Here is a 144,179-nt window from a genome sequence, read left to right on the forward strand (position 1 = left end):
CATATTATTCCAGAAAAATGGCCGGGCCCTACTCTACTGTAACCTATTAAATATTTGTTAAAATCTGCAATACAATTTAGGTATATTTTGACCAATAATATCACATACAAGGAACAAATACCACCGCACCATGACCAGACCACAAATTACAACCACAGTGATCGAATAATATCACATACAAGGAACAAATACCACCGCACCATGTCAAGACCACATATTACCACCACTTGGTGACCAAATAGCACATACAAGGGACAAATACCGCAACACCATTTCCAGACCACATATTACCACCACATAGTGACTGAATACTACAATACTGATCAGTAATAAAAAAAAAAAAAACACAATACTATCACCATAAGTTCCAGTATTCACAGGAGATCTGTACTTAGTATGCAGTATCTGTGTAGAGGTAATACAGCGATCACAGGTGACATTGTACACAGGACCTCTGTATATAGTATACAGTGTATAGTGTCAGTGTATAGGTAACACACTGACTCACCAGTGACGTCTCTAGGTGAAGTCCTTCATCTTTCATCCAGCACAGACCGCCATCATTCCTTCCAGCCAGGACTCGTTTCTGCAGGAAATAACAGTTATCTCGAGCTCCACTTGCAGAACACATTACTTAATTTTTCACAACTTCTACATTACACTCTTTGTGAACAAGCATACGCGAAACGCGCGTCAGGGGGGTCGATCTGGCACCTCGGCACTTTACTTTCCTCCACCATGGGTAAGATAATCTTCTATTTGATATACTAAGACTGCTCTATCCCCCCTTTTTGTGTGCTGGTCACTTTGACATACACCAGGGCACACATGGATATGTAGGCACTCAGTGATCTTTACGTACACTGTGGTTATACTAACTGGGTGCTATATAATTATCATAGAGCAGTATACATATTATATCTTGGTGAGAGTGTACATGTATTCATTGATTGTGCTGAGGTTTTACTTGTTTCCCTACTAGGTGTTTTTTGTCCTTTTTATTCATATTGTTGTATGTATTTTGTATTTTTCAATAAAGGTTATTTACTTTTTATTATATCCCTATGCGTATGGAACTCCAATCCTTTCTTGTGTTAAATTGCCCACAGTGTGTCCAGCAATCTGCCCCAGTATCCCGCATTGCCCCAGTGTGTCCAGCAATCTGCCCCAGGGTCTCCAGCATTGCCCCAGTGTGTCCAGCATTGCCCCAGTGTGTCCAGCAATCTGCCCCAGTGTCCAGCATTGCCCCAGTGTGTCCAGCAATCTGCCACAGTGTCCAGCATTGCCCCAGTGTGTCCAGATATCTGCCCCAGGGTCTCCAGCTTTGCCCCAGTGTCTCCAGCATTGCCCCCAGTGTGTCCAGCAATCTTCCCCAGTGTCCAGCATTGTCCCAGCGTGTCCAGCAATCTGCCCCAGTGTCCAGCATTGCCCCAGTGTCCAGAAATCTGCCCCAGGGTCTCCAGCATTGCCCCAGTGTGTCCAGCAATCTTCCCCAGTGTCCAGCATTGCCCCAGCGTGTCCAGCAATCTGCCCCAGTGTCCAGCATTGCCCCAGTGTCCAGAAATCTGCCCCAGGGTCTCCAGCATTGCCCCAGTGTGTCCAGCATTGCCCCCAGTGTGCCCAGCAATCTGCCCCAGGGTCTCCAGCATTGCCCCAGTGTCCAGCAATCTGCCCCAGTGTGTCCAGCAATCTGTCCCAGTGTCCAGCATTGCCCCAGTGTCCAGAAATCTGCCCCAGGGTCTCCAGCATTGCCCCAGTATGTCTAGAAATCTGCCCCTGTGTGTCCAGAAATCTGCCCCAGGGTCTTCGGCATTGCCCCAGTGTGTCCAAAAATCTGCCCCAGGGTCTCCAGCATTGCCCCAGTGTGTCCAGCAATCTTCCCCAGTGTCCAGCATTGCCCCAGCGTGTCCAGCAATCTGCCCCAGTGTCCAGCATTGCCCCAGTGTCCAGAAATCTGCCCCAGGGTCTCCAGCATTGCCCCAGTGTGTCCAGCATTGCCCCCAGTGTGTCCAGCAATCTGCCCCAGTGTGCCCAGCAATCTGCCCCAGGGTCTCCAGCATTGCCCCAGTGTCCAGCAATCTGCCCCAGTGTGTCCAGCAATCTGTCCCAGTGTCCAGAAATCTGCCCCAGGGTCTCCAGCATTGCCCCAGTATGTCTAGAAATCTGCCCCTGTGTGTCCAGAAATCTGCCCCAGGGTCTTCGGCATTGCCCCAGTGTGTCCAGAAATCTGCCCCAGTGTGTCCAGACATCTGCCCCATGGTCTCCAGTATTGCCCCAGTGTATCCAGCAATCTGCCCCATGGTCTCCAGTATTGCCCCAGTGTGTCCAGCAATCTGCCCCATGGTCTCCAGTATTGTCCCAGTGTGTCCAGGAATCTGCCCCATGGTCTCCAGTATTGCCCCAGTGTATCCAGCAATCTGCCCCATGGTCTCCAGTATTGCCCCAGTGTGTCCAGCAATCTGCCCCATGGTCTCCAGTATTGCCTCAGTGTGTCCAGCAATCTGCCCCATGGTCTCCAGTATTGCCCCAGTGTGTCCAGCAATCTGCCCCATGGTCTCCAGTATTGCCCCAGTGTGTCCAGCATTGCCTCCAGACAGACAGAGTCAGACATAAAGAAATAAAAAAGTAAAATCCTCTCCTCTCCCGTTCCTAGCGCAGGTCCGGTGCACTCAGCGTCTCTCCAGCTCTGCAACGCTCAGGGCAGAGAGGCTGAACGGCGCGCACAGTGATGACGTCATCGCGCCCTCTGCCCTGAGACGGTCGCAGAGTCAGAGGGCACTGAAGACGCTGCAGCTGCCGCAGGAACCGCTGGCATTGGTGGGGTGGGGGGGATTTAAAGGGCCCGCGTCTCTTTTTTTTTTTTTTTTTCTTCCTCCTCCTGCAGTGCCAGCCGCGGCCCGGTGACCCACCCCCCGCATTGTGCCGCCCAGGGCGGCCCGTCCCCCCCTTCCTACGCCACTGGGGCCCCCTCTCTCTGCCCACCAGGTCGGGGGCACACAAATGCCGGCGGCGGCGGGCAATCTGTGTGGTAGCTACCGCCCATATTGACCCTCTGATAATCCGCCCCTGCACGCCAACCTGGGAGATCTGAGGGTAGAATAGAATATCACAGTGTATTGTGAATCGCAGATCTTCCATTGAACCTGTGTATTTTTGGATTCCATTTTAAATGAATTTGGTTTCCATTGGTGCTGAAGAGGTTAACAACCCTTTCTTTGCTGGTCAGAAACATGTAGCTCCATTTCATCTGATTCTGATCTGGTTCTTAAAGGGACTCTGTCACCTGAATTTGGAGGGAACAATCTTCAGCCATAGGGGCGGGGTTTTCGGGTGTTTGATTCACCCTTTCCTTACCCGCCGGCTGCATGCTGGCTGCAATATTGGATTGAAGTTTATTCTCTGTCCTCCGTAGTACACGCCTGCACAAGGCAATCTTGCCTCAGCAAATTTCTGCTGGTCAGAGCATGACTCTGTGTTGTGCTATGTACCAAATTCAGTAAGTTAGACCCGGGTATTACGGATCCTTTGAAAATAAATTCAGCTTTATTATTCCAGGCTGTAACATTTTTATTCTGCAGTAAGGCTACGTCCACATTTGCGTTGCGCCGGGCGCAGGTTCGGCAACGCATAGCGACGCATGCATCATGTGCCCCTATATTTAACATGGGGGCGCATGGACATGCGTTGTCTTGCGTTTTGTGACGCATGCGTCATTTTTGGCGCAAGCGTCAGGGCGCAGAGGACGCAGCAAGTTGCATTTTTTTTTGCGTCCAAAATCAAGCCAAAAATGGACGCATGCGTCACAAAACAATGCGTTTTTGCATGCGTTTCACATGTGTCGTGCGTTGCGGCGATGACGCTGCGTCCAAAGACGCGAATGTGAACGTAGCCTAACCTGCTTAGTAAAAATTCAGCATTCTTTTTATATCTTATATAAACATATGGCTGACAATTTCAGCGACCTCTATATTTTTATCAGAGTTGGTATTTGACAATTGTTGCTGATCAGGATCAGGAGTGCTAACGAGATTTAAAGCCGTTACTTCTTTTGGGCTGTGCCGTGTATGTACCAAGTAGCGCTGTAGCACGGAGCTATACATTTTAAGTTTCACATCATCGGGAATGTCACGACGTTGTAAAATGGTGCTAATTTCACCATCAAGGCGACGAATAACACTATCGCGTATGTTATCTGTAGTACTGGGTCTTAGTTTGTCTAGCTCCTGTTTGGGCACTAGAAACATTTTCTCTGTATGCTCCATTATTTTCCTGTGAGCAGGCTTGTTATTATCGGAATTGCAAAACTAAAAGAGGGCCGATAAACCCTCCGGCCTGCTTTAGTAGGCGCTTCTTTTTCTTTAGGCTAGGTTCACATTGCGCTAGGTGAGTCCGTCTAACGGACACGTTTTTAAGTACTGAAAACGCAATATAACGCACATACTAACACGCCCATAGACTTGCATTGTCTGACGCATCGTGACGCATGCCAAAATTGGCATGCATTTGTCACATAATATTTTTTTCTGACGGACCTTGGAACGCGGCTTGCAGCGTTTTCGGGTCCGGCCAAGCTAACGCAATACTAACGGAAGCATTCATTCTGCCGTAGAAGGCTATGGCAAATGCAGCCAGATGCAAATCATGAAAAATTTCCAAATAGAAGCACACGTTTTAATAGCGTTTGAGGGTGGTCCATGTGGTCATGTGACAGGAAATATTATTTTGGCCATTAAAAGAAGGAATATCCCACCCACACATTTCTCCTGAGGCCTGCTGCACGTGACAGAGAAAGTGTCTTGCAAGAGATCACAGGAAATGTAAGTACATGTCTATATATTATATATCTCTGTATACATCATGGGAGTCTGTATTGTCCGTCAGATGTGTGTGTACTAAAAAAGTATTGCTTTGTTGCACGCAGATGTCGGATACTGATGTAAGCAGCAGCAGCAGCGTGTCTGCGGTGTTTTCATCGCAATCGGTAGGCTTGCACTTTTAAAAAACCACAATAATGTTGTGTGAAACTCCATTGTATTGAGCTAAGCACGTGTATAAAAATCATGTTTTTATTGCAAATAGGAGTCTTCGGAGCCCGAGGCTGCTAGCCCCCCCCCCCCCAAGAAAAACAGGCAAAACCCACAAAGGTACATGGCACACATTTAGTTTTTCAGGCATAAATTTATTGATCCAATAAAAGTAATTTTTTTTTTCATTTTAAATATACAATAGGTTGTGGCACACGGAGGACACAAGAGAAAGAAGGTTCCTCGCCGTCTGTCGTCGCCACAACTGCCAGTGGTAAATATAAAACTAGAAATTTTCTATCCAATATTTATCAACAATCTATCTATTCACTTTCTATCTACTATATCTATAAACTATCCACTATCTATCGCTCTATCTACAGTATGTATCTATCTATCGCTATATCTATGTATCTATCTCTCTATATCTATATCTATGTATCTATCTATGTATCTAGAGTCTGGCCATCAAGTGAAATTGAACCTTTCAACATAACGTTTTGCGTTTACATAGTCCAAGTCAGCGACCAAAAAAAAAAGGATTGTGGTTGACGAAGAGCCATTGACCATTCACAACGAGACACTGATCAACCTTGTGGAAGCCAACCCCTCCATATGGGACCATGACATCGTGAAGAACCGCAAGTTGTGGGATCAAATTATCTGTCACTTCGATCCCCGATACATGGAGAAGTCGACAACCTCAAAGAAAAAAATTGGTAAATATTGGTGACGTTACATTGCAAAATGTTAAGAATGCAAACAGTCAAACACCTTTTTTTTTTTTTTTTTTTTAAATGCTAAAAATTTTAAAAAAATATCTACAAAATTTTTTAATTTTTCTCTCCTATCTATATATAATTGTCTAAGGGTTTTTCCGTCTGTCTGTCCTGGAAATCTCGCGTCTCTGATTGGTCGAGGCCGCCAGGCGATGGGCACAGTATCGTCGTAGAAATCCCACGTCGCTGAATCAGAAACGTGGGATTTCTACGTCCTTTATGACATCATCGTCGCTGTGCCCGTTGCTGATTGGTCGAGGCCTGGCGGCCTCGACCAATCAGCGACGGGCACAGTGACGATGATGTCATAAAGGACGTAGACATCCCGCGTCTCTGATTCAGCTACGGGCACAGTATCGACATAGATGTCATAATGGTTGCCATGGCGATGATGTCATAAAGTTTGCCTCGACCAATCAGCGACGGGCACAGTCTGCCGCGAATTCTGGATTCAGCAGGAAAAAAGAAAGAAACCAGAACGTATCGTTCCTAATCACGTCTGACCACTTTTAACTAACAACCCAGCATAGCCAGCCACTAGACTCTAAAACTTAACATTTAATATGTATACCTCTAAAATTATGTGTACTTTAAAAACAATTTGGTGCTCATGTTTAAACGTGCACTAGACAAGAAAAATGGCATGATCTCACCCAATTGCTGACTCTCTTCTTGTTATAGATTCTTGTGCTTATTGAGAGCACGGCATGGGACGGAGACCAATAGACCTTTTCCAATGGGGGGGAGGAAAAAAAAAAAAAAAAAGATATAGGTAGGTGGGGGGGAAGGGTTTCAAGCTATCTTCCCTGTCGTGCCCCGTGTATAAGACTCCCGCCCTAACAAGGGCAGTCCCCAAGTTTGAGCCTACTTAGTGAAGCCCTTTAGTTAGTATAACCACCCTGGATGATATGTCCTCTTTCTCTTCCCAACGCGTTTCCCTCCCCGTTACGGGGGTTCATCAGGGGAATAAAATGTCCAGGTTAAATGTCCAGGTTAATGGAGGTATTCTGCAGTGGCAGACATAACCTCATTCAGCGGCGTCCTCCATGTGAGGATAAGGCAGTCCCTCTCTTGTCCAATCTGGTTATCATTAAATAAGGGAGGGGGAGGCACCTAGATTCCAATCTGTCATCACTTCCTTTCAACTTGTGTCAATCATACACTTGGTTCAAATGTTTCAAACCTATCAAAAAGATCTAATATTGCATTCAGAATAGTTTTTCCAGTACTTTAAGCGATCTATAAATACTCTTTAATTGGTTTCAAGGCCCTTTTTACCATTGAGCGTCCCTCAATAACACCTCTGTGCAATGGTGCATTTGCGCTCATACACTTAGTTCAAATGTTTCAACACCTATCAAAAAGATCTGATATTGTGTTCAGAATAGTGTTAGGAATACTCTTTAATTGGTTTCAAGGCCCTTTTTACCATTGAGCGTCCCTCAATAACACCTCTGTGCAATGGTGCATTTGCGCTCATACACTTAGTTCAGATGTTTCAACACCTATCAAAAAAATCTGATATTGTGTTCAGAATAATGTTAGGAATACTCTTTAATTGGTTTCAAGGCCCTTTTTACCATTGAGCGTCCCTCAATAACACCTCTGTGCAATGGTGCATTTGCGCTAATACACTTAGTTCAAATGTTTCAACACCTATCAAAAAGATCTGATATTGTGTTCAGAATAGTTTATCCGGTATTTTAAATGGTTTCAAGGCCCTTTTTACCATTGAGCGTCCCTCAATAACAACTCTGTGCAATAGTGCATCTGCGCATGTTCCCTTAAGCCGGCGGCTCCTTAATCCTATCCTGGATATCCCAGGCTATTGCATTATCTTTGCGCTCTTAGGGCGACTTGGTACATGTTCCCATTGTACTTTATCTGTCACCAATGTCCCCCGTTCCTTTTTATGTGCCTAGATATACACATCCGTGTATTAGAGCCACCGCGCATACATACTCTTAGCCTATTCGGCTCCTCTATCACCTGACTTCAGGTCCTGGTCGGTGTTATCTGAATGCGCTTACCGGCGCATGCGCCCCTGAATTAATCAGCTAGTTTATGAGCGCAGTTCCTAGTTCGTCTTCTGCGCCGGCCATCTCTTGCGCCTGCGTTTTATCCTTTACCCTGTGACATTAAGACTCCTCAACAGGGAAAAAGGTACATAATTTGGGATCTATATGCGCTCTACATAGTACTTACTACGCTTTTAATTATTTAAGTAGACTGAGTCCCTACACTAGAGACACAGTAGAAGTCTTGGTATTCTGATTTCCCTACTCTGACATGCAATATCATTTTATAGTCATTTCTATATCATATTCATGTACCTCCCTTATCCCAAGTATACATATATACATGATCCTTTCACCTTGTAGCGTGGCTGTTCACACATTATCTATCAATGCCCCACATTAATGTTCACTAGTGTCATGGTGAAAGATACCCTTATGAGCTGCCAAATTGCAGCCAGGGTTTTCTTTTAATGGTTAATCATTTAACCTCTTACAAAGGTCATTTACCATGACTCAGTAAACACCCCCTCCCCCCCACACACCGCGAATTCTGGAATCATCATTGTCCATATACTACAGGGACATGCATATTCTAGAATACCCGATGTGTTAGAATCGGGCCACAATCTAGTCAATATATATAATTGTCTAAGGGTTTTTCTGTCTGTCTGTCTGTCTGTCCTGGAAATCCCGCGTCTCTGATTGGTCGAGGCTGCCAGGCCTTGACCAATCAGAGATGGGCACAGCATGGCGACGATGATGTCATAAAGGTTGCCTCGACCAATCAGCGACGGGCACAGTATCGACATAGACATAGATGTCATAATGGTTGCCATGGCGACGATGATGGCATAAAGGTTGCCTCGACCAATCAGCGACGGGCACAGTCTGCCGCGAATTCTGGAATCATCATTGTCCATATACTACGGGGACATGCATATTCTAGAATACCCGATGCGTTAGAATCGGGCCACAATCTAGGCTATCTAATATCTACCTATCCACTTGTTGTCTATTATCTTTCTCTCAACTCTCAACTATCTATACACTATTTCTAAACTATTTCTCTATCATCTATCTAATAACTACTATCTAACAACTATCTATCTACTATCTATATACCAACTATCTTAACTATCTATCTACAATTTTTCTACTATCAATATATCTACGAACTATCTATCTACTATTTATATAACTTTTTTTTTTCCTTTTTTTTTAATTTAAAGCCAATGCTGTCCATACCCGTTGGAAATCCATACGAGATCGCTTTGTCCGTGACTACCGCAACAGTCAAAATGCACCAAGCGGATCAGGTGGCAAACGGGTGACCCCGTATGTGCATTACGAGCAATTGCTCTTTATGCAAAAAAACATTGTCTCAGTGCTCGTAAGTACAAATAGCCACGATCTGTGGAGAGAAGCACTGTTGCTGCTGGTGTAAGTGCCGGTTGCAATCACAGCGTGGACGCAAGCGAGCATCACAAAAAGATGAAGCTGATGCCATTATCGTCGATGGACTCCAACGGGTAGAGGACATGTGTCGCAATGAACTCAAAGACCTGAGGCGGGAAATTACCGACCTGCAATCTCGCGAGTCTGTATATTCTGCTAATGAGTGGAAGCTACTTTTTTTGTCCTATGTGCCTGTAGCTCAAAATATCCTGGCACATAGAAACCTTATGTTTAGGCAAAGACTGAACGACCTTCTTGAGGAATTTGTGGGCCCCCAGGAACCCGCTCCATCGGGAACAAGAAGAATGGACATGCCGGCCTACAACCCTCAATATAGAGGCCGGGGTGAAACGAGCATGGAACATCATAGACAATGTAGCAGTCCATCATACAATTGGGCAGACAATACGCCCGCGCAATACCAAAGTCTATAGTACTGTTCACTGTCCCCAGCCAGGTGCAATTACTGCGTTTCAAGTTTTGTTGGTTATTTTTTTTTTTTAACACCCAATTTCTTTTTTTTTTTACATCCCTATGGGATATCATATGTTAAACATGTCTAGCAACAGTTTGTTGGAAAAAATTCCTAAACATTTAGTAAACTGTTTAAAATGTAAGATTCTTGTATGACTTTAACTTTTAACACAACATAATAACATGAAGGTAACTTTTTACATGACATAAAACTAACAAAAAAAGCCCCACACATTACAGCAAAACATCTTCAGACTTAAAATTATTTTCACACGTGTCTGTCTTGCCATGGAACATGGCCTTCATGCGTGAAATAATGTGCAAATTGATCACGAATCCTCATTATTAGAGCTGTAGACTGAACAGCAGTCGATTCAATGCTAATGAGGTTCGACTCACATTCATCGGGGTCAACCACCTGGGGTTCATGTCTGGCAACAAAATTGTGCAGACAGATGCATGCCTTCACTACAAGGTCCACATTTTTTTAGGTTGCAGTTGCATGCAGATTAGTAAAATCCGCCATTTTAATGTCAAAATCCCAAAGGCACACTCCACATAACGTCTTGCCCGGCTCAAGCGATAATTAAAAATACGCCTGGTGGAGTTTAGACCACGGCTTGAGTACGGCTTGAGGAGATTTTGTCCGAGTTGGAACGCCTCATCACCAACTAAAACAAAGGGCAAACTTGGGTCTTCGGTCCCCGGTAGAGGTCGTGATGAGGGTATGTTAAAATTGCTGTACAAACATCGCCCCATGTTGGAGTCTCTGAAGATTCTGGAATCATTAGTCCGGCCATAAGCACCAATATCCACAGCAACAAAACGGTACCTTGCATCCGCAATAGCCATCAAAACAATAGAAAAGTATTTTTTATAGTTGTAGTATAGTGACCCACTATGCGCTGGTTTCTGAATCCGAATGTGCTTGCCGTCCACGGCACCAATACAATAGGGGAAATTAGCCACATCCTCGAACTGTTGGGAAATCGCTAGCCACATTTCTGATGTCGGTGTTGGTAGCACAAGTGGTTGCAAGTTGTTCCAAATGGCATCACAAGTTTCCCGAACCAGTTGGCAAATTGTTGACTTCCCAAGTCTAAATTGATAATGCAGTGACGCAAAAGATTCTCCGGTAGCCAGATATCTGTCGGCATTAAAAAAAAAAAAAAAATTTGTTTAGGATTTTAAAGGTCAACTAAAAGGCTAGTTACAATAGAATATACAATTGCTAAATGAACATTATGCCCCACGATACCGAGATCTAGTCTTTGTCAATAGAATGATAAAAAAAAGTATAATTACCTCACAGTCACTACTAAACGTTGCTCCGCACAGATGCTTTCACGGAAAGTGCTGCGATGATGATGTATCTCATCCTTCACATGTGAGAGCAGAACATCAAAGGTCTCAATGGACATCCGTAGATAGCGTTGGAATTTGAAGGGATGATCCCGAAGCTGAACATACAGGGTGTGAAAGGCACCATATGTATTCCGCAAGAAATTCACTTTGTGGATCCAATATCTCCTTTGCGAACTACGCTTTCTCTGCCGAAGTCACAACCGCATCAAGCGAAATCTAACGAGCTCAGACACAAACATCTTGCTAGCAGAAGTTCACTCAATGCTTTCAAAATGGAGAATGTGTATGCACCCACACCCAACGCTGACAAAAGGAAAAAAAAATAACAACTTTATTGACAGTGACAAACGCAAACAAACGGATACTTCGCTAACGGACATCCACATGAGAATAACGCGGTCACATGCGTTAACGCAAGCGTTAACGTGACGCCAATTTTAAGACAAATTGGCTCCTTTTCTGTACATGGGTTTAACGGATCCGTTTAACGCCATGTACTTGACGCAATGTGAACCTAGCCTTAGACTGGATCCACAAGGCCGGAATCACCCTGAACCCAAACAAGTGTCACGTGGGCAAAGCAGAGGTTCAGTATTTAGGGCATTGGGTGGGAAGTGGGAAACAGAGACCAGAACCAGCCAAGATTGAGGCCATAGCCAAATGGCCCACCCCACGCACTAAAACCCAGGTCATGGCGTTTCTAGGGACAGCGGGGTATTACAGGAAATTCGTTCCCAATTACAGCAGCGTAGCCAAGCCCCTCACTGATCTGACCCATAAGAACCAACCCCGCCAGGTAACCTGGACCCCAGAGTGTGAGGAAGCCTTCCGCCAGCTAAAGGACGCCCTCACCAATACCCCTGTATTGGCCACGCCCGATCCAACTAAACGTTTCCTTGTCCACACAGACGCTTCTATGTTTGGATTGGGGGCAGTACTAAGCCAAGTCGGGCCGGACGGCCAAGAACACCCGGTAGCTTACCTGAGTCGGAAACTACTGCCCCGTGAAGTGAGCTATGCGGCCATCGAGAAGGAGTGCCTGGCAATAGTATGGGCACTCAAAAAGTTACAACCATATTTGTGGATCGCCCCCAGACACAGGGCCACAAGTCACTCGGTACCGGTCCTTTCTGCTCGGTTATGCGGTTGTCACGGTGGCTGGACCCGGTCGTGACCCTGCTAAGGGGCGTCCAATAAAGGTGATGGTACAGTCGATCAGGAGTTCGTGACGCCACCTATGGTGTTCGGTCATGGTGACCGACGCTGCTATGGGGTCCGCTGGGGTGATGGAATGGCAGCTGGATGGTATACCTTCCCACAGGTGAAGTATGTCCCCAGGGCTTCCCAGTAAGGTAGGTGGTAATGGTGTGAGGTGCAGGCAATAACGAGGACACAAGGTTGCAGTCTCCACCTCTTTACTGAAGGCTTCAATATCCTCAGTCCAGAGCACGTTCAACCGGGCTATCAGAGACCGGCCTTGCTTGGTGAGGGCATGGGGCCTGGCTGCTTGCGTACGTTGAGGGCGAACCATCCCCTCTCTCCGAAGTGCCGGGTGTAGGTCACTTCGTCCCCCTTGTACAGATCCCGATCCGGGTGGCCTTCCTGAGATGGGACTCCACATCTCTCCGGTTGACGAAGACCTCGGAGTATAGATCCGGCTCCTTGATGAAGCCCCGTCCTCCACGGAGCCTGAACTCTACAACGGTGCCCTGCCTGCGCGGGGCCTGGTGGGTGGTGCGGTCCTTACGGGCCCGGTCTTTCACTGCGAGATCCCGCCGGTAGTGGGCTTCTCGCTGGGCCTGGTGCTGTCTCTCCTTCTCCTCCCACTGCCGATCCAGCTGGGCCTGGTACTGCTCCCAGCTAAGAGCCTCCACCATCTCTCCCTCCTGCGTCTTCACCCCGGGGAACCCCATGATGTTCGACCCCGGGTTCACCCAGCGGCACACCGTACGCTCCGCGTAGACCTCGCCCGGCATGGTAAGCGGCGAGATCGGGGCCTTTAGGAATTGCTCCATACCCGTGGGTTGGTCCCATTGTGGAAGGCGCTGAAGTCTATGGGTCCCAGGGAGAGGGGGCGCCGCGACTGGGCCTATTAGCAGGTCTTCCATGACCAGAGTGGAATCGGCGGACTCACCGGTTGATGCAGCTTCCTCCGGTGCGGCCGACTCCAACGGTGGTGACACATCCAGAGTCGGGAGTTCCTCAGTTGGTACCTCTTTGCACGGGGCCTCAGTCTCCAGCCACCACTGAAGTAGCTGCTCCACAAGGTCTTCCATGTCACCCTGCAAAAGACCGGTCCCAGGCGTAAGGCTCTGGCTGTTATGCTCATCCGGGTAGCTGGGGGAGCCCTCTGCTTCGACCCCGCAGTCTGGGTCCGAGCGGTCAGCCATGGCGTCCACCACGTGGGTCGCCTCCTGGTCTCTTTCCCGCTCTCTTCTCCGTGGGAGGTTTCGTTTCTTGTTTCTCCGACCCCCATTGAGAATCAGGAGGCGGATCTCGGCTGCTGACGAACACGTCCTCAAGGTGCAGAAACATTTAGACTGGGCGGCCATTTTCGTTCGCGCTCTCCAGTTCTTCTACACCCACTTCCACGCCCTTCTTCTTCTCCTGCGCTCCTCGTGGCGCGGCAATGGCGGCAGTTTTGGCGGTAATCTTGCGTCAATAGCAATGCACAGTCCTTGTAATAAATCACAATTCCAACACATCTCAATCACAGTTCCAAGGCACACATGACCCAATTCTTCAGGCTTAAGTACGATCCTGTTCGTGACGCCAAGTTGGATCGCCCCCAGACACAGGGCCACAAGTCACTCGGTACCGGTCCTTTCTGCTCGGTTATGCGGTTGTCACGGTGGCTGGACCCGGTCGTGACCCTGCTAAGGGGCGTCCAATAAAGGTGATGGTACAGTCGGTCAGGAGTTTGTGACGCCACCTGTGGTGTTCAGTCAGGGTGACCGACGCTGCTGTGGGGTCCGCTGGGGTGATGGAATGGCAGCTGGATGGTATACCTTCCCACAGGTGAAGTATGTCCCCAGGGCTTCTGTTGTGAATTCTGCTCTTGGGCTCCCTCCGGTGGTTATGAGTGGTAGTGCTGTGGTAGTTGGATCACAGCATTTATCAGGTGTTTCTATTTTTTGCAATTTGGGCTGGGCTATTTAGTCCTGCTTTATCCTTTAGTCAGTGCCAGTTGTCCATTGTTTTTGGAGGATTCACATCCATACCTGGTCTTTTCTGTTCTGCTGTTCATTTCTACAAAGATAAGTTCTGGCTTTGTTTTTGCTGTCCACCTGCTGTGGACCTTATAGTTCTGTGCATTTTCATGTTTTGTTTAGTCCAGCTTTGTCTGTGAAGGATTTTTTTGCAGCCAAGCTGTGTCTCTGGAGATGCAGATATACCCTCCATGTCTTTAGTCAGATGTGGTGTTTTGTATTTTCTGTGGTGGATATTTTCTAGTGTTTTCATACTGACCGCATAGTACTCTGTCCTATTCTTTCTTTTTAGCTAGTATGGCCTCCTATGCTAAATCCTGATTTCATATCTGCGTATGTTATTTCCCTCTCCTCTCACAGTCAATATTTGTGGGGGGCTGTCTATCCTTTGGGGATTTTCTCTGAGGCAAGATAGGTTTCCTGTTTCTGTCTTTAGGGGTAGTTAGTTCTTAGGCTGTGTCGAGGGGTCTAGGGAGTGTTAGGTACCCCCCACGGCTACTTCTAGTTGCGCTGCTAAGTTCAGGGTTTGCGGTCAGTGCAGGTACCACCTTCTCCAGAGTACGTCTCATGCTGCTCCTAGGCCACCAGATCATAACAGTACAACTGGCCCACAATGAGTTAATTGCATCTCAAAAGAAGGGAGGAAAGGTTTTGAGCCATTTTTTTTCCTTAGCCTGTTTTGTCTTTTCCTCCCTCTTAATCTCTGGGTGGCTACGGAACCTAGTAATAACATGGATGTTCAGGAGTTAGTTTCTCGGGTGGATCAGCTTGCTGCTAGGGTACAGGGTATTTCAGATTATATTATTCAGACTCCTGCCTTAGAACCTAAGATTCCCACTCCTGATTTATTTTTTGGTGACAGATCCAAATTTTTGAGTTTCAAAAATAACTGTAAACTGTTTCTTGCATTGAGACCCCGGTCCTCTGGTGATCCCATTCAGCAGGTTAAAATCATCATATCCCTGCTGCATGGTGACCCACAGGATTGGGCATTTTCCCTTGAATCTGGCAATCCTGCTTTGCTTAATATTGATTCTTTCTTTTAAGCATTGGGGTTATTGTATGATGAGCCTAATTCTGTGGATCAAGCTGAGAAGATCATGTTGGCCCTGTGTCAGGGTCAAGAAGCGGCAGAATCGTATTGCCAGAAATTTAGAAAATGGTCTGTACTGACTAAATGGAATGAGGATGCCTTGGCGGCAATTTTCAGAAAGGGTCTTTCTGAATCCATTAAAGATGTTATGGTGGGGTTCCCCACGCCTGCTGGTCTGAGTGATTCTATGTCTCTGGCCATTCAGATTGATCGGCGCTTGCCGAGCGCAGAGTTGTGCACACTGTGGTGCTGTCCTCCGAGCGGAGCCCTGAGCCTATGCAGTGTGATAGGATTTTGTCTACAGCTGAACGACAAGGATTTAGGCGTCAGAATAGGTTGTGTTTTTACTGCGGCGATTCTGCTCATGTTATTTCTGATTGCCCTAAGCGTACAAAGAGAATTGCTAGTTCTGTTACCATCAGTACTGCACAACCTAAATTTCTGTTATCTGTGACCTTGATCTGCTCATTATCGTCATTTTCTGTCATGGCATTTGTGGATTCAGGCGCCGCTCTGAACTTAATGGACTTAGAATTTGCCAGACGTTGTGGTTTCCCCTTGCAGCCTTTGCAGAACCCTATTCCTTTAAGGGGCATTGATGCTACACCGTTGGCTAAAAATAAACCTCAGTTTTGGACACAGCTGACCATGCGCATGGCGCCAGCCCATCAGGAAGATTGTAGTTTTCTGGTGTTGCATAATTTGCATGATGATATTGTGCTGGGTTTTCCATGGTTACAGCTACATAATCCGGTGTTAGATTGGAAATCTATGTCTGTGACTAGTTGGGGTTGTCAGGGGGTTCATGGTCACGTTCCTTTGATGTCAGTTTCCTCTTCCCCCTCTTCTGAAATTCCTGAGTTTTTGTCAGATTTCCAGGATGTATTCGATGAGCCCAAATCCAGTTCCCTTCCACCACATAGGGACTATGATTGTGCTATTGACTTGATTCCAGGTTGTAAGTTCCCTAAGGGTCGACTTTTCAACCTGTCTGTGCCAGAACATGCCGCCATGCGGAGCTATATTAAGGAGTCTTTGGAGAAGGGGCATATTCGGCCATCTTCACCATTGGGAGCAGGTTTTTTTTTTGTTGCCAAGAAGGATGGCTCCTTGAGACCGTGTATTGATTATCGCCTCTTGAATAAGATCATGGTCAAATTTCAATACCCTTTGCCTTTGCTTACTGATTTGTTTGCTAGGATTAAGGGGGCTAGCTGGTTTACTAAGATTGACCTTCGAGGGGCATATAATCTTATTCGTATTAAACAGGGTGACAAATAGAAAACTGCATTTAAAACGCCCGAAGGCCATTTTGAATACCTTGTGATGCCATTCGGACTCTCTAATGCCCCATCTGTGTTCCAGTCCTTCATGCATAATATCTTTCGGAGTTATCTTGATAAATTCATGGTTGTATATTTGGATGATATTTTGATTTTTTCCGATGATTGGGAGTCTCATGTGAAACAGGTCAGGATGGTATTTCAGATCCTCCGTAATAATGCTTTGTTTGTGAAGGGGTCGAAGTGCCTCTTTGGAGTGCAGAAGGTTTCTTTTTTGGGCTTCATTTTTTCTCCCTCATCTGTAGAAATGGATCCGGTTAAGGTTCAGGCCATTCATGATTGGATTCAGCCCACATCTGTGAAGAGCCTTCAGAAATTCTTGGGCTTTGCAAATTTTTATCGTCGTTTCATTGCCAACTTCTCCAGTGTGGTTAAACCTCTGACCGATTTGACGAATAAAGGCGCTGATGTGACGAATTGGTCCTCTGTGGCTGTTTCTGCCTTTCAGGAGCTTAAACGCCGATTTACTTCTGCCCCTGTGTTGCGTCAGCTGGATGTTTCTCTGCCATTTCAGGTTGAGGTTGACGCGTCTGAGATTGGGGCAGGGGCCGTTTTGTCTCAGAGGAATTCTGATGGTTCCTTGATGAAACCGTGTGCCTTCTTTTCTCGGAAGTTTTCGCCTGCGGAACGCAATTATGATGTCGACAATCGGGAGTTGTTGGCTATGAAGTGGGCATTTGAGGAGTGGCATCATTGGCTTGAGGGGGCCAAGCACCGTATTGTGGTCCTGACCGATCATAAGAATCTGATTAACCTTGAGTCTGCCAAACGATTGAATCCTAGACAGGCTCGATGGTCCCTGTTTTTCTCCCATTTTGATTTTGTGGTCTCGTACCTTCCTGGTACTAAGAATGTTAAGGCGGATGCCCTCTCTAGGAGTTTTTTTCCTGATTCCCCTGGGGTTCTTGAGCCGGTCGGCATTCTGAAGGAAGGGGTGGTTCTTTCTGCCATCTCCCCTGATTTACGACGGGTTCTTCAGAAATTTCAGGCTAATAAACCTGACCGCTGTCCAGTGGGGAAACTGTTTGTTCCTGATAGATGGACTAGTAAAGTGATTTCTGAGGTTCATTGTTCTGTGTTGGCTGGCCATCCTGGGATTTTTGGTACCAGAGATTTGGTTGGTAGGTCCTTTTGGTGGCCTTCTTTGTCGCGGGATGTGCGTTCTTTTGTGCAGTCCTGTGGGATTTGCGCGCAGGCTAAGCCTTGCTGTTCCTGCGCTAGTGGGTTGCTTCTGCCTTTGCCGGTCCCTGAGAGACCTTGGACGCATATTTCTATGGATTTTATTTCAGATCTTCCGGTTTCCCAGAGGATGTCGGTTATCTGGGTGGTTTGTGACCGGTTTTCTAAGATGGTTCATTTGGTACCTTTGCCTAAATTGCCTTCCTCTTCTGATTTGGTTCCGTTGTTTTTTCAGCATGTGGTTCGTTTGCATGGCATTCCGGAGAATATTGTGTCCGATAGAGGTTCCCAGTTTGTTTCTAGGTTTTGGCGGGCCTTTTGCGCTAGGCTGGGCATTGATTTGTCTTTTTCTTCCGCATTTCATCCTCAGACAAATGGCCAGACCGAGCGAACTAATCAGACTTTGGAAACTTATTTGAGATGCTTTGTGTCTGCTGATCAGGATGATTGGGTGGCTTTCTTGCCATTGGCCGAGTTTGCCCTTAATAATCGAGCTAGTTCTGCTACCTTGGTTTCGCCTTTTTTTTGTAATTTTTGTTTTCATCCTCGTTTTTCTTCAGGGCAGGTTGAGTCTTCTGATTGTCCCGGTGTTAATTCTGTGGTTGACAGGCTGCAGCAGATTTGGGCTCATGTGGTGGACAATTTGGTGTTGTCTCAGGAGGAGGCTCAGCGTTTTGCTAACCATCGTCGGTGTGTTGGTTCCCAGCTTCGGGTTGGGGATTTGGTCTGGTTGTCTTCCCGTCATGTTCCTATGAAGGTTTCTTCCCCTAAGTTCAAGCCTCGGTTTATTGGTCCTTATAGGATTTCTGAGATTATCAATCCAGTGTCTTTTCGTTTGGACCTTCCAGCCTCTTTTTCCATCCATAATGTTTTCCATAGATCTTTGTTGCGGAAGTATGTGGTGCCCGTTGTTCCCTATGTTGATCCTCCGGCCCCGGTGGTGATTGATGGGGAGTTGGAGTATGTGGTTGAGAAGATTTTGGATTCTCGTTTTTCGAGGCGGAAGCTTCAGTATCTGGTCAAATGGAAGGGTTATGGCCAGGAGGATAATTATTGGGTTGTTGCCTCCGATGTTCATGCTGACGATTTGGTTCGTGCCTTTCATTTGGCTCGTCCTGATCGGCCTGGGGGCTCTGGTGAGGGTTCAGTGACCCCTCCTCAAAGGGGGGGGGGTACTGTTGTGAATTCTGCTCTTGGGCTCCCTCCGGTGGTTATGAGTGGTAGTGCTGCGGTAGTTGGATCGCAGCATTTATCAGGTGTTTCTATTTTTTGCAATTTGGGCTGGGCTATTTAGTCCTGCTTTATCCTTTAGTCAGTGCCAGTTGTCCATTGTTTTTGGAGGATTCACATCCATACCTGGTCTCTTTTGTTCTGCTGTTCATTTCTACAAAGATAAGTTCTGGCTTTGTTTTTGCTGTCCACCTGCTGTGGACCTTATAGTTCTGTGCATTTTCATGCTTTGTTTAGTCCAGCTTTGTCTGTGAAGGATTTTTTGCAGCCAAGCTGTGTCTCTGGAGATGCAGATATACCCTCCATGTCTTTAGTCAGATGTGGTGTTTTGTATTTTCTGTGGTGGATATTTTCTAGTGTTTTAATACTGACCGCATAGTACTCTGTCCTATTCTTTCTTTTTAGCTAGTATGGCCTCCTATGCTAAATCCTGATTTCATATCTGCGTATGTTATTTCCCTCTCCTCTCACAGTCAATATTTCTGGGGGGCTGTCTATCCTTTGGGGATTTTCTCTGAGGCAAGATAGGTTTCCTGTTTCTGTCTTAAGGGGTAGTTAGTTCTTAGGCTGTGTCGAGGGGTCTAGGGAGTGTTAGGTACCCCCCACGGCTACTTCTAGTTGCGCTGCTAAGTTCAGGGTTTGCAGTCAGTGCAGGTACCACCTTCTCCAGAGTACGTCTCATGCTGCTCCTAGGCCACCAGATCATAACAGGCTTCCCAGTAAGGTAGGTGGTAATGGTGTGAGGTGCAGGCAATAACGAGGACACAAGGTTGCAGTCTCTTTACCTCTTCACTGAAGGCTTCAATATCCTCAGTCCAGAGCACGTTCAACCGGGCTATCAGAGACCGGCCGGTCCGATGGGCACATCCAGAGTTTCCTTCGCAGATGGAAATCGTTGCCTACCAATAGCGCCTGTGTGTTGTAGTCCTACCCTGCTGAGCATTCGGAATAGTCCTCACAACTGCTGCTCTCGTTCGTTCGTTCTCTACAGCTTTCTTTCTCTCTCTTGTTCTTTGGTTCCAGATGTTACTAGTTTCTAACGTCCCCCAGATATGTTATGGCTAGGACGCCACCCGTTTGACGGGAAGGTTTGGAGGTCTTCCGGGACCCTAGAGACGCCCCTCTCCCAATGTTGCCCCCTATGTCTTCGTAGGTGTAGAAGGTAGACAGCCAACCTATGATTAACTGTCCAGCGGAATTTGGAGTAAGGCCTGAAGTCAGTTACTACTACGGTGATCCGGCCACCGACTACGCGCCTCAGTAAGATGTTGCCTTCCTCTCTCGGCACGACTCTTACTTGCTCTCCTTTGTGCTGATCTCGTTTACACTGTTCCACAATATCCTTCCCTTCGTGTCTCTCTCCTGGATACCGCCGCAGGGTGTGCAGGCGCGGTTCCGTTACGTTCTGTTCTGTTCGCTAGGCACCTGCCAGGTTCCCACGCCTGACAGGGACCCCCCTGTGCCTTCTCCCTGCAACACCCCCTGCCACGGGATGTTGCCTGGTTCCAACCCAGTCAGCTTCTCACTAACTTCCTCCCCAGCCCCTAGTTTTACCAGTGTGAGGAGTGGCCCAATAAATAAAGCCTTTTTCTCCCCCTAGTGGCCGGAGTGTGAAGTGTAATGTGTTCTGGTGATACCTGGTCAGGAGAACTCCTTAGTGCCATCAGACGTACCGCTGCTCCCCTTAGCGGCAGAGTGCCATACTGCAACGACCAGGTCTCTGGGGTGCTGCATTTGTATGGACGACAGTTTTCCCTCCTAACGGACCATATTCCCCTAATCGGGTCTCCGGAGACAACGCCAGATTACTGCGGTGGAGTTTAGCCCTACAACCTCTGGACTTCACCATCCACTACAGACCCGGCAAACAAAACGGTAACGCTGATGGACTAAGCGACAAACGGAACTCGTACCAACCCCATAAACTTCGGTCATCCCCAAACCGATCCGTTAAGGATCAGACTGTGTATGCCGATCGCGTCGCTGAAAAGGGGAGCCGTGTTACAGAACCCCCCAGCACCAAGAATGTTATGCAGTATATGTATGTATAATAGTTTCCATGTGAAATGCATCAGTCCACAGGCTGCACCATTGGACAAGATATTCTCTTTCTCACCTCCCCCCACCTTTGTAATTCCCACAGTAAATATTGGCAGGCTCCGGCCCCCTGGGGCTATTGTAATGTATGTCTGGCCTGCTGATTTCCTATTGGCCTGCCCTGAGTATCTGTGTTATATATTTTGTGTGCTGTAAATAAAGGGTGTTCTTAGACTGGAAATACGTGGAGAAGCAGTCAGCTTTTATATGCTCTCATGTAATCAAGAAATTCCTGCCAGCATCCTTCATTCAGAATCCAGCAAAAGCAGAGTGGACCTCCTGAAACACAGGGTGGTACTGAAAGAGGTACCCCAGCTTGGTAGACCCTGTTACAAGTGGGTACCAAAGGCCACACCCCAACTTAAAGGTAAAGGAGACCAGACCCCAGCTCCGAGGTCACACCCCAACCCCAACTAGAGGGTACTAGAGGGTCCAGAAGCCACACACCATCTCAGAGGTTCCTATGAGGCCACACCCCAACTCACAGGGGACTGAAGGCCACACCCCAACTCAGAGGGTATCGGAGGCCACACCCCAACTCAGAGGGGAACGGAGGCCACGCTGGGCCCAACTCAGAGGGCACAACCCAACTCAGAGGGTACCAGAGGCATCACCCCGACTCAGAGGTTAGCGGAGGCCAAATTTCATCTCAGAGGGTACCAGAGGCTCTCACACCCCAACTCAGAAGGATGCTGGAGGCCACACCCCAACTCAGAGTGTAGTGGAGGCCACATCACAACTAAGAGGGTACTGGCGGCCAAACCCTAACTCAGAGGCCACACCCCAAAGTCAAAGGGGACCGGAGTCCACACCCCTACTCAGAGAGTATCAGAGGATACACCCAAACTGAGGCCACACCCCAACTCAGAGGCCACACCCCAACTCAGAGAGTATTGGAGGTTACACCCAAACTAAGAGGCCACACCCCAACTCAGAAGGTATCGGAGGCCACACCCCAACTCAGAGAGTACCAGAGTCCACACATCAACTTAGAGGGTATCGGAGGCCAAACCCTAACTCAGAAGCTACTGAAGGCCACACCTCAACTCAGAGGGTACCGATGGCCACACCCTGGGCAAACTCAAAGGGTACTGGAGGCCACACCCAACTCAGAGGTTACCGGAGGCCACACCCCAACTCAGAGGGTACCAGAGGCCACACTCCAACTCAGTGGGTACCAAATGCCACACCCGAACTTAGAAGATACCGGAGACCAGACCCCAGCTCAGAGGTCACACCCCAACTCAGAGGGTACTAGAGGGTCCAGAAGCCACCCCCATCTCAGAGGTTCCTATGAGGCCACACTCCAACTCACAGGGGACCGAAGGCCACACCCCAACTCAGAGGGTACTGGAGGCTACACCCAAACTCTGAGACCTCACCCCAACTCAGAGGCCACACCCCAACTCAGAGAGTACCGGAGGCCACACCTCAACTCAGAGGGTATCGGAGGCCAGACCCTAACTCAGATTTTCCCGGAGGCCACACCCCAACTTATAGGGTAGCAGAGTCCACACCCCAACTTAGAGGGTACCGGAGGCCAAACCCCAACTCAGAAGATACTGAAGGCCACAACCAAACTGTGAGGGTACACCCAATTTCTGAGGCCACACCCCAACTCAAAGGGTACTGGAGGCCACACCCCAACTCAGAGGTAGGAGACCACAGCCCAACTCAGAGGATAACGGAGGCCACACCCCAACTCAGAGGGTACCGGCCAACTCAGAGGGTACCGGAGTCCACACACCAACTTAGAGGGTACCGGAGGCCAAATCCCAACTCAGAAGCTACTGAAGGCCACAACCCAACTGTGAGGGTACACCCCAACTCAGAAGGCACCAGAGGCCACACCCCAACTCAGAGGGTATCGCAGGTCACACCCCAACTCAGAGGGGTCCAGAGGCAACAACCCAACTCAGACAGGAACGGAGATGACACTGGGCCCAGCTCAGAGGGCACACCCCATCTCAGAGGGTACCAGAGGCCACATTTCATCTCAGAGGGTACCAGAGGCTGTCGCACCCCAACTCAGAAGGATGCCAGAGGCCACACCCCAACTCAGAGTGTAGTGGACGCCAAATCACAACTAAGAGGGTACTGGCGGCCAAACCCTAACTCAGAGGCCACACCCCAAGTCAAAGGGGACCGGAGTCCACACCCCTACTCAGAGAGTATCAGAGGCTACACCCAAACTGAGGCCACACCCCAACTCAGAGGCCACACCCCAACTCAGAGGCCACACCCCAACTCAGAGATTATCGGAGGTTACACCCAAACTAAGAGGCCACACCCCAACTCAGAGGGTATCGGAAGCCACACCCCAACACAGATTTTACCGAAGGCCACACGCCAACTTAGAGGGTATCGGAGGCCAAACCCTAACTCAGAAGCTACTGAAGGCCACACCTCAACTCAGAGGGTACCGATGGCCACACCCTGGGCAAACTCAGAGGGTACTGGAGGCCACACCCAACTCAGAGGTTACCGGAGGCCACACCCCAACTCAGAGGGTACCAGAGGCCACACTCCAACTCAGTGGGTACCAAATGCCACACCCGAACTTAGAAGATACCGGAGACCAGACCCCAGCTCAGAGGTCACACCCCAACTCAGAGGGTACTAGAGGGTCCAGAAGCCACACCCCATGTCAGAGGTTCCTATGAGGCCACACTCCAACTCACAGGGAACCGAAGGCCACACCCTAACTCAGAGGGTACTGGAGGCTACACCCAAACTCTGAGACCTCACCCCAAATCAGAGGCCACACCTCAACTAAGAGAGTACTGGAGGCCACACCCCAACTCAAAGGGTATTGGAGGCCTCAGCCCAGCTCAGAGGTTATCGGAGGCCACACCTCAACTCAGAGGGGAACGGAGGCCACACCCCAACTTAGACGGTACCGGAGACCAGACCCCAGCTCAGAAGGTAGAAGGTCCGGAAGCCATACCCCATCTCATAGGTTCCTTTGAGGCCACACCCCAACTTTCAGGGGACCGAAGGCCACACCCCAACTCAGAGGGTTTACCGGAGGCCACACCCCATCACAGAGGGGAACGGAGGCCACACCCAAACTCATATATGTAGCCAAGGCCACACCTCAAGTCAGAAGCCACACCCCAACTCAAAGGGTGTCGGAGGCCACACCTCAACTAAGATTGTACCGGAGCCCGCAGCTCAACTCTGGGGGTACCGGAGGCCACACCCCAACTCCTAGAAGGTACAAGAGGCCACACCTCAACTCAGAGGGTACTGAAGGCCTCAGCCCAACTCAGAGAGTATAGGAGGCCACACCTCCAACTCAGAGGGTTTACCGGAGGCCACATCTCAACTCAGAGGGGAACGGAGGCCACACCCCTACTTAGAAGGTACCGGAGACCAGACCCCAGCTCAGAGGGTACTGGAGGTCACACCCCAACTCAGAGAGTACTAGAGGGTCTGGAAGCCACACCCCATCTCAGAGGTTCCTTTGAGGCCACACCCCAACTCAGGGGACCAAGGGCCACACCCCAACTCAGAGGGGAACGGAGGCCTTAACTCCAACTTAGAAGGTACTGGACACCAGACCCTAGCTCAGAGGGTACCGGAGGTCACATCCCAACTCAGAGGGTACTAGAAGGTCCAGAAGTCACACTCCATCTCAGGGGTTCCTTTAAGGCCACACCCCAACTCACAGGGGATCAAAGGCCACACCCCCAACTCAGAGGGTTTACCGGAGGCCACACCCAAACTCAGAGGGGAGCGGAGGCCACACCCCAACATATATATGTAGCCTAGGCCACACCCCAACTCAGAGGCCACACTCCAACTCAAAGGTTTTCGTAGGCCACACCCCAACTCAGATTAAACCGGAGTCCACACCTCAACTCAGAAGGTAACGGAGGCCACACCCCAACTCCTAGAAGGTACAAGAGGCCACACCTCAACTCAGAGGGTACCGATGGCCACACCCTGGGCAAACTCAGAGGGTACTGGAGGCCACACCCAACTCAGAGGTTACCGGAGGCCACACCCCAACTCAGAGGGTACCAGAGGCCACACTCCAACTGAATGGGTACCAAAGGCCACACTCCCAACTTAGAAGGTACTGGAGACCAGACCCCAGGTCAGAGGTCACACCCCAACTCAGAGTATACTCGTGGGTCCAGAAGCCACACCCCATCTCAAAGGTTCCTATGAGGCCACGCTCCAACTCACAGGGGACCGAAGGCCACACCCCAACTCAGAGGGTTCTGGAGGCTACACTCAAACTCTGAGACCTCACCCCAAATCAGAGGCCACACCTCAACTCAGAGAGTACCGGAGGCCACACCCCAACTCAAAGGGTATTGGAGGCCACACCCCAACTCAGATTTTCGTGGAGGCCACACCCCAACTCAGAAGCTACTGAAGGCCACAACCCAACTGTGAGGGTACACCCAAACTCAGAGGGTATCGGAGGCCACACCCCAACTTAAAGGGTACCAGAGGCCACACTCCAACTCAGAGGTAGGAGACCACAGCCCAACTCAGAGGGTAACGGAGGCCACAACCCAACTCAGAGGGTACCGGCCAACTCAGAGGGTACAGGAGTCCACACCCCAACTTAGAGGCTACCAGATTCCAAACCCTAACTCAGAAGCTACTGAAGGCCACATCCCAACTGTGAGGGTACTCCCAAATTCAGAAGGTATCGGACGCCACACCCCAACTTAAAGGGTACCGGAGGCCACACTCCAAATCAAAGGATACTGGAGGCCTCATTTCAACTCAGAGGTAGGAGGCCACACCCCAACTCAGAGGGGAACGGAGGCCACACCCCAGCTCATAGATGTAGCCGAGGCCACAACCCAACTCAGAGGCCACACCCAACTCAGAAGGATACCGGAGGCCACACCTCAGCTTAGAGGGTACCGGAGGCCACACCCCAACTTAGAGGGTACCGGAGGTCAAACTAGAGGCCAACCCCAACTCAGAAGGTAATGAAGGCCACACCCCATCTCTGAAGGTACACCCAAACCCAGAGGGTACCAGAGGCCACACCCGAAAATGGTACCAGAGGCCACACTCCAACTCAGAGGGTACTGGAGGCCTCAACCCAACTCAGAGGGTATCGGAGGCCACACCTCCAACTCAGAGGGTTTACCGGAGGCCACACCTCAACTCAGAGGGGAATGGAGGTCACACCCCAACTTAGAAAGTACCGGAGACCACACCCCAGCTCAGAGGCTACCAGAGATCACACCACAACTCAGAGGGTACTAGAGGGTATGGAAGCCACACTCCATCACAGAGGTTCCTTTGAGGCCACACCCCAACTCAGGGGATCAAAGGCCACACCCCAACTCAGAGGGGAACGGAGGCCACACCGCAACTTAGAAGGTAACTGAGACTAGATCCCAGTTCAGAGGGTACCAGAGGTAACACCCCAATTCAGAGGGTACTAGAGGGTCCGAAAGCCACACCCCATCTCAGGGGTTCCTTTGAGGCCACACCCCAACTCACAGGGGAATAAAGGCCACACCCCAACTCAGAAGGTATCGGAGGCCACACTCGAATTCAGAGGGGTTCGGAGGCCACACCCCATCTCAGAGGGGAATCGAGGTCACGCTGGGCCCAACTCAGAGGGCACACCCCTACTCAGAGAGTACTAGAGGTTCAGAAGGATACCAGAGGCCACACCTCAACTCAGAGGGTAGTGGAGGCCACACCACAACTTACAGGGTACCGGAGGCCAAACCCTAACTCAGAGGCCACACCCCAACTCAAAGGGGACCAGAGGCCACACCTCAACTCAGAGGGGCCAGGAGGCCACATCCCAACTCAGAGGGGACTAGAGGCTGCACTTTCCAAGTCAGAGGGGACCGGAGGACTCTAACTCAGAGGGGACCGGAGGCCACAACCCAGTTAACTCAGAGGGTACTAACCACAGCTCGGAGAGTACTGTATGCCACAACCCAACTCAGAGTGACTGGAGGCAATTCATCAACTCAGAGGGAACCAGGGGACCAGAGGCCACACCCCAAATCAGAGGGGACCTGAGGCTGCACTCTCTAAGTCAGAGGGGACCAGAGGTCCCCAACTCAGAGGGGACTGGAGGCCACACCGCAACTCAGAGGGTACCGGAGGCGACTCTTTAAATCGGAGAGTGTTGTGAATTCTGTGGCCAAGCTCCCTCCTGTGGTCGAGAGTGGTACTTCGGCTGGTTCTGTCTATGAGCTTCCTTTGGTGGATGAGAGTGGTACTGCGGCTTCTGAGTTTCCTTCCTCAGGTGATGAGGTTAAGTCGTTAGGTGCTGCTCTATTTAACTCCACCTGGTGCTTTGATCCTGGCCTCCAGTCAATGTTCTAGTATTGGTCTTGCTTCCTCCTGGATCGTTCCTGTGGCCTGCATAAGCTAAGTTCTGCTTGTGTTCCTTTTGTTTGCTATATTTTCTGTCCAGCTTGCTATATTGGTTTTTCTTGCTTGCTGGAAGCTCTGAGACGCAGAGGGAGCACCTCCGTACCGTTAGTCGGTGCGGAGGGTCTTTTTGCCCCTCTGCGTGGTTGTTTGTAGGTTTTTGTGTTGACCGCAAAGCTATCTTTCCTATCCTCGGTCTATTCAGTAAGTCGGGCCTCACTTTGCTAAATCTATTTCATCTCTGTGTTTGTATTTTCATCTTTACTCACAGTCATTATATGTGGGGGGCTGCCTTTTCCTTTGGGGAATTTCTCTGAGGCAAGGTAGGCTTATTTTTCTATCTTCAGGGCTAGTTAGTTTCTCAGGCTGTGCCGAGTTGCATAGGGAGCGTTAGGCGCAATCCACGGCTACCTCTAGTGTGGTGTGATAGGATTAGGGATTGCGGTCAGCAGAGTTCCCACGTCTCAGAGCTCGTCCTATGTTTTTGGTAATTGTCAGGTCCATTGTGGTTCTGAATTATCTGTTCATAACAGTACTGAGGCCCAAAGTACTAATGCTTCTCAATAGAGGGAAAAGAGAAGTTCTGAGACCATTTTTTTTTCTTTGCACTGTGTTCTGTCTTTCTTTTCCCCTTTACATCAGGGTGGTTCAGAACACAGGTGTGGACATGGACATTCAGGGTCTGTCCTCTTTGTTGGATAATCTCACTATAAGTGTACAGAACATTCAAGATTTAGTGGTTCAGAATCCTATGTTAGAACCTAAAATTCCTATTCCTGAGTTGTTTTCTGGAGATAGAGCTAAGTTTTTGAATTTTAAAAATAATTGTAAATTATTTCTGGCTTTGAAACCCCGCTCCTCTGGTGACCCAGTTCAACAAGTTAGGATCATTATTTCTTTATTACGTGGCGACCCTCAAGACTGGGCATTTTCCCTTGCGCCAGGAGATCCTGCATTATGTAACATTGATGCGTTTTTTCTGGCGCTCGGATTGCTGTACGACGAACCTAATTCAGTGGATCAGGCAGAGAAAAATTTGCTGGCTCTGTGTCAGGGTCAGGATGAGATAGAGATTTATTGTCAGAAGTTTAGAAAGTGGTCCGTGCTCACTCAATGGAATGAATGTGCGCTGGCAGCTATTTTCATAAAGGGTCTCTCTGAAGCCCTTAAGGATGTCATGGTGGGATTTCCTATGCCTGCTGGTCTAAATGAGTCTATGTCTTTGGCCATTCAGATCGGTCGACGCTTGCGTGAGAGTAAATCTGTGCACCATTTGGCGGTATTATCTGAGCATGAACCTGAGCCTATGCAGTGCGATAGGACTTTGACCAGAGCTGAAAGGCAAGAACACAGACGTCAGAATGGGCTGTGTTTCTACTGTGGTGATTCCACTCATGCTATCTCCGATTGTCCTAAGCGCACTAAGCGGTTCGCTAGGTCCGCCACCATTGGTACGGTACAGTCGAAATTTCTTTTGTCCGTTACTTTGATCTGCTCTTTGTCTTCCTATTCTGTCATGGCATTTGTGGATTCAGACGCTGCCCTGAATTTGATGGACTTGGAGTTTGCTAGGCGCTGTAGGTTTGTCTTGGAGCCCTTGCAGTTTCCTATTCCATTGAGAGGAATTGATGCTACGCCTTTGGCCAAGAATAAGCCTCAGTATTGGACCCAACTGACCATGTGCATGGCTCCTGCGCATCGGGAGGATATTCGCTTTCTGGTGTTGCATATTCTGCATGATGTGGTCGTGTTGGGGTTGCCATGGCTACAAGTCCATAACCCAGTATTAGATTGGAAATCAATGTCTGTGTCCAGCTGGGGCTGTCAGGGGGTACATGGTGATGTTTCATTTCTGTCTATCTCATCATCCACCCCTTCTGAGGTCCCAGAGTTCTTGTCTGATTACCGGGATGTATTCGATGAGCCCAAGTCCAATGCCCTACCTCCGCATAGGGATTGTGATTGTGCTATCGATTTGATTCCTGGTAGTAAGTTTCCTAAGGGTCGACTGTTTAATTTATCTGTACCTGAGCACGCCGCTATGCGGAGTTACGTGAAGGAGTCTTTGGAGAAGGGTCATATTCGCCCGTCATCGTCGCCATTGGGAGCGAGGTTCTTTTTTGTGGCCAAGAAGGATGGTTCGCTGAGACCTTGTATTGATTACCGCCTTCTAAATAAAATTACGGTCAAATTTCAGTACCCCTTGCCGCTGCTGTCTGATTTGTTTGCTCGGATTAAGGGGGCTAGTTGGTTCACCAAGATAGATCTTCGTGGTGCGTATAATCTTGTGCGTATTAAACGGGGCGACGAATGGAAAACAGCATTTAATACGCCCGAAGGCCATTTTGAGTATCTGGTTATGCCATTCGGGCTTTCTAATGCTCCATCAGTGTTTCAGTCCTTTATGCATGACATCTTCCGAGAGTACCTGGATAAATTCCTGATTGTATACTTGGATGATATTTTGGTCTTCTCGGATGATTGGGAATCTCATGTGAAGCAGGTCAGAATGGTGTTCCAGGTCCTGCGTGCTAATTCTTTGTTTGTGAAGGGGTCAAAGTGTCTCTTTGGTGTTCAGAAGGTTTCATTTTTGGGGTTCATTTTTTTCTCCTTCTACTATCGAGATGGACCCTGTTAAAGTTCAGGCCATTTATGATTGGACTCAGCCAACATCTCTGAAGAGTCTGCAGAAGTTCCTGGGCTTTGCTAATTTTTATCGTCGCTTCATCGCTAATTTTTCTAGTATTGCTAAACCGTTGACTGATTTAACCAAGAAGGGTGCTGATGTGGTCAATTGGTCTTCTGCTGCTGTGGAAGCTTTTCAAGAGTTGAAGCGTCGTTTTTCTTCTGCCCCTGTGTTGTGCCAACCAGATGTTTCGCTTCCGTTCCAGGTCGAGGTTGATGCTTCCGAAATTGGAGCAGGGGCTGTTTTGTCGCAGAGAAGTTCTGATTGCTCGGTGATGAAACCATGCGCCTTCTTTTCCAGGAAATTTTCGCCTGCTGAGCGAAATTATGATGTTGGCAATCGAGAGTTGCTAGCCATGAAGTGGGCATTCGAGGAGTGGCGTCATTGGCTTGAAGGAGCTAAGCATCGCGTGGTGGTCTTGACTGATCACAAGAACTTGACTTATCTCGAGTCTGCCAAACGGTTGAATCCTAGACAGGCTCGTTGGTCGCTGTTTTTCTCCCGTTTTGACTTTGTGGTTTCATACCTTCCGGGCTCTAAAAATGTGAAGGCGGATGCCCTGTCTAGGAGTTTTGTGCCCGATTCTCCGGGTTTGCCTGAGCCGGCGGGTATTCTCAAAGAGGGGGTAATTTTGTCTGCCATCTCCCCTGATTTGCGGCGGGTGCTGCAAAAATTTCAGGCTAATAGACCTGACCGTTGCCCAGCAGAGAAACTGTCCCTGATAGGTGGACGAATAAAGTTATCTCTGAGGTTCATTGTTCGGTGTTGGCTGGTCATCCTGGAATCTTTGGTACCAGAGATTTGGTGGCTAGATCCTTTTGGTGGCCGTCTCTGTCGCGGGATGTGCGTTCTTTTGTGCAGGCCTGTGGGATTTGTGCTCGGGCTAAGCCCTGCTGTTCTCGTGCCAGTGGGTTGCTTTTGCCCTTGCCGGTCCCGAAGAGGCCTTGGACACATATCTCTATGGATTTTATTTCGGATCTCCCCGTCTCTCAAAGAATGTCGGTCATTTGGGTGGTTTGTGATCGCTTCTCTAAGATGGTCCATTTGGTGCCCTTGTCTAAATTGCCTTCCTCCTCTGATTTGGTGCCATTGTTTTTCCAGCATGTGGTTCGTTTACATGGCATTCCAGAGAACATCGTTTCTGACAGAGGTTCCCAGTTTGTTTCGAGGTTTTGGCGAGCCTTTTGTGCTAGGATGGGCATTGATTTGTCTTTTTCCTCGGCTTTCCATCCTCAGACAAATGGCCAGACTGAACGACCAATCAGACCTTGGAAACATATCTGAGATGTTTTGTTTCTGCTGATCAGGATGATTGGGTGTCCTTTTTGCCTTTGGCTGAGTTCGCCCTTAATAATCGGGCCAGCTCGGCTACTTTGGTTTCGCCGTTTTTCTGCAATTCTGGGTTCCACCCTCGTTTCTCTTCAGGGCAGGTTGAGTCTTCGGACTGTCTTGGTGTGGATACTGTGGTGGATAGGTTGCAGCAGATTTGAACTCATGTAGTGGACAATTTGACTTTGTCCCAGGAGAAGGCTCAACGTTTCGCTAACCGCAGGCGCTGTGTGGGTCCCCGACTTCGTGTTGGGGATTTAGTTTGGTTGTCATCTCGTTATATTCCTATGAAGGTTTCCTCTCCTAAATTTAAGCCTCGTTTCATTGGTCCATATAGGATTTCTGAGGTTCTTAATCCTGTGTCTTTTCGTTTGACTCTTCCAGCCTCTTTTTCCATCCATAACGTGTTCTGTTATGTAGGCAATCCAGTGACACAGTGTGCCAGCAATCAGAGCACATACAGTGATCTGACAATAACCCAAAAACAATAGAACGAGCTCTGAGACGTGGAATCTCTGTAGACCGCAATACCTGAACCTATCCTAAACACAACTAAAGGCAGCTGTGGATTGCGCCTGACACTACCTATGCAACTCGGCACAGCCTGAGGAGCTGACTAGCCTGAAGATAGAAAAACAAGCCTGACTTGCCTCAGAGAAATACCCCAAAGGAAAAGGCAGCCCCCCACATATAATGACTGTTAGCAAGATGAAAAGACAAACGTAGGGATGAAATAGATTCAGCAAAGTGAGGCCCGATATTCTAGATAGAGCGAGGATAGCAAAGAGAACTTTGCAGTCTACAAAAAACCCTAAAGCAAAAAAACACGCAAAGGGGGCAAAAAGACCCACCGTGCCGAACTAACAGCACGGCGGTACACCCTTTGCGTCTCAGAGCTTCCAGCAAAACGAAAAGACAAGCTGGACAGAAAAAGAAGCAACAAAAGCAAAAAGCACTTATCTAAGCAGAGCAGCAGGCCACAGGAAAGATCCAGAAGCTCAGATCCAACACTGGAACATTGACAAGGAGCAAGGAAGACAGAATCAGGTGGAGTTAAATAACAAAGCAGCCAACGAGCTCACCAGAACACCTGAGAGAGGAAGCTCAGAAGCTGCAGTACCACTTGTGACCACAGGAGTGAATTCAGCCACAGAATTCACAACAGTACCCCCCCCTTGAGGAGGAGTCACCGAACCCTCACCAGAGCCCCCAGGCCGACCAGGATGAGCCACATGAAAGGCACGAACAAGATCTGGAGCATGGACATCAGAGGCAAAAACCCAGGAATTATCTTCCTGAGCATAACCCCTCCATTTAACCAGATACTGGAGTTTCCGTCTAGAAACACGAGAATCCAAAATTTTCTCCACAATATACTCCAATTCCCCCTCCACCAGAACCGGGGCAGGAGGCTCAACAGATGGAACCATAGGTGCCACGTATCTCCGCAACAACGACCTATGGAATACATTATGTATGGAAAAGGAGTCTGGGAGGGTCAGACGAAAAGACACAGGATTGAGAATCTCAGAAATCCTATATGGACCAATAAAACGAGGTTTAAATTTAGGAGAGGAAACCTTCATAGGAATATGACGAGAAGATAACCAAACCAGATCCCCAACACGAAGTCGGGGACCCACACGGCGTCTGCGATTAGCGAAAAGTTGAGCCTTCTCCTGGGACAAGGTCAAATTGTCCACTACCTGAGTCCAGATCTGCTGCAACCTGTCCACCACAGAATCCACACCAGGACAGTCCGAAGACTCAACCTGTCCTGAAGAGAAACGAGGATGGAACCCAGAATTGCAGAAAAATGGAGAGACCAAGGTAGCCGAGCTGGCCCGATTATTAAGGGCGAACTCAGCCAACGGCAAAAAGGACACCCAATCATCCTGGTCTGCAGAAACAAAACATCTCAGATATGTTTCCAAGGTCTGATTGGTTCGTTCGGTCTGGCCATTAGTCTGAGGATGGAAAGCCGAGGAAAAAGATAGGTCAATGCCCATCCTACCACAAAAGGCTCGCCAAAACCTTGAAACAAACTGGGAACCTCTGTCAGAAACAATATTCTCAGGAATGCCATGCAAACGAACCACATGCTGGAAGAACAAAGGCACCAAATCAGAGGAGGAAGGCAATTTAACCAAGGGCACCAGATGGACCATTTTAGAAAAGCTATCACAGACCACCCAAATGACTGACATCTTTTGAGAAACGGGAAGGTCAGAAATGAAATCCATCGAAATATGTGTCCAAGGCCTCTTTGGGACCGGCAAGGGCAAAAGCAACCCACTGGCACGTGAACAGCAGGGCTTAGCCCTAGCACAAATCCCACAGGACTGCACAAAAGTACGTACATCCCGTGACATAGATGGCCACCAGAAGGATCTAGCCACTAACTCTCTGGTACCAAAGATTCCAGGATGACCAGCCAACACCGAACAATGAAGTTCAGAGATAACTTTACTAGTCCACCTATCAGGGACGAACAGTTTCTCCGCCGGACAACGATCAGGTTTATTCGCCTGAAATTTTTGCAACACTCGCCGCAAATCAGGGGAGATGGCAGACACAATGACTCCTTCCTTGAGGATACTCGCCGGCTCAGATGAACCCGGAGAGTCGGGCACAAAACTCCTAGACAGAGCATCCGCCTTCACATTTTTAGAGCCCGGAAGGTACGAAATCACAAAATCGAAGCGGGCAAAAAATAACGACCAACGGGTCTGTCTAGGATTCAAGCGCTTGGCAGACTCGAGATAAGTAAGGTTCTTATGATCAGTCAATACCACCACGCGATGCTTAGCTCCTTCAAGCCAATGACGCCATTCCTCGAATGCCCACTTCATGGCCAGCAACTCTCGGTTGCCCACATCATAATTATGCTCAGCAGCCGAAAACTTCCTGGAAAAGAAAGCACATGGTTTCAACACTGAGCAACCAGAACCTCTCTGTAACAAAACCGCCCCTGCTCCAATCTCAGAAGCATCAACCTCGACCTGGAACGGAAGAGAAACATCTGGTTGACACAACACAGGGGCAGAACAAAAACGATGCTTCAACTCCTGAAAAGCTTCCACAGCAGCAGAAGACCAATTAACCAAATCAGCACCCTTCTTGGTCAAATCGGTCAATGGTTTGGCAATGCTAGAAAAATTACAGATGAAGCGACGATAAAAATTAGCAAAGCCCAGGAATTTTTGCAGACTTTTCAGAGATGTCGGCTGAGTCCAATCCTGGATGGCCTGTACCTTAACCGGATCCATCTCGATAGTAGAAGGGGAAAAGATGAACCCCAAAAATGAAACTTTCTGCACACCGAAGAGACACTTTGATCCCTTCACAAACAAAGAATTAGCACGCAGGACCTGGAAAACCATTCTGACCTGCTTCACATGAGAGTCCCAATCATTAGAGAAGATCAAAATGTCATCCAAGTAAACAATCAGGAATTTATCCAGATACTCACGGAAGATGTCATGCATAAAAGACTGAAACACAGATGGAGCATTGGCAAGTCCGAACGGCATCACTAGATACTCAAAATGACCCTCGGGCGTATTAGATGCAGTTTTCCATTCATCTCCTTGCCTGATTCTCACCAGATTATACGCACCACGAAGATCTATCTTAGTGAACCAACTAGCCCCCTTAATCCGAGCAAACAAGTCAGATAACAATGGCAAGAGATACTGAAATTTCACAGTGATCTTATTAAGAAGGCGGTAATCAATACACGGTCTCAGCGAACCATCCTTCTTGGCTACAAAAAAAAACCCTGCTCCCAGTGGTGATGACGATGGGCGAATATGTCCCTTCTCCAGGGATTCCTTCACATAACTGCGCATAGCGGCGTGTTCAGGCACGGATAAATTAAATAATCGACCTTTAGGGAATTTACTACCAGGAATCAAATTGATAGCACAATCACAATCCCTATGCGGAGGTAGGGCATCGGACTTGGGCTCTTCAAATACATCCTGATAATCAGACAAAAACTCTGGGACCTCAGAAGGAGTGGATGACGAAATAGACAAAAATGGAACATCACCATGTACCCCCTGACAACCCCAGCTGGATACCGACATAGAGTTCCAATCCAATACTGGATTATGGATTTGCAGCCATGGCAACCCCAACACGACCACATCATGCAGATTATGTAGCACCAGAAAGCGAATAACTTCCTGATGTGCAGGAGCTATGCACATGGTCAGCTGGGTCCAGTACTGAGGTTTATTCTTGGCCAAAGGTGTAGCATCAATTCCTCTCAACGGAATAGGACACCGCAAAGGCTCCAAGAAAAACCCACAACGTTTAGCATAATCCAAATCCATCAGATTCAGGGCAGCGCCCGAATCCACAAACGCCATGACAGAATACGATGACAAAGAGCATATCAAGGTAATGGACAGAAGGAATTTGGATTGTACAGTACCAATAACGGCAGACCTATCGAACCGCTTAGTGCGCTTAGGACAATCAGAAATAGCATGAGTGGAATCACCACAGTAGAAACACAGACCATTCAGACGTCTGTGTTCTTGCCGTTCAACTCTGGTCATAGTCCTATCGCACTGCATAGGCTCAGGTTTAATCTTAGACAATACCGCCAAATGGTGCACAGATTTATGCTCGCGCAAGCGTCGACCGATCTGAATGGCCAAAGACATAGACTCATTCAAACCAGCAGGCATAGGAAAACCCACCATGACATCCTTAAGAGCCTCAGAGAGACCCTTTCTGAACAAAGCTGCCAGCGCAGATTCATTCCACAGAGTGAGTACTGACCACTTCCTAAATTTCTGACAATATACTTCTATATCATCCTGACCCTGGCACAAAGCCAGCAAATTTTTCTCAGCCTGATCCACTGAATTAGGCTCATCGTAAAGTAATCCGAGCGCCAGGAAAAACGCATTGACATTACTCAATGCAGGGTCTCCTGGCGCAAGAGAAAATGCCCAGTCCTGAGGGTCGCCGCGCAAAAAAGAAATAATAATCAAAACCTGTTGAATAGGATTACCAGAAGAATGAGGTTTCAAGGCCAGAAATAGCTTACAATTATTTTTGAAATTAAGAAACTTAGTTCTATCACCAAAAAACAAATCAGGAATAGGAATTCTTGGTTCTAACATAGATTTCTGATCAATAGTATCTTGAATCCTTTGTACATGTGTAACGAGATTATCCATTGAAGAGCACAGACCCTGAATATCCATGTCCACACCTGTGTCCTGAAACACCCAAATGTCTAGGGGAAAAAAAAGACTGAACACAGAGCTGAGAAAAAAAATGATGTCAGAACTTCTTTTTTCCCTCTATTGAGAATCATTAGGTTGGCTCCTTGTACTGTTATGTAGGCAATCCAGTGACACAGTGTGCCAGCAATCAGAGCACATACAGTGATCTGACAATAACCCAAAAACAATAGAACGAGCTCTGAGACGTGGAATCTCTGTAGACCGCAATACCTGAACCTATCGTAAACACAACTAAAGGCAGCCGTGGATTGCGCCTGACACTACCTATGCAACTCGGCACAGCCTGAGGAGCTGACTAGCCTGAAGATAGAAAAACAAGCCTGACTTGCCTCAGAGAAATACCCCAAAGGAAAAGGCAGCCCCCCACATATAATGACTGTTAGCAAGATGAAAAGACAAACGTAGGGATGAAATAGATTCAGCAAAGTGAGGCCCGATATTCTAGATAGAGCGAGGATAGCAAAGAGAACTTTGCAGTCTACAAAAAACCCTAAAGCAAAAAACCACGCAAAGGAGGCAAAAAGACCCACCGTGCCGAACTAACGGCACGGCGGTACACCCTTTGCGTCTCAGAGCTTCCAGCAAAACGAAAAGACAAGCTGGACAGAAAAAGAAGCAACAAAAGCAAAAAGCACTTATCTAAGCAGAGCAGCAGGCCACAGGAAAGATCCAGAAGCTCAGATCCAACACTGGAACATTGACAAGGAGCAAGGAAGACAGAATCAGGTGGAGTTAAATAACAAAGCAGCCAACGAGCTCACCAGAACACCTGAGAGAGGAAGCTCAGAAGCTGCAGTACCACTTGTGACCACAGGAGTGAATTCAGCCACAGAATTCACAACAGCGTTCCATAGGTCATTGTTGCGGAGATATGTGGCACCTGTGGTTCCATCTATTGATCCTCTTGCTCCGGTTTTGGTGGAAGGGGAATTGGAGTATATAGTGGAGAAGATTTTGGATTCTCGTGTTTCGAGACGGAAACTCTAGTATTTGGTTAAGTGGAAAGGTTATGGTCAGGAAGATAATTCCTGGGTCTTTGCCTCTGATGTCCATGCTGCTGCTCTGGTTCGTGCCTTTCATGTGGCTCATCCTGGTCGGCCTGGGGGCTCTGGTGAGGGTTCGGTGACCCCTCCTCAAGGGGGGGTACTGTTGTGAATTCTGTGGCCAAGCTCCCTCCTGTGGTCGAGAGTGGTACTTCAGCTGGTTCTGTCTATGAGCTTCCTTTGGTGGATGAGAGTGGTACTGTTGCTTCTGAGTTTCCTTCCTCAGGTGATGAGGTTAAGTCGTTAGGTGCTGCTCTATTTAACTCCACCTGGTGCTTTGATCCTGGCCTCCAGTCAATGTTCTAGTATTGGTCTTGCTTCCTCCTGGATCGCTCCTGTGGCCTGCATAAGCTAAGTTCTGCTTGTGTTACTTTTGTTTGCTATATTTTCTGTCCAGCTTGCTATATTGGTTTTTCTTGCTTGCTGGAAGCTCTGAGACGCAGAGGGAGCACCTCCGTACCGTTAGTCGGTGCGGAGGGTCTTTTTGCCCCTCTGCGTGGTTGTTTGTAGGTTTTTGTGTTGACCGCAAAGCTATCTTTCCTATCCTCGGTCTATTCAGTAAGTCGGGCCTCACTTTGCTAAATCTATTTCATCTCTGTGTTTGTATTTTCATCTTTACTCACAGTCATTATATGTGGGGGGCTGCCTTTTCCTTTGGGGAATTTCTCTGTGGCAAGGTAGGCTTATTTTTCTATCTTCAGGGCTAGTTAGTTTCTCAGGCTGTGCCGAGTTGCATAGGGAGCGTTAGGCGCAATCCACGGCTACCTCTAGTGTGGTGTGATAGGATTAGGGATTGCGGTCAGCAGAGTTCCCACGACTCAGAGCTCGTCCTATGTTTTTGGTAATTGTCAGGTCACTTTGTGTGCTCTGAACTTCAAGGTCCATTGTGGTTCTGAATTACCTGTTCATAACAGGAGAGTACCTGAGGCCACAACCCAACTCAAAGGGAACCTTGGAGGCAATTCACCAACTCAGAGGGGACCAGATGTCACCCCCCAACTTGGAGGGGACCCGTGGCAACACCCCAACTCGGAGGGTACCTTAGGCCACACCCCTACTTGGATGGAAACGGAGGCCACACCCCAGCTTGGAGGGTATCGGAGGCCACACCCCAGCTCAGAAGTTACCGAACTCAAAAGGCACTGGATGCTACACCCCAGCTCAAAGAGTACCATATGGGACGCACTCCATCTCGGAGAGTATCGGAGGCAACACCCCAAACCCAGCTCAGAGGGTACCAGAGTCCACACCCCACCCAGGCCCAGCTCACCCGGGTCCCCTCTGAGCTGGGGTGTGGCCTTTGATTCCCTCGGAGCTGGGTTTGGGCCTCCAGTCCCCTCCGAGCTAGGGTGCAGCTTCCGACCCTCTGACCTGAGGTGCGGCCTCCTGTCCTCTCCAAGCCTGGGATGTGTCCTCTAGTCATCTCCGATCTGGAATTCGGCCTTTGGTACCCTCCCAGCTGGGGTGTGGCCTCCGGTCCCCTCCTAACTGTGGTGCAACCTCCGATACCCTCCGAGCTGGAGTTAGGCCCCGATCCCCTCCAAGCTAGTGTGTGGCCTCCGATCATTCCCCTACAATCTGGGGTGCAGCCTCAGGTCCCCTCCGAGCTAGAGTGCAGCCTCCGTTCCCCTCCGAGCTGGGGTGCAGCCTCCTGTTGTTGTGAATTCTGTTGTCAAGCTCCCTCCTGTGGTCATGAATGGTACTTCGGCTGGTTCTGTCCATGGGCTTCCTCTGGTGGTTGTGAGTGGGGCTGCGGCTTCTGAGTTTCCTTCCACAGGTGACGAGGTTAATTCGTTAGCTGGCTGCTCTGTTTAACTCCACTTAGATCATTGCTCCATGCCACCTGTCAATGTTCCTGTATTGGTCTAGTTCACTCCTGGATCGTTCTTGTGACCTGTCTTCCCAGCTATTTTTCTGTCCAGCTTGCTATTTTGATTTTTGTCTTGCTTGCTGGAAGCTCTGGGACGCAGAGGGAGCGCCTCCGCACCGTGAGTCGGTGCGGAGAGTCTTTTTGCGCCCTCTGCGTGGTCTTTTTGTAGTTTTTTGTGCTGACCGCAAAGCTACCTTTCCTATCCTCTGTCTGTTCAGTAAGTCGGGCCTCACTTTGCTAAATCTATTTCATCTCTGTGTTTGTAATTTTCATCTTTACTCACAGTCATTATATGTGGGGGGCTGCCTTTTCCTTTGGGGAATTTCTCTGAGGCAAGGTAGACTTTATTTTTCTATCTTTAGGGCTAGCTAGTTCCTTAGGCTGTGTCGAGTTGCATAGGGAGCGTTAGGAGCAATCCACGGCTATTTCTAGTGTGTGTGATAGGATTAGGGATTGCGGTCAGCAGAGTTCCCACGTCTCAGAGCTCGTCCTATATTATTAGTAACTATCAGGTCATTCCGTGTGCTCTTAACCACCAGGTCCATTATTGTCCTGACCACCAGGTCATAACACCTGTCCCCTCCAAGCTGGGGTGCGGCCTCTGGTCAACTGTGCTTCTGTGTGGCCTCCAATCCACTCGAGCTGGGGTGCGGCTTCCATTCCCCTCTGAGCTGGGGTTTGGCCTCTGGTCCCCTCCAAGCTCGGATGTGGCCTCTGGTCCCCTGAGTTGGGGTGCAGCCTCCAGACCCCTCCGACCTAAGGTTCCCTCCAAGCTGGGGTGCCCTCCGAGCAGGGGTGTGGCCTCCAAGACCCTCCGAGCTGTGGCCTCCGGTCCCTTTGAGCTGGGATGTGGCCTCCGGTCCCCTCCGAGCTGGGGTGTGGCCTTCGGTACCCTCCGAGATGGGATGTGGCCTCTGGTCCCCTTCGATATGGGGCTAGCTGGGATGTTGCATCCGGTCACATCCGAGCTGGAATTCGGCCTTTGGTCCCCTCCCAGCTGTGGTGTGGAATCTGTTCCCCTCCTAACTATGGTGCAAACTCTGGTACCCTTCGAGCTGGGGTGAGGCCTCCGATCCCCTCCGAGTTGGTGTGTGACCTACGATCTGGGGTGCAGCCTCCGGTCCCCTTCAATCTGGGGTGCAGCCTCTGTTCCCCTCTGAGCTGGGGTGCAGCTTTCGGTCCCCTTTAGACTGGGGTGTGGCCTCTGATCCATTTCGAGCTGTGTTGTGACATCTGGTTCCCTCCGAGCTGGGGTGTGGCCTCCAATCGGTCCCCTTCGAACTGGAGTGTGGCCTCCGGTTCGCTCTGACCTGGTTTGCAGCATCCATTCCCTTCCAAGCTGGGGTGCAGCCTCAGGTCCCCTCAAAGCTGGAGTGTGGCCTCCGGTCCCCTCCAAGCAGGGGTGTGGCCTCCAGTCCCCTCTGAGCTGGGGTGGACTGCTTTCCGAGCTGGGGTGTGGCCTCCGATACCCTCTGATCTGGGGTGTGGCCTCTGCTCCTGAGCTGGGGTGTGGCCTCCGTTCCCTTCCTAGCTGGGGTGCGGCCTCCGATCAACTGTGAGCTGTAGTGCAGCTTCCTGTCCCCTCCAATCTGGGGTGTGGCCTCTGGTCTCCTCAGAGCTGGAGTGTGGCCTCCTGTCCCCTCCAAGTTGGGGTGTGGGCTCCAGTCCCCTCCTAGCTGGGGTGCCCTCCGAGCTGGGGTGGAGTGCTTTCCGAGCTGGGGTGTGGCCTCTGTTGCCCTCCGAGCTGGGGTGTGGTTTCCGGACCACTCAAGTGTGTCCTTCGGTATCCTCCTAGTTGGGGTCCCCTACAAGCTGGGGTGTGGTCTTCAGACCCCTCCGAGCCAGGGTGTGGCTTCTGGTCCCCCCTGAGCTGAGTTGTGGCCTCCATTCCCCTTCGGACTGGGGTGGGGCATCCGGTCCCTTTTGAGCTATGATGTAACCTCAGATCCCCTCTGAGCTGGGCTGTGGCCTCTGGTCCCCTCCGAGCTGGGGTCCCCTCCGAGTTGGGGTGTGGACTCTGGTTCCCACCGAGCAGGGGTGTGTGTGACCTCTGGTCCCATCCGAGGTGGGGTGTGGCCTCCTGTCCCCTCCGAGCTGGGGTGTGGACATAGGTCCCAGAGCTGGGGTGTGGACTCCATTCCCCTCCAAGCTGGGGTGTGGCCTCCGGTCCCCTTCGAGCTGGGGTGCGGCCTCCTGTCCCCTCTGAGCCTCGCCCATCAAGCTGGGGTGTGGCATCTGGTCCCTTCTGAGCTGGGGTGCGGCCTCCAGTCCCCTCCGACCTGAGGTTCCCTCCGAGCTGGGGTGGGGTGCCCTCCGAGCTGGGGTGTGGCCTCCAAGACCCTCCAAGCTGTGGCCTCCTGTCCCTTTGAGCTGGGATGTGGCCTCCGGTCCCCTCCGAGCTGGGATGTGGTCTCTGGTCCCCTCCGACATGGGGCAAGCTGGGATGTGGCCTCCGGTCACCTGTGAGCTGGATTTCGGCCTTTGGTCCCCTCCCAGCTGGGGTGTGGCCTCTGGTACCATCTGAGCTGGCGTGAGGCCTCTGATCCCCTCCGAGCTGGTGTGTGGCCTCCAATCGTTCCCCTACGATCTGGGGTGCAGCCCCCGGTCCCCTCCGAGCTGTGGTGCAGCCTCTGTTCGCCTCCGAGCTGGGATGCAGCCACCAGTTCCCTCTGAGCTGGATAGTCATCTCTGCTCCCTTCCGAGCTGGGGTGCGGCCTCTGGTCAACTCTGAGCTTCCATGTGGCCTCCGATCCTTTCGAACTGGGATGTGGCCTCCGTTCCCTTCCGAGCTGCGGTGCGGCCTCCGGTCAGCTGTGAGTTGGGGTGCGGCTTCCGGTCCCCTCCGGGCTGGGGTAACATCCAAGCTGTTGTGGAGTGCTTTCTGAGCTGGGGTGTGGCCTCCGATCCCCTCAAGCTGGGGTGTGTCCTCCGGCCCCTCCTAGCTGGGGTACTCTCCAAGCTGGGGTGTTGCTTCTAGTCCCCTCTGAGCTGGGGTGTGGGGGTGTGACCTCTTGTCCCCCCGATCTGGGGTGTGGCCTCAGATCTCCTGACTGGGGTGTGGCCTCCGTTCCTTTTGAGCTGTGGTGTGACGTCAGGTAACCTCCGAGCTTGGGTGCAGCATCCATTCCCTTCCAAGCTGGGGTGCGGCCTCCAGACAACTCTGAGCAGGCGTGTGGCTTCTGGTCGCCTCCGAGCTGGAATTTGTCCTCTGATCCTCTCTAAGCTGAGGTGTGGCCTCAGGTCCCATCAGAGCTGGAGTGTGGCCTCCGGTCCCCTCCAAGCTGGGGAGTGGCCTCCAGTCCCTTCCGAACTGGGGTCGACTGCTTTCCGAGCTGGGGTGTGGCCTCCGATACTCTCCGATCTGGGTGTGGCCTCCCGTCCCCTCGAGCTGGGGTGTGGCCTCCATTCCCTTCTGAGCTGGGGTGCAGCCTTTGGTCAATTGTGAGCTGGGGTGCAGCTTCCGGTCCCCTCCAAGCTGGGGTGTGAGCTCCAGTCCCCTCCTACCTGGGGGGCCCTCCGAGCTTGGGTGGAGTGCTTTCCGAGCTGAGTTGTCACCTCTGGTACCCTCCGAGCTGGGGTATGGCCTCCGGTCCACTCGAGCTGGGGTATGTCCTTCGGTCCCCTCCTAGTTGGGGTCCCCTCCGAGCTGGGGTGTGGCCTCCATTCCCTTCTGAGCTGGGGTGCAGCCTTCGGTCAATTGTGAGCTGGGGTGCAGCTTCTGGTCCCCTCCAAGCTGGGGTGTGAGCTCCAGTCCCCTCCTAGCTGGGGTGCCCTCCGAGCTTGGGTGGAGTGCTTTCCGAGCTGAGTTGTCACCTCTGGTACCCTCCGAGCTGGGGTATGGCCTCCAATCCACTCGAGCTGGGGTATGTCCTTCGGTCCACTCGAGCTGGGGTATGTCCTTCGGTCCCCTCCTAGTTAGGGTCCCCTCCGAGCTGGGGTGTGGCCTCCAGTCCCCTCAGGGCTGGGGTGTGGCCTCTGGTCCCCTCTGAGCTGGGGTGTGGCCGGCCTCCAGTCCCCTTCGGACTGGGGTGTGGCCTCCGGTCCCTATCGAGCAATGATGTGACCTCAGGTCCCCTCCGAGCTCTGGTGTGGCCTCCAGTCACCTACAATATTTGGACTGGCCTCCGATTGGTCCCCTCTGAAAAGGGGTGCGGCCTTCAGTCCTCTCCGAGCTGAGTTGCTGCCTCCGCTCCCTTCTAAGCTGGGGTGCGGCCTCCAGTCAACTGAGTTGGGGAGCGGGTTCCAGTCCCCTCCGAGCTGGGGATTGGCCTCCGGTCCCCTATGAGCTAGGGTGCAGCCTCCTGTCCCCTCAGATTTGGAGTGTGGCCTCGGGTCTCCTCAAAGCTGGGGTGTGGCCTCCAGTCCCCTCCGAGCTGGAGTGCTCTCCGTGCTAGGGTGGGGTGCTTTCCGAACTGGGGTGGAGTGCTTTCCGAGCTGGGGTGTGGCCTCCGTTACACTCCAAGCTGGGGTATGGCCTCCGGTCCCTTCGAGCTGGGGTGTGTACTCCGGCCCCCTCTGAGCTGGGGTGTGGCCTCCGGTCTCCTCCAAGCTGGGGTGTGGCCTCCAGTCCCCTTCAGACTGGGGTGTGGCCACAGGTCCCTTTCAAGCTTGGGTGTGACTTCAGGTCCCCTCCGAACTGGGGTGTGGTCTCTGATCACCTCTGAGCTGAGGTGTGGCCTCTTATCGGTCCCCTTCATACTGGAGTGTGGACCCCGATCCCCTCCAAGCTGGGTGTGGCCTCCAGTCCCCTGTGAGCTGGGGTGCCCTCTGAGCTGGGGTGGAGTACTTTGTGAGCTGAGGTGGGGCCTCCAGTACTCTCCTAGCTGGGGTGTTGCCTTCGGTCCCCTTGAGGTGGGATGTGGCCTCCGATTGGTTCCCTCTGAACTGGGGTGCAGCCTCTGGTCGACTCCAAGCTGGGGTTCGGCATCCAGTCAACTCTGAGCTGCGGTGTGGCTTCAGGTCCCCTCCGAGCTGGGGTTTGGCCTCCAGCCAACTTTGAGCTGGGGGCGGCTTCAGGTCTCCTCTGAGCTGGGATTTGGCCTCCTGTCCCCTCTGAGCTGGGTTGCAGCCTCCGGTCCCCTGAGAGCTGGAGTGTGGCCTCCGGTTCCCTCCAAGCTGGGGTATGAACTCCTGTCCCCTCCGAGCTGGGGTGGAGTGCTTTCCGAGCTGAGGTGTAGCCTCCGGTTCCCTACGAGCTGGGGTGTGGCCTCCAGTCCCCTTGAGCTGAGGTATGTCCTCTGGTCCCCTCCTAGCTGTGGTGTGGCCTCCTTTTCCCCTGAGCTGGGGTGTGGCCTCTGGTTCCCTCCGAGCTGGGGTGTGGCCTCCAGTCCCCTCTGAGCTTGGGTGTGGCCTCCGATTGGTCCCCTCTGAACAGGGGTGCGGCCTTCAGTCCTCGACGAGTTGAGGTGCTGCCTCCGCTCCCTTCCGAACTAGGTTGCGGCCTCCTGTCAACTGAGTTGGGGTGCGGCTTCCGGTCCCCTCCGAGCTGGGGTTTGGCCTCCGGTCCCCTATGAGCTGGGGTGCAGCATCCGGTCCCCTCAAAGCTGGAGTGTGGCCTCGGGTCCCCTCAAAGCTGGTGTGTGGCCTCCAGTCCCCTCCGAGCGGGAGTGCTCTCCGAGCTGGGGTGGAGTGCTTTCCGAGCTGGGGTGTGGCCTCCGGTACCCTCCAAGCTGGGGTATGGCGTCCGGTCCCTTCGAGCTGGGGTGTGTACTCTGGTCCCCTCCGAGCTGGGGTGTGGCCTCCAGTGCCCTTCAGACTGGGGTGTGGCCACAGATCTCATTCAAGCTTGGGTGTGACTTCAGGTCCCCTCCGAACTGGGTTGTGGCCTCTGATCACCTCTGAGCTAAGGTGTGGCCTCTGATCGGTCCCCTTCATACTGGGGCGTGGACTCCGATCCCTCCTGAGCTGGGTTCGGCCTACAGTCCCCTGTGAGCTGGGGTGGAGTGTTTTCCGAGCTGGGGTGCAGCCTCCAGTACTCTCCTAGCTGGGGTGTGGCCTCCGGTCCCCTTGAGGTGGGATGTGGCCTCCGATTGATCCCCTCTGAACTGGGGTGCAGCCTCTGGTCGACTCCGAGCTGGGGTGCGGCATTCGGTCAACTCTGAACTGCGGTGTGGCTTCAGGTCCCCTCCGAGCTGGGATTTGGCCTCCGGTCAACTTTGAGCTGGGGGCGGCTTCAGGTCCCCTCCGAGCTGGGGTTTGGCCTCCTGTCCCATCTGAGCTGGGGTGCAGCCTCCAGTTCCCTCAGAGCTGTAGTGTGGCCTCCAGTTCCCTCCAAGCTGGGGTGTGAGCTCCTGTCCCCTCCGAGCTGGGGTGCCCTCGTGCTGGGTTGGAGTGCTTTCCGAGCTGAGGTGTAGCCTCCAGTTCCCTACGAGCTGGGGTGCGGCTTTTGGTCCCCTCCGAGCTGGGGTTTGGCTTCTGCTCCCCTATGAGCTGGGGTGCAGCCTCCAGTCCCCTCAGAGCTGGAGTGTGGCCTCGGGTCCCCTCAAAGCTGGGGTGTGGCCTCCAGTCCCCTCTGAGCTGGAGTGCTCTCCGAGCTGGGGTGGAGTGCTTTCCAAGCTGGGGTGTGGCCTCCGGTACCCTCCAAACTGGGGTATGGCCTTCTGTCCCTTCGAGCTGGGGAGTGTCCTCCGGTCCCCTCCGAGCTGGAGTGTGGCCTCCAGTCTCCCCTGAGCTGGGGTGTGGCCTCCAGTCCCCTTCAGACTGGGGTGTGGCCACAGGTCCCTTTCAAGCTTGGGTGTGACTTCAGGTCCCCTCTGAACTGGGGTGTGGCCTCTGATCACTTTTGAGCTGAGGTGTGGCCTCTGATCGGTCCCCTTCAAACTGGGGTGTGGACTCTGATCCCCTCCGAGCTGGGTGCGGCCTCCAGTCCCCTGTGAGCTGGGGTGCCCTCCGAACTGGGTTGGAGTGCTTTCCGAGCTGGGGTGCGGCCTCCAGTGCTCTCCTAGCTGGGGTGTGGCCTCTGATCCCCTTGAGGTGGGATGTGGCCTCCGATTGGTCCCCTCCAAACTGGGATGCAGCCTCTGGTCGACTCCGAGGTGGGGTGCGGCATCCGGTCAACTCTGAGCTGCGGTGTGGCTTCAGGTCCCCTCCGAGCTGGGGTTTGGCCTCCGGTCATCTTTGAGCTTGGGTGCAGCCTCCAGTCCCCTCAGAGAAGGAGTGTGGCCTCCGGTTCCCTGCAAGCTGGGGCGTGAGCTCATGTCCCCTCTGAGATGGGGTGCCCTCCGAGCTGGGGTGGAGTGCTTTCCGAGCTGAGGTGTAGCCTCCGGTTCCCTACGAGTTGGGGTGTGGCCTCCGGTCCACTCCTAGCTGGGTTCCCCTTAGAGCTGGGGTGTGGCCTCCATTCCCCCCAAGCTGGGGTGTGGCCTCTGGTCCCCTCTGAGCTGGGATGTGGCCTCCAATCCCCTTCAGACTGGGCTGTGGCCTCCGGTGCCTTTCAAGCTGGGGTGTGACCTCAGGTCCCCTCCAAGCTGAGGTGTGGTCTCTGGTCATCTCTGAGCTGAGGTGTGGCCTCCGATCGGTCTCCTTCAAACTGGGGTGTGTCCTCCGATCCCCTCCAAGCTGGGGTGCGGCCTCCATTCCCTTTCAAGCTGGTGTGCGGCCTCCGGTCAACTCTGAGCTGGGGTGCGGATTCCGGTCCCCTCCGAGCTTGGGTATGGCCTCCGGTCCTGTTGAGCTGGGTTGTGGCCTCCGATTGGTCACCTGGGGTGTGGCCTCCGGTCAACTCTCAGCTGTGGTGTGGCTTCAGGTCCCCTCCGAGCTAGGGTTTGGCCTCTGGTCAACTCTGATTTGGGGTGTGGCTTCAGGTCCTCTTCGATCTGCGGTTTGGCCTCTGGTCCCCTCTGAGCTGGGTTGCAGCCTCCGATCCCCTCAGAGCTGGAGTGTGGCCTCCGGTCCCCTACAAGATGGGGTGTGGGCTCCAGTCCCCTGAGCTGGGGTGCCCTCTGAGCTGGGGTGGAGTGCTTTCCGAGCTGGGGTGTGGCCTCAAGTACCCTCTGAGCTGGGGTGTGGCCTCCAGTCCCCTCGAGCTGGGGTGTGTCCTACGACCCCCTCCGAGCTGGGGTGTGGCCTCCATTCCCCCTGAGCTAGGGTGTGGCCTCTGGTCCCCTCCGAGCTGTGATGTGACCTCAGGTCCGCTCCTGAGCGGGGTGTGGCCTCCGATCGGTCCCCTCTGAAATAGGGTGCGGCCTCTGGTCCCCTCCGAACTTGGGTCCCTCCATTCCCTTCTGAGCTGGATTGTGGCCTCCAGTCCCCTTCAGACTGGGGTGTGGCCACAGGTCCCTTTCAAGCTTGGGTGTGACTTGAGGTCCTCTCTGAACCGGGGTGTAGCCTCTGATCACTTTTGAGCTGAGGTGTGGCCTCTGATCGGTCCCCTTCATACTGGGGTGTGGACTCCGATCCCCTCCGAGCTGGGTGCGGCCTCCAGTCCCCTGTGAGCTGGGGTGCCCTCCGAACTGGGTTGGAGTGCTTTCCGAGCTGGGGTGCGGCCTCCAGGCTCTCCTAGCTGAGGTGGGATGTGGCCTCCGATTGGTCCCCTCCAAACTGGGGTGCAGCCTCTGGTCGACTCCGAGGTGGGTGCGGCATCCGGTCAACTCTGAGCTGCGGTGTGGCTTCAGGTCCCCTCTGAGCTGGGGTTTGGCCTCCGGTCAACATTGAGCTGGGGTGCAGCCTCCAGTCCCCTCAGAGAAGGAGTGTGGCCTCCGGTTCCCTGCAAGCTGGGGTGTGAGCTCCTGTCCCCTCCGAGATGGGGTGCCCTCCGAACTGGGGTAGATGTTGTGTATTCTGTGATCAAGCTCCCTCCTGTGGTCACGAGTGGTACTGCGGCTTCTGAGTTTCCTTCCTCAGGTGATGAGGTTAAGTCGTTAGGTGCTGCTCTATTTAACTCCACTTAGTGCTTTGATCCTGGCCTCCAGTCAATGTTCTAGTATTGGTCTTGCTTCTTCCTGGATCGTTCCTGTGGCCTGTCTTCTCAGCATAAGCTAAGTTCTGCTTGTGTTACTTTTGTTGCTATATTTTCTGTCCAGCTTGCTTTTTGAGTTTTGCTTGCTTGCTGGAAGCTCTGAGACGCAGAGGGAGCACCTCCGTACCGTTAGTCGGTGCGGAGGGTCTTTTTGCCCCTCTGCGTGGTTGTTTGTAGGTTTTTGTGTTGACCGCAAAGCTATCTTTCCTATCCTCGGTCTATTCAGTAAGTCGGGCCTCACTTTGCTAAATCTATTTCATCTCTGTGTTTGTATTTTCATCTTAACTCACAGTCATTATATGTGGGGGGCTGCCTTTTCCTTTGGGGAATTTCTCTGAGGCAAGGTAGGCTTATTTTTCTATCTTCAGGACTAGCTAGTTTCTCAGGCTGTGCCGAGTTGCATAGGGAGCGTTAGGCGCAATCCACGGCTACCTCTAGTGTGGTTTGATAGGTTTAGGGATTGCGGTCAGCAGAGTTTCCACGTCTCAGAGCTCGTCTTATGTTTTGTGGTTTTTGTCAGGTCACTTGTGTGCTCTGAACTTCAAGGTCCATTGTGGTTCTGAATTACCTATTCATAACAGTACTGAAGTTCTGAGACCATTTTTTTTTCTTTGCGCTGTGTTTTGCCTTTTTTTTCCCCTAGACATTTGGGTGGTTCAGAACACAGGTGTGGTGATGGACATTAAAGGTCTGTCTTCATGTGTGGATCTTCTCACTGCAAGAGTACAAAATATTCAAGACTTTGTGGCTCAGAATTCTATGTTAGAACCAAGAATTCCTGTTCCTGATTTGTTTTCTGGAGATAGAGCTAAATTTCTGAGTTTCAAAAATAATTGCAAACTGTTTCTGGCGTTGAAACCTCGCTCCTCTGGTGACCCAGTTCAACAAGTTAAGATTATTATTTCTTTATTACGTGGCGACCCTCAAGACTGGGCATTTTCCCTTGCGCCAGGAGATCCTGCATTATGTAATATTGATGCGTTTTTTCTGGCGCTCGGATTACTGTACGATGAACCTAAAATTCAGTGGATCAGGCAGAGAAAAATTTGCTGGCTCTGTGTCAGGGTCAGGATGAGATAGAGATCTATTGTCAGAAGTTTAGAAAGTGGTCTGTGCTCACTCAATGGAATGAATGTGCTTTGGCAGCAATCTTCAGAAAGGGTCTCTCTGAAGCCCTTAAGGATGTCATGGTGGGATTTCCCATGCCTGCTGGTCTGAATGAGTCTATGTCTTTGGCCATTCAGATCGGTCGACGCTTGCGTGAGCGTAAATCCGTGCATCATTTGGCGGTATTATCTGAGCATAAACCTGAGCCTATGCAGTGCGATAGGACTTTGACCAGAGCTGAAAGGCAAGAACACAGACGTCAGAATGGGCTGTGTTTCTACTGTGGTGATTCCACTCATGTTATCTCCGATTGTCCTAAGCGCACTAAGCGGTTCGCTAAGTCTGCCACCATTGGTACGGTACAGTCGAAATTTCTTTTGTCCGTTACTTTGATCTGCTCTTTGTCTTCCTATTCTGTCATGGCATTTGTGGATTCAGGCGCTGCCCTGAATTTGATGGACTTGGAGTTTGCTAGGCGCTGTGGGTTTGTCTTGGAGCCCTTGCAGTGTCTTATTCCATTGAGAGGAATTGATGCTACGCCTTTGGCCAAGAATAAGCCTCAGTATTGGACCCAGCTGACCATGTGCATGGCTCCTGCGCACCAGGAGGATATTCGCTTTCTGGTGTTGCAAAATCTGCATGATGTGGTCGTGTTGGGGTTGCCATGGCTACAAGTCCATAACCCAGTATTAGATTGGAAATCAATGTCTGTGTCCAGCTGGGGCTGTCAGGGGGTACATGGTGATGTTCCATTTCTGTCTATCTCATCATCCACCCCTTCTGAGGTCCCAGAGTTCTTGTCTGATTACCGGGATGTATTCGATGAGCCCAAGTCCAATGCCCTACCTCCGCATAGGGATTGTGATTGTGATATCGAGTTGATTCCTGGTAGTAAGTTTCCTAAGGGTCGACTGTTTAATTTATCTGTACCTGAGCACGCCGCTATGCGGAGTTACGTAAAAGAATCCTTGGAGAAGGGTCATATTCGGCCGTCGTCATCGCCATTGGGAGCAGGGTTTTTTTTTGTGGCCAAGAAGGATGGTTCGCTGAGACCTTGTATTGATTACCGCCTTCTAAATAAAATCACGGTCAAATTTCAGTACCCCTTGCCGCTGCTATCTGATTTGTTTGCTCGGATTAAGGGGGCTAGTTGGTTCACCAAGATAGATCTTCGTGGTGCATATAATCTTGTGCGTATTAAACGGGGCGATGAATGGAAAACTGCATTTAATACGCCCAAGGGCCATTTTGAGTACCTAGTTATGCCATTCGGACTTGCCAATGCTCCATCAGTATTTCAGTCCTTTATGCATGACATCTTCCGAGAGTACCTGGATAAATTCCTGATTGTATACTTGGATGATATTTTGGTCTTCTCGGATGATTGGGAGTCTCATGTGAAGCAGGTCAGAATGGTGTTCCAGGTCCTGCGTGCTAATTCTTTGTTTGTGAAGGGATCAAAGTGTCTCTTTGGTGTTCAGAAGGTTTCATTTTTGGGGTTCATTTTTTCCCCTTCTACCATCGAGATGGACCCTATTAAGGTCCAGGCCATTTATGATTGAAGTCAGCCGACATCTCTGAAGAGTCTGCAAAAGTTCCTTGGTTTTGCTAATTTTTATCGTCGCTTCATCTGTAATTTTTCTAGTATTGCTAAACCATTGACCGATTTGACCAAGAAGGGTGCTGATGTGGTCAATTGGTCTTCTGCTGCTGTGGAAGTTTTTCAAGAGTTAAAGCGTCATTTTTCTTCTGCCCCTGTGTTGTGTCAACCAGATGTTTCGCTTCCGTTCCAGGTTGAGGTTGATGCTTCTGAAATTGGAGCGGGGGCTGTTTTGTCGCAAAGAGGTGCTGATTGCTCGGTGATGAAGCCATGCGCCTTCTTTTCCAGGAAGTTTTCGCCTGCTGAGCGAAATTATGATGTTGGCAATCAAGAGTTGCTGGCCATGAAGTGGGCATTCGAGGAGTGGCGTCATTGGCTTGAAGGAGCTAAGCATCGCGTGGTGGTCTTGACTGATCACAAGAACTTGACTTATCTCGAGTCTGCCAAACGGTTGAATCCTAGACAGGCTCGTTGGTCGCTGTTTTTCTCCCGTTTTGACTTTGTGGTTTCGTACCTTCCGGGCTCTAAAAATGTGAAGGCGGATGCCCTGTCTAGGAGTTTTGTGCCCGACTCTCCGGGTTTGCATGAGCCGGCGGGTATTCTCAAAGAGGGAGTTATTGTGTCTGCCATCTCCCCTGATTTGCGGCGGGTGCTGCAAAAATTTCAGTCTAATAAACCTGATCGTTGCCCAGCAGAGAAACTGTTTGTCCCTGATAGGTGGACGAATAAAGTTATCTCTGAGGTTCATTGTTCGGTGTTGGCTGGTCATCCTGGAATCTTTGGTACCAGAGATTTGGTGGCTAGATCCTTTTGGTGGCCGTCTCTGTCGCGGGATGTGCGTTCTTTTGTGCAGTCCTGTGGGATTTGTGCTCGGGCTAAGCCCTGCTGTTCTCGTGCCAGTGGGTTGCTTTTGCCCTTGCCGGTCCCGAAGAGGCCTTGGACACATATCTCTATGGATTTTATTTCGGATCTCCCCGTCTCTCAAAAAATGTCGGTCATTTGGGTAGTTTGTGATCGCTTCTCTAAGATGATCCATTTGGTACCCTTGTCTAAATTACCTTCCTCCTCTGATTTGGTGCCATTGTTCTTCCAGCATGTGGTTCGTTTACATGGCATTCCAGAGAACATCGTTTCTGACAGAGGTTCCCAGTTTGTTTCGAGGTTTTGGCGAGCCTTTTGTGCTAGGATGGGCATTGATTTGTCTTTTTCCTCGGCTTTCCATCCTCAGACAAATGGCCAGACTGAACGAACCAATCAGACCTTGGAAACATATCTGAGATGTTTTGTTTCTGCTGATCAGGATGATTGGGTGTCCTTTTTGCCGTTGGCTGAGTTCGCTGTTAATAAATCGGGCCAGCTCGGCTACCTTGGTTTCACCGTTTTTCTGCAATTCTGGGTTCCCTCCTCGTTTCTCTTCAGGGCAGGTTGAGTCTTCGGACTGTCCTGGTGTGGATACTGTGGTGGACAGGTTGCAGCGGATTTGGACTCATGTAGTGGACAATTTGACCTTGTCCCAGGAGAAGGCTCAACGTTTCGCTAATCGCAGACGCTGTGTGGGTCCCCGACTTCGTGTTGGGGATTTGGTTTGGTTGTCATCTCGTTATATTCCTATGAAGGTTTCCTCTCCTAAGTTTAAGCCTCGTTTCATTGGCCCGTATAGGATTTCTGAGGTTCTTAATCCTGTGTCTTTTCGTTTGACCCTTCCAGATTCTTTTTCCATCCATAACGTACTCCATAGGTCATTGTTGCGGAGATACGTGGCGCCTGTGGTTCCATCTGTTGATCCTCCTGCCCCGGTTTTGGTGGAGGGGGAGTTGGAGTATATAGTGGAGAAGATTTTGGATTCTCGTGTTTCGAGATGGAAACTCCAGTATCTGGTTAAGTGGAAGGGTTATGGTCAGGAAGATAATTCCTGGGTCTTTGCCTCTGATGTCCATGCTGCCGATCTTGTTTGTGCCTTTCATATGGCTCATCCTGGTCGGCCTGGGGGCTCTGGTGAGGGTTCGGTGACCCCTCCTCAAGGGGGGGGTACTGTTGTGTATAAAGTGATCAAGCTCCCTCCTGTGGTCACGAGTGGTACTGCGGCTTCTGAGTTTCCTTCCTCAGGTGATGAGGTTAAGTCGTTAGGTGCTGCTCTATTTAACCCCACCTAGTGCTTTGATCCTGGCCTCCAGTCAATGTTCTAGTATTGGTCTTGCTTCTTCCTGGATCGTTCCTGTGGCCTGTCTTCTCAGCATAAGCTAAGTTCTGCTTGTATTACTTTTGCTGCTATATTTTCTGTCCAGCTTGCTTTTTGGGTTTTGCTTGCTTGCTGGAAGCTCTGAGACGCAGAGGGAGCACCTCCGTACCGTTAGTTGGTGCGGAGGGTCTTTTTACCCCTCTGCGTGGTTGTTTGTAGGTTTTTGTGTTGACCGCAAAGCTATCTTTCCTATCCTCGGTCTATTCAGTAAGTCGGGCCTCACTTTGCTAAATCTATTTCATCTCTGTGTTTGTATTTTCATCTTAACTCACAGTCATTATATGTGGGGGGCTGCCTTTTCCTTTGGGGAATTTCTCTGAGGCAAGGTAGGCTTATTTTTCTATCTTCAGGACTAGCTAGTTTCTCAGGCTGTGCCGAGTTGCATAGGGAGCGTTAGGCGCAATCCACGGCTACCTCTAGTGTGGTTTGATAGGTTTAGGGATTGCGGTCAGCAGAGTTTCCACGTCTCAGAGCTCGTCTTATGTTTTGTGGTTTTTATCAGGTCACTTGTGTGCTCTGAACTTCAAGGTCCATTGTGGTTCTGAATTACCTATTCATAACAGGTAGAGTGCTTTCCGAGCAGAGGTGTAGCCTCCGGTTCCCTACGAGCTGGGGTGTGGCCTCCGGTCCACTCCTAGCTGGGTTCCCCTCCGAGCTGGGGTGTGGCCTCCATTCCCCCGAAGCTGGGGTGTGACCTCTGGTCCCCTCTGAGCTGGGATGTGGCCTCCAATCCCCTTCAGACTGGGCTGTGGCCTCCGGTCCCTTTCAAGCTGGGGTGTGACCTCAGGTCCCCTCCAAGCTGAGGTGTGCTCTCTAGTCACCTCTGAGCTGAGGTGTGGCCTCCGATCGGTCTCCTCAAACTGGGGTGTGTCCTCCGATCCCCTCCAAGCTGGGGTGCGGCCTCCATTCCCTTTCAAGCTGGTGTGCGGCCTCCGGTCAACTCTGAGCTGGGGTGCAGATTCCGGTCCCCTCCGAGCTGGGGTTTGGCCTCCGGTCCCCTCTGAGTTTGGGTGCGGCCTCTGGTCCTCTCCGAGCTGGGGTATGGCCTCCGGTCCTGTTGAGCTGGGTTGTGGCCTCCGATTGGTCACCTCACAACTGGGGTGTGGCCTCCGATCAACTCAGCTGTGGTGCGGCTTCAGGTCCCCTCCGAGCTAGGGTTTGGCCTCCGGTCAACTCTGATCTGGGGTGTGGCTTCAGGTCCCCTTCGATCTGTGGTTTGACCTCTGGTCCCCTCTGAGCTGGGGTGCAGCCTCCGGTCCCCTCAGAGCTGGAGTGTGGCCTCCGGTCCCTAACAAGATGGGGTGTGGGCTCCAGTCCCCTGAGCTGGGGTGCCCTCTGAGCTGGGGTGGAGTGCTTTCCGAGCTGGGGTGTGGCCTCAAGTACCCTCTGAGCTGGGGTGTGACCTCCAGTTCCCTCGAGCTGGGGTGTGTCCTACGACCCCCTCCGAGCTGGGGTGTGGCCTCCATTCCCCCTGAGCTATGGTGTGGCCTCTGGTCCCCTCCGAGCTGGGATGTGGCCTCCGGTCCCTTTCGAGCTGTGATGTGATCTCAGGTCCTCTCCTGAGCGGGGTATGGCCTCCGATCAGTGCCCTCCGAAATAGGGTGCGGCCTCTGGTCCCCTCCGAGCTTGGGTCCCTCCATTCTCTTCTGAGCTGGGGTGCGGCATCTGGTCAACTGTGAGCTGGGGTGAGGCTTCCAGTCCTCTCCGAGCTGGGGTTTGGTCTCCGGACCCTCTGAGGTGGGGTGCGGTCTCCAGTCCCCTCAGAGCTGGAGTGTGGCCTCCGATCCCCTCCGAGCTGGGATGTGGCCTCCATTCCCCCCGAGCTGGTGTGTGGCCTCTGATCCCCTCTGAGCTGGGGTGTGGCCTCCGGTCACCTCCGAGCTGGGGTGTGGCCTCCGATCGGCCCCCTCTGAACTGAGGTGTGGCCTCCATTTGCTTCCGCGCTGGGGTGCGACCTCCGGTCAACTCTGAGCTGGGGTGCAGCTTCTGGTCCCCTCCGAGCTGGCGTTTGGCCTCCGGTCCCCTCAGAGCTGGAGTTGGTGTATGGTCCCCTCTGAGCTAGGGTGTGGCCTCCAGTCCCCTCGAGATGGGTGTGGCCTCTGTTCCCCTCCGGGCTGGGGTCCCCTCCAAGCTGAGGCGTGGCCTACAGTCCCCTCCGAGCTGTGGTGCGGCCTCCGATCCCCTCCGAGCTGGGATGCCCTCTGATTTGGGGTGTAGCCTCCGGTCTCCTCTGAGCTGGGAGTGTGGCCTTCAGTTCTCTCACAGCTGGAGTGTGGCCTCCGGTCCCCTTCTACCTGGGGTGTGGCCTCAAGTCACCTCCGAGCTGGGGTGCCTTCTGAGCTGGGGTGGAGTGCTTTCCGAGCTGGGGTGTGGTCTCTAGTACTCTTCTAGCTGGGGTATGGCCTCCGATCCTTTTGAGCTGGGGTGTGGCCTCCGATTGGTCACCTCCAAACTGGGGTGTGGCCTCCGGTAAACTCTGAGCTAGGGTGCGGTTTCAGGTCTTCGAGCTGGGGTTTGGCCTCCGGTCAACTCTGAGCTGGGGTGCGGCTTCAGGTCCCCTCCGATCTGGGGTTTGGCCTCTGGTCCCCTCTGAGCTGGGGTGCCCTCCGAGCAGGGGTGGAGTGCTTTCCGAGCTGGGGTGTGGCCTCCGATACCCTCTGAGCTGGGGTGTGGCCTCCAGTCCCTTTGAGCTGGGGTGTGTCCTACGACCCCCTCCGAGCTGGGGTGTGGCCTCCATTCTCCCCGAGCTGGGGTGTGGGCTCTGGTCCCCTTCGAGCTGGGGTGTGGCCTCCAGTCCCTTTCGAGCTGTGATGTGACCTCAGGCCTCCGCTCGATCGGTCCCCTCCAAAATGGGGTGCAGCCTCCGGTCCCCTCCAAGCTGCGGTCACTCCATTCCCTTCTTAGCTGGGGTGCAGCATTCGGTCAGCTGTGAGCTGGGGCGAGGCTTCCGGTACCCTCCGAGCTGGGGTTTGGCCTCCGAACCCTCTGAGCTGGGGTGAGGCCTCAACTACCCTCAGAGCTGGAGTGTGGCCTCCGGTCCCTTCCAAGCTGGGGTGTGGCCTCCGGTCTTTTCCGAGATGGGGTGGAGTGCTTTCTGAGCTGTGATGTGGCCTCCGGTACACTCCAAGATGGGGTGTGGCCTCCGGTCCCCTCGAGCTGGGGTGTGTCCTCCGGTCTCCTCCTAGCTTGGGTCTCTTCTGAGCTGGAGTTTGGCCTCCGGTCCCCTACAAGGTGGTGTGTGGCCTATGGTCCCCTCCGAGCTGGGGTGTGGCCTCCAGTCCCCTCGAGACTGGGTGTGGCCTCCGTTCCCCTCTGAGCTGGGGTCCCCTCCGAGCTGGGGTTTGGAGTCCAGTCCCCTCCGAGCTGGGGTGTGTCCTCCTCTCCCCTTCAGACTAGCTGTGGTCTCCGGTCCCTTTCGACCTGGGGTGTGACCTCAGATCCCCTCCGAGCTGGGGTGTGGCCTATGGTCAGCTCTGAGCCGAGGTGTGGCCTCCGATAGGTCCCCTTCAAACTGGGGTGTAGCCTGTGATCCCCTCCAAGCTGGGGTGCGGCATCCATTCCCTTCCAAGCTGAGGTACGGCTTCCAGTCCCCTCCGACCTGGGGTTTGGCCTCCAGTCCCCTCCGAGCTGGGGTGTGGCCTCCAGTCCCCTCCGAGCTGGGGTGCCTTCCGAGCTGGAGTTGAGTGCTTTCCAAACTGGGGTGTGGCCTGCAGTATTCTCCTAGAGCTGGGGTGTGACCTCCGATTGGTCCCCTCTGAACTGGGGTATGGCCTCCGGTCCTCTCCGAGCTGGGGTGTGGCCTCCAGTCCCCTCTGAGCTGGGGTGCCCGCCGAGCTGGGGTGGAGTGCTTTCCGAGTAGGGGTGTGGCCTCCAGTATTCTTCTAGAGCTGGGGTGTGGCCTCTGATTGGTCCCCTCTGAACTGGGGTATGCCCTCTGGTCCCCTCCGAGCTGGGGGGCGGCCTTAGGTCAACTCCAAGCTGGGGTGCGGCTTCAGGTCCCCTCCGAGCTGGGGTTTGGCCTCCGGTCAACTCTGAGCTGGGGTGCGGCTTCAGGTCCCTTCCGAGCTCGGGTTTGGCCTCCAATCCCCTTTGAGCTGCGGTGTGGCCTCCGATTGGTCCCCTCTGAACAGGGGTGCGGCCTTCAGTCCTTGCCGAGTTGAGGTGCTGCCTCCGCTCCCTTCCGAACTAGGTTGTGGCCTCCTGTCAACTGAGTTGGGGTGCGGCTTCCGGTCCCCTCCGAGCTGGGGTTTGGCCTCCGGTCCCCTATGAGCTGGGGTGCAGCTTCCGCTCCCCTCAAAGCTGGAGTGTGGCCTCGGGTCCCCTCAAAGCTGGTGTGTGGCCTCCAGTCCCCTCCGAGCGGGAGTGCTCTCCGAGCTGGGGTGGAGTGCTTTCCGAGCAGGGGTGTGGCCTCCAGTACCCTCCAAGCTGGGGTATGGCCTCCGGTCCCTTCGAGCTGGGGTGTGTACTCCGGTCCCCTCCGAGCTGGGGTGTGGCCTCCAGTGCCCTTCAGACTGGGGTGTGGTCACAGGTCCCATTCAAGCTTGGGTGTGACTTCAGGTCCCCTCCGAACTGGGTTGTGGCCTCTGATCACCTCTGAGCTGAGGTGTGGCCTCTGATCGGTCCCCTTCATACTAGGGCGTGGACTCCGATCCCCTCCGAGCTGGGTGTGGCCTCCAGTCCCCTGTGAGCTGGGCTGGAGTGCTTTCCGAGCTGGGGTGCAGCCTCCAGTACTCTCCTAGCTGGGGTGTGGCCTCCGGTCCCCTTGAGGTGGGATGTGGCCTCCAATTGATCCCCTCTAAACTGGGGTGCAGCCTCTGGTCGACTCCGAGCTGGGGTGCGGCATTCGGTCAACTCTGAACTGCGGTGTGGCTTCAGGTCCCCTCCGAGCTGGGATTTGGCCTCCGGTTAACTTTGAGCTGGGGGCGGCTTCAGGTCCCCTCCGAGCTGGGGTTTGGCCTCCTGTCCTGTCTGAGCTGGGGTGCAGCCTCCAGTTCCCTCAGAGCTGGAGTGTGGCCTCCAGTTCCCTCCAAGCTGGGGTGTGAGCTCCTGTCCCCTCCGAGCTGGGGTGCCCTCTGAGCTGGGTTGGAATGCTTTCTGAGCTGAGGTGTAGCCTCCAGTTCCCTACGAGTTGGGGTACGGCTTTTGGTCCCCTCCGAGCTGGGGTTTGGCTTCCAGTCCCCTATGAGCTGGGGTGCAGCCTCCAGTCCCCTCAGAGCTGGAGTGTGGCCTCGGGTCCCCTCAAAGCTGGGGTGTGGCCTCCAGTCCCCTCTGAGCTGGAGTGCTCTCCGAGCTGGGGTGGGGTGCTTTCCAAGCTGGGGTGTGGCCTCCGGTACCCTCCAAACCGGGGTATGGCCTTCAGTCCCTTTGAGCTGGGGAGTGTCCTCCGGTCCCCTCCGAGCTGGAGTGTGGCCTCCGGTCTCCCCCGAGCTGGGGTGTGGCCTCCAGTCCCCTTCAGACTGGGGTGTGGCCACAGGTCCCTTTCAAGCTTGGGTGTGACTTCAGGTCCCCTCTGAACTGGGGTGTGGCCTCTGATCACTTTTGAGCTGAGGTGTGGCCTCTGATCAGTCCCCTTCATACTGGGGTGTGGACTCCGATCCCCTCCAAGCTGGGTGCGGCCTCCAGTCCCCTGTGAGCTGGGGTGCCCTCCGAACTGGGTTGGATTGCTTTCCGAGCTGGGGTGCGGCCTCCAGTGCTCTCCTAGCTGGGGTGTGGCCTCTGATCCCCTTGAGGTGGGATGTGGCCTCTGATTGGTCCCCTCCAAACTGGGGTGCAGCCTCTGGTCGACTCCGAGGTGAGGTGCGGCATCCGGTCAACTCTGAGCTGCGGTGTGGCTTCAGGTCCCCTCCGTGCTGGGGTTTGGCCTCCGGTCAACTTTGAGCTGGGGTGCAGCCTCCAGTCCCCTCAGAGAAGGAGTGTGGCCTCCGGTTCCCTGCAAGCTGGGGTGTGAGCTCCTGTCCCCTCCGAGATGGGGTGCCCTCCGAGCTGGGGTGGAGTGCTTTCCGAGCTGAGGTGTAGCCTCCGGTTCCCTACGAGCTGGGGTGTGGTCTCCGGTCCACTCCTAGCTGGGTTCCCCTCCGAGCTGGGGTGTGGCCTCCATTCCCCCCAAGCTGGGGTGTGGCCTCCGCTCCCCTCTGAGCTGGGATGTGGCCTCCAATCCCCTTCAGACTGGGCTGTGGCCTCTGGTCCCTTTCAAGCTGGGGTGTGACCTCAGCTCCCCTCCAAGCTGAGGTGTGGTCTCTGGTCACCTCTGAGCTGAGGTGTGGCCTCCGATCGGTCTCCTTCAAACTGGGGTGTGTCCTCCGATCCCCTCCAAGCTGGGGTGCGGCCTCCATTCCCTTTCAAGCTGGTGTGCAGCCTCCGGTCCACTCTGAGCTGGGGTGCGGATTCCGGTCCCCTCCGAGCTGGGGTTTGGCCTCCGGTCCCCTCTGAGTTTGGGTGCGGCCTCTGGTCCTCTCTGAGCTGGGGTATGGCCTCCGGTCCTGTTGAGCTGGGTTGTGGCCTCCAATTGGTCACCTCACAACTGGGGTGTGTCCTCCGGTCAACTCTCAGCTGTGGTGCGGCTTCAGGTCCCCTCCGAGCTAGGGTTTGGCCTCCGGTCAACTCTGATCTGGGGTGTGGCTTCAGGTCCCCTTCGATCTGCGGTTTGGCCTCTGGTCCCCTCTGAGCTGGGGTGCAGCCTCCGGTCCCCTCAGAGCTGGAGTGTGGCCTCCGGTCCCCTACAAGATGGGGTGTGGGCTCCAGTCCCCTGAGCTGGGGTGCCCTCTGAGCTGGGGTGGAGTGCTTTCCGAGCTGGGGTGTGGCCTCAAGTACCCTCTGAGCTGGGGTGTGGCCTCCAGTCCCCTCGAGCTGGGGTGTGTCCTACGACCCCCTCCGAGCTGGGGTGTGGCCTCCATTCCCCCTGAGCTAGGGTGTGGCCTCTGGACCCCTCCGAGCTGGGATGTGGCCTCCGGTCCCTTTCAAGCTGTGATGTGACCTCAGGTCCTCTCCTGAGCGGGGTGTGGCCTCCGATCGGTCCCCTCTGAAATAGGGTGCGGCCTCTGGTCCCCTCCGAGCTTGGGTCCCTCCATTCCCTTCTGAGCTGGGGTGCAGCATCCGGTCAACTGTGAGCTGGGGTGAGGCTTCCAGTCCCCTCCGAGCTGGGGTTTGGTCTCCGGACCCTCTGAGGTGGGGTGCGATCTCCAGTCCCCTCAGAGCTGGAGTGTGGCCTCCAATCCCCTCCGAGCTGGGATGTGGCCTCCATTCCCCCCGAGCTGGTGTGTGGCCTCTGATCCCCTCTGAGCTGGGGTGTGGCCTCCGGTCACCTCCGAGATGGGGTGCGGCCTCCGGTCAACTCTGAGCTGGGGTGCAGCTTCTGGTCCCCTCAGAGCTGGAGTTGGTGTATGGTCCCCTCTGAGCTGGGGTGTGGCCTCCAGTCCCCTCGAGATGGGTGTGGCCCCTGTTCCCCTCCGGGCTGGGGTCCCCTCCAAGCTGATGCGTGGCCTAAAGTCCCCTCCGAGCTGGGGTGCGGCCTCCGATCCCCTCCGAGCTGGGATGCCCTCTGAGTTGGGGTGTAGCCTCCGGTCTCCTCTGAGCTGGGAGTGTGGCCTTCAGTTCTCTCATAGCTGGAGTGTGGCCTTAGGTCCCCTTCTGTCAGGATTCCCTGACCGCTGCCACCAATTTGTCACGATTCACACCGTGACCATCACCCCTACGTCATGGATCGGGGTGACTTTGGGCCAACAGACGGCTATCACATGTGCAGGGGGGCTTATCTTAGTTATCCCTCCACTGCTAACAATGTGATGAAAAAACACCCACAAGGCTATTGACCTCTTAGTTTACAGCAGGGGCTTATTCTAGGTATCCCACTGCTCTTCAATATACCACAAACTGCAGGGATTCATGTATATCCCGCTTACAGTTCCACTTAAAACTTGCAGCTCTCTGGCGCCCCCCTTACTCTCAGGTCAGATGAGGTACTGCACCTGGGGTAATTAGTCGCCAGAAAGGCTGCCTGCTATGTACTGGCTATTGGGCACGCTGCAGCGACACGATAAACTACTCCCACTCAGGCAGGAACAATAATTATTAACACCGCAGTCGCTACAACATCACCTAAAAGCCTGCACAAGGTATCGCTGCCACCAGCTTCGATTAAACGGGTCCGAAGCTAACCCAACACAACAGTAGCGTAATTCCCTTAAGGAGACTTAGGGTACGTTTTTAGAGCATGGAGAAAGAACTGGCATGAAATAATATACCCCACAAAAGTTAGGCAGTGCTTTATCAAAATATTTTACAAAGATGTTACAAATGAGACAATTGCAAATATGTACAAGGTAATTATAACATAAAGGGGATTAAAGGAGAAAAGATAACACTCACATGTACTCAGTTCATTGCATTGCAGGCAACCATACTTCCCAGTTCATTGGACGTGCTCAGGGCTCTCCAGGAAAAGACAAGAAGTGACTGCTGGGGAGCCTGCCACAAACTTAAAACCTGCAGCTAGTGACATCACAGAAAGGCTGGCTTATCCAGACCCTCCTCTCTCTACATTCTGAGTACTTCAACCTTAAATTTATCTACTTTCTATAACTTCGCTACAAAACATGTCATAGTCATAACAAACCCAGCATTCATCTCAGATTAACGTGGGCATTCTAATGAGATCAAATATGTCCTATCTGGGATACATATTTACAGAGAAATCCCTACTTCTTTACCAGATGGAGTTAGAAGCCCGTGTTTCGATGGATGGGCAGATCCACCGAGAGAGATTAAGAATATATATTTTCGTGTTCTTAACTTAAACGGTTTGCCTAATATCTTACAAAAACAAAACAAAGAACTTCCATATATTCTAGAGACTTAGAATCCAGTTCTTGCTGGTCACTTTCCACTGCAGGAATGCCGGTCGTAAATACTTTTAGGCAATAAAACGCTCTTCCCCCATGAACATTGGCAAGGCAGCTCTTGGCTGAGTGAAAGGGAAGGGGGCTTTTTAGCCCGCAGCCTGCTAACAAGAGAAACTACTTATATGATATTTCATACCATATCGTGACACCTTCCCCTTTTGGTGTGCGCTAGGGAGGTTGAACCCGACGGTATGCCTACATGCGCACCTCAGGGTGTTCACCCTGGCGGGACAGTCCATCTGCATTCCCATGCTCTTTGCCCGTTTTGTGTTCAATGGTGAAGTCAAACTGCTGAAGGGCAAGGTTCCAGCGTAGCAACCTGCCGTTGGTTCCACCCATGGCGTTTAGCCAGCGCAGAGGGTCGTGGTCGGTCACCACAGTGAAGGGGCGACCGTACAAGTAGGGCTGCAAGTGCTGCAGGGCCCAGACTATGGCCAGGCACTCCTTCTCGATGGTGGAGTAGGCCACTTCCCTCGGCAAAAGTTTCCGGCTCAGGTATAACACGGGGTGCTCTTGGTCCTCCGAGTCAACCTGGCTAAGCACAGCACCAAGGCCAAACTCGCTGGCGTCGGTCTGCACCAAGAACGGTCGACTGCTGTCGACTGCTTTCAACACAGGGGCGTGGCACAGTGCGGTTTTCAACGCCTGGAAGGCCCCCTCACAGCCATCTGTCCAGTTGACAATATGGGGTAACTTCTTCCTGGTGAGGTCCGTCAAAGGTTTTACCAGGCTACTATAGTGCTGTACGAAGCGCCTATAGTACCCTGCAGTGCCCAAGAAGGACATCACCTGTTTCTTGGTCACGGGAGTGGCCCAGTTCACGATCGCGCCCACTTTCTCCGGCTTTGGCTTCAGGGTGTTCCCGCCTACCCGATGCCCCAGAGAGTGAACCTCCCTCATGCCCATCTGGCACTTTCCCGGCTTGATAGTCAGTCCTGCTTGGTGAATTCACCTGAGCACCTCCTCGAGATGCTGCAGGTGTTCCTCCTAGGAGGAACTGAAGATGGCTTCTCCAGTCCCTGAAGCAGGAGGTTGACCATCCGCTGGAAAGTGGCAGGGGCATTCTTCATGCCGAAGGGCATGACCGTGGACTCGTACTGTGATAGAAATATTTATATCATGTAGATCTCACTTGCATGTATACTCCTCTATAATCATATATACTCTTATAAACGCAAATATATCTATATACACTGTAATCAATTGCTTAAAATGGCTGACATAAACTGATATAAGCCAGACCGACTGTTCGGTGATTTCCACCCAAAAAAGCGGAAGAACTCCAGATGTCTTAAGTGCTGATGAGATGTCTCAACTTTGTCCTAGATGCAGAGATACATTTTAGTTGCTTAATCAGCAATCATATGTGCATTAATCACAATATTCCATATATATTCAGATAACCAATAACAGAGGAGCTAGACAATATGTTAATTAACTAACCACCCCTAACCACTCCTTTCTATATGCAATTATAAAACTATGTATCAGGAAATAAAGGATCAGTATTGATGGAATGCTTTCCTGTCACAATCGTGTACAGACTCATTCTTGATGAGCGCTCAAAATACTCAGTCTTATTGGGAACGGCCGCAGCACACACGGGATAGATTTATCCAAACCAAATTTCCATATCAAATGGCACCCCGCGAGGCATGGACGAAACACACGGCGACCCCGCTGACCGGAGAGACGGAGGTGTTGGCCACGACCTTGGTTCACGGGACGGAGATTGCGCAGCTCCATAAGTAAGGTAAGAAAATGTTATCATCTTACCTGAAAGTCCCCTGTGCCCAGTCCGGGTCTATACCTCTTGCTGGTCAGGTGTGGTCACCACCGCATTCCCAGGTAGTGTAAAAAGTCCAAAAGCCCATATCCAAACCCTGGGATCAAGGTGTCTGCTGTGTGCTGTGTATGTGTTCTGTGTTTGTGTAGATCCGGGAGAAACAAGGAACAGTGACTGTTTGTGGTTGCTGGGTAACAGACCGCAGGAGGTCAAATCGCTCGATAAGTTATTGCAGGATTCCCGTGCATAGGAGGGACAGGTAGTCCCGGGGCAGGTGGTCCCAGGCTCCAGGCACGGGTAGTGATAACTTAGAGGGCTACTGCAGATTCCCGTAGTGCCGGCTATCCAGTTAGGATGACGGACCGGGGTGGTAGATATCCCGCTTGTGTTTCTCACTCTGGCGGCCCGGGCACAGGTGTGCCCAGTACGATTGGCAGTAGTCTGTTCCCAGCACAACCTGCACGTGTCACAGAATTAAAAGGGGCATCTCCCGGACGTCTATCTGTTTGGTTCGATTCATGTATCGCTGCTTTAAGAGCATATAATTGTATAGAGAAGTTTTTTTTTCTCTTCCTCTTTTTTCCTTTTTAGCCCGGTTCACTATGTAATTTCGCCGGAATTTTCTGGAGAGTTTCAAATATGTACATTTTTGGAAAGGCTATGGTATAAGCAATAAGAAAAACAATGTTTCCATTTGCCCCGAGTCCTAAGTGGCCGCCATCTTGGATTTTACAAAATGGCTGATTTACATCGATTTTTGTTAATATCTCAGCTTGTAAGTAACGTAAAACTTAAATTTTGACAGCTAAACATACATTTTGAGTACTAAGAAATGCAGTGGTATCCAAATAAATACTCTATATACGACTACAAATTGTATCGGTTTATATTTGAACAAATTTTCGAACTCGAAAAGCAGAGAGTTAATGTTTTTAACTTTTGAACAACCAGAGTGTCTTTACATATCGCCACCATCACTGTCATCATCAGTTTCATATTTGGTCTGAGTGTCCTCGTCATTCATACACTCGCTGTCACACTGACAAAGATCGGTACAGGATAAGTTATTTTTTCGGCACGAACACCTTGAAGAAGAACAGTCATGTTTGCATTGACAACTAATCATCTCGATTATTGCTTTTGGAGCTGGAAGAACATCTGTCATGGTTGGTTTCAACTGTCCATCCAACCCTTTGTGATAGCCATTCTTCTCGGGATCCAGCTGAGAATCCTGCAAAGCAATGTTAGCTTGTCCCCACACTCTGGCTTGGATATGGACTCTGAGGACATGTTGTTTTAGAGCTCCGAGTGTAGGAGGTAACCTGTCACTTTCTGCCATATGCTTGCAAAATAGATGCCATCGCAGTTCGGGAATATTCTTAATAAAAATGCCTTTTGGAGAGTAAGCAAAACATACGAAGGTAGCAAGAGTTGACAACATAGTTTTGCTCACTTCTTTTTCAGTCGAAAGCTTTTGATTTGAATTCATACATGATGTTCTGACTCATAGTGAGTGCTGCTCGGTCAACAATTTTGGTCCTTCTTTGAGTTTCAAGGCTGTCAATCGGCCCTGTTATGATCCAACGGATAGCGGAATATAATTCTGCTGGAACGTCGTTTATGTCACTAGTGACCGTTATGGTGTTTTTATCATTGACTTCCGTTGTAAAATTAGCAATGCTTTTCCTAATTAACTGTGCTGCTTTGTAGATTGTCTGCATGTTGTCTGCATCATCACTACGACATTCCATTGCAGAATTAACCATGATTTCCTCACAGGCTTCTGGTGAATAAAGAACTGCTGATTCCCTTCTGTTTTTTGAAAGACAGGATTTCAGATGTGGCAAGGCATTCATTATAATTTCTTTGAGCCACTTTCTAGTGAATGTAGGTTTGTGATTTTCCACGCCTTCTATACCAAGCATATTCAAATAAGTGGTTTCGATATCTTGTATAGATAGATATGATTGGTTCTGTGTTTGAATATCCACTAGGTTTATCAACTCTAGCAGACTTGCACGTTGTAATAAGGGTTCTTTGTGGTCTGTTCTGTTGGTACTACGTTCTCGTTGTCCATGAAAAACATGCTTTGTCCAACAGCTTTTGTGGTACCGGACGTCAATAGAATGTGCATCCCCTGGTGCAATGCATGTGTTCAGTCTTGTTTTCAGTGTTAAATTATCTGATGTTTCAATAGCTTGTTTCAACGATTTCCCTGCGTTGACTGTCCTCACATTATAAAGCTTCTCATTCTCATCGTTCTGACAAAAGAAACATTTTTCCTTATCCAGTGGCCATGTATGTGACCTCGTGAATGGTGATGAAGAGTCAGATGTTAATGAACCTGATTCGTCCATTTCAGCACGTCCTCTTTTTAATCCTCGTTTCTTGGTAATGTGGCTACCAGTAGCTAATGCATGTGCATAACGGTCCCGGGCTCGTTGTATTTGGTCGTTGTTAATTGCATTTGTGTAACAACTTCGATGGTAGACTGCCTGATGTGTAGCGATTGTGTCTTTCCTGTTGCTAATCCGTCGATGGATATCAACATAGTTGCCATCTTGTAAACTTGCCCTCTCTGCTACTATGTCCAAAACGCGCTGGTAAGACTGTATCCGAGGATTTTGCACCAACTTCTCATTGCCATTGGAAGACTGACAGAGCATACATAGCTTCCAGTTGATAGGTGCCTCACCTTCACAAGTGACTTCAGTAGCTTGTGGTTTGTCTGTCATGTTCAACTCCTGTAATAAAAGAAAAAAAAAAAACATGTGATTCCTGTCATTATGTATTATTATGTCAATACTAATTAATTATAAAAAACTGCTGTAGTAAATATCTAAAACACATCTGCAACTAGTAATATTGCATTTCTTAGCCCTAAAATGTATGTTTAGCTGTCAAATTTTATTTTTATGTTATTTATAAGCTGAGATATTAACGAAAATTGGTTTTACGTCAGCCATTTTGTAAAATCCAATATGGCGGTCACGTGGGACTCGGGGCAAATGGAAACATTGTTTTTCGTATTGCTTATACTATAACCTTTCCAAAAATGTATAGTTTTCAGACTCTCCAAAAAAATCCGGCGAAGGCCTAAATCAATACATAGTGAACCGGACTATTTCCACGCCGCAAGCAGAGATATATCCATTGTAAATCACACTGTCATATCTGTTTTGTTTTTTCCTTTTTGCTAAGTTTCCTGTTTTTGCATATATCTGGCTATGGTATAGCATTTATTTGAAGAGGTGAAACTAGATCATTTTTGCTGTGACATACTTGTTCTCAGATACGTGATCTTAGACATTGGATACAGCGGCATAAGAAAAGGGGAAGTGTGACTGACTGCATTTGAGCGCAGAGTTCAGGAAAAAAAAAGGGAGAAGAGAAGTCGTTTTAATCTTTTTTATTACTCTTTTGAAGGGTTTTTTTTCCTTCTGTCTTTCTGCTTTTGTTGCATTTTGAAGTTTTTAGACTTTTTTTTAAGTTTTTCAAAGTTTCTTTTCTTTTCTGCCTTTTCACTTTTTTTGTTTAAAAGGGTTTTTTTTTCCTTTTCTGTAAAGATCCTGAGTTTTGGATCATGTACCGAGTTTTTGATGGTTTTTTTTATGTTTTGATTTCAACATCTTGCATCAATTTTTTGAAAGCCTCCTTTTCCTTTTATTTTTTGTGTTTCTATATATCTACCTCCTTGAGGCTTTTATTGTTGTGTTTTTTATTTTTATTTTTGCAATGGGAAATAAGGTGGCCAAGCAACAGGAGGGTCTTTTACTTCCTGATGAGAAAACGGGCAACCAGATAGTGGTAGAACACCAAGGTGTTAAGTATGTGAAGAATTTTAGAAGGTATAAAGTATGTGAAATTCATCAGAATGGCAGAATTCAAGCTGCAGAATGGCATGACATAGAAAGAAAATAAGGGAAGTTAGCTGATGTTGCATTGCTGAATGCTGATACATGGTATACAGTAGCAGCAGGGCTTACATCGTTTAGGTGGTACAGAGAGATATCTGAGCAAACCAGGAAGTGATTTTTATGTGTACAAAGTAGGGAAAGGTGTTAAACCATCAGCACCTCCCCCATATGGGGATGAAAAATATTGGGTGTGTGCAGTCTGCACCCAGCAGAATCCATTGTACAGGGAGACTTGCTCAGCATGTGGTGCGCCCCGCCCAAACTTGGTACAGGGAGATGGCACTGTTAATCTGACGATGCCGGCACGGCCTGCATCAAAGAAGAAGGAATTCTCTTATTGTCTTTCTCCTCCATCTTTTTCCTCTCCGTCTTCTGCACTGCCCACTCCTCCTCCTCTATCTTCTCCACCTCTAACTCCTCCTCTTTCTCTTCCTCACCCTTCTATGTCTCATTATTCCGCACCTCCTCCTCCTATACGCCTTTCATCAACCCCTCCTTCTTCTTCTTCTTCTTCTTCATCTCCTCCTCCTACACCACACCCACCTCCTTCATCACACTCTTCATCTCCTCCTCTCTCTCTCTCTCTCTCTCCGAAGCACTCTCCTCCCCTCTCCCCTTCTCTAAAACCACCCGTCTTTTGCTCTATCAGCTCCCCTCCCTCACTCTTCACCTCCGCACGTCCCACCTTCTGCGCACCTTACATCTCTACCTCCTTCTTTTCCTCTGCACCCATGTATCTCTTCCTGTTTCACACTCTCCTTCTCCCACTTTGTTGCCTGTTGGGCAGATGCCAGATTCAAGCAGTGAAGTGTCTCTGTATCCGATGCTCACAGCACAAGGCACATTCTATGTTCCCAATACAGCCCAGCCTCTGACAGTCATGGTATCGGGGGAGGAAGGTGGAGATCCCCCGGTAGAAGGCACCCCCCAAGCCGCAGCAGGCTTCCCCCAGGCACACCCAGCAGTAGGCAGCTCAGGTCCGGGGACAGGGGGGGAGACAGGCACCACCATCAGATGGTGATCAGTATCCCCGATCAGAGCAGCCAACATTCACACCACAATGGAACTATAATCCTCCACAGCTTCAGCAAGGGGAGAGACATCCTCACACAAAAAGGTAGCTTCTAAGTCCAAAATCAGCCAGTGTATGACCCCAGCACACGCTATCACAACTATTCCTCTGATGAAGATGAAGAGGGAACATTATACATGCTGCCCAGAACTAGGAAAAGAAACCCACAGGCACCAAGAATGCAGGGGCAGATAGAGGCACCACCATTACACTATGTGCACTTCAAGTCAGGTGACAATCTTCCAGACCCAGGGATGCATCCCATGCCATTTTAGTGAAGAATGTAGCAGAACCAGCGAACATATATAGCCACCTGGAATGATCTCTGGGCCATAAATGGAACTGAAAAACAGGTGATGCACTCTGGCCAATCATGAAGGAACAATTCAAACTTCCAGCAGAATTAGATGTACACGCTTGGGAGTCAGGGCCACAGCTAATTGAACAGCTCAGAGTGTGAGCCAAAGGCAGATTGGCAGGACAAGCCCTCAGCTTACATGACATGAGCCAAGACAAGACAGAGTCTGTAAAGAAGTTTCATGGCAGAGTAATGCAAGTATTCCAAGACTTGGGCTTCACCATTCATGACCAGACACACGCAAATGTTGGCACAGGCCTTTGTGCATGGACTGAGACAGCCAATCAGGAAACCACTGATAGTGGCTAGGCCCGAGAACAGGTCAATAGCAGTGGACTGACTGGATTGACTTGACCAGCAAAACGGGTTATGTGCACCTGGGAGACTGTTTATTGCCAATTGTCACCAAAACTGCTGCCATTATAGCGCCACAAAGAGCGCGAAGAAGGAAACGGGTGCCGTGCTGCTGAGAACGCCGGAAGGGGAGCCAGAGGTGAAGACGCTGCAAAGTGCCGAACGACACACCGGAAGAACCGCTGCAGTCTCTGGAGAGGAGACACCAACCTCAATAAGGTTTGCAAAGGGGAGAAGCTATGTCAAAGCAGGGGGAAGAAGTAATGGCAGATGCAGCCGCAGCCCCTGTAATGCCCCAAGACCTTGGGTTGGATGCAGCCGCCGGTCTAATGGCACTCCCGGGCCTCGCCACGGACGCACCTGCAGGCCCCATCTTACCACCGCAGCTTCAATCATCAGGCCGGACCCCGCTGCCGCTACAGTGTCCATCATGCCATTGTCCACAGTAGCCAAAGGGATTGAGTCCCAACCAGGAGTGCAGAAGACAGCCCCTCACATGGTGACCACTGACCTGGAAGCGCAACCACCCTACAAAGACAGAAGTGTCAAGTGTTGCATCTATGGCAAGTTTGGCCATTTCTGGAACCAGTGCAGAGCACCCATGCAACCCAAGAGTTGGTCCAGAGAAACAGGTCAAGGATGAAGTACAGAAGGCAGTGAAGTACCCCGTCCACGGGACAGGGGTAAGCAAGCCAGGTCTGCAAGACACTATGCTCCTGACATGTAAAACCCCGTCTGCAGGACCAATACCTCAAATTGCCCTGAAAGTGGATGGCGTTGTCAGATCTTTTCTTCTGCACACCGGTGCAGCCAGAAGTGTGATGAGACCTGCGGAACTCGCTGATCCCACCTGCCTATCAGAATCCTCTGTGTCTCGCATGGGCATTGATGGTCAAGTCAGACATTCTCAGCTTACAAAGCCTCTGAGCGTGTGCACTCAGCCAGGACACTCTATCCTGTCCCAGTTTGTGGTGTCAAGAACCTGCCACTCAACCTGCTGGGAGCGGACCTACTGCAGAAGCTGAAGGCAACCACAGTGTTCCAAGAAGATGGGACCATGACACTTTCTTCATGCCTGACCCAAGAGGAATCATGGTCATGCTGGCGGCCCTAAAAGAACCTCAAAAAACCGACGGAGGCCTACCCAAGGAGGTACTGGATGAAGTACCAGAAAGTTTATGGTCTAAGAGACCTCAGGACGTGGGAAAACCTCAAGTTTCCCCAGTACGGGTGTCACTCAAGCCAGGTACCCCGTACCCTCGTAAGGCCCAGGCCAGGCCTAGAGTCAAGCTGCCTCTGACCAACTGAAGATCTACCTGGAAAGAGGAATCATTGTTCCTTGCACATCGCCTTGCAATACCCCTGTCAAGAAAAAGATTGCAAAGGAGAGCTAGCAAGTTCAAAATGGTACATGACCTGAGAGATGTGAATGACGCCACGGTGTTTAAAACTCCAATTGTGCCGAATCCACACACTCTGCTCTCAAAATGTGCCTTCCACAGCAAAAGTGTTCACAGTGACCGACCTGGCTAATGCTTTCTCCAGTGTTCACTTCATCCAGAAGACCAGTACCTGTTTGCTTTAACGCACCAGGGGGGATACCACACATGGACAGTGATGCCACAGTGGGCCCAGAACAGCCCTTCACAGCTCAGCAAAGCAATGTCCACAGTCCTCACCAACTGGGTCACAGAACATGCAGAAGTAACCCTGCTACAATACATGGACGATCTGCTCCTTTGTGCAGTTGACATTAACACGTGTAAAGCCCATTCCTTGTCTCTCCTACTCTACCTGGCGGAGGTCTCAAAGAACCAAGTCCAGTGGTGTCTGAAGAGAGTTACGTTCCAGAGACACTGTATTGCTCACCAGACGAAACATCTGACAGATAACCGGAAGACCACAGTGGAGAAGACGGTTCCTCCAACAACTCCAAGGGCACTACAGGCCTTCCTTGGTCTAGTTTCGTATTGCAGAGCCTGGATCCCTGATGCTTCAGTCCTAATGCAGCCTCTGTATGACTGTGTCAACATAACCCCGTTTCTCCTGACAGATGCAGCCTTCAGATCGTTCAAGAAGTTAAAAGACTCTGTAGTCTCAGCGCCAGCACTAGGCTTACCTGACTACGAGAAGCCATTCCGTCTCTACCTGATGAAAAAAGAAGGCCTTGCTACTGGAGTCCTGACACAGCTTCAGGGGGGAAAGCCGAGACCTTTGGGCTAATTTTCAGCTTCAGAACCTGAAGACCCACCTCTTCCGACAAGCCTACAACCTGCAGTAACCACCGATCGACCAAACCGCTGCATGACCAGCTCTCTCCTCGCCTACTGTATCCTCACCCATCCCTTGTAGATTGTGAGCCTTCGCGGGCAGGGTCCTCACTCCTCCTGTACCAGTTATGACTTGTATTGTTTAAGATTATTGTACTTGTTTTTATTATGTATACCCCTCCTCACATGTAAAGCGCCATGGAATAAATGGCGCTATAACAATAAATAATAATAATAATAATAATAGCTTGCTTGGATCCAGTTGCAAGGGAAGCCCCCTCCTGCATGAGAGCAGCATTTGCAGCACCGGCCCTCCTGGACAAGATTGCTGACATCATTCTTGGATTGCGGATTGGAAATCCTGGCTCCGCATGACATCTCAGAAATCCTCAACCAAACCCAGCCAAAACATCTCTCCACCGCCAGGCATCTTCGTCTCCAGATGCACAGTCCTCAACCCGTCCACTCTACTCCCACTCCCAAGGGGGGATACAGATATGGACCCTCAGATCAAAATTCTGATCAAAAATCTGCATGATACCTTCCGCAGGGATCTGGATTTGCTCCGGATGGATGACCATGATTGCTTCAGCATCAGGCAACAGGAAACAGCAGGACTACCCAAGGTGGCAGAAGAGCCACTGACCAACCAAGAGTTGATCCTCTACGTGGATGGTTCCAGATTTGCAGATGATGAAGGAAGATTCCAGACAGGATATGCAGAGACCAGCAATCAAGAGATCCTGTGGTCCAGAAGTCTGCCGCCTACTCTGTCAGCTCAGGAAGCATAATGGATAGCGCTGACAAAGGCCTGCCAGATTGCAGAAGGCAAAACTGCGAACATATACACCGATTCAAGGTACTCGCATGGCATAGCACACGACTCTGGACCCGTCTGGACTGCAAGAGACTTCATCACAGCAAGCAGAACAGCCGTGAAGCATCATGGAGCCATCAAGGACCTGCTGGATGCACTCCAACTCCCCAAAAATGTGGCAGTACTAAAAGTCAAAGCACATGGAAAATTAAACACAGTAGAGGCACGGGGTAACAACATGGCGGATATAGCGGCCAAAGAAGAAGCCAAAGGAAGGTAATATGGAGAAGTGGGAGAAGTTGTAGAGCCGGACGGCTACTACATGACGACTGAAGACAAGAAACCTGACCAGATGACGTCCTGGGATCTGCTCAAAAAGCTGCAAGAGCAAGCCAAAAAAAAAAAAGGACAAGAAGGAATGCTGGATGCGGAAGGGAGCAACACATGAAGAAGGAAGGGTATAAGCAATGGACTACAAACCCTGTTCATCCTGAAGCATGTATCCTATGGTGGTCCAGTGGGCACAGGCGCCCACACACAGATCAAAGACACAGATGAATGATCTGATTGGTGCTTACTGGTTCGCTCCAGGGATCTCCACCCTAACAGCCAAGTTCACTAGCAGCTGTCTGACCTGTGGCAAATGCAACCCTGGAAGAATGGAGAAAGTTCCCACACATCATCTTGCCAGCCCGCTGTACCCCTTCCAGAGGATCCAGATCCAGATAAACCACATCCAGATGCCGCCAAGTGGAGGTTTTGAATATGCCCTTGTGGTCTTGGACGTGTTCTCAGGATGGCCAGAAGTTTTTCCCAGTGAGGAACCAGTCAGCAAAGACTACTGCAAAGAGACTACCCTCAGAGATGAGATACGCAGATATGGGGTCCCAGAAGTGATAGGCAGTGACCAGGGACCCGCATTCACAGCAAATCTCACACGGGAGATCTGGTCAGCAGTAGGGTCAGATTTAGGCCTACACACTTCTTACAATCCCCAGAGCAGCGAGAAAATGGATAGACTGAATGGGACCCTTAAGAACAGGATGTTGAAAGTTGCCCAAGAGACACGCAAACCATGGCATGAGACACTCCCAATCACACTATTTAGTGTTAGGAACACTCCCAGGGGCTCAGAAAAGCTGTCACCATATTAAATTTTGTTTGGGTCTAGCCCCAGGTTAGGGGTATTCTTTCTCTCAGCAGCTGATTATGCAATATGATACTTTGTCTGCTTATGTAATTGAACTCACCAAGAAACTTGCTAACATCCATTCTCGAGTTTTTTTCTTCATTGCCAGATCCAGATTCAGTGTCCGGTACGCACTCCTTGATGCCAGGAGACTGGGTGTTGGTGAAAAAAGTTTGTAAGGAGAACACCACTCGATCCCAGATCTCATGGTCCTGTCCAAGTGCCGCTGATGACACCAAACTCTGTGAAGCTGGAGGGAAGACCCACTTGGATCCACGCATCGCATTGCAAAAAAGCTCCCCTACCAGAGGATGACACCCAAGCAAGAATGATGTTGTGGATGCCCTGCCTGACCGGATAGATGACCTACCAGATAAAGAATACACTACACATGCTATTGACTAAGAGACTGTTCGCAACTAACCCCCGTTAGGGACAGATCTCCTGACCGCCCATTTGGGAAAAGTCTGTATGGTGTAGGGCGTGGGCACTAGGCTTGCGTCAGTTCGCCGGCAGCACAAAAGAGTTGCAGCGCTTTGGGACAGGAGGCTAGGATTAGGGCAAGTGATATCTAAGGGGGGCTTGTGATAGAAATATTTATATCATGTAGATCTCACTTGCATGTATACTCCTCTATAATCATATATACTCTTATAAACGCAAATATATCTATATACACTGTAATCAATTGCTTAAAATGGCTGACATAAACTGATATAAGCCAGACCGACTGTTCGGTGATTTCCACCCAAAAAAGCAGAAGAACTCCACATGTCTTAAGTGCTGATGAGATGTCTCAACTTTGTCCTAGATGCAGAGATACATTTTAGTTGCTTAATCAGCAATCATATGTGCATTAATCACAATATTCCATATATATTCAGATAACCAATAACAGAGGAGCTAGACAATATGTTAATTAACTAACCACCCCTAACCACTACTTTCTATATGCAATTATAAAACTATGTATCAGGAAATAAAGGATCAGTATTGATGGAATGCTTTCCTGTCACAATCGTGTACAGACTCATTCTTGATGAGCGCTCAAAATACTCAGTCTTATTGGGAACGGCCGCAGCACACACGGGATAGATTTATCCAAACCAAATTTCCATATCAGTACAGTCCGAAGGGCGTGATAAAGGCGGACTTCTCCTGCGCCTCGGGACTCAGGGGAATCTGCCAGTATCCTCTACTCAGATCCATTATTGTTAGGTAATCTGCGCCAGCTAACTTATCCAGCAGCTCCACGATGCGTGGCATTGGGTGCGCGTCAGAGGCTGTGATGGCATTGAGCCCCCTGTAGTCCACACAGAACCGGGTGGTCTGGTCTTTCTTTGGCACAAGAACTACAGGTGAGGCCCACGCGCACTTTGACCATCAAATCACCCCCAGCTGTAACATCTCATCGATCTCTTGGCACATAATCTGCTGCACCTGGTCAGAGATTCGATAGGGTGTTCACCGTAGTGGGGCGTTATTCCCGGTGTCCACCTTGTGGACTGCTGAGTCCTCCCAGGTCGGTTGGAGAACACGACCCGGAAGGGTTCAGTGTGGTTTGCAACTGCAACCGCTGGGGTTCAGTTTACGAGGCACCTACCTCCACGTCCTTGATGGACCCATTGGCCTTGGCTTGGGCCAGCATGTCCAGGAGGGTGTCTTCCTCCCTGTCTTCGGGCATGCTGCAGACCGGTAGGATGAAAGGTTCACATTCGTGATGAGCCTTCATCATGTTGACGTGAAAGGCCTTTCGCCTACCCCGAGCGTGGTCAAGCGTGACCACATAAGTGACCGGGTTGAGCTGTTGGTGGACGACGTACGGGCCCTCCCAGGCTGCCTGAAGCTTATCCATTGGTACGGGGACCAGCACCCACACCTTTTGACCCACGTGGTAGGTCCGCTCTCGGGCGTTCTGGTCGTACCAGTGCTTCTGGTCAGCCTGAGCCTGCGTCATGTTGTCATGCACCAACTGCGTCAAGGTCTGCATCTTGTCACGGAAGCGCATGACATACTCCACTATGGACACTTCAGAAGGGTTCGCCTCCTCTTCCCAGGATTCTCTTACCAACCCAAGGGGTCCCTGGACTCGCCTGCCGTACAGGAGCTCGAAGGGGGAGAACTCCGTCGAGGCCTGCGGAACCTCTCGGTAAGCGAACAGCAGGTGTGGGAGGTACCGCTCCCAGTCGTGCCCTTGTGTCTCAACCAGCATGCGTAGCATCTGTTTGAGGGTACCATTGAAGCGTTCACACAGGCCATTGGTCTGTGGGTGATACGCACTCGATACCAGGTGCTTCACCTGCATCCTCTTACAGAGAGCCTCCATTAGGCGAGACATAAATTGGGTCCCTTGATCAGTAAGCATTTCCCTGGGAAATCCTACACGTGAAAAGATAGCCAACAGGGCATCCGCCACCTTATCTGCCCTAGTTGACGACAGAGCTACTGCCTCTAGATACCGGGTAGCGTAGTCTACCACAGTAAGGATATATCGTTTTCGAGAGCTGCTTAAGAGCAGGCCCCGCCTTCCCCACTCTTTGACAAGTGATACAGGAGCGGCAGTAGTTTGACACATCTGTCCCCATCTTAGGCCAATAGAAGTGTTGAGACAGCCGGGCCTTAGTTTTGCTGATCCCAAAGTGTCCAGCTAGCGGGATCTCATGGGCAATCCGCAACAACTCACCCCGGAATTGCTGCGGGACGACCAGCTGTCTTTCCCTCAACCACTCCTTTTGTGATTCTCCGGGTACTGTCTCCCGGTACAACTTTCCTCGTTCCCAGAACACCTTCTCCTTATCAGTCTCGGAGAAGAGCGTCCCGGCAAGTTGTCTCAAACTCTCTAGGCTCCCATCTGTGTGCAGAGCGGCCTGAAACTCCTGGCTTGGGGAAGCCAAAAGCGACGTCAGGGTCCCTTCCCCACGGGAACCCTCTTGGACCTGCTCTGGGTCCACCTCTGGTTCAGTCACAGTGATGACTGAGGAGGGTCCGGAAGGCAGACAGTTCTCTGCGTTCCGGGCACTCTGACTGTGGGTGACAGCAGCTACGTAGGCTGTCTCCCCGGGGGTTTCTACAGACCCATCAGCCGGCGCTGCTATGGGCTCTACCTCCCCATCCACCCCCAACACTCCAGGGGCAGTGCTACTTATGGGCCAGTTACCTTCCTCGGTGGCACTGGTCACTTTCATGGCATCACCTTCCTCACGGTTCCCATGCATCTCCCCATTTCCTGTAGCACCGACACTTGCCCCTGTTAGGAGTTCCTCAGCCGTCTCACTCCGCAGAGCGACGTGGCTGGGCACGCCTGTACCTATGGACACATTAACCTTCACAGAAAAATCATTATCAGGTTCAGTTGGCACAGGGATTTTCACCATCAATCCTAGGGAAAAAATGGTTATTAGATGCATCATTACAAGATAAGGCATGGTCAGGTAACACATGCGATTTCCCATCATCATCATCATCATCATCATCATCATGGTTAACTTTACCCTCATTAGTAGATTGGGGAGGGGTGTCAGGGACGTAGTATGCAACCATCCTCCCCAAATCAGTCCCCAACAAAACATCAGTGGGCAAATTATCAGACAGCTCCACTTCCTTCACCCCGCTCCCGGTACCCCAATCAAGATAAACACGGGCCATCGGTAAGGGACAGCTGATGCCCCCAATCCCAGTGACAGTTAGGGTTTTCCCCGGAATGATGTCTTCAGGGGCCGCCAGTTCGGGTCGGATGAGGGTTTGTTCAGCCCCGGTGTCCTTGAGGCCGGTAGGAACATGGTCTTACACCGTGACGTGCTGTACGTTGTCACACACCCTCCCAACCACACCACCCACCAAAAGAACTGCTGCATTAGGCCCTGGGGCCTTGGCTTGGGGGTTCTTCGGCTTGGCTGGACAGTAGGTACTTATATGACCAGGCCGATTGTAGAAGTAACACTGGCGAGGATCGGTGGTAGGTCTGGTGTTGTTGGCCATGGGGGCAGGACCTTTGGTGTGTTGGCTGGCAGGGGTACTTGTTGTGAATTCTGTGGCAGAGCTCCCTCCTGTGGTCACAAGTGGTACTTCGGCTGATTCTCTCTGTGAGCTTCCGTTGGTGGAGGAAAGTGGTACTGCAGCTTCTGAGTTTCCTTCCTCAGGTGATGTGGTGAAGTCGTTAGGTGCTGCTCTATTTAACTCCACCTAGTGCTTTGATCCTGGCCTCCAGTCAATGTTCTAGTATTGGACCTGTTTCCTCCTGGATCGTTCCTGTGGCCTGCTGCTCTGCATAGCTAAGTTCCGCTTTGCTATTTTGTTTGCTGTTTTTTTCTGTCCAGCTTGTCTATTTGGTTTTTTTTTTGCTTGCTGGAAGCTCTGGGACGCAGAGGGTGTACCTCCGTGCCGTTAGTTCGGTACGGAGGGTCTTTTTGCCCCCTTAGCGTGGTTTTTGTAGGGTTTTGTGTTGACCGCAAAGTTACCTTTCCTATCCTCGCTCTGTTCAGAAAGTCGGGCCTCACTTTGCTAAATCTATTTCATCTCTACGTTTGTCTTTTCATCTTAACTCACAGTCATTATATGTGGGGGCTGCCTTTTCCTTTGGGGTATTTCTCTGAGGCAAGGTAGGCTTATTTTCTATCTTCAGGTTAGCTAGTTTCTCAGGCTGTGCCGAGTTGCATAGGGAGCGTTAGGCGCAATCCACGGCTGCCTATAGTGTGGTTGGAGAGGATTAGGGATTGCGGTCAGCAGAGTTCCCACGTCTCAGAGCTCGTTCTATGTTTTTGGGTTATTGTCAGGTCACTGTATGTGTTCTGACGTCTATGTCCATTGTGGTACTGAATTACCTTTCACAACAGTACTGGAGGCCCAAAGTACTAACGATTCTCAATAGAGGGAAAAAAGAAGTTCTGAGACCATTTTTTTTTCTCTGCACTGTGTTTTGCCTTTTTTTTCCCCTAGACATTTGGGTGGTTCAGGACACAGGTGTAGCGATGGACATTAAAGGTCTGTCGTCATGTGTGGATCAGCTCACGGCAAGAGTACAAAATATTCAAGACTTTGTGGTTCAGAATTCTATGTTAGAACCGAGAATTCCTATTCCTGATTTGTTTTTTGGAGATAGAACTAAATTTCTGAGTTTCAAAAATAATTGTAAACTATTTCTGGCTTTGAAACCTCACTCCTCTGGTGACCCAGTTCAACAAGTTAGGATCATTATTTCTTTTTTTACGTGGCGACCCTCAGGACTGGGCATTTTCTCTTGCGTCAGGAGATCCTGCATTAAGTAATATCGATGCGTTTTTCCTGGCGCTCGGATTGCTGTACGATGAACCTAATTCAGTGGATCAGGCAGAGAAAAATTTGCTGGCTCTGTGTCAGGGTCAGGATGAGATAGAGGTATATTGTCAGAAATTTAGGAAGTGGTCCATACTCACTCAATGGAATGAAGGTGCGCTCGCAGCTATTTTCAGAAAAGGTATCTCTGAAGCCCTTAAGGATGTCATGGTGGGATTTCCTATGCCTGCTGGTCTGAATGAGTCTATGTCTTTAGCCATTCAGATCGGTCGACGCTTGCGTGAGCGTAAATCTGTGCACTATTTGGCGGTATTACCTGAGCTTAAACCTGAGCCTATGCAGTGCGATAGGACTTTAACCAGAGTTGAACGGCAAGAACACAGAGGTCTGAATGGGCTGTGTTTCTACTGTGGTGATTCCACTCATGCTATCTCTGATTGTCCTAAGCGCACTAAGCGGTTCGCTAGGTCTGCCACCATTGGTACGGTACAGTCAAAATTTCTTCTGTCCGTTACCTTGATCTGCTCTTTGTCATCGTATTCTGTCATGGCATTTGTGGATTCAGGCGCTGCCCTGAATTTGATGGACTTGGAGTATGCTAGGCGTTGTGGGTTTTTCTTGGAGCCCTTGCAGTGTCCTATTCCATTGAGAGGAATTGATGCTACGCCTTTGGCCAAGAATAAGCCTCAGTACTGGACCCAGCTGACCATGTGCATGGCTCTTGCACATCAGAAGGTTATTCGCTTTCTGGTGTTGCATAATCTGCATGATGTGGTCGTGTTGGGGTTGCCATGGCTACAAGTCCATAATCCAGTATTAGATTGGAAATCCATGTCTGTGTCCAGCTGGGGTTGTCAGGGGGTACATGGTGATGTCCCATTTCTGACTATTTCGTCATCCACCCCTTCTGAGGTTCCAGAGTTCTTGTCTGATTACCGGGATGTATTTGATGAGCCCAAGTCCGATACCCTACCTCCGCATAGGGATTGTGATTGTGCTATCGATTTGATTCCTGGTGGTAAATTCCCAAAAGGTCGACTGTTTAGTTTATCTGTGCCTGAGCACGCCGCTATGCGGAGTTATGTGAAGGAGTCCTTGGAGAAGGGGCATATTCGCCCGTCATCCTCGCCATTAGGAGCAGGGTTCTTTTTTGAAGCCAAGAAGGATGGTTCACTGAGACCTTGTATAGATTACCGCCTTCTAAATAAGATCACGGTTAAATTTCAGTACCCCTTGCCGTTGTATTCTGATTTGTTTGCTCGGATTAAGGGGGCTAGTTGGTTCACCAAGATAGATCTTCGTGGTGCGTATAATCTTGTGCGTATTAAGCAAGGCGATGAATGGAAAACTGCATTTAATACGCCCGAGGACCATTTTGAGTATCTAGTAATGCCATTCGGACTTGCCAATGCTCCATCAGTGTTTCAGTCCTTTATGCATGACATCTTCCGAGAGTACCTGGATAAATTCCTGATTGTGTACTTGGATGACATTTTGATCTTCTCGGATGATTGGGAGTCTCATGTGAAGCAGGTCAGAACGGTGTTTCAGGTCCTGCGTGCTAATTCTTTGTTTGTGAAGGGATCAAAGTGTCTCTTTGGTGTTCAGAAGGTTTCATTTTTGGGGTTCATCTTTTCCCCTTCTACTATCGAGATGGACCCTGTTAAGGTCCAAGCCATCCATGATTGGACTCAGCCGACATCTCTGAAAAGTCTGCCAAAGTTCCTGGGCTTTGCTAATTTTTATCGTCGCTTCATCTGCAATTTTTCTAGCATTGCTAAACCATTGACCGATTTGACCAAGAAGGGTGCTGATGTGGTCAATTGGTCTTCTGCTGGTGTGGAAGCTTTTCAAGAGTTGAAGCATCGTTTTTCTTCTGCCCCTGTGTTGTGTCAACCAGATGTTTCGCTTCCGTTCCAGGTCGAGGTTGATGCTTCTGAGATTGGAGCAGGGGCTGTTTTGTCGCAGAGAAGTTCTGATTGCTCGGTGATGAAACCATGCGCCTTCTTTTCCAGGAAGTTTTCGCCTGCTGAGCGAAATTATGATGTGGGCAATCGAGAGTTGCTGGCCATGAAGTGGGCATTCGAGGAGTGGCGTCATTGGCTTGAAGGAGCTAAGCATCGCGTGGTGGTCTTGACTGATCATAAGAACTTGACTTATCTCGAGTCTGCCAAGCGGTTGAATCCTAGACAGGCTCGTTGGTCGCTGTTTTTTGCCCGTTTTGACTTTGTGATTTTGTAGCTTCCGGGCTCTAAAAATGTGAAGGCGGATGCTCTGTCTAGGAGTTTTGTGCCCGACTCTCCGGGTTTATCTGAGCCGGCGGGTATCCTCAAAGATGGAGTAATTGTGTCTGCCATCTCCCCTGATTTGCGGCGGGTGCTGCAAAAATTTCAGGCTAATAAACCTGATCGTTGCCCAGCGGAGAAACTGTTTGTCCCTGATAGGTGGACGAATAAAGTTATCTCTGAGGTTCATTGTTCGGTGTTGGCTGTTCATCCTGGAATCTTTGGTACCAGAAAGTTAGTGGCTAGATCCTTTCGGTGGCCATCTCTGTCGCGGGATGTGCGTACTTTTGTGCAGTCCTGTGGGATTTGTGCTCGGGCTAAGCCCTGCTGTTCTCGTGCCAGTGGGTTGCTTTTTCACTTGCCGGTACCGAAGAGGCCTTGGACACATATCTCTATGGATTTTATTTCAGATCTTCCCGTCTCTCAAAAGATGTCAGTCATTTGGGTGGTCTGTGATCGCTTCTCTAAGATGGTCCATTTAGTACCCTTGTCTAAATTACCTTCCTCCTCTGATTTGGTGCCATTGTTCTTCCAGCATGTGGTTCGTTTACATGGCATTCCAGAGAATATCGTTTCTGACAGAGGTTCCCAGTTTGTTTCGAGGTTTTGGCGAGCCTTTTGTGGTAGGATGGGCATTGACTTGTCTTTTTCCTCGGCTTTCCATCCTCAGACTAATGGCCAGACCGAACGAACCAATCAGACCTTGGAAACATATCTGAGATGATTTGTTTCTGCTGATCAGGATGACTGGGTGTCCTTTTTGCCTTTGGCTGAGTTCGCCCTTAATAATCGGGCCAGCTCAGCTACCTTGGTTTCGCCGTTTTTCTGCAACTCTGGGTTCCATCCTTGTTTCTCTTCAGGGCAGGTTGAGTCTTCGGACTGTCCTGGTGTGGATACTGTGGTGGACAGGTTGCAGCAGATTTGGACTCATGTAGTGGACAATTTGACCTTGTCCCAGGAGAAGGCTCAACGTTTCGCTAATCGCAGACGCTGTGTGGGTCCCCGACTTCGTGTTGGGGATTTGGTTTGGTTATCTTCTCGCCATATTCCTATGAAGGTTTCCTCTCCTAAGTTTAAACCTCGTTTCATTGGTCCGTATAGGATTTCTGAGGTTCTTAATCCTGTGTCTTTTCGTCTGACCCTTCCAGATTCTTTTTCCATACATAACGTATTCCATAGGTCATTGTTGCGGAGATACGTGGCACCTATGGTTCCATCTGTTGATCCTCCTGCCCCGGTTTTGGTGGAGGGGGAGTTGGAGTATATTGTGGAGAAGATTTTGGATTCTCGTGTTTCAAGACGGAAACTCCAGTATTTGGTTAAGTGGAAGGGTTATGCTCAGGAAGATAATTCCTGGGTCTTTGCCTCTGATGTCCATGCTCCCGATCTTGTTCGTGCCTTTCGTATGGCTCATCCTGGTCGTCCTGGGGGCTCTGGTGAGGGTTCGGTGACCCCTCCTCAAGGGGGGGTACTGTTGTGAATTCTGTGGCAGAGCTCCCTCCTGTGGTCACAAGTGGTACTTCGGCTGATTCTCTCTGTGAGCTTCCGTTGGTGGAGGAGAGTGGTACTGCGGCTTCTGAGTTTCCTTCCTCAGGTGGTGTGGTGAAGTCGATAGGTGCTGCTCTATTTAACTCCACCTAGTGCTTTGATCCTGGCCTCCAGTCAATGTTCTAGTATTGGACCTGTTTCCTCCTGGATCGTTCCTGTGGCCTGCTGCTCTGCATAGCTAAGTTCCGCTTTGCTATTTTGTTTGCTGTTTTTTTCTGTCCAGCTTGTCTATTTGTTTTTTTTGCTTGCTGGAAGCTCTGGGACGCAGAGGGTGAACCTCCATGCCGTTAGTTCGGTACGGAGGGTCTTTTGCCCCCTTTGCGTGGTTTTTGTAGGGTTTTGTGTTGACCGCAAAGTTACCTTTCCTATCCTCGCTCTGTTCAGAAAGTCGGGCCTCACTTTGCTAAATCTATTTCATCTCTACGTTTGTCTTTTCATCTTAACTCACAGTCATTATATGTGGGGGCTGCCTTTTCCTTTGGGGTATTTCTCTGAGGCAAGGTAGGCTTATTTTCTATCTTCAGGTTAGCTAGTTTCTCAGGCTGTGCCGAGTTGCATAGGGAGCGTTAGGCGCAATCCACGGCTGCCTATAGTGTGGTTGGAGAGGATTAGGGATTGCGGTCAGCAGAGTTCCCACGTCTCAGAGCTCGTTCTATGTTTTTGGGTTATTGTCAGGTCACTGTATGTGTTCTGACCTCTATGTCCATTGTGGTACTGAATTACCTTTCACAACAGGTACTGGTGTTGGTTGCAGGCTTACCCCCTCTCCAGCTGGTGGTGACTGGCTTCCGCGCTTCCGATCTACGGTTGGCCTCATAGGCATCGGAAATCTGCACTGCTTTCGTCACGTCTTTGGGTTCTCTGTCCATCACGAACTGTCGCACCTCAGCTGGGCAAAGATGAAAGAACTAGTCTTTGATCATCAGGTCTCGCAGCTGTGCAAAGGTGGTCACTGACAGTCCTTGTGTCCACTGGTCAAAGTGGGTCCCCAGTCCATGCACCACATCACTGTAACTGTCGTGTAGGCTGTTATGAACTGGTGATTTAGAACCACAATGGACCAGGTGGTTAAGAGCACTGAAAATGACCTGATAGTTACTAATAACATAGGACGAGCTCTGAGATGTGGGAACTCTGCTGACCGCAATCCCTAATCCTATCACACCACACTAGAGGTAGCCGTGGAGCGCTCCTGACCAGACCTAGGCGCCTCGGGCACAGCCTGAGAAACTAGCTAGCCCTGAAGATAGAAAAATAAGCCTACCTTGCCTCAGAGAAATTCCCCAAAGGAAAAGGCAGCCCCCCACATATAATGACTGTGAGTAAAGATGAAAATACAAACACAGAGATGAAATAGATTTTAGCAAAGTGAGGCCCGACTTACTGAATAGACCGAGGATAGGAAAGATAGCTTTGCGGTCAGCACAAAAACCTACAAACAACCACGCAGAGGGCGCAAAAAGACCCTCCGCACCGACAACGGTACGGAGGTGCTCCCTCTGCGTCCCAGAGCTTCCAGCAAGCAAAACAATCCAATATAGCAAGCTGGACAGAAAAAATAGCAAACAAAAGTAACACAAGCAGAACTTAGCTTATGCAGGGCAGACAGGCCACAAGAACGATCCAGGAGAGAGCAAGCAATACTGGAACATTGACTGGAGGCCAGAAACAAAGAACTAGGTGGAGTTAAATAGAACAGCACCTAACGACTTAACCTCGTCACCTGAGGAAGGAAACTCAGAAGCCGCAGCCCCACTCACATCCACCAAAGGAAGCTCATGGACAGAACCAGCCGAAGTACCACTCATGACCACAGGAGGGAGCCTGACCACAGAATTCACAACAGTGGGCCACGTTGGCAGGTCTGGAACTTTCTACGGTACACCTCGGGTGTAAGCTGGTACTTGGCTATCAGAGCCTGCTTGATGGCCTCATAGTCTCCATCTTGTTCTTGAGGGAGGGCAGCAAACGCCTCCAGAGCTTTGCCTCGCAGCCCTGGTGTCAGGTATCGGGCCCATTCTTGTGCAGGTAGCTGGTACTGTCTGCAGGCTTTCTCAAAGGCCCGCAGAAAAGTGTCCAAGTCTCCGTCCTTCTCCATAACAGGAAAGTGATCGGGCCGGGGCTTCGGTATCTGAGCACTGCTGGGCTCACGGCTCTGGGCGGTGGAGGGCATCCCCCCTGCCGAAGCATCTCCAGTTCGTGTTCTCGCTGGGCTTGGCACTCGGCTCTCTCAGCCTCCCCCTCGGCTTGCTGGTATTGCTGGATCAGCTGCAGACGTCTCTCTAGGTCATCTGCGGAGCCTTGATGCAGAGCCAGCTGCAGGAGGAGGTCTGCGCCCCCCTGGTTGCCAGTAGGACCCATATTCAGTGGTTGGACCTCTGCTGCAGCACCATGTTCACTTGTGCTGGCTTCTGCAGCCTCTGGGCTCTGTGACCTGGCTTGGTCTGCTTCAAATTGCACCAGTTCAGCGACCATTTGAACCTTGGTCTTGCCCTGGGAGTTCAGGCCATGGTACATTCATATCCCAGCCAGAGTGTCCCTCTTCTGCTGTGCGTACCAGGCTTCTCCTTTCGCAGCCATGGTTGCCAAATAAAAGATAGGATAGAAAAACGAAGAGAAAGCGAGGGGATAATTACCAGTACACAATTGTCTCAAGACTAATAAAACACTGAGTTCGTTCTCCAAACTTATTTGCGCAGAGTCCTCGCAAGAACTTTCTGCAAGTTTATAGTGATGGGAATGATTGCTCAAACCAAATCACTAATGCTCTAATATCCCACCGCCTTGCCACCAATTTGTCACGATTCATACCGTGACCGTCACCTGTTATGATCTGGTGGCCTAGGAGCAGCATGAGACGGACTCTGGAGAAGGTGGTCCCTGTACTGACCGCAAACCCTGAACCTAGCAGCGCAACTAGAAGTAGCCGTGGGGGGTACCTAACACTCCCTAGACCCCTCGGCACAGCCTAAGATCTAACTACCCCTAAAGACAGAAACAGGAAACCTATCTTGCCTCAGAGAAAATCTCCAAAGGATAGATAGCCCCCCACAAATATTGACTGTGAGAGGAGAGGGAAATAACATACGCAGATATGAAATCAGATTTTAGCATAGGAGGCCATACTAGCTAAAAAGAAAGAATAGAACAGAGTACTATGCGGTCAGTATAAAAACACTAGAAAATATCCACCGCAGAAAATACGGATCACCACATCTGAATAAAGACATGGGGGGTATATCTGCATCTCAAGAGAAATAGCTAGGCTGCAAAAAAGCCTTCACAGACTAAGCTGGACAAGACTAAACATGAAAATGCACAGAACTTTAAGGTCCACTGCAGGTGGACAGCAAAAACAAAGCCATGACTTATCTTTGTAGAAAAGCACAGCAAACTGGAGAGACCAGCAGGGAAGTGAATCCTTCCAGAACAATGGACAACTGGCACTGACTAAAGGATCCTGCAAAGCTATATACCCCAGTCAGTTTTGCAACTAGTAGATACACCTGTCCACTCCTGCAGTCCAAGCACAACTGCATTTCCGTCTACAACCACCGGAGGGAGCCCAAAAGCTGAATTCACAACAGTCACCCCTACGTCATGGATCGGGGTGACTTTGGGCCAACAGACGGCTATCACATGTGCAGGGGGGCTTATCTTAGTTATCCCTCCACTGCTAACAATGTGATGAAAAAACTCCCACAAGGCTATTGACCTCTTAGTTTACAGCAGGGGCTTATTCTAAGTATCCCACTGCTTTTCAATACACCAAGAACTGCAGGGATTTATGTATATCCCGCTTACAGTTCCATTTAAAACTTGCAGCTCTCTGGCGCCCCCCTTACTCTCAGGTCAGATGAGGTACTGTGTTGTGAATTCCGCTCTTGGGCTCCCTCCGGTGGTTGTAAGTGGCACTTTTGTGAGTTCTGCTCTTGGGCTCCCTCCGGTGGTTTTAAGTGGTATGGCTGTTCCTTGGATTTAGCAGTCTGCAGCTGCTTCCACTGATTGTCTTTCTGCTCGGCTATTTTTGCCTGGCCCTTCCCTTCAGCCAGTGCCACTTGTCAATGGTTCCTGGTTGGATTCACATCTCTTTTGGATTTCCCTGATATCCTGACCAGTTCAGCAAAGTTAAGTCCTTGCTTTGCTCTTTTCTGTCCACATGTTGTGGACTTATTCGTTCTGTGCTTTCTATGTTTTGTCCAGCTTGTTAGTATTAATTCTGCTAGCTGGAAGCTCTGGGAAGCAGATTTACCCTCCACACCTTTAGTCAGGTGTGGAGATTTTTGTAAACTCTGTGTGGATTTTTGTAGTTTTTAATACTGACCGCACAGTATTCTATCCTGTCTTATCTATCTAGCTAGACTGGCCTCCTGTGCTACATCCTGGTTTCATTCTGTGTATGTCTTTTCCCTATCCACTCACAGTCATTACTTGTGGGGGGCTATCTATTCTTTGGGGATTTTCTCTGAGGCAAGATAGTTTTCCTGTTTCTTTCTTTAGGGGTAGTTAGTTCTCAGGCTGTGACGAGGTGCCTAGGGAGTGACAGGAGCATCCCACGGCTACTTCTAGTGTTGTGTTGAGCTTAGGGACTGCGGTCAGTACAGGTACCACCTCCTTCAGAGCTCGTCCCATGTTGCTCCTAAACCACCAGTTCATAACAGTACAAGTGGCCAAAAATGAATTAAATGCATCTCAAAAGAAGGAAAAAAAATTCTGAGCCATTTTTTTTCTGTGCTCTGTTTTGTCTTTTTTTCCTCTTGATCTCTGGGTGGTTCAGGATTTATGCTTTGGCATGGATGTTCAGGGTTTATTTTCTCGTGTGGATCAACTAGCTGCAAGAGTACAGAGTATCCAAGACTATGTTGTCCAGACTCCGGGTTTGGAGCCTAAAATTCCTACTCCTGATTTGTTTTTTTGGGGACAGATCCAAGTTTTTGAACTTTAAAAATAACTGTAAATTGTTTTTTGCTTTGAAACCCAGTTCTTCTGGTGATCCCATTCAGCAAGTTAAAATCATCATATCCTTGCTGCGTGGTGACCCTCAGGACTGGGCATTCTCCCTTGAATCAGGGGATCCGGCATTGCTGAATGTAGACGCATTTTTTCAAGCGCTCGGATTATTGTATGACGAACCTAATTCTGTGGATCATGCAGAAAAAAACCCTGTTGGCCCTGTGTCAAGGTCAGGAAGCGGCAGAATTATACTGCCAGAAATTTAGGAAATGGTCTGTGCTCACTAAATGGAATGAGGATGCTCTGGCTGCTATTTTCAGAAAAGGTCTTTCTGAAGCCCTTAACCCCTTCATGACCCAGCCTATTTTGACCTTAAAGACCTTGCCGTTTTTTGCAATTCTGACCAGTGTCCCTTTATGAGGTAATAACTCAGGAACGCTTCAACGGATTCTAGCGGTTCTGAGATTGTTTTTTCGTGACATATTGGGCTTCATGTTAGTGGTAAATTTAGGTCAATAAATTCTGCGTTTATTTGTGATAAAAACGGAAATTTGGCGAAAATTTTGAAAATTTCGCAATTTTCACATTTTGAATTCTTATTCTGTTCAACCAGAGAGTTATGTGACACAAAATAGTTAATAAATAACATTTCCCACATGTATACTTTACATCAGCACAATTTTGGAAACAACATTTTTTTTTGCTAGGAAGTTATAAGGGTTAAAATTTGACCAGCGATTTCTCATTTTTACAACGAAATTTACAAAACCATTTTTTTTAGGGACCACCTCACATTTGAAGTCAGTTTGAGGGGTCTATATGGCTGAAAATACCCAAAAGTGACACCATTCTAAAAACTGCACCCCTCAAGGTACTCAAAACCACATTCAAGAAGTTTATTAACCCTTCAGGTACTTCACAGCAGCAGAAGCAACATGGAAGGAAAAAATGAACATTTAACTTTTTAGTCACAAAAATGATCTTTTAGCAACAATTTTTTTATTTTACCAATGGTAAAAGGAGAAACTGAACCACGAAAGTTGTTGTCCAATTTGTCCTGAGTACACTGATACCTCATATGTGGGGGTAAACCACTGTTTGGGCGCACGGCAGGGCTTGGAAGGGAAGGAGCGCCATTTGACTTTTTGAATGAAAAATTGGCTCCACTCTTTATCGGACACCAAGGCCTCGTTTGGAGAGCCCCCGTGTGCCTAAAAATTGGAGCTCCCCCACAAGTGACCCCATTTTGGAAACTAGATGCCCCAAGGAACTTATCTAGATGCATAGCGAGCCCTTTAAACCCCCAGGTGCTTCACAAATTGATCCGTAAAAATTAAAAAGTACTTTTTTTTCACAAAAAAATTCTTTTAGCCTCAATTTTTTCATTTTCACATGGGCAACAGGATAAAATGGATCCTAATATTTGTTGGGCAATTTCTCCTGAGTACACCAATACCTCACATGTGGGGGTAAACCACTGTTTGGGCACATGGTAAGGCTCGGAAGGGAAGGAGCGCCATTTGACTTTTTGAATGAAAAATTATCTCCATCGTTAGCGGACACCATGTCGCGTTTGGAGAACCCCTGTGTGCCTAAACATAGGAGCTCCCCCACAAGTGACCCCATTTTGGAAACTAGACCCCCCAAGGAACTTATCTAGATGCATATTGAGCACTTTAAACCCCCAGGTGCTTCACAGAAGTTTATAACGCAGAGCCATGAAAATAAAAAATAATTTTTCTTTCTTCAAAAATGATTTTTTAGCCTGGAATTTCCTATTTTGCCAAGGGTAATAGGAGAAATTGGACCCCAAATGTTCTTGTCCAGTTTGTCCTGAGTACGCTGATACCCCATATGTGGGGGTAAACCACTGTTTGGGCGCACGGCAGGGCTCGGAAGGGAAGGCACGCCATTTGGCTTTTTAAATGGAAAATTAGCTCCAATCATTAGCGGACACCATGTCACGTTTGGAGAGCCCCTGTATGCCTAAACATTGGAGATCCCCCACAAATGACCCCATTTTGGAAACTAGACCCCCAAAGGAACTAATCTATATGTGTGGTGAGGACTTTGAACCCCCAAGTGCTTCACAGAAGTTTATAACTCAGAGCCATGAAAATAAAATAAAAAAATTATTTTCTCAAAAATGATCTTGTAGCCTGCAATTTTTTATTTTCCCAAGGGTAACAGGAGAAATTTCACCCCAAAAGTTGTTGTCCAGTTTCTCCTGAGTACGCTGATACCCCATATGTGGGGGTAAACTACTGTTTGGGCACATGCCGGGGCTCGGAAGTGAAGTAGTGACGTTTTGAAATGCAGACTTTGATGGAATGCTCTGCGGGCGTCACGTTGGGTTTGCAGAGCCCCTGATGTGGCTAAACAGTAGAAACCCCCCACAAGTGACCCCATTTTGGAAACTAGACCCCGAAAGGAACTTATCTAGATGTGTGGTGAGGACTTTGAACCCCCAAGTGTTTCACAGAAGTTTATAACGCAGAGCCATGAAAATTAAATTAAAAAATTATTTTCTCAAAAATGATCTTTTAGCCTGCAATTTTTTATTTTCCCAAGGGTAACAGGAGAAATTTCACACCGAAAGTTGTTGTCCAGTTTCTCCTGAGTACGCTGGTACCCCATATGTGGGGGTAAACTACTGTTTGGGCACATGCTGGGGCTCGGAAATGAAGTAGTGACGTTTTGAAATGCAGACTTTGATGGAATGCTCTGCGGGCGTCACGTTGCGTTTGCAGAGCCCCTGATGTGGCTAAACAGTAGAAACCCCCCAAAAGTGACCCTATTTTGGAAACTAGACCCCGAAAGGAACTTATCTAGATGTGTGGTGAGCACTTTGAACTCCCAAGTGCTTCACAGAAGTTTATAATGCAGAGCCGTGAAAATAATAAATACGTTTTCTTTCCTCAAAAATAATTATTTAGTCCAGAATTTTTTATTTTCCCAAGGGTTACAGGAGAAATTAGACCCCAAAAGTTGTTGTCCAGTTTCTCCTGAGTACGCTGATACCCCATGTGTGGGGGTAAACCACTGTTTGGGCACACGTCGGGGCTCAGAAGGGAAGTAGTGACTTTTGAAATGCAGACTTTGATGGAATGGTCTGCGGGCGTCACGTTGCGTTTGCAGAGCCCCTGGTGTGCCTAAACAGTAGAAACCCCCCACAAGTGACCCCATTTTAGAAACTAGACCCCCAAGGAACTTATCTAGATATGTGGTGAGCACTTTGAACCCCCAAGTGCTTCACAGACGTTTACAACGCAGAGCCGTGAAAATAAAAAATCATTTTTCTTTCCTCAAAAATGATGTTTTAGCAAGCATTTTTTTATTTTCACAAGGGTAACAGGAGAAATTGGACCCCAGTAATTGTTGCGAAGTTTATCCTGAGTATGCTGATACCCCATGTGTGGGGGTAAACCACTGTTTGGGCACACGTCGGGGCTCGGAATTGAGGGAGCACCATTTGACTTTTTGAATACAAGATTGGCTGGAATCAATGGTGGCGCCATGTTGCGTTTGGAGACTCCTGATGTGCCTAAACAGTGGAAACCCCTCAATTCTACCTCCAACACTAACCCCAACACACCCCTAACTTTAACCCCAACTGTAGCCATAACCCTAATCACAACCCTAACCACAACCCTAATTCCAAGCCTAACCCTAAGGCTATGTGCCCACGTGGTGGATTCGTGTGAGATTTTTCAGCATCATTTTTGAAAAATCCGCGGGTAAAAGGCACTGCGTTTTACCTGCGGATTTTCCGCGGATTTCCAGTGTTTTTTGTGCGGATTTCACCTGCGGATTCCTATTGAGGAACAGGTGTAAAACGCTGCAGAATCCGCACAAAGAATTGACATGCTGCGGAAAATACAACGCAGCGTTTTTTCGCGCGGTATTTTCCGCACCATGGGCACAGCGGATTTGGTTTTGCATAGGTTTACATGGTACTGTAAACCTAATGGAACACTGCAGCGAATCCGCAGCGGCCAATCCGCTGCGGATCCGCAGCCAAATCCGCACCATGTGCACATAGCCTAATTCTAAAGGTATGTGCACACGCTGCGGAAAACGCTGCGGATCCGCAGCAGCTTCCCATGAGTTTACAGTTCAATGTAAACCTATGGGAAACAAAAATCGCTGTACACACGCTGCGGAAAAACTGCACAGAAACGCAGCGGTTTACATTCCGCAGCATGTCACTTCTTTGTGCGGATTCCGCAGCGGTTTTACAACTGCTCCAATAGAAAATCGCAGTTGTAAAACCGCAGTGAAATGCGCAGAAAAAACACGGTAAATCCGCCATAAATCCGCAGCGGTTTAGCACTGCGGATTTATCAAATCCACAGCGGAAAAATCCGCAGAGGACCAGAATACGTGTGCACATACCGAAACCCTAACCCTAACCCTACCCCTAACACTACCCCTAAAACTACCCCTACCCCTACCCCTAACCCTACCCCTAACCCTACCCCTAACCCTAGCCCTAACCCTAACCCTAACCCTAACCCTACCCCTAACCCTAACCCTACCCCTAACCCTAACCCTATCCCTATTCTAACATTAGTGGAAAAAAAAAAAATCTTTATTTTTTTTATTGTCCCTACCTATGGGGGTGGCAAAGGGGGTGTGTCATTTATTATTTTTTTATTTTGATCACTGTGATAGATTATATCTCAGTGATCAAAATGCACTTTGAACGAATCTGCCGGCCGGCAGATTCGGCGGGCGCACTGCGCATGCGCCTGCCATTTTGGAAGATGGCGGCGCCCAGAGAGAAGACGGACGGTCCCCGGCAGGATCGGTAAGTATGATGGGGCAAGGGGGGGGGGGATCGGAGCATGGGGGGTGTGGATCGGAACGTGGGAGGGGTGGAACGGAGCACGGGGGGGGGTGTGGAACGGAGCACGGGGGGTGGAACGGAGCACGGGGGGTGGATCGGAGTGCAGGGGGGGTGATTGGAGCATGGGGAGGGTGATTGGAGCACGGGGGTGAGCGGACAAGAGCACAGGGGGGCGCGGACAGGAGGACGGAGGGGAGCGGGGCAGTGTACCGGACAGATCGGAGGGCTGGGGGGGCGATCGGTGGGGTGGGGTGGGGGCACGTTAGTGTTTCCAGCCATGGCCGATGATATTGCAGCTTCGGCCATGGCTGGATTGTAATATTTCACCCGTTATAATAGGTGAAATATTACAAATCGCTCTGATTGGCAGTTTCACTTTCAACAGCCAATCAGAGCGATCGTAGCCACGGGGGGGTGAAGCCACCCCCCCTGGGCTAAACTACCACTCCCTCTGTCCCTGCAGATCGGGTGAAATGGGAGTTAACCCTTTCACCCGATCTGCAGGGACGCGATCTTTCCATGACGCCACATTGGCGTCATGGGTCGGATTGGCACCGACTTTCATGACGCCTACGTGGCGTCATGGGTCGGGAAGGGGTTAAAGATGTTATGGTGGGCTTCCCTACGCCTGCTGGTTTGAGTGAATCTATGTCTCTAGCCATTCAGATTGATCGGCGTCTGCGCGAGCGCAAAGCTGTGCACCATATGGCAGTGTCCTCTGGGCAGAGTCCTGAGCCTATGCAATGTGATAGGATTTTGACTAGAACAGAACGGCAGGAATTCAGACGTCAGAATAGGCTGTGTTTTTACTGTGGTGATTCTGCTCATGTTATTTCTGATTGTCCTAAGCGTACTAGGAGGGTCGCTAGGTCTGTTACCATCAGTACTGTACAGCCTAAAATTCTTTTATCTGTGGCCCTGATTTGCTCATTGTCGTCCTTTTCTGTCATGGCGTTTGTGGATTCGGGCGCTGCCCTGAACTTAATGGACTTAGAATTCGCCAGGCGCTGTGGTTTTTCCTTGCAGCCTTTGCAGAGCCCTATTCATTTGAGAGGCATTGATGCTACACCATTGGCCAAGGATAAACCTCAGTACTGGACGCAGATGACCATGTACATGGCTCCAGCACATCAGGAAGATTGCCGTTTTCTGGTGTTGCATAACCTGCATGATGTTGTTGTACTGGGTTTTCCATGGTTACAGGAACATAATCCGGTGCTGGATTGGAAGTCTATGTCTGTGACTAGTTGGGGTTGTAAAGGGGTACATAGTGACGTTCCTTTGATGTCAATTTCCTCTTCCCCCTCTTCTGAGGTACCTGAGTTTTTGTCGGATTTCCAGGATGTATTTGATGAGCCGAAGTCTAGTTCCCTTCCTCCTCATAGGGACTGTGATTAACTTGATTCCAGGTTGTAAGTTCCCTAAGGGCCAACTTTTCAATCTGTCTGTGCCAGATCATGCCGCCATGCGGAGTTATGTTAAGGAATCTTTGGAGAAAGGGCATATTCGGCCATCTTCGTCACCATTGGGAGCGGGTTTCTTTTTTGTTGCTAAGAAGGATGGCTCCTTGAGACCCTGTATAGATTATCGTCTTCTTAATAAGATCAGGGTCAAATTCCAATACCCCTTGCCTTTGCTTTCTGATTTGTTTGCTCAAATTAAGGGGGCTAGTTGGTTTACTAAGATTGACCTCCGAGGGGCATATAATCTTGTTCGTATTAAACAGGGTGACGAATGGAAAACTGCATTTAATACGCCCTAAGGCCATTTTGAATACCTTGTGATGCCATTCGGGCTCTCTAATGCTCCATCTGTGTTCCAATCTTTTATGCATGATATTTTCCGCAATTATCTTGATAAATTCATGGTTGTATATTTGGATGATATTTTGATTTTTTCCGATGATTGGGAGTCTCATGTGAAGCAGGTCAGGATGGTATTCCAGATCCTTTGTGATAATGCTTTATTTGTGATGGGGTCTAAGTGCCTATTCGGAGTTCAGAAGGTCTCTTTTTTGGGTTTTATTTTTTCTCCCTCGTCTATGGAAATGGATCCTATTAAGGTCCAAGCTATTCATGACTGGATTCAACCCACATCTGTGAAGAGCCTTCAAAAATTTTTGGGCTTTGCTAATTTCTATCGCCGTTTCATTGCCAACTTTTCCAGTGTGGTTAAGCCCCTTACTGATTTGACTAAGAAAGGCGCTGATGTGGCGAATTGGTCCTCTGCGGCTGTTGAGGCCTTTCGGGAGCTTAAACACAGATTTACTTCTGCCCCTGTGTTGCGTCAGCCGGATGTTTCTCTTCCTTTTCAGGTTGAGGTTGACGCTTCTGAGATTGGGGCAGGGGCCGTTTTGTCTCAGAGGGATTCTGATGGTTCTTTGATGAAACCGTGTGCTTTTTTTTCCCAAAAGTTTTCGCCTGCGGAACGCAATTATGATGTCGGCAATCGGGAGTTGTTGGCTATGAAGTGGGCGTTTGAGGAGTGGCGACATTGGCTTGAGGGAGCTAAGCACCGCGTTGTGGTCTTGACTGATCATAACAATCTGATTTACCTCGAGTCGGCCAAGCGGCTGAATCCTAGACAGGCTCGATGGTCCCTGTTTTTCTCCCGTTTTGATTTTGTGGTCTCGTATCTTCCGGGATCTAAGAATGTTAAGGCTGATGCCCTCTCTAGGAGTTTTTTGCCTGATTCTCCTGGAGTCCCTGAGCTGGTTGGCATTCTTAAGGAAGGGGTGATTCTTTCTGCCATCTCCCCTGATTTGCGGTGGGTGCTTCGGGAATTTCAGGCTGATAAGCCTGACCGCTGTCCAGTGGGGAAGCTGTTTGTTGCTGATAGATGGACAAGTAAGGTAATTTCTGAGGTTCATTGTTTAGTGTTGGCTGGTCATCCTGGGATTTTTGGTACCAGAGATTTGGTTGCTAGGTCCTTTTGGTGGCCTTCCTTGTCGCACGATGTGCGTGCTTTTGTGCAGTCCTGTGGGACTTGCGCCCGGGCCAAGCCTTGCTGTTCCCGCGCTAGTGGGTTGCTTGTTATGTTTGCTAATGACAGGTGTTATGAAGGCAATCCAGAAACACAGTGTGCTTAGCGATCAGAGCGCACACAGTGATCTGACAAATACCCAAAAATACAAGAACGAGCTCTGAGACGTGGAAACTCTGTAGACTGCACACCTGATCCTATCCTAAACACAACTAAAAGCGGCTGTGGATTGCGCCTAACAACTACCTAGGCAACTCGGCACAGCCTAAGAAACTAGCTAGCCTGAAGATAGAAAAATAGGCCTGACTTGCCCCAGAGAAATTCCCCAAAGGAAAAGGCAGCCCCCCACATATAATGACTGTGAGTAAGATGAAAAGACAAAACGTAGGGATGAAATAGATTCAGCAAAGTGGGGCCCGATATTCTAGGACAGAGCGAGGACAGTAAAGCGAACTTTGCAGTCTACAAAAAACCCTAAAGCAAAACCACGCAAAGGGGGCAAAAAAAAAAACCCACCGTGCCGAACTAACGGCACGGCGGTACACCCTTTGCGTCTCAGAGCTTCCAGCAAAACAAAAGACAAGCTGGACAGAAAAAAAAGCAACAAAAAAGCAAAAGGCACTTAGCTATACAGAGCAGCAGGTCACAGGAACAATCAGGAGAAGCTCAGATCCAACACTGAAACATTGACAAGGAGCAAGGATAGCAGCATCAGGCGGAGTTAAGTAATGAAGCAGTTAACGAGCTCACCAGAACACCTGAGGGAGGAAGCTCAGAAGCTGCAGTACCACTTGTGACCACAGGAGTGAATTCAGCCACAGAATTCACAACAGTTGCTTTTGCCTTTGCCGGTCCCTGAGAGGCCCTGGACGCATATTTCCATGGATTTTATTTCGGATCTTCCTGTTTCCCAGAAGATGTCTGTTATCTGGGTTGTTTGTGACCGGTTCTCTAAAATGGTCCATCTGGTACCTTTGCCTAAGTTGCCTTCCTCCTCTGATTTGGTTCCATTGTTTTTTCAGCATGTGGTTCGTTTGCATGGCATTCCGGAGAATATTGTGTCTGACAGAGGTTCTCAGTTTGTCTCTAGGTTTTGGCGGGCCTTTTGTGCTAGGATGGGCATTGATTTGTCTTTTTCTTCGGCGTTTCATCCTCAAACTAATGGCCAAACTGAGCGAACTAATCAGACCTTGGAAACCTATTTGAGATGCTTTGTGTCTGCTGATCAGGATGATTGGGTGGCTTTCTTGCCGTTGGCCGAGTTTGCCCTTAATAATAGGGCTAGTTCGGCTACTTTGGTTTCACCTTTCTTTTGTAATTTTGGTTTTCATCCTCGTTTTTTTTCTGGGCAGGTTGAGCCTTCTGACCTTCCTGGTGTGGATTCTGTGGTGGACAGGCTGCAGCAGATTTGGACTCATGTGGTGGACAATTTGACGTTGTCTCAGGAAAAGGCTCAACGTTTTACTAACCGCCGTCGGTGTGTTGGTCCCCGGCTTCGTGTGGGGGATTTGGTTTGGTTGTCTTCTCGTCATGTTCCTATGAAGGTTTCTTCCCCTAAGTTTAAGCCTCGGTTTATTGGTCCTTATAAGATTTCTGAAATTATCAATCCTGTGTCTTTTCCTCATTAAAGTCTCTAATGACCTACTAACAGCTAAATCTAATGGTCACTACTCCATGCTAATTCTCTTGGATCTCTCTGCAGCATTTGACACTGTGGATCATCAGCTCCTCCTCACTATGCTCCGCTCCATCGGCCTCAAGGACACCGTTCTCTCCTGGTTCTCCTCCTATCTCTCTGACCGATCCTTCACTGTATGTTTTGCTGGTTCCTCCTCCTCTCACCTTCCCCTTACTGTTGGGGTTCCTCAAGGATCAGTCCTAGGCCCCCTACTCTTCTCGTTGTATACTGCCCCTATTGGACAAACAATCAGTAGATTTGGTTTCCAGTACCATCTCTATGCTGACGACACCCAATTATACACTTCTGCTCCCGATATCACACCGACCTTTTTAGAAAACACCAGTGATTGTCTTACCGCTGTCTCTAACATCATGTCCTCCCTCTATCTGAAACTAAACCTGTCAAAAACTGAACTCCTCGTGTTCTCTCCCTCTACTAACCTACCTTTGCCTGACATTGCCATCTCCGTGTGCGGTTCCACCATTACTCCAAAGCAACATGCCCGCTGCCTTGGGGTCATCCTTGATTCTGACCTTTCATTCACCCCCTACATCCGATCACTGGCTCGCTCTTCTTACCTGCATCTCAAAAACATTTCTAGAATTCGCCCTTTTCTTAATTTCGACTCTGCAAAAACTCTGACTGTTTCACTTATTCATTCTCGTCTGGACTATTGTAACTCTCTACTAATCGGTCTCCCTCTTGCAAAACTCTCCCCGCTCCAATCTGTCCTGAATGCTGCAGCCAGGATCATATTCCTCACCAACCGTTACACCAATGCCTCTACCCTGTGCCAGTCATTACACTGGCTACCCATCCACTCCAGAATCCAGTACAAAACTACTACCCTCATCCACAAAGCACTCCATGGCTCAGCACCACCCTACATCTCCTCCCTGGTATCAGTCTACCACCCTACCCGTGCCCTCCGCTCCGCTAATGACCTCAGGTTAGCATCCTCAATAATCAGAACCTCCCACTCCCGTCTCCAAGACTTTACACGTGCTGCGCCGATTCTTTGGAATGCACTACCTAGGTTAATACGATTAATCCCCAATCCCCACAGTTTTAAGCGTGCCCTAAAAACTCATTTGTTCAGACTGGCCTACCGCCTCAATGCATTAACCTAACGATCCCTGTGTGGCCTATTTATAATAAAAAAAAAAAAAAAAGGTTCCTCGCATCATGTTCTCATACACTTTATGCAGTATTAGCCCTCTGTGTCTGTACTGCTACATACTTAGGCAGGTAACTGGTTCATGCAGCTTTACATGAACACCTGAGCCTTACACTATAGCTGGTCCGAATAACTAAAGCAATTGTTACCATCCACCTCTCGTGTCTCCCCTTTTCCCCATAGTTTGTAAGCTTGCGAGCAGGGCCCTCACTCCTCCTGGTATCTGTTTTGAACTGTATTTCTGTTATGATGTAATGTTTATTGTCTGTACAAGTCCCCTCTATAATTTGTAAAGCGCTGCGGAATATGTTGGCGCTATATAAATAAAATTATTATTATTATTATTATTTTCGTTTGGCTCTTCCAGCCTCTTTTGCCATTCATAATGTTTTCCATAGATCGTTGTTGCGGAGATATGTGGTGCCCGTTGTTCCCTCGGTTGATCCTCCTGCCCCGGTGTTGGTTAAGGGAGAGTTGGAATATGAGGTTGAGAAAATTTTGGATTCTCGTTTTTCGAGGCGGAGGCTTCAGTATCTTGTCAAGTGGAAGGGTTATGGCCAGGAGGATAATTCTTGGGTTGTTGCCTCCGATGTCTATGCCGCCGATTTGGTTCGTGCTTTTCACTTGGCTCCTCCTGATCGGCCTGGGGGCTCTGGTGAGGGTTCGGTGACCCCTCCTCAATGGGGGGTACTGTTGTGAATTCCGCTTTTGGGCTCCCTCCGGTGGTTGTAAGTGGCACTTTTATGAGTTCTGCTCTTGGGCTTCCTTCGGTGGTTTTAAGTGGTATGGCTGCTCCTTGGATTTAGCAGTCTGCAGCTGCTTCCACTGATTGTCTTTCTGCTCGGCTATTTTTGCCTGGCTCTTCCCTTCACCCAGTGCCACTTGTCAATGGTTCCTGGTTGGATTCACATCTCTTTTGGATTTCCCTGATATCCTGACCAGTTCAGCAAAGTTAAGTCCTTGCTTTGCTCTTTTCTGTCCACATGTTGTGGACTTATTCGTTCTGTGCTTTCTATGTTTTGTCCAGCTTGTTAGTATTAATTCTGCTAGCTGGAAGCTCTGGGAAGCAGATTTAACCTCCACACCTTTAGTCAGGTGTGGAGATTTTTGTTAACTCTGTGTGGATTTTTGTAGTTTTTAATACTGACCGCACAGTATTCTATCCTGTCTTATCTATCTAGCTAGACTGGCCTCCTGTGCTACATCCTGGTTTCATTCTGTGTATGTCTTTTCCCTCTCCACTCACAGTCATTACTTGTGGGGGGCTATCTATCCTTTGGGGATTTTCTCTGAGGCAAGATAGTTTTCCTGTTTCTTTCTTTAGGGGTAGTTAGTTCTTAGGTTGTGACGAGGTGCCTAGGGAGTGACAGGAGCATCCCACGGCTACTTCTAGTGTTGTGTTGAGCTTAGGGACTGCGGTCAGTACAGGTACCACCTCCTTCAGAGCTCGTCCCATGTTTTCCTAAACCACCAGTTCATAACAGTACTGCACCTGGGGTAATTAGTCGCCAGAAAGGCTGCCTGCTATGTACTGGCTATTGGGCACTCTGCAGCGACGCGATAATCTACTCCCACTCAGGCAGGAACAATAATTATTAACGCCGCAGTCGCTACAACTTCACCCAAAAGCCTGCACAAGGTATCGCTGCCACCAGCTTCGATTAAATGGGTCCGAAGCGAACCCAACACAACAGTAGAGTAATTCCCTTGAGGAGAGTTAGGGTACGTTTTTAGAGCATGGAGAAAGAACTGGCATGAAATAATATACCCCACAAAAGTTAGGCAGTGCTTTATCAAAATATTTTTCAAAGATGTTACAAATGAGACAATTGCAAATATGTACAAGGTAATTATAACATTAAGGGGATTAAAGGAGAAAAGATAACACTCACATGTTCTCAGTTCATTGCATTGCAGGCAACCATACGTCCCAGTTCATTGGACGTGCTCAGGGCTCTCCAGGAAAAGACAAGAAGTGACTGCTGGGGAGCCTGCCACAAACTTAAAACCTGCAGCTAGTGACATCACAGAAAGGCTGGCTTATCCAGACCCTCCTCTCTCTACATTCTGAGTACTTCAACCTTAAATTTATCTACTTTCTATAACTTCGCTACAAAACATGTCATAGTCATAACAAACCCAGCATTCATCTCGGATTAACGTGGGCATTCTAATGAGATCAAATATGTCCTATCTGGGATACATATTTACAGAGAAATCCCTACTTCTTTACCAGATGGAGTTAGAAGCCCGTGTTTCGAGGGATGGACAGATCCACCGAGAGAGATTAAGAATATATATTTTCGTGTTCTTAACGTAAACTGTTTGCGTAATATCTTACAAAAACAAAACAAAGAACTTCCATGTATTCTAGAGACTTAGAATCCAGTTCTTGCTGGTCACTTTCCACTGCAGGAATGCCGGTCGTAAATACTTTTAGGCAATAAAACGCTCTTCCCCCATGTACATTGGCAAGGCAGCTCTTGGCTGAGTGAAAGGGAAGGGGGCTTTTTAGCCCGCAGCCTGCTAACAAGAGAAACTACTTATATATTTCATACCATATCGTGACACCTTCCACCTGGGGTGTGGCCTCAAGTCACCTCCGAGCTGGGGTGCCTTGTGAGCTGGGGTGGAGTGCTTTCCGAGCTGGGGTGTGGCCTCTAGTATTCTTCTAGCTGGGGTATGGCCTCCGATCCTTTTGAGCTGGGGTGTGGCCTCCGATTGGTCACCTCCAAACTGGGGTTTGGCCTCCGGTCAACTCTGACCTGGGGTGCGGCTTCAGGTCCCCTCCGGTCTGGGGTTTGGCCTCTGGTCCCCTCTGAGCTGGGGTGTGGGCTCCAGTCCCCTCTGAGCTGGGGTGCCCTCCGAGCAGGGGTGGACTGCTTTCCGAGCTGGGGTGTGGCCTCCGATACTCTCTGAGCTGAGGTATGACCTCCAGTCCCTTTGAGCTGGGGTGTGTCCTATGACCCCCTCTGAGCTGGGGTGTGGCCTCCATTCTCCCCGAGCTGGGGTGTGGCCTCTGGTCCCCTTCGAGCTGGGGTGTGGCCTCCATTCCCTTTTGAGATGTGATGTGACCTCAGGCCTCCGCTCGATCGGTCCCCTCCAAAGTGGGGTGTGGCCTCCGGTCCCCTCCAAGCTGCAGTCCCTCCATTCCCTTCTTAGCTGGGGAGCAGCATTCAGTCAGCTGTGAGCTGGGGCGAGGCTTCCGGTCCCCTCCGAGCTGGGGTTTGGCCCCTGGACCCTCTGAGCTGGGGTGAGGCCTCAAGTACCCTCAGAGCTGGAGTGTGGCCTCCGGTCCCTTCCAAGCTGGGGTGTGGCCTCCGGTCCCCTCCGAGATGGGGTGGAGTGCTTTCTGAGCTGTGATGTGGCCTCCGGTACACTCCGAGATGGGGTGTGGCCTCCGGTCCCCTCGAGCTGGGGTGTGTCCTCCGGTCTCCTCCTAGCTGGGGTCTCCTCTGAGCTGGAGTTTGGCCTCCGGTCCCCTACAAGGTGGCGTGTGGCCTATGGTCCCCTCCGAGCTGGGGTGTGGCCTCCAGTCCCCTCGAGACTGGGTGTGGCCTCCGTTCCCCTCTGAGCTGGGGTCCCCTCTGAGCTGGGGTTTGGAGTCCAGTCCCCTCCGAGCTGGGATGTGTCCTCCTCTCCCCTTCAGACTGGCTGTGGTCTCCGGTACCTTTCGACCTGGGGTGTGACCTCAGATCCCCTCCGAGCTGGGGTGTGGCCTATGGTCACCTCTGAGCCGAGGTGTGGCCTCCAATAGGTCCCCTTCAAACTAGGGTGTAGCCTGTGATCCCTCCAAGCTGGGGTGCGGCATCCATTCCCTTCCAAGCTGGGGTACGGCTTCCAGTCCCCTCCGACCTGGGGTTTGGCCTCCGGTCCCCTCCGAGCTGGGGTGTGGCCTCCAGTCCCCTCCAAGCTGGGGTGCCTTCCGAGCTGGGGGGGAGTGCTTTCTGAGCTGGGGTGTGGCCTGCAGTGTTCTGAACTGGGGTATGCCCTCTTGTCCCCTCCGAGCTGGGGGGCGGCCTTAGGTCAACTCCGAGCTGGGGTGCGGCTTCAGGTCCCCTCCGAGCTGGGGTTTGGCCTCTGGTCAACTCTGAGCTGGGGTGCGGCTTCAGGTCCCTTCCGAGCTCGTGTTTGGCCTCCGATCCCCTTTGAGCTGGGGTGCAGCCTCCGGTCTCCTCAGAGCTGTAGTGCAGTCTCCGGTCCCCTCCAAGCTTGGGTGTGGGCTCCAGTCCTCCCGAGCTGGGGTCTGGCCTCTGGTGCCCTCCGAGCTGAGGTGTGGCCTCCAGTCACCTCCGAGCTGGGGTGTGGCCTCCAATCGGTCCCCTCCAAACTGAGGTGTGGCCTTTGATCGCCTCCGAGCTGGGGTGCAGCCTGCATTCCCTTCCAAGCTGGGGTGCGGCCTCCAATCAACTCTTAGCTGAGGTGCGGCTTCCGGTCCCCTCCGAGCTAGGGTTTGGCCTCCAGTATTCTCCTAGAGCTGGGGTGTGGCCTCTGATTGGTCCCCTCTGAACTGGGGTATGGCCTCCAGTCCCCTCCGAGCTGGGGGGCGGCCCTCGGTCAACTCCGAGTTGGGGTGCAGCTTCAGGACCCTTCCAAGCTGGGGTTTGGCCTTCGGTCAACTCTGAGCTGGGATGCGGCTTCAGGTCCCTTCCGAGCTTGGGTTTGGCCTCTGATCCCCTCTGAGCTGGGGTGCAGTCTCCGGTCCCCTCAGAGCTGGAGTGTGGTGTACGGTCCCCTCCGAGCTGAGGTGTGGCCTCCAGTATTCTCCTAGAGCTGGGGTGTGGCCTCCGATTGGTCCCCTCTGAACTGGGGTATGGCCTCCAGTCCCCTCCGAGCTGGGGGGCGGCCCTCGGTCAACTCCAAGTTTGGGTGCAGCTTCAGGACCCTTCCATGCTGGGGTTTGGCCTTCGGTCAACTCTGAGCTGGGGTGCGGCTTCAGGTCCCTTCCGAGCTTGGGTTTGGCCTCTGATCCCCTCTGAGCTGGGGTGCAGTCTCCGGTCCCCTCAGAGCTGTAGTGCAGTCTCCGGTCCCCTCCAAGCTGGGGTGTGGGCTCCAGTCCTCCCGAGCTGGGGTCTGGCCTCTGGTGCCCTCCGAGCTGAGGTGTGGCCTCCGGTCACCTCTGAGCTGGGGTGTGGCCACCGATCGGTCCCCTCCAAACTGGGGTGCGGCCTTGATTGCCTCCGAGCTGGGGTTCAGCCTGCATTCCCTTCCAAGCTGGGGTGCGGCCTCCGGTCAACTTTTAGCTGGGGTGCGGCTTCAGGTCCCCTCCGAGCTAGGGTTTGGCCTCCGGACCCTCTGAGCTGGGGTGCGGCCTCCGGTCCCCTCAGAGCTGGAGTGTGGTGTACGGTACCCTCCGAGCTGGGGTGTGGCCTCCAGTCCCTTGAGATGGGATGTGGCCTCCGTTCCCCTCTGAGCAGGGGTCCCCTCTAAGTTGAGGTTTGGCCTTCAGTCCCCTCTGAGCTGAGGTGCGGCCTCAGCCCCTCCGAGCTGGGATGCCCTCTGAGTTGGGGTGTGGCCTCCGGTCTCCTCTGAGCTGGGGTGCAGCCTGCATTCCCTTCCAAGCTGGGGTGCGGCCTCCAGTCAACTCTTAGCTGGAGTGCGGCTTCAGGTCCCCTCCGAGCTAGGGTTTGGCCTCCGGACCCTCTGAGCTGGGGTGCGGCCTCCGGTCCCCTCAGAGCTGGAGTGTGGCGTACGGTACCCTCCGAGCTGGGGTGCCCTCCGAGCTGGGGTGGAGTGCTTTCCGAGCTGGGGTGTGGCCTCCAGTATTTTCCTAGAGCTGGGGTGTGACCTCCGATTGGTCCCCTCTGAACTGGGGTATAGCCTCCGGTCCCCTCCGAGCTGGGGTGTGGCCTCCAGTCCCCTCTGAGCTGGGGTGCCCCCCGAGCTGGGGTGGAGTGCTTTCCGAGCTGGGGTGTGGCCTCCAGTATTCTCCTAGAGCTGGGGTGTGGTCTCCGATTGGTCCCATCTGAACTGGGGTATGGCCTCCGATCCCCTCCGAGCTGGGAGGCGGCCCTCGGTCAACTCCGAGCTGGGGTGTGGCCTCCAGTCCCCTTGAGACTGGGTGTGGCCTCTGTTCCCCTCTGAGCTGGGGTCCCCTCCGAGCTGCGTTTGGCCTCCGGTCAACTCTGAGCTGAGATGTGGCTTCAGGTCCCTTCTGAGCTTGGGTTTGGCCTCCGATCCGCTCTGAGCTGGGGTGTGGGCTCCAGTCCTCCTGAGCTGGGGTCTGGCCTCTGGTGCCCTCCGAGCTGAGGTGTGGCCTCCGGTCACCTCTGAGCTGGGGTGTGGCCACCGATCGGTCCCCTCCAAACTGGGGTGCGGCCTTTGATCGCCTCCGAGCTGGGCTGCAGCCTGCATTCCCTTCCAAGCTGGGGTGCGGCCTCCGGTCAACTCTTAGCTGGGGTGCGGCTTCAGGTCTCCTCCGAGCTAGGGTTTGGCCTCCGGACCCTCTGAGCTGGGGTGCGGCCTCTGGTCCCCTCAGAGCTGGAGTGTGGTGTACAGTACCCTCCGAGCTGGGGTATGGCCTCCAGTCCCTTGAGATGGGATGTGGCCTCCGTTCCCCTCTGAGCAGGGGTCCCCTCTAAGTTGAGGTTTGGCCTTCAGTCCCCTCTGAGCTGGGGTGCGGCCTCCGGTCCCCTCCGAGCTGGGATGCCCTCTGAGTTGGGGTGTGGCCTCCGGTCTCCTCTGAGCTGGGGTGTGGCCTCCGGTCCCCTCAGAGCTGGGGTCCCCTCCAAGCTGAAATGTGGCCTCCGGTCTCCACCGAGCTGGAGTCCCCTCCGAGCTGGGGTTTGGCCTCCGGGTCACCCCTGAGCTGGGGTGTGACCTCCGATCGGTCCCCTCTTAACTGGGGTGGGGACTCTGGTCCTCTCCGAGCTGGGGTGCGGCCTCCATTCCCTTCCGAGCCGGGGTGCTGCTTACAGTCCCCTCCTAGTTGGGATGTGGCCTCCAGTCCCCCCAAGGTGGGGTGTGGCCTCCTTTCCCCTCTGAGCTGGGGTCCCCTCCAAGCTGGGGTGTGGCCTTCAGTCCCCTCTGAGCTGGGTTGCGGCCTCCGGTCCCCTCCGAATTGGGGTGTGGCCTCTGGTTTCCTCAGAGCTGGGTGTGTGGCCTTCAGTCCCCTCCGAGCTGGGGTGTGGCCTCTGGTACCTTCAAACTGGGGTGTGGCATCCAGTACCCTCTGAGCTGCGGTCCTCTCCAAGCTGGGGTGTGGCCTCTGATCACCCCCAGGCTGGGATGCTGCCTCCGGTCCCCTCCTAGCTGGGGTGCCCTCCAAGCTGGGGTGGGGTGCCCTCTGAGCTGGGGTGTGGCCTCCGGTCCCCTCTGAGCTGCAGTGCGGCGTCTGATAACCTCCGAGCTGGAGTGCAGCCTTCAGTCCCCTCCGAGCTGGGGTGAGGCCTCCGGTCCCCTTCGAGCTGGGGTGCCCTCTGAGCTGGGGTGTGGCCTCCACTCCCCTCGTGCTGGGGTGTGGCCTCCGGTCCCCTCCGAGCTGGGCTGCGGTCTCCGGTCCCCTCCGAGCTGGGGTGCGGCCTCTGGTCCACTCCGAGCTGCGGTGCAGCTTCTGGTCCCTTCCGAGTTGGGGTGCAGCCTCCAGTCCCCTCCAAGCTGGGGTGCGGCCTTTCATCCCCTCCGAGCAGGGGTGCGGCCTTTCAGTCTCCGCCGAGATCGGTTGCGGCCTCCGGTCCCCTCCGAGCTGGGGTGCCCTCTGAGTTGGGGTGAGTCCTCCGGTTCTCCTCCAAGCTGGGGTGCGGCCTCCTGTCCACTCCGAGCTGCAGTGCAACCTCCGGTTCCCCTCCGAGTTGGGGTGCAGCCTCCAGTCCCCTCTGAGCTGGGGTATGGCCTCTGGTCCCCTCTGAACTGGGGTGTGGCCTCCTGTCCCCTCTCCACTGGGGTGCGGCCTCTGGTCCCCTCTGAGCTGGGGTGCGGCCTCTGGTCCCCTCTGAGCTTGGGTGCGGCCTCTGGTCCCCTCTGAGCTTGGGTGCGGCCTTCGGTCCCCCCTGAGCTGAGCTGTATCGTTTTCCACTCCAGGAATCATTTAACTCCTTTTCCCCCAAGGGTGGTTTGCATGTTAATGACCAGGCCAATTTTTACAATGCTGACCACTGTCCCTTTATGAGGTTATAACTGTGGAACGCTTCAGCGGATCCCAGTGATTCTGACTTTGTTTTCTCATGACATATTGAACTTCATGATAGTGGTAAAAGTCTTTGATATGACTTGCATTTATTTGTGAAAAACGGAAATTTTTCAACTTAGAATTTTCATGCCCTTAAATCACAGCGATATGTCACACAAAATACCTAACAAGTAACATTTCCCACATGTCTACTTTACTTTCAGCACAATTTTGGAACCCACATTTTTTTTGTTAGGAAGTTATAAGGGTTAAAAGTTGACCGGCGATTTCTAATTTTTACAACACCATTTATTTTTTTAGGGACTACATCACATTTGAAGTCACTTCAAGGGGCCTATATGATAGAAAATATACAAAAGTGAGACCATTCTAAAAACTGCATCCCTCAATGTGCTCAAAACCACATTCAAGAAGTTTATTAACCCTTCAGGTGCTTCACAGGAATTTTTGGAATGTTTAAAAAAATTAACATTTAGCTTTTTTTCACAAAATGTTTTTCTTCAGATCCAATTTATTTTTATTATTTACCAAGGTTAACAGGAGAAATTGGACCCCAAAAGTTGTGCAATTTGTCTTGAGTATGCTGATACCCCATATGTGGGGGTAAAATACTGTTTAGCCACATGGCAGAGCTCGAAGGAAAGGAGCGTCGTTTCAATGCAAAATTGGCTGGAATTGAGATTGGACACATGTCGCATTCGGAGAGCCCCTGACGTGCCTAAACAGTGGAAACCCCAATAGTTGACACCATTTTGGAACCTAGACCCCCTAAGGAACTTATCTAGATGTGTGGTGAGCACTTTGAAACACCATGTGCTTCACAGAAGTTTATAATGCCCAGCAGCAAAAATAATAAATCATATTTTTTTCACAAAAATGATTTTTTCACTCCAAATTTTTTATTTTCCCAAGGGTAACAGAAGAAATTGGACCCCAAAAGATGTGCAATTTGTCTTGAGAACGCTGATACCCCATATGTGGGAGTAAATCACTGTTTGGGCGCACCGCAGAGCTCGGAAGGGAAGGAGCACCATTTGTCTTTTTCAACACAGAATTGGTGGAATTGAGATCAGAAGACATGTTGCGTTTGGAGAGCCCCTGATGTGCCTAAACAGTGGAAACCTGTCATGATCCCAATGGCAGGGGATCACAAAAGGACAAGCACAAAAAACAAAACAAGCTCTAGGGTGATGGAAACTGAGCTGACCGCGATCCTGAACCTCAACACACAACTAGCTGTAGCCGGGGAACGTGCCTACGATGATTCCTAGACGTCTCGCGCCAGCCGAAGAACTATCTTTCCCTATTAGAAGAAACACAGACCTCTCTTGCCTCCAGAGAAACACCCCACAGAAATAGCAGCCCCCCACATGTAATGACGGTGAAATGAGAGGAAAGCACATACGTAGTTATGAAAACAGATTCAGCAAAATGAGGCCCGCTAAAGCCAGATAGCAGAGGATACAAAAGTGAACTGCGCGGTCAGCGAAAAACCCTACAAAAACCATCCTGAAATTACTTGAACTCATGTTCCAACTCATGGAACATGAGGAGCAATTACAGCCCACTAAAGCAACCAGCAGCAAAGAGACAATTATATGCAAGCTGGACAAGACAAAAATAAAGCAAAACGTGGAACAAGAAAATCAAAACTTAGCTTGTCCTGAAGAATACTGAAGCCAGAAGCTGAGGTAACAAAACACTCTGATAACCTTGATAGCCGGCGGGGAGATGACAAGAAAGCCCGGTTAAATAGGAAACTCCCAAATCCTAATAGAACAGGTGGACACCAGAGACAGCAGAACACAAATCACCCAGTACCATCAGTAACCACCAGAGGGAGCCCAAAAACAGAACTCACAACAGTACCCCCCCCTTGAGGAGGGGTCACCGAACCCTCACGAGAACCACCAGGGCGACCAGGATGAGCCCTATGAAAAGCGCGGACCAAATCATCAGCATGAACATCAGAGGCAACCACCCAAGAATTATCCTCCTGACCATAACCCTTCCACTTGACCAAATATTGGAGTTTCCGTCTGGAAACACGAGAATCCAAGATCTTCTCCACAACATACTCCAATTCTCCCTCCACCAGCACCGGAGCAGGAGGCTCAAGCGAAGGAACAACAGGTACCTCATACCTCCGCAACAACGACCGATGGAACACATTATGAATAGCAAACGATGCCGGGAGATCCAAACGAAACGACACAGGGTTAAGAATTTCCAAGATCCTATAAGGACCGATGAACCGAGGCTTGAACTTAGGAGAAGAGACCTTCATAGGAACAAAATGAGAAGACAACCACACCAAGTCCCCAACACGAAGTCGAGGACCCACGCGGCGACGGCGATTAGCAAACTGCTGAGCCTTCTCCTGGGACAACTTCAAATTGTCCACCACATGACTCCAAATCCGATGCAACCCATCCACCACCATGTCCACTCCAGGATAATCAGAAGGCTCCACCTGACCAGAGGAAAAACGAGGATGAAACCCCGAATTACAAAAGAAAGGAGAAACCAAGGTAGCAGAACTAGCCCGATTATTAAGGGCAAACTCGGCCAGCGGCAAAAAGGTAACCCAGTCATCTTGATCAGCAGAAACAAAACACCTCAAATAAGTTTCCAAGGTCTGATTAGTTCGCTCCGTCTGGCCATTCGTCTGAGGATGGAATGCAGACGAAAAGGACAAATCAATGCCCATCTTAGCACAGAACGTCCGCCAAAATCTAGACACAAACTGGGATCCCCTGTCAGAAACGATGTTCTCCGGAATCCCATGCAAACGAACCACGTTCTGGAAAAACAGAGGGACCAACTCAGAGGAGGAAGGCAACTTAGGCAAGGGTACAAGATGAACCATTTTAGAAAAGCGGTCACACACAACCCAGATGACAGACATTTTTTGAGAGACAGGGAGATCCGAAATAAAGTCCATGGAAATGTGCGTCCAAGGCCTCTTCGGGATAGGCAAAGGTGACAACAATCCACTGGCTCGAGAACAGCAAGGCTTAGCCCGAGCACAAACCTCACAAGACTGCACAAAAGAACGCACATCCCTCGACAAGGAAGGCCACCAAAAAGACCTGGCCACCAAGTCTCTAGTACCAAATATTCCAGGATGACCTGCCAACGCAGAAGAATGGACCTCGGAGATGACTCTACTGGTCCAACTATCCGGAACAAACAGTCTCTCAGGCGGACAACGATCAGGTTTACCCGCCTGAAACTCCTGCAAAGCACGTCGCAAGTCTGGGAAGACGGCCGACAAAATCACCCCATCCCTAAGGATACCAGTGGGCTCAGAATTTCCAGGGGAGTCAGGCACAAAACTCCTAGAAAGAGCATCCGCCTTCACATTCTTTGAACCTGGCAGGTATGAAACCACAAAATTGAAACGAGAGAAAAACAGTGACCAACGAGCCTGTCTAGGATTCAGACGCCTGGCAGACTCAAGGTAAATCAGATTTTTGTGATCAGTCAAGACCACCACACGATGTCTAGCACCCTCCAGCCAATGACGCCACTCCTCAAATGCCCACTTCATGGCCAAAAGTTCCCGATTACCCACATCATAATTCCGCTCAGCGGGCGAAAATTTTCTAGAAAAGAACGCACATGGCTTCATCACCGAGCAATCGGAGCTTCTCTGTGACATAACCGCCCCCGCTCCAATCTCGGAAGCATCAACCTCAACTTGGAAAGGAAGCGGAACATCAGGCTGACGCAACACAGGAGCAGAAGAATACCGGCGTTTAAGTTCCCGAAAGGCCTCCACAGCCGCAGGAGACCAATCAGCAACATCAGCACCCTTCTTAGTCAAATCCGTCAAAGGCTTAACAACACTAGAAAAATTAGTTATAAAACGACGATAGAAATTAGCAAAGCCTAAGAACTTCTGCAGACTCTTAAGAGATGCAGGCTGCGTCCAGTCACAAATAGCCCGAACCTTGACGGGATCCATCTCATTAGTAGAAGGGGAAAAAATATACCCCAAGAAAGAAATCTTCTGGACTCCAAAGAGACACTTTGAGCCCTTTACAAACAAGGAATTAGCCCGCAGGACCTGAAACACCTTCCTGACCTGCTGAACATGAGACTCCCAGTCATCAGAAAAAAACAAAATATCATCCAAATACACAATCATAAATTTATCCAGATATTCACGGAAAATATCGTGCATAAAGGACTGGAAGACTGAAGGAGCATTAGAAAGTCCGAAAGGCATTACCAAATACTCAAAATGGCCCTCAGGCGTATTAAATGCGGTTTTCCACTCATCACCTTGCTTTATTCGTATAAGATTATACGCACCCCGAAGATCAATCTTAGTGAACCATTTAGCCCCCTTAATGCGAGCAAACAAATCAGTCAACAAAGGCAAAGGATACTGATATTTTACGGTAATCTTATTCAAAAGACGATAATCTATACAAGGCCTCAAGGACCCATCTTTTTTGGCCACGAAAAAAAAACCTGCTCCCAAAGGGGACGAAGATGGACGGATATGTCCCTTTTCCAAGGACTCCTTAACATAATCCCGCATAGCAGTATGCTCTGGCACTGACAGATTGAACAAACGACCTTTAGGAAATTTACTACCAGGAATTAAATCTATAGCACAATCGCAATCCCTGTGAGGAGGAAGCGAACTGAGCTTAGGCTCCTCAAAAACATCCCGATAATCAGACAAAAATACAGGAACCTCAGAAGGAGTAGATGAAGCGATAGAAATCGGAGGTGCATCATCATCAACCCCCTGACATCCCCAGCTTAACACAGACATTGTTTTCCAGTCAAGGACTGGATTATGAGTTTGTAACCATGGCAGACCAAGTACTAGAACATCATGTAAATTATACAATACCAGGAAGCGAATCACCTCCTGATGAACGGGAGTCATACGCATGGTCACTTGTGTCCAGTACTGAGGTTTATTCATAGCTAAAGGTGTAGAGTCAATTCCCTTCAAAGGAATAGGGACTTCCAGAGGCTCAAGACTAAACCCACATCGCTTGGCAAATGACCAATCCATAAGACTCAGGGCAGCGCCTGAATCTACATAGGCATCGACGGAAATGGATGATAATGAGCAAATCAGAGTCACAGACAGAATGAACTTAGACTGTAACGTACTAATGGCAACAGACTTATCAACCTTTTTTGTGCGTTTAGAGCATGCTGATATAACATGAGCTGAATCACCACAATAAAAGCACAACCAATTTTTCCGCCTATAGTTTTGCCGTTCACTTCTAGACTGAACTCTATCACATTGCATTGTCTCAAGTGCCTGTTCAGAAGACACCGCCAAATGGTGCACAAGTTTGCGCTCCCGTAAACGCCGATCAATCTGAATAGCCATAGTCATAGACTCATTCAGACCCGTAGGCGCAGGGAACCCCACCATAACATCTTTAATGGCCTCAGAAAGGCCATCTCTGAACTTTGCAGCCAGGGCGCACTCATTCCACTGAGTAAGCACTGACCATTTCCGAAATTTTTGACAATATATTTCTGCTTCATCTTGCCCCTGAGAGAGAGCTAATAAAGCTTTTTCAGCCTGAATCTCCTGGTTAGGTTCCTCATAGAGCAAACCCAATGCCAGAAAAAACGCATCCACATTAAGCAACGCAGGATCCCCTGGTGCCAATGCAAATGCCCAATTTTGAGGGTCACCCCGCAGGAAAGATATAATAATCTTAACCTGCTGAGCAGGGTCTCCAGAAGAGCGAGATTTCAAAGAAAGGAACAGCTTGCAATTGTTCCTAAAATTCAGAAAACTAGATCTATCTCCAGCAAAGAACTCTGGAATAGGAATTCTAGGTTCAGACATAGGAGCATGTACAACAAAATCTTGTATATTTTGAACCTTAGCAGCAAGATTATTCAAGCTGGAAGCTAAACTCTGGACGTCCATGATAAACAGCTAAGGTCAGAGCCATTCAAGGATTAAGAGGAGGAAAAAAAAAAAAAAATCAGCCTGGCTGCAATTAAGGCTAGGCAGCAACCTCAGAGGAGAGAAAAAAAACAAAAAAAACTTCCTCAGACTACTTTTCCTCCTACTTCAGCCCAAACATTTTGGGCCGGCTATACTGTCATGATTCCAATGGCAGGGAATCACAAAAGGACAAGCACCAACGAGCTCTAGGGTGATGGAACCTGAGCTGACCGCGACCCTAAACCTGAACACACAAATAACAATAGCCGGGGAACGTGCCTACATTGATCCTAGACGTCTCGCACCAGCCGAAGATCTAACTTCCCCTATTAGAAGAAACACAGACCTCTCTTGCCTCCAGAGAAATACCCCACAGAAATAGCAGCCCCCCACATATAATGACGGTGAAATGAGAGGAAGGCACATACACAGTATGAAAACAGATTCAGCAAAATGAGGCCCGCTAAAACTAGATAGCAGAGGATACAAAAGTAAACTGCGCGGTCAGCAAAAAACCCTTCAAAAAACCATCCTGTAATTACTTGAACTCATGTTCCAACTCATGGAACATGAGGAGCAATTACAGCCCACTAAAGCAACCAGCAGCAAAGAGACAATTATATGCAAGCTGGACAAGACAAAAATAAAGCAAAACGTGGAACAAGAAAATCAAAACTTAGCTTGTCCTGAAGAATACTGAAGCCAGAAGCTGAGGTAACAAAACACTCTGATAACCTTGATAGCCGGCGGGGAAATGACAAGAAAGCCCGATTAAATAGGAAACTCCCAAATCCTAATAGAACAGGTGGACACCAGAGACAGCAGAACACAAATCACCCAGTACCATCAGTAACCACCAGAGGGAGCCCAAAAACAGAACTCACAACAGGAACCCAGAATTGCAGAAAAACGGTGAAACCAAGGTAGCCGAGCTGGCCCGATTATTAACCCCTTTACCCCCAAGGGTGGTTTGCACGTTAATGACCGGGCCAAATTTTACAATTCTGACCACTGTCCCTTTATGAGGTTATAACTCTGGAACGCTTCAATGGATCCTGGTGATTCTGACATTGTTTTCTCGTGACATATTGTACTTCATGACAATGGTAAAAATTATTTGATAGTACCTGCGTTTATTTGTGAAAAAAACGGAAATTTGGCGAAAATTATGAAAATTTCGCAATTTTCCAACTTTGAATTTTTATGCAATTAAATCACAGAGATATGTCACACAAAATACTTAATAAGTAACATTTCCCACATGTCTACTTTACATCAGCACAATTTTGGAACCAAAATTTTTTTTTGTTAGGGAGTTATAAGGGTTAAAAGTTGACCAGCAATTTCTCATTTCTACAACACCATTTTATTTTAGGGACCACATCTCATTTGAAGTCATTTTGAGGGGTCTATATGATAGAAAATACCCAAGTGTGACACCATTCTAAAAACTACACCCCTCAAGGTGCTCAAAACCATATTCAAGAAGTGTATTAACCCTTCTGGTGCTTCACAGGAATTTTTTGAATGTTTAAATAAAAATGAACATTTAACTTTTTTTCACAAAAAATGTAATTCAGCTCCAATTTGTTTTATTTTACCAAGGGTAACAGGAGAAAATGGACCCCAAACATTGTTGTACAATTTGTCCTGAGTATGCCAATACCCCACATGTGGGGGTAAACCACTGTTTGGGCGCATGGCAGAGCTCGGAAGCGAAGGAGTGCCATTTGACTTTTCAATGCAAAATTGACTGGAATTGAGATGGGACGCCATGTTTCGTTTGGAGAGCCCCTGATGTGGCTAAACATTGAAACCCCCCACAAGTGACACCATTTTGGAAAGTAGACCCCCTAAGGAACTTATCTAGAGGTGTGGTGAGCACTTTGACCCAACAAGTGCTTCACAGAAGTTTATAATGTAGAACCGTAAAAATAAAAAATCATATTTTTTCACAAAAATTATCTTTTCGCCCCCAATTTTTTATTTTCCCAAGGGTAAGAGAAGAAATTGGACCCCAAAAGTTGTTGTACAATTTGTCCTGAGTACGCTGATAGCCCATATGTGGGGGTAAACCACTGTTTGGGCGGATGGGAGAGCTCGGAAGGGAAGGAGCGCCGTTTGACTTTTCAATGCAAAATTGACAGGAATTGAGATGGGACGTCATGTTGCGTTTGAAGAGCCACTGATGTGCCTAAACATTGAAACCCCCCACAAGTGACACCATTTTGGAAAGTAGACCCCCTAAGGAACTTATCTAGAGGTGTGGTGAGCACTTTGACCCACCAAGTGCTTCACAGAAGTTTATAATGTAGAACCGTAAAAATAAAAAATCATATTTTTTCACAAAAATTATCTTTTTGCCCCCAATTTTTTATTTTCCCAAGGGTAAGAGAAGAAATTGGACCCCAAAAGTTGTTGTACAATTTGTCCTGAGTACGCGGATACCCCATATGTGGGGGTAAACCACTGTTTGGGTGGATGGGAGAGCTCGGAAGGGAAGGAGCGCCGTTTGACTTTTCAAAGCAAAATTGACAGGAATTGAGATGGGACGCCATGTTGCGTTTGAAGAGCCACTGATGTGCCTAAACATTGAAACCCCCCACAAATGACACCATTTTGGAAAGTAGACCCCCTAAGGAACTTATCTAGAGGTGTGGTGAGCACTTTGACCCACCAAGTGCTTCACAGAAGTTTATAATGCAGAGCCGTAAAAATAAAACAAAATTTTTTTCCCACAAAAATTATTTTTTTAGCCCCCAGTTTTGTATTTTCCTGAGGGTAACAGGAGAAATTGGACCCCAAAATTTGTTGCCCAATTTGTCCTGAGTGCGATGATACACCATATGTGGGGGGAACCACTGTTTGGGCACATGGGAGGGCTCAGAAGGGAAGGAGTGCCATTTGAATGCAGACTTAGATGGAATGGTCTGCAGGTGTCACATTGCGTTTGCAGAGCCCCTAATGTACCTAAACAGTAGAAACCCCCCACAAGTGACACCATTTTGGAAAGTAGACCCCCTTAGGAACTTATCTAGATGTGTGCTGAGCGCTTTGACCCACCAAGGGCTTCACAGAAGTTTATAATGGAGAGCCGTAAAAATAAAACAAGAATTTTTTCCCACAAAAATTATTTTTTAGCCCCCAGTTTTGTATTTTTCCGAGGGTAAAAGGAGAAATTCGACCCCACAATTTGTTGTCCAATTTGTCCTGAGTGCGCTGATACCCCATATGTGGGGGGGAACCACTGTTTGGGCGCATGGGAGGGCTCGGAAGGGAAGGAGCTCCATTTGGAATGAGGACTTAGATGGAATGGTCTGCAGGTGTCACATTGCATTTGCAGAGCCCCTAATGTACCTAAACAGTAGAAACCTCCCACAAGTGACACCATTTTGGAAACTAGACCCCCTAAGGAACTCATCTAGATGTGTTGTGATAGCTTTGAACCCCCAAGTGTTTCACTACAGTTTGTAACGCAGAGCCGTGAAAATTAAAAAAAAAAATCTTTCCCCCCAAAATTATTTTTTAGCCCCCAGTTTTGTATTTTCCCGAGGGTAAGAGGAGAAATTCGACCCCAAAAGTTGTTGTCCAATTTGTCCTGAGTACGCTGATACCCCGTATGTTGGGGGAAACCAACGTTTGAGCGCATGGCAGAGCTCGGAAGGGAAGGAGCGCCATTTGGAATGCAGACTTAGATGGAATGGTCTGCAGACGTCACATTGCGTTTGCAGAACCCCTAATGTACCTAAACAGTAGAAACCCCCCACAAGTGACCCCATATTGGAAACTAGACCCCCCAGGGAACTAATCTAGATGTGTTGTGAGAACTTTGAACCCCCAAGTGTTTCACTACAGTTTATAACGCAGAGCCGTGAAAATAAAAAATCTTTTTTTTTCCCACAAAAAATATGTTTTAACCCCCGAGTTTTGTATTTTCCCAAGGGTAGCAGGAGAAATTGGACCCCAACAGTTGTTGTCCTATTTGTCCTGAGTACGCTGATACCCCATATGTTGGGGTAAACCCCTGTTTGGGCACACGGGAGAGCTCGGAAGGGAAGAAGCACTGTTTTACTTTTTCAACGCAGAATTGGCTGGAATTGAGATCGGACGCCATGTCGCGTTTGGAGAGCCCCTGATGTGCCTAAACAGTGGAAACCCCCCAATTATAACTGAAACCCTAATCCAAACACATCCCTAACCCTAATCCCAACAGTAACCCTAACCACACCTCTAACCCTGACACACCCCTAGCCCTAATCCCAACCCTATTCCCAACCGTAAATGTAATCTAAACCCTAACTGTAACTTTAGCCCCAACCCAAACTGTAGCCCTAGCCCTAACCCTAGCCCTAACCCTAACCCTAACCCTAGCCCTAGCCCTAACCCTAGCCCTAACCCTAACCCTAGCCCTAACCCTAGCCCTAACCCTAACCCTAACCCTAGCCCTAACCCTAGCCCTAACCCTAGCCCTAACCCTAACCCTAGCCCTAGCCCTAACCCTAACCCTAGCCCTAACCCTAGCCCTAACCCTAGCCCTAGCCCTAACCCTAGCCCTAACCCTAGCCCTAACCCTAGCCCTAACCCTAACCCTAGCCCTAACCCTAGCCCTAACCCTAGCCCTAACTCTAACCCTAGCCCTAATGGGAAAATGGAAATAAATACATTTTTTTAATTTTTCCCTAACTAAGGGGGTGATGAAGGGGGGTTTGATTTACTTTTATAGCGGGTTTTTTAGCGGATTTTTATGATTGGCAGCCGTCACACACTGAAAGACGCTTTCTATTGCAAAAAATATTTTTTGCGTTACCACATTTTGAGAGCTATAATTTTTCTATATTCTGGTCCACAGAGTCATGTGAGGTCTTGGTTTTTGCGGGACGAGTTGATGTTTTTATTGGTAACATTTTCGGGCACGTGACATTTTTTGATCGCTTTTTATTCCGATTTTTGTGAGGCAGAATGACCAAAAACCAGCTATTCATGAATTTCTTTTGGGGGAGGCGTTTATACCGTTCCGCGTTTGGTAAAATTGATGAAGCAGTTTTATTCTTCGGGTCAGTACGATTACAGCGACACCTCATTTATATCATTTTTTTATGTTTTGGCGCTTTTATACGATAAAAACTATTTTATAGAAAAAATAATTATTTTTGCATCGCTTTATTCTCAGGACTATAACTTTTTTATTTTTTTGCTGATGATGCTGTATTGCGGCTCGTTTTTTGCGGGACAAGATGACGTTTTCAGCGGTACCATGGTTAGTTATATCTGTCTTTTTGATCGCGTGTTATTCCACTTTTTGTTCGGCGGTATGATTATCAAGCGTTGTTTTTTGCCTCGTTTTTTTTTTTTTTTCTTACGGTGTTTACTGAAGGGGTTAACTAGTGGGCCAGTTTTATAGGTCGGGCCGTTACGGACGCGGCGATACTAAATATGTGTACTTTTATTGTTTTTTTTTTTTTATTTAGATAAAGAAATGTATTTATGGGAATAATATTTTTTTTTTTTTTTCATTATTTTGGAATATTTTTTTTTATTTTCTTTTACACATTTGAAATTTTTTTTTTTTTACTTTTTTACTTTGTCCCAGGGGGGGACATCACAGATCAGTGATCTGACAGTTTGCACAGCACTCTGTCAGATCACTGATCTGATAGGAGTGCAGGCTGCTTCACAGTGCCTGCTCTGAGCAGGCTCTGTGAAGCCACCTCCCTCCCTGCAGGACCCGGATCCGCGGCCATCTTGGATCCGGGGCTGGAGGGAGCAGGGAGGGAGGTGAGACCCTCGCAGCAACGCGATCACATCGCGTTGCTGCGGGGGGCTCAGGGAAGCCCGCAGGGAGCCCCCTCCCTGCGCGGTGCTTCCCTGTACCGCCGGCACATCGCGATCATCTTTGATCGCGGTGTGCCGGGGGTTAATGTGCCGGGGGCGGTCCGTGACCGCTCCTGGCACATAGTGCCGGATGTCAGCTGCGATAAACAGCTGACACCCGGCCGCGATCGGCGGCGCTCCCCCCGTGAGCGCTGCCGATCGCATATGACGTACTATTGCGTCCTTGGGAAGTAAAGCCCACCCCACATGGACGCAATAGTACGTCTAATGGCAGAAAGGGGTTAAGGGCGAACTCAGCCAAAGGCAAAAAGGACACCCAGTCATCCTGATCAGCAGAAAAAAAGCACCTCAGATATGTTTCCAAGGTCTGATTGGTTCGCTCGGTCTGGCCATTAGTCTGAGGATGGAAAGCCGAGGAAAAAGACAAGTCAATGCCCATCCTACCACAAAAGGCTCGCCAAAACCTCGAAACAAACTGGGAACCTCTGTCAGAAACAATATTCTCTGGAATGCCATGCAAACGAACCACATGCTGGAAGAACAAAGGCACCAAATCAGAGGAGGAAGGCAATTTAGACAAGGGTACCAGATGGACCATCTTAGAAAAGCGATCACAGACCACCCAAACGACTGACATCTTTTGAGAAACGGGAAGGTCAGAAATAAAATCCATAGAGATATGTGTCCAAGACCTCTTCGGGACCGGCAAGGGCAAAAGCAACCCACTGGCACGAGAACAGCAGGGCTTAGCCCGAGCACAAATCCCACAGGACTGCACAAAAGTACGCACATCCCGCGACAGATAGGGCCACCAAAAGGATCTAGCCACTAACTCTCTGGTACCAAAGATTCCAGGATGACCAGCCAACACCGAACAATGAAGTTCAGAGATAACTCTATTCGTCCACCTATCAGGGACAAACAATTTCTCCGCTGGGCAACGATCAGGTTTATTAGCCTGAAATTTTTGCAGCACCCGCCGCAAATCAGGGGAGATGGCAGACACAATTACTCCTTCCTTGAGGATACCCGCCGGCTCAGATAAGCCCGGAGAGTCGGGTACAAAACTCCTAGACAGAGCATCCGCCTTCACATTTTTAGAGCCCGGAAGGTACGAAATCACAAAGTCAAAACGGGCAAAAAACAACGACCAACGAGCTTGTCTAGGATTCAAGCGCTTGGCAGACTCGAGATAAGTCAAGTTCTTATGATCAGTCAATACCACCACGCGATGCTTAGCTCCTTCAAGCCAATGACGCCACTCCTCGAATGCCCACTTCATGGCCAGCAACTCTCGGTTGCCCACATCATAATTTCGCTCAGCAGGCGAAAACTTCCTGGAAAAGAAAGCGCATGGTTTCATCACTGAGCAACCTGAACCTCTCTGTGACAAAACAGCCCCTGCTCCAATCTCAGAAGCATCAACCTCGACCTGGAACGGAAGAGAAACATCTGGTTGACACAACACAGGGGCAGAAGAAAAACGACGCTTCAACTCTTGAAAAGCCTCCACAGCAGCAGAAGACCAATTGACCACATCAGCACCCTTCTTGGTCAAATCGGTCAATGGTTTAGCAATACTAGAAAAATTGCAGATGAAGCGACGATAAAAATTAGCAAAGCCCAGGAACTTTTGCAGACTTTTCAGAGATGTCGGCTGAGTCCAATCATGGATGGCTTGGACCTTAACAGGATCCATCTCGATAGTAGAAGGGGAAAAGATGAACCCCAAAAATGAAACCTTCTGCACCCCAAAGAGACACTTTGATCCCTTCACAAACAAAGGATTAGCACACAGGACCTGAAAAACCGTTCTGACCTGCTTCACATGAGACTCCCAATCATCCGAGAAGATCAAAATGTCATCCAAGTACACAATCAGGAATTTATCCAGGTACTCTCGGAAGATGTCATGCATAAAGGACTGAAACACTGATGGAGCATTGGCAAGTCCGAACGGCATCACGAGATACTCAAAATGACCCTCGGGCGTATTAAATGCAGTTTTCCATTCATCGCCCTGCTTAATTCGCACCAGATTATATGCACCACGAAGATCTATCTTTGTGAACCAACTAGCCCCCTTAACCCACACGGCTTAGCATACTCCAAGTCCATCAAATTCAGGGCAGCGCCTGAATCCACAAATGCCATGACAGAATACGATGACAAAGAGCAGATCAAGGTAATGGACAGAAGAAATTTTGACTGTACCGTACCAATGGTGGCAGACCTAGCGAACCGCCTAGAGCGCTTAGGACAATCAGAGATAGCATGAGTGGAATCACCACAGTAGAAACACAGACCATTCAGACGTCTGTGTTCATGCCGTTCAACTCTGGACAAAGTCCTATCGCACTGCATAGGCTCAGGTTTAAGCTCAGGTAATACCGCCAAATGGTGCACAGATTTACGCTCACGCAAGCGTCGACCGATCTGAATGGCCAAAGACATAGATTCATTCAGACCATCAGGCATAGGGAATCCCACCATGACATCTTTAAGGGCTTCAGAGAGACCCTTTCTGAAAATTGCTGCGAGCGCAGCTTCATTCCATTGAGTGAGTACAGACCACTTTCTAAATTTTTGACAGTATACCTCTATCTCATCCTGACCCTGACACAAAGCCAGCAAATTTTTCTCTGCCTGATCCACTGAATTAGGCTCATCGTACAGCAATCCGAGCGCCAGGAAAAACGCATCAATATTACTTAATGCAGGATCTCCCGGCGCAAGAGAAAATGCCCAATCCTGAGGGTCGCCACGCAAAAAAGAAATAATAATTCTCACTTGTTGAGCTGGGTCACCAGAGGAGTGAGGTTTCAAGGCCAAAAACAGTTTGCAATTATTTTTGAAATTCACAAACTTGACTCTATCACCATAAAACAAATCAGGAATAGGAATTCTTGGTTCTAACATAGGCTTCTGAACCACCAAATCTTGAATCTTTTGCACATTTATAACGAGATTATCCATTGAAGAGCACAGACCCTGAATCTCCATGTCCACACCTGTGTCCTGAACCACCCAAATGTCTAGGGAAAAAAAAAGACAAAACACAGTGCAAAGAAAAAAAAATGGTCTCAGAACTTCTTTTTTCCCTCTATTGAGAATCATTAGCACTTATGGCTTCCTGTACTGTTATGTTAACCAATTCAGTAACACAATGGACATAGCAGTCAGAACACATACAGTGGTCTGACAAACACCCAAAATTAAAGAACGAGCTCTGAGACGTGGGAACTCTGCAGACCGCAATCCCTGATCCTATCAAACCACACTAAAGGCAGCCGTGGAGCGCTCCTGACCAGAACCTAGGCGCCTCGTCACAGCCTGAGAAACTAGCTATTCCTGAAGATAGAAGAATAAGCCTACCTTGCCTCAGAGAAATTCCCCAAAGGAAAAGGCAGCCCCCCACATATAATGACTGTGAGTAAGATGAAAACACAAACATAGAGATGAAACAGATTTAGCAAAGTGAGGCCCGACTAGCTGAACAGAACGAGGATAGGGAAGATAACTTTGCGGTCAGCACAAAAACCTATAAATAACCACGCAGAGGGGACAAAAAGACCCTCCGCACCAACTAACGGTACGGAGGTCGTCCCTCTGCGTCTCAGAGCTTCCAGCAGGCGAGAAAAAAACCAATAAAGCAAGCTGGACTGAAAAATAGCAACAAAATAACAAAAGCAAAACTTAGCTTTGCAGAGCAGCAGGCCACAGGAATGATCCAGGGAAAAAACCAGTCCAACACTGGAACATTGACAGGAAGCATGGATCAAAGCATCAGGTGGAGTTAAGTAGAGAAGAAGCTAACGAGCTCACCAGATCACCTGAGGGAGAAAACTCAGAAGCTGCAGTACCACTTTCCTCCACAAACGGAAGATCCCAGAGAGAATCAGCCGAAGTACCACTTGTGACCACAGGAGTGAACTCTGCCACAGAATTCACAACACAGGTCCAAAGCCCCACCATGTGCTATTCAGAACTCCTACTCCCAGGAAATTCAACACAGGTGGTTCAGTGTGCTATTCAGGGATCCGGTCCTACTCCCAGGGCCTCCCAACACACAGGCTCTCCAGAACCTTCCACTGGAACCACACAGGACCATGTGACCCACACCCTGGTCACATTATATACCTTGAACAACTCCCCTGGGTGGGAGTGTGGGTGTGTGGCTAGTTTGTCCCGCCCATCTCACATAACTAGCCCTGCCAAACCTCCCATGACTATTATACAATATTATACTTGTAGGACTACAGGTCCCAGAACACCATATCGCTTCAGGCTGGCAGCGCAGAGACCCCTCCTCTGCGACACATATATCGGCCATTCACCACAATGCCAGACTTTGTCACATCATCACATCCATGCTTGTGATTCACATGCACTCTCATGGCCTCAATACACCTCTGTGCGCATACTGGGGAGACTATGCAGCGCCCCCTACCTGTTACAGGGGTCACTGCATCACATACCTCCCCTCTGTTCAAACTTGTGGGGTTGAACATTTGTTTTAACCCAGGGGCCTCGAGACCGGGTACCCAAGTCACCTTGGCCTACTAGTTGAGAGAACCGTCTCAGTTGGTTTTGAGCATCACACATAACCACACCCTTGTTGAGTTTACCCCGCCCCCAGCGGTCAACACGTAGGCCTTGAGCTTTGGCCGTTTTGTCACAGTCTGTCTGTGTCACCAAACCTTTTGTCACCACACTTTCCAAGTGCGTCCCATTGCCTGGCCTTTTTCTCCATCGCCGCCACCCATGGTTGGTGCGGTCATGAGTCCCACTTACAGTCGAGGCTACTGTCTGGTCAGAGTTTGCCCCTTTGTCACTTTGGCTACAAGGTCTCCCACCTATGTCACTCAGTCCTGAGTTAGCTGAGGCGACACTACTTCTTTCATCCGACTGGGTACTCCCACCCCTTTCTTTGTCCACATTTCGGGTCGAAAGTGGCCGCCATCTTCTTCGCCTTTCTGGCAGATGTTTATTAACTTGCTGTCTCTCAAGTCTCAGCTGCTCTACCTCCCTTAGGTATGCCATGCGATATTCCAGGAGCATGCGGATGTTCCTAAGACTCTCCCTGGATCCGACAACAAGGAATGGAACCATCCCATCTTCACCCATGACCTGGACCTCGTCATCAGCCGGTATCCTCAGTCTCTTCAGACTGGATTTATCCACCATCCCCTGCATCACTCTCCCAAGTTTCCCAATGACTTTCGCCACCAGAGCTTTGGGTACTTGGACTGCGTCTTCCACTAAGCCCAGCCGACTAAGAGCTTTCCTCTCATGCTTCAAACGTCGAACGGCTTCATCATTCTTCAAAATGATTCTGTTTTGTACGGAGGCAGTGAAGGTGCATATCTCTCAGGACAGCCACCCGCTTCACTGTGACTTCCCTAGTCGACAGTATGACCAATTGCTGAGTCTCAGGCGCCCAGTGCACACTACATGCCTCTACTGCCTTTCTAAAGGCCTCATGCACACCCTTCCTGGAGCACGCTTCTCGCATGTCTTCGGGTACTTCTATAATGCTCTTGAAAAGCGGGGTCTCATCTTCACGGATATCTGCCACGACCGGGTGACTGTCTTGTTCCGTTTTTAGCACGAACTCATTCTCAGTCTTTTCTTGGGCCATTTTGAGTACCTCCATATTTTCCAATGTGGTCCTATTCATCTTTTGACATGCCAACAGATGATGTCTGAGCTCAAAGACCTCCCTCTCCAGCTCGTCCACTCTGTGCACAACCGCTTGTCTCAGAACTCTTTCTTGTTCGACAGACTCTTTAAGCAGCTCTATCTTGCTTCTCCCATCCTCCTGATTGGTGGAGCATGCGTCACTTAAGGAGGTATCTACTTCAGGCACCACTTCTTTGGTGGCCTCCTCCACTTCTGCACCCTCAGACTTTGCACTGTCGGCGTCAGCCCTCTCTTGGGTCTCAGCAGTGACATTTTTAGGTTCGTCCCTTATTCCTGGGACTTTAAAGTACTTCAGACTCTTCAAGTCCTCGGCAGTAGGTTTTCTGGAGCCTTCACCATCTTCCATCAAACCTTCACAAGGTGCAACTGGTTCAGCCCCTTTGCCTTTTTTCCGTCTCCGGCGACGGGAGGAAGACTTGCCAGCTGTACCTGAGTCAGCCTTACTGCACTCCTTTCCACTGGTGTCATCATCTGAATGGGAGTCACCACCACCCATTCGGTCTTCCTGGAACTGACAGTCCCCACTTAAACAGGTCACAATTTCTGGCATGGCTGTCACCGCCATCCTGTCTTCACCCTGTGGAGCCCTGTCGTTCCCCTGTGTCAGTATTTCTGATAACATTACACCGTACTCAGCTGTAGCGCTTGTTACTGGCCATGTCATGTCACAGTCACCCTTGGAGTCTGTGTCACACCCCCCAACATGGTGAACCTTCCAGTTGCTTTCTAACCGGGTGTCAGCTCCACTCTGTTTTACCACAACATCCTTACCAGTCACATTGTCGCACACTTCAGGTGACGTCAGGTCAGTAAGTTCGGCAGACGCACCTTTTCCTCTGGTCACCCTTATACCTGGCCCATCAGTGTTGGAAGGTGTTTCTGCCAACGTCATGTCACTAAGTTGGGCCCGTTCACCATTTTCTTTGGTCATGCCCAGCTTAGGTCTGTCATCTCTAGGGGGCGCATTCTCAACATTACTACCTCCCATACACATAATTTCCACAAACACTTCACCTTTTTCCCGCCAATCCCACAGTGCTTCCAAATCTTGTCCTATTACCATAGGACACGGCAAGTTTGGGACTACAGCCACCTCATGGTATGTGGAAACCTCAGCTGCGACAATATAGAGAGTGGCTACCTGAAGACCTTTAGTGTCCCCACTTATGCCACCCACTTTGGCCTTTCTCCCAGGTGACACAGAACTTCCTGGAAGGGTCCTCAGCAAAGACGCTTCCCTCTCCGGGTCTAACAACCCCCGCACACGCTCTCCATCCAGCCAAAAAGGACACAGTCGTGACTCCTCACTGATTGTCGCCCCTTTTTTGGCTCCACCCCCTTCTGGGCAACCATATCCGTTTGGGTCCCCGCCCACCCCCAGGGACACCTCCTTCCCTGGGGTACACCCCGTGGACTTCCCCACGGCACTCAGGCCCCAGTTCGCACAGCACATACCTATGTCTCTGGGCTTGTACTGGCCCTTTAAGAGTCTGCACGATCTGGGAAAGAGAGAAAGGGGAATCTTTTTTTTTTTTTATAGGTCACTTCACCAGCTCCTGCTGGTACACATATAACCGGCACCTCCGGCTGCCGACGACAAGCCACTGCCACTGCAGCTCCGCTTGTCACTGCCACTGCAGCAAGCCGCTTGTCACCTTCGTGGACCCGTCAATCCACAGCAAGACGCTTGTCAGCTTCGTAACCCCGCCGAGTTACAGCCAGACGCAATCTTCGTGGCCCGCCGAGCCACAGCAATTATCACTGAACGTGCCACCTGGAACGTTGCCCGCATTCGAATGCCATATGTAAGATTGCTCTTACTGAGTGTATTGGGGGACACTCGCTTAGCACGGGATTCACGTATACGGGCACGGTTTTTTTCCAAACAAAACAGTGCACATGGTTTATTATGGCATCATAAACCACAAAAATATGCACAGCAAAATATGGTTTAACTCATTATCTTCACATTAACAGGTTGCAGCAACTAATCATGCTGGTCCTCCTCTGACCAGTTGCCGTGGGTTACCACACAGTTCATATAACACAGGTTGCAGCAACTAAACACACTGGTCCTCCTGACCAGTTGCCGTGGGTTACCACACAGTTCATACACCATAGCAAGCAATTAGCACCAACAGACTATGGTACCTTCTGGGAGCTCCTGCTCCACCTGCCGACTCCTTGTCAGTCCTTACTCTTCCGGGAAAGCTGCCAAACGGGGATCACCAACTTGCCTGGTCGGCACACATAGTCAGTCCAGACCCACCGAAGGACTGTAGCTTCCCCACATGAACCGCACATGTGACCTGTCCAGGTGCTATTCAGGACCTCGTCCAACACCCCAGGCCACCCACAAGTCCAAAGCCCCACCGTGTGCTCTTCAGAACTCCTACTCCCAGGAATCTAACACACCAGGCTCACCAGGTCCAAAGTCCCACCATGTGCTATTCAGAACTCCTACTCCCAGGAAATTCAACACAGGTGGTTCAGTGTGCTATTCAGGGATCCGGTCCTACTCCCAGGGCCTCCCAACACACAGGCTCTCCAGGACCTTCCACTGGAACCACACAGGACCATGTGACCCACACCCTGGTCACATTATATACCTTGAACAACTCCCCTGGGTGGGAGTGTGGGTGTGTGGCTAGTTTGTCCCGCCCATCTCACATAACTAGCCCTGCCAAACCTCCCATGACTATTATACAATATTATACTTGTAGGACTACAGGTCCCAGAACACCATATCGCTTCAGGCTGGCAGCGCAGAGACCCCTCCTCTGCGACACATATATCGGCCATTCACCACAATGCCAGACTTTGTCACATCATCACATCCATGCCTGTGATTCCCATGCACGCTCATGGCCTCAATACACCTCTGTGCGCATATTGGGGAGACTATGCAGGGCCCCCTACCTGTTACAGGGGTCACTGCATCACAATATGTACACTCCTGCTATATACCGGAGCAATATATACACACCCCGCTCTATACCCATATAATGTACAGTGTATATATGTACACCCCTGCTATATACCTGTGTAATATATACACACCCTGCTCTATACCCATATAATGTACAGTACTCGTATGTACACCCCTTCTATACACCTGTGTAATATATACACACCCTGCTGTATAACCCTATAATGTATATATATATGTACACCCCTGCTATATACCTGAGTAACATATACAGACCCTGTCGTATACCCCTAAAATGTACAGTATATATATGTACACCCCTGCTATATACCTGAGTAATATATACATACCCTGCTGTATAACTCTATAATGTGTATATTTATGTACACCTCCTGCTATATACTTGTGTAATATACACACCCTACTGTATACCCCTATAATGTGTGTATATACAGTTAGGGCCAGAAATATTTGGACAGTGACACAATTTTTGCGAGTTGGGCTCTGCATGCCACCACATTGGATTTGAAATGAAACCTCTACAACAGAATTCAAGTGCAGATTGTAACGTTTAATTTGAAGGGTTGAACAAAAATATCTGATAGAAAATGTAGGAATTGTACACATTTCTTTACAAACACTCCACATTTTAGAAGGTCAAAAGTAATTGGACAAATAAACATAACCCAAACAAAATATTTTTATTTTCAATATTTTGTTGCAAATCCTTTGGAGGCAATCACTGCCTTAAGTCTGGAACCCATGGACATCACCAAACGCTAGGTTTCCTCCTTCTTAATGCTTTGCCAGGCCTTTACAGCCGCAGCCTTCAGGTCTTGCTTGTTTGTGGGTCTTTCCATCTTAAGTCTGGATTTGAGCAAGTGAAATGCATGCTCAATTGGGTTTAGATCTGGAGATTGACTTGGCCATTGCAGAATGTTCCACTTTTTGGCACTCATGAACTCCTGGATAGCTTTGGTTGTATGCTTGGGGTCATTGTCCATCTGTACTATGAAGCGCCGTCCAATCAACTTTGCAGCATTTGGCTGAATCTGGGCTGAAAGTATATCCCGGTACACTTCAGAATTCATCCGGCTACTCTTGTCTGCTCTTATGTCATCAATAAACACAAGTGACCCAGTGCCATTGAAAGCCATGCATGCCCATGCCATCACGTTGCCTCCACCATGTTTTACAGAGGATGTGGTGTGCCTTGGATCATGTGCCGTTCCCTGTCTTCTCCAAACTTTTTTCTTCCCATCATTCTGGTACAGGTTGATCTTTGTCTCATCTGTCCATAGAATACTTTTCCAGAACTGAGCTGGCTTCTTGAGGTGTTTTTCTGCAAATTTAACTCTGGCCTGTCTATTTTTGGTATTGATGAATGGTTTGCATCTAGATGTGAACCCTTTGTATTTACTGTCATGGAGTCTTCTCTTTCCTGTTGACTTAGAGACAGATACACCTACTTCACTGAGAGTGTTCTGGACTTCAGTTGATGTTGTGAACGGGTTCTTCTTCACCAAATTAAGTATGCGGCGATCATCCACCACTGTTGTCATCCGTGGACGCCCAGGCCTTTTTGAGTTCCCAAGCTCACCAGTCAATTCCTTTTTTCTTAGAATGTACCCAACTGTTGATTTTGCTACTCCAAGCATGTCTGCTATCTCTCTGATGGATTTTTTCTTTTTTTTCAGCCTCAGGATGTTCTGCCTCACCTCAATTGAGAGTTCCTTTGACCGCATGTTGTCTGCTCACAGCAACAGCTTCCAAATGCAAAACCACACACCTGGAATCCACCCCTGACCTTTTAACTACTTCATTGATTACAGGTTAACGAGGGAGACGCCTTCAGAGTTAATTGCAGCCCTTAGAGTCCATTGTCCAATTACTTTTGGTCCCGTGAAAAAGAGGACGCTATGCATTACAGAGCTATGATTCCTAAACCCTTTCTCCGATTTGGATGTGGAAACTATCATATTGCAGCTGGGAGTGTGCACTTTCAGCCCATATTATATATATAATTGTATTTCTGAACATGTTTTTGTAAACAGCTAAAATAACAAAACTTGTGTCACTGTCCAAATATTTCTGGCCCTAACTGTATATCTATATATATGTGTACATCCCATGCTTTCCTCCTGTGTAATATATGCACACTCTGCTGTATATCCCTATGAATATATATGAACGATGTGTGCCGGCGACCCAGTAAGAGCCTCTTGCAGTCTCGTGGGGATTAAAATGGCTGTTGTCAGCGGCTGATGAAACTGACTGCCAGAAATCCACACTGCCCGTCACTAGTTGTCCAATACTTCACAAGTCCCTGTCATGAGAATCACCTGCCCCAGAGAAGCTCCTGTGGACTTACCTTGCTTTCTCTCATCCCTCTGTTACCTGAGCTGCTGTCCTGGTCACTTGGTCTCTGTGTTCTGACTTCCAGTGATGTCATGTCTCCTTATCTCTGAGTTCTGGTCTCTGGAGTCTATTGTGACATCACAATCACTGCTGCTGTGCATTATGTACTGTACACCCCTGCTATAGATATACCTGTGTAATATATACATACCCTGCTGTATACCCATATAATGTACAGTGTATATATACAGTTAGGGCCAGAAATATTTGGACAGTGACACAAGTTTTGTTATTTTAGCTGTTTACAAAAACATGTTCAGAAATACAATTATATATATAATATGGGCTGAAAGTGCACACTCCCAGCTGCAATATGATAGTTTCCACATCCAAATCGGAGAAAGGGTTTAGGAATCATAGCTCTGTAATGCATAGCGTCCTCTTTTTCACGGGACCAAAAGTAATTGGACAATGGACTCTAAGGGCTGCAATTAACTCTGAAGGCGTCTCCCTCGTTAACCTGTAATCAATGAAGTAGTTAAAAGGTCAGGGGTGGATTCCAGGTGTGTGGTTTTGCATTTGGAAGCTGTTGCTGTGAGCAGACAACATGCGGTCAAAGGAACTCTCAATTGAGGTGAAGCAGAACATCCTGAGGCTGAAAAAAAAGAAAAAATCCATCAGAGAGATAGCAGACATGCTTGGAGTAGCAAAATCAACAGTTGGGTACATTCTGAGAAAAAAGGAATTGACTGGTGAGCTTGGGAACTCAAAAAGGCCTGGGCGTCCACGGATGACAACAGTGGTGGATGATCGCCGCATACGTAATTTGGTGAAGAAGAACCCGTTCACAACATCAACTGAAGTCCAGAACACTCTCAGTGAAGTAGGTGTATCTGTCTCTAAGTCAACAGGAAAGAGAAGACTCCATGACAGTAAATACAAAGGGTTCACATCTAGATGCAAACCATTCATCAATACCAAAAATAGACAGGCCAGAGTTAAATTTGCAGAAAAACACCTCAAGAAGCCAGCTCAGTTCTGGAAAAGTATTCTATGGACAGATGAGACAAAGATCAACCTGTACCAGAATGATGGGAAGAAAAAAGTTTGGAGAAGAAAGGGAACGGCACATGATCCAAGGCACACCACATCCTCTGTAAAACATGGTGGAGGCAACGTGATGGCATGGGCATGCATGGCTTTCAATGGCACTGGGTCACTTGTGTTTATTGATGACATAAGAGCAGACAAGAGTAGCCGGATGAATTCTGAAGTGTACCGGGATATACTTTCAGCCCAGATTCAGCCAAATGCTGCAAAGTTGATTGGACGGCGCTTCATAGTACAGATGGACAATGACCCCAAGCATACAACCAAAGCTATCCAGGAGTTCATGAGTGCCAAAAAGTGGAACATTCTGCAATGGCCAAGTCAATCTCCAGATCTAAACCCAATTGAGCATGCATTTCACTTGCTCAAATCCAGACTTAAGATGGAAAGACCCACAAACAAGCAAGACCTGAAGGCTGCGGCTGTAAAGGCCTGGCAAAGCATTAAGAAGGAGGAAACCCAGCGTTTGGTGATGTCCATGGGTTCCAGACTTAAGGCAGTGATTGCCTCCAAAGGATTTGCAACAAAATATTGAAAATAAAAATATTTTGTTTGGGTTATGTTTATTTGTCCAATTACTTTTGACCTTCTAAAATGTGGAGTGTTTGTAAAGAAATGTGTACAATTCCTACATTTTCTATCAGATATTTTTGTTCAACCCTTCAAATTAAACGTTACAATCTGCACTTGAATTCTGTTGTAGAGGTTTCATTTCAAATCCAATGTGGTGGCATGCAGAGCCCAACTCGCAAAAATTGTGTCACTGTCCAAATATTTCTGGCCCTAACTGTATGTACTCCCCTGCATTATACCTAGGTAATATATACACACCCTGCTGTATACCCCTAGAATGTGTATATATATTTATATATATTGTCAGGAATCCCACCGTATGTCCGGGATCCCACCAATATGTTTAATAAAGTCCATTTCTTCATGACAACAGAGGACGCCACCCAATGGATTGATGTTAATGCCAAGAAACTACAGGCGGAAGGAGACTGACTTTCAGTGGAGGCGTGAGCTGTTATTGTTACAAAAATTTTTGGAATATGAGAACCGGGTTGCTTTTTGTGCCCATTTACTACCTGTGTCTCTTTCACTTTTGGAAGAGTGGAGTATTGCCAAGTTTGATTAATGCGCCAGTTAGAGTTGTGTTGGAAAATGTGGGGGGAGGTGGGGACTGCTAACAGGGTGTACTGCAAGTGTTGTTTTTGGAATCTCTTTACTTTACTGTTTGTTTTGTACTGTTAATGATTAACGTAAAGATCTGTGGTTCTGTGGGTTGCGGGAGCTAGATGGAGGAGGTTACTTAGGTGACAGTGTCTCAAACGGGCCGAGGAGCCCCACTCTCCATGAGAGGAAAATGCTTTATCTTGAGGGGAGGTTGGGGTGGGAGATGGGAGATCAAAGGGTAGGGGGAAAGGGTTAGACAGCTCAGGTTAGGGAGTAGGATTTCCTGGATGACTGTTCCACGACACGATGGGGGACCATATAAAAATACTGAGTTGGAACATTATAGGCCTAGCGGATAAGACCAGAAGAGCGGCGGTGCTACATTACGCACAAGACCAAAAGGCCTACTAGAGACACACTCGGTTCATGAAAAGGTGGACGTCTTACTTAGGCGCTGGTTGCAAAAAACGTATCATTCCACCTTCTCTACATACTCAAGGGGAGTTTCGGTATTGGTCGCAACAGGTGTGCGCTATGAGAAGATGAAGGTGTATGTTGATGTGGATGGACAATATGTGGTAGTGAAATGCAGAATGCTTGGTGTTTTGATGTGTGTGGTGGCTACGTACATTCCCCCCCTTATTCGAGCAAAAAACTTAGAGAAGTGTTGGAATTGATTGGACGTGGAGATCCGATGCCGCTTTTAATTATTGGAGACCTCAATAACATATGTGATGATTTCTGGGATAGAACCAAAAATTATTATTATTATTATTTATTATTATAGCGTCATTTATTCCATGGCGCTTTACATGTGAGGAGGGGTATGCATAATAAAAACAAGTACAATAATCTTGAACAATACAAGTCACAGCTGGTACAGGAGGAGAGAGGACCCTGCCCGCGAGGGCTCACAATCTACAAGGGATGGGTGAGGATACAGTAGGTGAGGATAGAGCTGGTCGTGCAGTGGTTTGGTCGATCGGTGGTTACTGCAGGTTGTAGGCTTGTCGGAAGAGGTGGGTCTTCAGGCTCTTTTTGAAGGTTTCGATGGTAGGTGAAAGTCTGATATGTTGTGGTAGAGAGTTCCAGAGTAGGGGTGATGATCAGAACATGCACAGAACAGGTCGGAAAGCCATACTACGGCATTCGAAACATATAGTCGAGAGATTGGTATGACTGATTTGTGGAGAGTGCGACACGTTGGGGAGAGGGGATATTCGTGCTCATGATACTTTATCCAGAATAGATATGGCGCTCGGAAACAATATTGTGTGTCATCTGTGTACACGTGTGTAGGATGTTTTGCGGCCGCCGGTGCTGCTGTTAAAAAACGGACATATCAGTGTATTCTGCCCACACACGGTCCGTGGAAAAACACTGACATGTGCATATACCCATTCACTTAAATGGGTCTGTTACGGAGAAGCGGGGTCAGTGGGTGCTCTCGTCCGCTGACCCGGCTGTCTTTAGCAAGACTGCATGGACCACGGCTCATACCACTGAATGCCCGCTCTATCTCGCAGTGGGCAATACACTACACAGACAACACAGGGTTAAGGTAAAACAGCGTGGCAATACTTTATTGAACCACAGCACACAATAACAAACAGAGCATTCCCAACATGCCTGGAACTGTATGGGTACATGGGCGCATATAAAATATCACTGCGTCTCCACGTGTTTCCAGTTGACATGATGTCAGAGCTCCCAGGGTCGCTACTCCATCTGTGGATGAACACACAGAGAAGGGGCAACGACAAGCATAGGGAGATGACCAAGAACTGTCCATAGAGTCCATACAAGGTTCAGAGCCAGTTGACATGATGTCAGAGCTCCCAGGGTCGTTACTCCATCTGTGGATGAACGCACAGAGAAGGGGCAACGACAAGCATAGGGAGATGACAAAGAACTGTCCATACAAGGTTCAGAGCCAGTTGACATGATGTCAGAGCTCCCAGGGTCGCTACTCCATCGGTGGATGAACGCACAGAGAAGGGGTAACGACAAGCATAGGGAGATGACCAAGAACTGTCCATAGAGTCCATACCAGGTCCACAGCCAGTTGACACGAGAGTCACCACCTGTCTTATCGGACCATCTCCATGGAACCAGGTGACCAGCGGGTCCTGTTATGACCTCATCCTGACCCTGACACAAAGCCAGCAAGATTTTCTCTGCCTGATCCACTGAATTTGGTTCATCATAAAGCAATCCAAGCGCCAGGAAAAACGCATCAACATCACGCAATGCAGGATCTCCTGGCGCAAGGGAAAATGCCCAGTCTTGAGGGTCACCACGCAACAAAGAAATAATTATTTTTACTTGTTGAGCGGGGTCACCAGAGGAGCGGGGTTTCAAAGCTAGAAACAGTTTACAATTATTTTTGAAATTCAGAAACTTAGATCTATCCCCAGAAAATAAATCAGGAATAGGAATTCTAGGCTCTAACATCGGATTCTGAACCACAAAATCTTGAATGTTTTGTACCCTTGCAGTGAGATGATCCACACAAGAGGACAGACCTTGAATGTCCATATCTACACCTGTGTCCTGAACCACCCAAAGCTTTAGGGGAAAAGAAAGACAAAACACAGTGCAAAGAAAAAAAAATGGTCTCAGAACTTCTCTTATCCCTCTATTGAGATGCATTAATACTTTGGGCCAGCTGTACTGTTATGACCTGGTGGTTTGGAGCACCCGGAATGACCTGATAGTTAAAACTACCACAGGACAAGCTCTGGGATGTGAGAGCTCTGCTGACCGCAACCCCTAATCCTATCACAACAACTAGAAATAGCCTACCTAGGCGCCTCTTCACAGCCTAAGAGCTAACTAGCCCTAGAGATAGAAAATAAAGCCTACCTTGCCTCAGAGAAATTCCCCAAAGGAAAAGGCAGCCCCCCACATATATTGACTGTGAGTAAAGATGAAAGTCACAAACGCAGAAATGAAACAGGTTTCAGCAAAGGGAGGCCAGACTTACTAAACAGACAGAAGATAGGAAAGGTATCTTTGCGTTCAGCACAAAAAACTACAAAAGACGACGCAGAATGTGCAAAAAGACCTCCGCACCGACTAACGGTGCGGAGATGCCACTCTGCATCCCAGAGCTTCTAGCTAGCAAGACAAAATCATGATATCCAGCTGGACAAGGAAACAATGAACGAATTAGAAACTATCAGGAACTTAGCTTCTGCTGGAGTAGACAGGTCACCAGAAAGATCCAAGAGCGAACTGAACCAATGCAGAAACATTGACAGCTGGCATGGAGTAACGATCTAAGTGGAGTTAAATAGAGCAGCCAACCAAAGGATAAACCACGTCACCTGTGTAAGGAACCTCAGAAGCAGCAGCTCCACTCACAGCCACCAGAGGGAGTCCATGGACAGAACTCACCGAAGTACCATTCACGACCACAGGAGGGAGTTCGACAACAGAATTCACAACAGGGTCCCAACCCTGGCTTTTTCCAAACATATCCATGGTGCAGAGATGGTCACTGGATCAGATCTGTGTCCTTCGAACCGGAGCCGAAAACCCCTAGGTTGTATCCTATAGAATCCTAGACCAGTGTCCCTCGTGATGGTGCCATGATGAATTGGCCGCAGTCCTTTCTTCTGTCTGTAGTGTGGTTTGCAGAATGTCTGGCTGGTAGCTCTGTGTACCTCCATCTCCCAGGATGTGAACTCTAAGTCAATTTATACCCAAGGCATGTAAGCTATTTTTAGAATTACCCAGTGTCCTTTAGTTCAACATCAAGATATGGCAAACAATGGTGATGGGATTAAGTAGAACTATTAGCATATAAGCACACATCAATAAACAAAGCTTAACCCACTCAATGTACAGTCACTAATACAGACTTACACAGTATGTTAGATAGTATATCAGTGGGCAGTCTGTCTTTTTGACCCACCAGACATAAACACTTAAATTCACAAGCCAATATACAGATTAAAAAACAGTTCTTTTGTTTATGCAAAAAATGTAGCTGTCTGGGTAATTAAGATACAATCTGGTTTCTTCACATTCCTCCCCCATCTTAATTAACCAGACATGATAGGCTTCCGATCATCCAGTTTCCTTAGAGCATATTCCATATGCTCCTTACGAAAAAACAAACTCCATACCTAATTGAAGAGTAACAACTGGTATCCATTGGGTCAACGCATGGCTTCCTCCACATTTCGTAGCTCCTGCATTAAATTTTATTCAATCCGTTGAAGCTGGAACATCTCTTGTAGTTTCCATTTCTTGTTGAGATCAAATAGCCACTCTGGTCCTCTTCCCAAGGCTGATTTGGTGGGGTTGGATGTAGTGTCATCCGAAACCTGCTGTGCATGCCTCATCAATGGTCTGCTGGGTCTCTCTGTATACCTAAAAAATTAATCAGACCAGAAAATATATACAAAGTATTTTTATTCAAATAAAAACATAACAATAAAAACACAATAATATTACCATAATCATGCACATATATATGGAAACCTTTATTGAGACCAAAAAACATAAAGAATAAAAAATAAATGAATAAAAAATATAAAAAATATAGTACAATAGAAACAAAGACAATATATTAGAATGCTCTTGAATGTATATGCATAAATAACTCTCTTGATGACAGAAATTTTATTAGGGATTAGTATCTAATATTTGATGTTACATTTAATTATCTTAATTCATACTTTATTTGAACATAATCCCTGTATGTGCAGGACAGGGCAAACTCCAACTGATTGGTATAAAATATATATATAAATATAAAAAAAATATATAAAAAATTCCTTAACATAAGAAATAAATAAAATCATACAAAATATGTATGTAATATAAAAGCATATGCGGTCCGAAAACTATATCTGCATGACTAAAATATGAAATAAAATTAAATGTGAAAAAATATATATCATGTGTGGAAAAAATAAATGTGTATATATATAAAAAATATATGTGTATTTGTATATATAAAAAATGTGTCCAACAAATATTTAATTAGTTAAATTAATAAAAAATAAAGTGTCCTTAGTGTAATAAATATATGAATAATGTGCCAATTTAATTAAATGGACACTGTCACCTGAATTTGGAGGGAACAATCTTCAGCCATGGAGGCGGGGTTTTTGGGTGTTTGATTCACCCTTTCCTTACCCGCTGGCTGCATGCTGGCTGCAATATTGGATTGAAGTTCATTCTCTGTCCTCCGTAGTACACACCTGCGCAAGGCAAGATTGCTTTGTGCAGGCATGTACTACGGAGGACAGAGAATGAACTTCAATCCAATTTTGCAGCCAGCATGCAGCCAGCGGGTAAGGAAAGGGTGAATCAAATCCAAATTCAGGTGACAGTGTCCGTTTAAATACAACTAAACAATGTGTTATAAAAAATGAATCACAAAGACATAATTATAAACCAGATCACATATGTTGCCAAGTACATCACACACATATAGTGCAATTACAGCTATAAAATACACCAACCAGTATAGGGATGCCGCTGCCCCGCACACACCACTCCAACGCACGTTTCGCTCGCTGCTTCGTCAGGTCCAAAGCCAGTTGACACGAGAGTCACCACCTGTCTTATCGGACCATCTCCATGGAAACAGGTGACCAGCGGGTCCCAACCCTGGCTTTCTCCAAACATATCCATGGTGCAGAGATGGTCACTGGATCAGATCTGTGTCCTTCCAACCGGAGCCGAAAACCCCTAGGTTGTATCCTATAGAATCTTAGACCAGTGTCCCTCGTGATGGTGCCATGATGAAGTGGCCGCAGTCCTTTCTTCTGTCTGTAGTGTGGTTTGCAGAATGTCTGGCTGGTAGCTCTGTGTACTTCCGTCTCCCAGGATGTGAACTCTGAGTCAATTTATACCCAAGGCATGTAAGCTATTTTTAGAATTACCCAGTGTCCTTTAGTTCAACATCAAGATATGGCAAACAATGGTGATGGGATTAAGTAGCACTATTAGCATATAAGCACACATCAATAAACAAAGCTTAACCCACTCAAGGTACAGTCACTATTACAGACTTACACAGTATGTTAGATAGTATATCAGTGGGCAGTCTGTCTTTTTGACCCACCAGACATAAACACTTAAATTCACAAGCCAATATACAGATTAAAGCGCAGCACAGCGGTGAGTCACACAGCGGTGACTCACCGCTGTGGCTGTGCTCTGCTTTCACTTTGCGGCCAGCAGTCAGTGCAGCAAACAGACGGCAAGGGACAGACAGCTGAATGTAAGTATGTACTGTTTGTTTTTTTACGATGGTAACCAGGGTAAACATCGGGTTACTAAGCGCGGCCCTGCGCTTAGTTACCCGATGTTTACCCTGGTTACCGGGGACCTCGGGATCGTTGGTCGCTGGAGAGCGGTCTGTGTGACAGCTCTCCAGCGACCAAACAGCGACGCTGCAGCGATCCGGATCGTTGTCGGTATCGCTGCAGCGTCGCTAAGTGTGACGGTACCTTAAGTGTGTGTCTCCGCTACATGTGAAAACTGTCACAAGTCCAGGCCACACTGACCTGTGAAAGAGGCCTAATCTTTAAATGTTGGGAGGTGCCACAGAAGCCCTTGCTCCAGTACTGAAAACCAAAAGATTTGGGCGCACTGCTGTATAGTAATGAAATATATATGGAGGGTGCAATATCAGTAACAAAAACATGTACAATAAAAAAGAAAGAAAAGCATTACTGAAAATAATCGCACTTCATCCAATAATAGGAAACAGTTATAAAAATATAACAGACTGATTTTATTGACACCTCAAAAGCATCACAAACAATTAAAACATAATTAAAAAAGTATGAAAAACATCATCCAATACACACAGGTAAATAGAGGCCATAACCCAGTATAGTAATGTGATCCAATTATATCCCAGTATCTCATGAGGTAGTGTGCAAAAAATCCCTAATCGGATCACACCATAAATAGCCCGTTAAGGCACATGGAACAACCAAGTGCAAAAAATAGTCGAAGGCAAAGGTATTTGTCCGATATGATAAGGAACTAAATAACCAACTAAGAGGTATAAGGGTCACCTGTACCAAATAGTACTACCAGGCCTCACCATATGAGCGGAAGAAACCCCCCCATACAGGGCCGGCTCCAGGTTTTTGAGGGCCCCGGGCAAAATAGTCTCAGTGGGCCCCCTGTTATGATGCGGTGGTCTAGGAGCAACATGGAACGAGCTCTGAAGGAAGTGGTAACTGTACTGACCGCAGTCCCTAAGCTCAACACAACACTAGAAGTAGCCGTGGAATGCTCCTAAATCTCCCTAGGCATCTCGTCACAGCCTAAGAGCTAACTACCCCTAAAGACAGAAGCAGGAAAACTATCTTGCCTCAGAGAAAATCCCCAAAGGATAGATTAGCCCCCCACAAATAATGACTGTGAGTGGAGAGGAAAAAGACATACACAGAATGAAACCAGGATGAGCACAGGAGGCCAGTCTAGCTTGATAGATAGGACAGGATGGAATACTGTGTGGTCAGTATAAAACACTACAAAAATCCACGCAGAGTTTACAAAAAAATCTCCACACCTGACTAAAGGTGTGGAGGGTAAATCTGCTTCCCAGAGCTTCCAGCAAGACAGAATTAATTCATACTGATAACGCTGGACAAACATAGAAAGCACTGAACGGATAAGTCCACAATCTGTGAACAGAAAAGCGCAAGCAAAAACTTAGCTTTGCAGAACTGGTCAGGATAACAGGGAACTCCAAAGAGATGTGAATCCAACCAGGAACCATTTACAAGTGGCACTGGCTGAAGGAACAGCCAGGCCTAAATAGCCGAGCAGAAGAGACGATAAGTGGAGGCAGCTGATGACAGCTAACTCCAAGGAGCAGCCATACCACTTGAAACCACAAGAGGGAGCCCAAGAGCAGAACTCACAAAAGTGCCACTTACAACCACCGGAGGGAGCCCAAGAGCGGAATTCACAACAGCCCCCCCTTTAACACATAGTATGATTCATGATCGCATATAAACACAGCCATGTAGTATATAACACAGCCCACGTAGTATATAACACAGCCACATAGTATATAACAGCCCACGTAGCATATAACAGCCCATATAGTATATAGCACAGCCACATAGTATATAACACGGCCCACGTAGTTTATAGAACTCTCCCCAGTCCCACAAGCTCGCTGCCTCGGGGTAATCCTTGACGCTGATCTCTCCTTCAAACCACATATCCAAGCCCTTTCCACTTCCTGCCGACTTCAACTCAAAAATATTTCACGAATCCGTTCATTCCTCAACCATGAATCTGCAAAAACCCTAGTCCATGCCCTCATCATCTCTCGCCTCGACTACTGAAACCTCCTGCTCTGTGGCCTCCCCTCGAACACTCTCGCACCCCTCCAATCTATTCTAAACTCTGCTGCCCGACTAATCCACCTGTCCCCCCGCTATTCCCCGGCCTCTCCCCTCTGTCAATCCCTTCACTGGCTCCCCATTGCCCAGAGACTCCACTACAAAACCCTAACCATGACGTACAAAGCCATCCACAACCTGTCTCCTCCATACATCTGTGACCTCGTCTCCCGGTACTTACCTACCCGCAACCTCCGATCCTCACAAGATCTCCTACTCTACTCCCCTCTTATCTCCTCTTCCCACAATCGTATACAAGATTTCTCTCGCGTATCACCCCTACTCTGGAACCCTCTACCACAACACATCAGACTCTCGCCTACCATCGAAACCTTCAAAAAGAACCTGAAGACCCACCTCTTCAGACAAGCCTACAACCTGCAGCTACCACCGATCAACCAAACCGCTGCATGACCATCTCTACCCTAACCTACTGTATTCTCACCCATCCCTTGTAGATTGTGAGCCTTCGCGGGCAGGGTACTCATTCCTCCTGTACCAGTTATTGCTTGTATTGTTTAAGATTATTGTACTTGTTTTCATTATGTATACCCCTCCTCACATGTAAAGCGCCATGGAATAAATGGCGCTATAACAATAAATAATAATAATAATAATAATAGAACAGCCATCTAGTATATAGCACAGCCCACATAGCATATACCAGCCCACGTAGTATATACAACAGCCATGTAGTATATAGAGACACTTACCCCATATAGTGCTGCACAAACGTTATGGCCCCATAGATGCTCCATTCAGACACTTTCCCCATATAGTACTGCACAAACCTTATGGCCCCATATAGACACTTGCCCCATATAATGCTGCACAAACGTTATGGCCCCATAAGATGCTCCATACAGACACTTGCCCCATTTGCTGTTGCTGAGATAAAAGAAAATAAATCACATACTCACCTCTTCGTCGCTCAGGCTCCCGGCACTTTCAATATTCACCTGTCCTCGTTCCAGCCGCCACTCCATCTTCTTCAACGTCTTCTGCACTGACGCCAGGCAGAGGGCGCGCACTAACCACTTCACCGCGCCCTCTGACCTCAAGGTCACTGCAGAAGACGCTGAAGACGGAGGCGGAGCGGCGGCTAGAACGAGGAGCAGGTGACTATCGCGCAGCGCTCTCCTCCCTGTATACTCACCTGCTCCTGGCGCGGTGCAGTCCCTGCTTCCCGGCGTGGCAGCTTCTTCCTGTACTGATGGGAGGTGGAGCCGCATATTCATTACTGTAATGAGCGGTACCATGTGACCGCTCAGTACAGGAAGAAGCTGGGGAGCCAGGGACCTGCAGGGACCGCGCCAGCCACCAGGACTAGGTAGGTGAGTATAATTAGACAGCCCCCGGCAGCTCCCCCTCCCGGTGGTCCTAGGCACTGGCAGCTGTCTGCCCCTAACGCCGGCCCTGAATGGGTCCCCTGTCTCGCCAGGGCCCCGGCACTTGCCCGGGTACGCCGGGTGCTGATGCCGGCCCTGCCCCCATAGAATACAACCTGGTGCAGAGATGCCCCACGCGTATCGCCTGCACCAGGTTGTATTCTATGGGGGGGTTTCTTCCACTCATATGGTGAGGCCTGGTAGTACTATTTGGTACAGGTGACCCTTATACCTGTTAGTTGGTTCTTTAGTTCCTTATCATATCGCACAAATACCTTTGCCTTCGACTATTTTTTGCATTTGGTTGTTCCATGTGCCTTAACGGGCTACTTATGGTGTGATCCGATTAGGGATTTTTTGCACAGTACCTCATGAGCCACTGGGATATAATTCGGTCACATTACTATACTGGGTTATGGCCTCTATTTACCTGTGTGTATTGGATGATGTTTTTCATACTTTTTTAATTATGTTTTAATTGTTTGTGATGTTTTTGAGCTGTCAATAAACTCAGTCTGTTATATTTTTATAACTGTTTCCTATTATTGGATGGAGTGTGATTATTTTCAGTAATGCTTTTCTTTCTTTTTTATTGTACTCGCTCGAGTACTGTGCCCCCTCGCCCCAGTGCAGTGCCCCTTCGCCCCATTACTGTGTTCCCTCGCCCCAGTGCAGTGCCACCTCACCCCAGTACTGTACCCCCTTGCCCCAGTGCAGTGCCCCAGTACTGTGCCCCCTCGCCTCTGTTCTGCATCCCCTCGCCCCAGTACTGTGCCCCTCGCCTGTTCTGCGTCCCCTCGTCCCAGTGCAGTGCCATTTCCTCAGTGCAGTGCCACCTCACCCCAGTACTGTAACCCCTTGCCCTAGTGCTGTGCCCCCTCGCCTCTCTTCTGCGTCCCCTTGCCCCAGTGCTGTGCCATTTCCTCAGTACCATTTCCTCAGTGCAGTGCCACCTCACCCCAGTGCTGTGCCCCCTTGCCTCTGTTCTGCGTCCCCTCGTCCCAGTGCTGTGCCATTTCCTCAGTGCAGTGCCACCTCACCCCAGTACTGTATCCCCTTTTGGCCCAGTGCAGTGCCCCCTTGCCGTGCCCTTTCTCTAGTACAGTGCCCCCCTCGCCCCAGTGCTGTGCCGCCTGGCTGACCAGCTCTGCTCAGAGACTAGCGCATGCTACATAGACTGTAGATACATACATGGCATATACACCCAGCGTTCTGTGCAGTATGTACATTTGCTGCACTTGCCCCACCTGGTGAACCGCTATTTCTTGTGAGTGTATTCACGAGACGTTTTCTCTAGTTTGTGCAAAAACTGCACTTGGCTCGTATTTATTATAATTAAAGGGAACCTGTCACCCCGTTTTTTCAAGAAGAGCTAAAAATAGCGTTAAATAGGGGCAGAGCTGTGCTTTACTGTTATGAAAGGCAATTCAGAATCACAATGGACATGGAGGTCAGAGCACATACAGTGATCTGACAATAACCCAAAATAATAGAACGAGCTCTGAGACGTGGGAACTCTGCAGACCGCAATCCCTAATCCTATCAAACCACACTAAAGGTAGCCGTGGAGCGCTCCTGACCAGAACCTAGGCGCCTCGTCACAGCCTGAGAAACTAGCTAGTCCTAAAGATAGAAAAATAAGCCTACCTTGCCTCAGAGAAATTCCCCAAAGGAAAAGGCAGCCCCCCACATATAATGACTGTGAGTAAGATGAAAACACAAACATAGAGATGAAACAGATTTAGCAAAGTGAGGCTCGACTAGCTGAACAGAACGAGGATAGGGAAGATAACTTTGCGGTCAGCACAAAAACCTATAAATAACCACGCAGAGGGGACAAAAAGACCCTCCGCACCGGCTAACGGTACGGAGGTGGTCCCTCTGCGTCTCAGAGCTTCCAGCAGGCGAGAAAAACCAATAAAGCAAGCTGGACTGAAAAATAGCAACAAAATAACATAAGCAAAACTTAGCTTTGCAGAGCAGCAGGCCACAGGAATGATCCAGGGGAAAAACAAGTCCTACACTGGAACATTGACAGGAAGCATGGATCAAAGCATCAGGTGGAGTT

This window comes from Ranitomeya imitator, chromosome 2 (genome assembly GCF_032444005.1).
Source record: "Ranitomeya imitator isolate aRanImi1 chromosome 2, aRanImi1.pri, whole genome shotgun sequence".
Taxonomy (NCBI): domain Eukaryota; kingdom Metazoa; phylum Chordata; class Amphibia; order Anura; family Dendrobatidae; genus Ranitomeya; species Ranitomeya imitator.